The 144,179-nt window shown below is 46.3% G+C and overlaps 2 protein-coding genes across 5 annotated transcripts; both read right to left on the reverse strand.

Annotated features, from left to right (window-relative positions):
• Nucleotides 1-42,442: 42,442 nt before the first annotated feature.
• On the reverse strand, nucleotides 42,443-98,609 carry FAM71E1 (family with sequence similarity 71 member E1). Its single transcript, XM_030194973.1, has 8 exons — nucleotides 98,495-98,609; nucleotides 96,785-96,857; nucleotides 72,087-72,249; nucleotides 57,093-57,265; nucleotides 52,459-52,696; nucleotides 48,146-48,375; nucleotides 43,460-43,608; nucleotides 42,443-42,634 (listed from the first exon to the last, which is right to left on the reverse strand). Exons 1-8 carry the CDS (start codon nucleotides 98,607-98,609, stop codon nucleotides 42,498-42,500), a joined length of 1,278 nt encoding a protein of 425 aa, XP_030050833.1. The 3' UTR covers nucleotides 42,443-42,497.
• A 15,996-nt stretch (nucleotides 98,610-114,605) lies between these two features.
• Nucleotides 114,606-132,079, reverse strand: ASPDH (aspartate dehydrogenase domain containing). Of its 4 annotated transcripts, XM_030198019.1 has the most exons (9): nucleotides 131,983-132,079; nucleotides 131,283-131,459; nucleotides 129,461-129,577; nucleotides 119,327-119,471; nucleotides 117,961-118,045; nucleotides 117,299-117,448; nucleotides 116,829-117,055; nucleotides 115,820-115,977; nucleotides 114,606-115,220 (listed from the first exon to the last, which is right to left on the reverse strand). In XM_030198019.1, exons 3-9 carry the CDS (start codon nucleotides 129,513-129,515, stop codon nucleotides 115,183-115,185), a joined length of 858 nt encoding a protein of 285 aa, XP_030053879.1. In that variant the 5' UTR covers nucleotides 129,516-129,577; nucleotides 131,283-131,459; nucleotides 131,983-132,079; the 3' UTR covers nucleotides 114,606-115,182. The 4 variants fall into 4 exon arrangements, with proteins under 4 accessions (XP_030053879.1, XP_030053880.1, XP_030053882.1 ...); XM_030198020.1 differs by lacking the exon at nucleotides 131,283-131,459 and having other exon boundaries at nucleotides 131,983-132,070; XM_030198022.1 differs by lacking the exons at nucleotides 131,283-131,459; nucleotides 131,983-132,079 and adding an exon at nucleotides 131,568-131,589.
• Between the last annotated feature and the right edge of the window lie 12,100 nt (nucleotides 132,080-144,179).

Raw genomic sequence — 144,179 nt, forward strand, 5'->3', positions numbered from 1 at the left:
TGGGAGAATTGGAATATATTGCACTGAATGAAGAAATAGACATAATAGGCATCTCTGAGACCTGGTAGAAGGAGGATAACCAGTGGGACACTGTCATACCGGGGTACAAATTATATCGTAGTGATAGGGTGGACTGGATTGGGGGAGGAGTAGCATTGTATGTTAACGAGAGGCTTGAATCAAATAGATAGAAAATTCTGCAGGAAACAAAAGACCTCTTGGAATCATTGTGGATCGAAATTCCATGTGTAATTACAAAGAAAGAGAAGGAAAAGAAAGCAATTCGTGAAGTTTCACAGATGGAAATGGTCACCGTCCAAGATAAGTAGTACTTAATTTTTTGGCTTTTTGATATGAAGCATTGCGTGTCCGCCCTTATTGAGTGTTTACAGGGGTGAGATGGTATTATGAATATGAAAGTAAATGAAGTGGAGTTTTTTTTTAAAGACTAAGGATTAAGAGGTTCCCTCTCTATTTAAAAGGCGTGTCCTTTACAAAGAGGTGTATCCGGTTTTCACTGAGGTCTTTTTTTTCTCCACTATTTTTTCATTTGATTTCCATTTACTCTTGAACACTCAAAGTTGATTGTAGAATTGTTTTTGGACTATTGTGGATTTTGTATTCTACTTATTCCGATATTATACAGTGATTTTAATTACCCCATATAGACTGGGTTAATGTAACATCAGGGCACGCTAGGGAGGTAAACTTCCTCGATGAAATAAAGGACAACTTTATGGAGCAGCTGGTACAGGAGCCGACGAGAGAAGGAAAAATTCTAGACTTAGTCATTTGTGGAGCGCATGATCTGGTACGGGAGGTAGCGGTCCAGGGGCCACTTGACAACAGTGATCATAACATGATCGCCTTTGAAATTTGCTTTCAAAAAGGTAAGCATAGGAAGTCAAATGTGTTAGCGTTTAACTTTAAAAAAGGAAGCTATGACAAAATGAGAAGAACGGTAAAAAATAAACTTAGGAGCGACTGAGAGGGTAAGAAACCTACAACAGGCATGGATATTGTTCAAAATCACCATCCTGGAGGCCCAGGCCAAACATATTCCACATATCAGAAAAGGAGGACGGAAAACCAAACGAGCGACTGAGAGGGTAAGAAACCTACAACAGGCATGGATGTTGTTCAAAATCACCATCCTGAAGGCCCACGCTAAACATATTCCACGTATCAGAAAAGGAGGACGGAAAACCAAACGACAGCCGGCGTGGTTAAAAAGTGAGGTAAAGGAGGCTATTGGAGCTAAAAAGGAATCCTTCAGAAAATGGAAGAAGGAACCGAATGAGGAAAATAAGAAGCGGCATAAGGAACGTCAAGTCAGATGCAAAGCGCTGATAAGAAAGGCAAAGAGAGATTTTGAAAGAAAGATAGCGATAGAGGTGAAAACTGATAGCAAACATTTCTTTAGATACGTGTTACGATTCTGCCCATGTTTCAGGCTCTCAGTCATCTCGCCACCTGGTGGCTGCAATGGACTGTCTGGTTATTGTCACCTGTTCCAGATTTCAGTCCGGTCCAGATCTTCCGGGCTGCCAGACTTGCTTGCTTTGGTTGAACCTACACAGCACCCGTGGTTGCCTGGTGATTGCTGCAGCTTGAGCCTCAGCTGCTGCTGGGCTTATTAGCCAGTTGGGAATTCTCTGCTTTGCCTTTGCATCGCCTTAGGCCCTGGTTTGTTGGTGCTTGTTAAACTTCTGCTTTGTGTGGGTTCTTGCCTGAAATTCTTGTCTGTTTTCAGTTAGCCTGTGTGTAGTTAGAAATGTCAGGAAGTATTTTTTCACGGAGAGAGTAGTGGATGCTTGGAATGCCCTCCCGCGGGAGGTGGTGGAAATGAAAACGGTAACGGAATTCAAACATGCGTGGGATAAGCATAAAGGAATCCTGTGCCGAAGGAATGGATCCTCAGGAGCTTAGTCAGGATCGGGAGGTGGGGCTGGTGGTTGGGAGGCGGGGATAGTGCTGGACAGACTTGTACGGTCTGTGCCGGAGCCGGGGTTGGGAGGCGGGGCTGGTGGTTGGGAGGTGGGGATGGTGCTGGGCAGACTTGTGCGGTCTGTGCCGGAGCCGGTGGTTGGGAGGAGGGGCGGGTGGTTGGGAGGCGGGGATAGTGCTGGGCAGACTTATACGGTCTGTGCCCTGAAGAGCACAGGTACAAATCAAAGTAGGGTATACACAAAAAGCAGCAAATATGAGTTATCTTGTTGGGCAGACTGGATGGACCATGCAGGTCTTTTTCTGCCGTCATCTACTATGTTACTATGTTGTGGTTTGTTTTCTAGTCTTGTCTCTGGGTTATAGTTTTGTGTTTAGTCCTTGTCTGCTTGTGTCTTAGTGGCTGCTCTGCAGATTTCAGTTCTGTGTCTTGTTAATCAGTGTTTTGTTCCCTGTTTTAGTGGCTGCTTACAGCTTTCTGTCCTGTCCTTTAGCTTATCCTTTCCCTGCCTTGCTGCCCCTGTATATTCCTTTCCCCTCTGACCCTCAGTACCTGTTCAGCCTAGTTGGGATCCTGTTCCTGCCTTGTCCTATAAGTCCTGCAGCCAGGAGCTCAACTCCTGGTGAAAGGTGGCCATGTGCAGGTGAAGCCTAACTGTTTGTCAGAGTTCTGCCCTGTCTCTGGTGTAGGGTGGTTTTGCCTGCCGCTGCCGCTCCTCAGCAGTGGCCCAAGGGCTCACAAACCTGGTTCCTGCTTTGGAAGACCTAACAATACGTTAAAAGCAGGAAACCGACAAAAGAATCGGTTGGCCCGCTGGATGACCGGGGTGTAAAAGGGGCAATCAAGGAAGACAAAGAAATAGCAGAAAAAACTAAATGAGTTCTTTGCTTCGGTCTTCACCGAGGAAGATTTGGGTGGGATATCAGTGCCAGACAGGGTATTCAAAGCTGAAGAGTCGGAAAAATTGAAATATCTGTAAATCTGGAAGACGTAATGGAGCAGTTCTGCAAACTGAAGAGTAGCAAATCTCCTGGACCAGATGGTATTCACCCTAGAGTACTGAAGACAAACCTATTTAAAGAGACTTACAACAAGAATCCTTCATAAAAGACTTGACATAAAACATGCATCAGAACAAACCAACATTGATTCCTTCAACCTTGTTACTTTAATCCACATTAATATTATTGAATGTTTTACCTTGTCTTGTTCATATATACCTGTTATGAATTATTTATTTAGTTACTTCTAATCCACTTGATATTTTATTTCTGTCCAATTCACGTGATATTTTCATATACCTAATTGTAATACCTCTTTTGTACTTAACATTCCGTTAATGGTGATCACCACTGCGGCATAATGTAAGCCACATTGAGCCTGCAAATAGGTGGGAAAATGTGGGATACAAATGCAGCAAATAAATAAAAAATAAAAATAGAACTAAAAAATGAGCTGGCAGAGCTGCTGTTATTGATTTGTAATTTATCCTTAAAATCAAGCGTGGTACCGGAAGATTGGAGGGTGGCCAATGTAACGCCAATTTTTAAATAAGGTTCCAGAGGAGACCCGGGAAATTATAGACCGGTGAGTCTGACGTCGGTGCTGGGCAAAATGGTAGAGACTATAATCAAGAACAAAATTACAGAACACATTCAAAAGCATGGACTAATGGGATAAAGTCAACATGGATTTAGTGAAGGGAAGTCTTGCCTCACCGATCTGCTGCATTTCTTTGAAAGGGTAAACAAACATGTGGACAGAGGTGAGCCGGTTGATACTGTGTATCTAGATTTTCAGAAGGCGTTTGATAAGGTCCATCATGAAAGACTACAGAGGAAATTAGAGGGACATGGGATCAGAGGTAGTGTCTTACTGTGGATTAAAAACTGGTTGAAAGATAGGAAACAGAGAGTAGGATTAAAAGGTCAATATTCGCAATGGAGAAGGGTAGTTAGTGGGGTCCCTCAGGGATCGGTGCTGGGACCTCTGCTTTTTAACATATTCATAAATGACCTAGAAATGGGGGTAATTAGCAAGGTAATCAAATTTGTCGATGACACAAAGTTATTCAAAGTAGTCAAATCGCGGGAAGATTGTGAAAAAATACAAGAGGACCTTACGAGACTGTGCATCTAAATGGCAGATGACGTTTAATGTGAACAAGTGCAAAGTGATGCATGTGGGAAAGAGGAACCCAAACTATAAATACGTCATGCAAGGTTCAGCGTTGGGAGTCACGGACCGAAAAAGGGATCTAGGTGTCATCGCAGATGATACGTTGAAACCTTCTGCTCAATGTGCTGCTGCGGCTAGGAAAGCAAATAGAATGTTGGGTATCATTAGGAAAGGGATTGAAAACAAAAATAAGGATATTATTCTGCAGTTGTATCTTTCCATGGTGCGACCGCACCTCGAGTATTGTATTCAATTCTGGTCGCTGCACCTCAAAAAAGACTTAGTGGAATTGGAAAAGGTGCAGAGAAGGGCGACAAAGATGATACAGGGGATGGGACAACTTCCCTATCAGGACAGGCTGAAGAGGCTGGGGCTCTTGTTTGCAGAAAAGGCGGCTGAGGGGAGATATGATAGAGGTCTATAAGATAATGAGTGGAATGGAATGGGTCGATGTGGAGCGTCTGTTTATGCTTTCCAAAAATACCAAGACAAGGGGGCATGCGATGAAGCTGCAGTGTGGTAAATTTAAAACGAATCGGAGGAAATGTTTCTTCACTCAACGAGTAGTTAAACTCTGGAATTCGCTGCCGGAAAAGGTGGTTAAGGCAGTTAACTTAGCGGACTTCAAAAAAGGGTTGGATGGCTTCCTGGAGGAAAAAGCAGAATGTTATTGAATGGACGAGGGAATAATACAGTATTTCTAGGATGGGCGGGACAAATTGCTTGTTCTTTTGGCCGCTGTCGGTGACAGGGTGTTATGCTCGATTGACCCTTGGTCTGTCCCAGCATGGCAATGCTTATGTACTTATGTGAATTTTAATAAAATCCCAGACTTGGAGGCCATCACTGCAGAGGTAGATACAGATATAATACAATCACTGAGCTTTCGGTGGAACAGAACCCAGGAGTACGATATGACCGTTCTTGGCTAGAGTCTCTTCAAAAGAAACAAGAGTATTGAAGAAATAGAGGGCTCCATATCTGGAAAACATAACAGTCACCTCTCAAATACAGACAGAGCAGGAAGAAGCAGTATTACTGTTGCTTATCCCTGAAAAATCTCTGAGAAATTCAATATACGTTAGTGTATTTCCTAATAGTGAGCAGTCTTTGCTCGTAGTGAACGCTCTTTGCTAATAGTGAGCAGTCTTTGCTAATAATGCATTCTGTTTGCTAATAGTGAGCAGTTTTTACTAATAGTGCACGCTCTTTGCTAATAGTGAGCAGTCTTTACTAATAGTGCATTCACTTTGCTAATAGCAGTCTTTACTAATAGTGGACACTCTTTTCCAATAATGAACTATGTACTAATAGTGCATGCTCTTTCCTAACAGTGCCTACTCTTTGCTAATAGTGCCCACTCTGCTAATAGTAAGCAGTCTGTTAATAGAGCCCACTCTTTGCTAATAGTGAACAGTCTTTTCTAATAGTGCACGCTCTTTTCTAATAGTCAGCAGTCTTTACTAATAGTGCACGCTCTTAGCTAATAGTGAACATTCTTTACTAATACTGCATGCTGTTTTCTAATAGCAGTCTTTACTAATAGTGCACACTGTTTGCTAATAGCAGTCTTTGCTAATAGTGAGCAGTCTTTGCTAAGAGTGCTCGCTCTTGCTAATAGTGAGCAGTCTTTACTAATAATGCATGCTTTTTGCTAACAGTGAGCAGTCTTTGCTAATAATGCATGCTTTTTGCTAACAGTGAGCAGTCTTTACTAATACTGCATGCTCTTTTTTAATAGTCAGCAGTTTTTACTAATAGTGCACACTTTTGCTAATAGTGAGCAGTCTTTACTAATAGCGCACGCTTTTGCTAATAATGAGCAGTCTTTGCTAATAGTGAGCAGTCTTTACTAATAGCGCATGCTCTTTTTTAATACTGAGCAGTCTTTGCTAATAGTGCAAGCTCTATGCTAATAGTGAGCAGTCTTTGCTAATAGTGAGCAGTCTTTACTAATAGCGCATGCTCTTTTTTAATACTGAGCAGTCTTTGCTAATAGTGCAAGCTCTATGCTAATAGTGAGCAGTCTTTGCTAATAGAGCCCACTCTTTGCTGATAGTGAGCAGTCTTTGCTGATAGTGCACGCTCTTTGCTAATAGTGAGCGTCTTAACTAATAGCGCATGCTCTTTTCTTATTCTGAGCAGTCTTTGCTAATAGTGCACGCTCTTTGCTAATAGTGCATGCACTTTGCTAATAGTGAACAGTCTTTACTAATACTGCATGCTCTTTTCTTATATTAGTCTTTACTAATAGTGCACACTGTTTGCTAATAGCAGTCTTTGCTAATAGTGCTCGCTCTTTGCTAATAGTGAGCAGTCTTTGCTAATAGTGCTCGCTCTTTGCTAACAGAGAGCAGTCTTTGCTAATAGAGCACATTCTTTGCTAATAGAATGCAGTCTTTACTAATAATGCGTGCTTTTTGCTAATAGTGAGCAGTCTTACTAATACTTCATGCTCTTTCTTAATAGCAGTTTTTACTAATAGTGCACGCTTTTGTTAATAATGAGCAGTCTTTGCTTATAGTGCATGCTCTTTGCTAATAGCGAGCAGTCTACTAATAGCACATGTTCGTTTTTAATACTGAGCAGTCTTTGCTAATAGTGCACGCTCATTGCTAATAGTGAGCAGTCTTTGCTAATAGAGCACACTCTTTGCTAATAGTGCATGCTCTTTGCTAATAGTGAGCAGTCCCACTCTTTGCTGATAGTGGGCAGTCTTTGCTGGTAGTGCACGCTCTTTTCTAATAGTGAGCATCTTTACTAATAGTGAGCAGTCTTTGCTAATAGTGCATGCTCTTTGCTAATAGTGAGCAGTCTGCTAATAGAGCACACTCTTTGCTAATAGTGAGCAGTCTTTGCTAATAGTACCTACTCTGCTAATAGTGCATGCTCTTTGCTAATAGTGAGCAGTCCCACTCTTTGCTGATAGTGGGCAGTCTTTGCTGATACTGCATGCTCTTTGCTAATAGTGAGCATTTTTACTAATAGTGAGCAGTCTTTGCTAATAGTGCATGCTCTTTGCTAATAGTCAGCAGTCTTTGCCAATAGAGCACACTCTTTGCTAATAGTGAGCAGTCTTTACTAATACTGCATGCTCTTTTTTAATAGTCAGCAGTTTTTACTAATAGTACACACTTTTGCTAATAGTGAGCAGTTTTTACTAATAGTGCACACTTTTGCTAATAGTGTACGCGTTTCCTATTAATGAGCAGTCTTTGCTAATAGATCCCACTCTTTGCTGATAGTGAGTAGTCTTTGCTGGTAGTGCACGCTCTTTGCTAATAGTGAGAAGTCTTTGCTAATAGTGAGCAGTCTTTACTAATAGTGCATGTTCTTTTTTAATACTGAGCTGTCTTTGCTAATAGTGCAAGCTCTTTGCTAATAGTGAGCAGTCTTTGCTAATAGTACCCATTCTTTGCTAATAGTGAGCAATATTTGCTAACAGAGCCCACTCTTTGCTGATAATGAGCAGTCTTTGCTGGTAGTGCACGCTCTTTGCTAATAGTGAGCGTCTTTACTAATAGCGCATGCTCTTTTCTAATTCTGAGCAGTCTTTGCTAATAGTGCACACTCTTTGCTAATAGCAGTCTTTACTAATAGTGCATGCACTTTGCAAATAGTGAAGTCTTTACTAATACTGCATGCTCTTTGCTAATAGTGAACAGTCTTTACTAATACTGCATGCTCTTTGCTAATAGTGAACAGTCTTTACTAATACTGCATGCTCTTTTCTTATATCAGTCTTTACTAATAGTGCACACTGTTGCTAATAGCAGTCTTTGCTAATAGTGCTCACTCTTTGCTAATAGTGAGCAGTCTTTGCTAATAGTGCTCTCTCTTTGCTAACAGAGAGCAGTGTTTGCTAATAGAGCACACTCTTTGCTAATAGAATGCAGTCTTTACTAATAATGCGTGCTTTTTGCTAATAGTGAGCAGTCTTTACTAATACTGCATGCTCTTTTTTAATAGTCAGCAGTTTTTACTAATAGTGCACGCTTTTGTTAATAGTGAGCAGTCTTTGCTTATAGTGCATGCTCTTTGCTAATAGTGAGCAGTCTTTGCTAATAGTACCTACACTTTGCTAATAGTGCATGCTCTTTGCTAATAGTGAGCAGTCCCACTCTTTGCTGATAGTGGGCAGTCTTTGCTGGTAGTGCACGCTCTTTGCTAATAGTGAGCAGTCTTTGCTAATAGTGAGCAGTCTTTGCTAATAGTACCCACTCTTTGCTAATAGTGAGCAGTCTTTGCTAAAAGAGCCCACTCTTTGCTGATAGTGAGCAGTCTTTGCTGATAGTGCACGCTCTTTGATAATACTGTGCAGTCTTTGCTAATAGTGCACGCTCTTTGCTAATAGTGAGCAGTCTTTACTAGTAGCGTATGCTCTTTTCTAATACTGAGCAGTCTTTGCTAATAGCGAGTAGTCTTTGCTAATAGTGCACACTTGAAGGCATTCATGCCAGAATACAAAAAAAATCCAAACAAATATACATTCCTGTGAAGGAACCGGGAAATAACACAAAAATTCTCCCACTGTCCATCTGTAATGGAGACGGCATCATGGGCCTCATGGGTAGGGAGGATTTAAGATTTAGTGATCGCTGTGTATAAACTCTATCCTGACGTGAATGGTCCTGAGCTTAGGCTCTTAGGGCCCAATAATGAAAATTACTTTTGTGGGTGGATAACAGTAGCACCGACCTGAAAAGTGCTATTTTTTTTAGTAATATCTTTGATATTTAAATATACCTTTGGACTTAAACCGCAGGGACATCTAACTAGTAAAATGGACATCAGATCTGGGAATTTACAAAAGCCCTAGACACCCAGTAAGTGCAGGGCTTTTTGGCATCGTTAAAGAAGCAGGTGTATTCCGTGAGGGTCAGAGAAGGAGCAGCATCGCTTGGGTTTGCTCACCTTAACAGTGGTCCTGACACTTGTAACCTGTGAGTCAGCAGATTGTGCATCGCTGAATTTTGTAAAACTGCAGGTAGCTTTGATAGTTCTGCCTTATGTCTTGTTTTGTAGCTTTTACCATCCTCTGTCTCGTTCAAAGTCTATCTTCCTTTTCTATTTCATTTTCACATTTGTCTTTAGACATTGTTTGTACACTGCTTTGATTATAGATTGTGTTAAAAGCGGTCTATTAAGTGAGAAATACACGGGGAATTGATTGAGTGACCAAACTCCACAACTCAAACTTTCAGCATTATGAGGAGGTTTTGAACACCACAGAGGTACGAACATTTCATCCAAACCTGAGCTCTGGACAAAGGGCTAGGCAGGAGCTATATCCTGAGCCAGCCAGTAATGGGGAAATACCCAGTAGCTCACCTTGAGCCATAGGCGCCCCGTATAAGAGGCTGCCCAACCGTAACCTTTCCCCTGCTGCAACCCCCCCCCCCCTCCCCTCCCCTCCCAAACGCAGGGCTGCCTGGCACTGCAGCCAAGCAGCTGTCTGAAGTTTCCTACGATCCTTCCCGCCCTCCTCTCTCCGTTCCCCCCACTGCACCCAGACACTGCAATCAGCTGGCCGCAGCCCCTATTTGTCATGCACTCTCCACCAATATCGTCTGGTCATGTGCAGTGACGTTGAATTGGTTAACCAATCTGCGGCGCAAAGCGGGTTCCATCTGTCAGGGCGTTTAAAGGGACAAACAACGTGGAGAGGGTCCGGCGGCTCATGATGGAAGACGATCGCGCTGGCGCTAAAGCATTTAAAAGTGATAAAGAAGAAAGCACTACGGGATTCTCCAGGCAGCTTCTCCCTTCCCTTCCCTCACACATGTCCTGCCTTCTGCGATGACGTATTTCCTGTTTCCGCGAGGGCGGGATACGTGTGAGGGAAGGGAAGGGAGAAGCTAGAGGATCCCGTAGTGCTTTCTGCCGTCGCCACTCGCTGCCACTAAAAGTAAAACAGGTAAATGCGCAGGGGGGGGATGGAGAGAGGAGGGTGGGAAGGATAGTAGGAAACTTCTGAGAGCTGCTTGGCTGCAGTGCCAGGCAGCCCCGCGTTTGGGGGGTGGGCAGCAGCAAGGGGAAAGTTAAACACGCGGGGGGGGGGGGGGGTGAAGGAACAGAGAGCTGTCAGGGAGCTGAGTGAGGGCAGGGAAAATCGCTGGACATGGAGGGGAGGGCAGGGGGAGAGAAGAGATCGCTGGACAGGAGGAGAGAAGAGAAGAGATCGCTGGACATGGAGAGGAGAGGAGGGCAGGGGTGAGAAGAGATCGCTGGACATGGAGAGGAGGGCAGGAGGAGAGAAGAGATCGCTGGACATGGATGGGAGAGGAGGGCAGGGAGAGAGCAGAGATTGCTGGACAGGAGAGGAAGGAAGGGCAGGGGAGAGAGCAAATTTGCTGGATATGGATGGATGGAGGAGAGGGCAGGGGAGAATGGAGAGTTCCTGGACTTGGATTGAGGGGAGGGGAGGGCAGGGGAGAGAGGAGAATTGATGAACATGTATGGATGAATGGAAGGGGCAGGGGAGAGAGGACATTTGCTGGATATGGGTGGATGGAGGAGAGGGCAGGGGAGAATGGAGAGTTGCTGGATGGATGGATGGATGGATGGATGGAGGGGAGGGAAGTCAGGAAGGAGATGCACATGGATGGAGGGAAAACTGCTGAATTTAAGGGCTGGCTCGGAACACTTTGAGGGCAGATAGTAAAACTGGAGGAAGGATAGGGACGGGGCTACAGATGGTAGACAGGACGCATAAGGACACAGGAGGATGGTGGACATGGTAAGAGAAAAAATATCAAATGGAAAGAAGACACTGCATAAAACAGAAGACACTGGGACCAAAGCGAATAGAAAAACTAAATGATCAGACAACAATGGTAGAAAAAGGTATTTTATTCAGAATTTATTAATTGGAATATGTCAGCTTTTGGAAATGTGCATCTGTGATATTTTGCATGTAAGTTTCAATTTTTCTAGTATTGCTGTATGCTGAGTCTGACTTCTTGAGGTAACTTTCCAGTTCAGTATTTTGCCTTCATATCTGTGTGTTTTTCATGTGTGATCTAGCACGTAGTATTTGCAGCCCTTTTTTTTTTGTTTTGTTTTTTTACTAGGTAGTGTACTGGTGTTTTAGAGCCTGGTGTAATTAGAGTGCTGCCTTTCCACGCATAAAGTTGTAGCTCCTCATATTCTTGGAATTAGTGCTGTTATGGTTTGGTAAGGTTATGAGTGTGTTTTTGCACAAGTTTGTGTATAGTATTTTGCAGTGGAGAGATTGTGTGTTGGCCTTACTGAGGTGGCACCAAACATCAGAAAGGGTGTAGAGCCTAAATCATGACACGCTACCTCTTGAAGGATCTACATATGGTCACTAATAAAAGGAGCTCATTGTGAACACTATCCACCCTAAAAGGGTGTTTTGTGGCTCTACATAAGAATTGTGATATGATCCCTTGTTTCATATTGTTGACGGTCTGCATTTTCTGTATGGGTGGTATATTGGTGTATTAGGGTCTGCCCAGTGTAATATTTATGTTACAGTAAGGTTCTGAGTGTGTTTTTGCACACATTTTTGCATAGTAACATAACATACATAGTAGGTGACTGCAGAAAAAGACCTGTACGGTTCATCCAGTCTGCCCAACAAGATAAACTCATATGCGCTACTTTATATGTATACCTGACCTTGATGTTTTGCAGTTGACATATGATACATATCTAATGTCTACATTTAATAAAAGGTATTAATTGTGACTTTTATTTTTACTTATTTTTTTCTATGTGTCAGACAATTATGGATGTAAGCTCTGCCCCTGGCCCCCACCCCTAACCCCACCCCCTTTAGCCTCCCCAAACAGTTGGGCCACCGAACGTTCGGCATTATGAGGAGGTTTTGAACACCACAGAGGTACGAATAATTCATCCAAACCTGAGCTCTGGACAAAGGGCTAGGCAGGAGCTATATCCTGAGCCAGCCAGTAATGGGGAAATACCCAGTAGCTCACCTTGAGCTACTGCTGAAAAAGGTGTAAACAAAATTCAAATAAATAAAAATAATAAATACGACTATGGTTTAAATGTTGCCTGGGGACTTTTCTGGATAAACTTGTTTTGCTGTAGATAAATTTGGATTGTGAAGGATGACCCAGACATGCCCACAACAGGCTTCCTGGAAATCTGTGCATGCGGTGACATGTACGACTAAGAAGTGCCATCTCTAAAATTAATTCTTACGTGTGCATTCTCATTTACACCAGTAACTCCGGTATGCATGTTGCATCCTATACTCCTAGGAAGTTATACATAGCAGTGGCAGTGGTGGTGAATTCCCATGACAGGTAAGAGACTTTGTACAGTATATTAATAAAGTTAACCTGTAAACAGACTTAACATAATCCATAGCTGGAAATTGATGTGCTGCTGGACTTCCAGAGGATTAGCCATGGCGTTGAGGGGTGCAGAGGGAGGGGGAGCCCTGACACATCTCTCTGTGTAAGCTGTTAACAATAGAAATGATTCTTGAAGGAAGGCGCAAAATGGAGGATGAGGCAGAGAGAGAGAGGACAGAAGAGGAAGGCTCAGAGCAGACAAAATGTTCATTTCATGAGGCAAGAGGTGAAACCTCCAGTGTATTTATTTAGGGGGTAGGTTAATAAAAGTTTAGTGGGCTTATACCCACCATGTGTTGGATTAGACTCAGATCCAGCGAGTGCAAGCCAGTCTAAGTCACAAGCACCTAAGCAGATCCCAAAAGGGAGATCTTTCTCCTAGTTTTATTTCTGGGGATTTATTAACCACCTTTATGAAGAGATTCACCCAAGGCGGTGGACAGCAGGTACAGTTTAACATTTTGTTAACAGCATAACGAGTAAAATTCATTTCCAGAGAGAAGCAATGGCAGTCCCAAATCCACTTGGCTAATTACTTTTTACAGACTTTTTGTCCAAGGCTCTTTTGAATCCTGCGATGCTGCTTGACTTGACCACATCCTCTGGCAGTGGATTCCAATGCTCAGTTATGAGCTGGGTAAAAAAAAAAATTCTTTGCGTGACTTACTTTCTATCTGCTAATCCTTAGTTCCACTCGGAGTGTCCTCTGTTTTTTTTTGTGTTGTCTGAAAGTTTAAACAACTGTTCCCTGCAGACCCTCCTTGTGCTGCTGTGGCCTCTCCCCCCTCCCCCACTCTATTCCTCTACCCAGCTCCCATTCCCTCTCCTTAGCACTGGGACTGTAACAGAATTAGGACAACGTGACTTTGGATTCACCTTCACAGCCCAGCCTTGGGTAAGTAACATTCATCTCACGAATGTCTCAGCTGCATGATACATAGGAGAGCAGCCGATTCCTGCCACGGCAGGCCAAGTGGGTAATAGACCATTTTCTGCTAATAATATCTCCAGTAAATTGTATAAAAGAGGCAGACCAATTCATCGTATCCTGCAGCGGACGGCAGTGCGGGAGAGGAGGGTGCTATGAGATGTGTGTGTGTGTGCAGTTGAGACAGTAGCAGGGGTAAGCTAATTCCTCATAAGCTGTGGAGGACGACAGTGCCAGGAAGGAGGCTGGCATGAGGTTTGTGTATGTACAGTCACAGCAGCAGACTTTGAGCCTCTTTCCGTAGCCATCCTTAGTGTCTCTGATCAAGCTATGACACCAGAAGTGTTCACAAATTCACTCATTATTGATGCAGGACGATACACTAAGTGCTTTACCACTTTTACACCTGAAAAGGTCTTTTTTAAGACCAGTTTTATCAGGACTGTATACACCAAAAAAGAAACAACAAAGACTCCTGAGGCAGGCCTGTGGCCGAAATACAGTACTGTGTCGAGTCTACATTAAAGTTTATTCATCATACACCACAACTGTCATAGTCTCCTGGGGTCACTGGTTCACTTCCTATTTCTCTGTTTACACAAATTCCTGATCACAGAAGGTCCTTCTGAAAAGAGATATTGTGTATCTGGATTTTCAGAAGGCGTTTGACAAAGTACCTCATGAAAGACTCCAGAGGAAATTGGAGAGTCATGGGACAGGAGGTAGTGTCCGTGTATTAAAAACTGGTTAAAGGATGTTAAGATATAATACAGCCAGAGACCCCCACTGGAATGGTGGAGGGCTGAGCCTTAAAGCTCAGGCCATATAGAAACCCTGGTAATGTCAACAATGTAATGGCTAGTATGGCTAAGAGCTTGCTGGAAAAGCATGGCCTAGTTTTTAGCCCAGATTGAGGCCTGATGGAAAGGCCAAGTGCAGTTTTTAAGCCTAGACTAAGGCCTGAATGACCTGAATTGGAAAAGTTTGGTCAAGAGAGCTGAAATCAAAATGGAAACTGAGCTACAAAATGGATTCCCTGGTGTCTGTATCTGAGTTAGAAAGAATTGTTTTTCTAAAATATCTGCAGGTGCAAGGAAATAGTTGAGAAAGAAGGTAAAATTATGTATAATCATACCTGATAATTTTCTTTCCATTAATCATAGCTGATCAATCCATAGACTGGTGGGTTGTGTCCATCTACCAGCAGGTGGAGATAGAGAGCAAACTTTTGCCTCCCTATATGTGGTCATGTGCTGCCGGAAACTCCTCAGTATGTCGATATCAAAGCTCCATCCGCAGGACTCAGCACTTAGAGAATTACACCCACGAAGGGACACTCTGCCCAGCTCACCACCGCCGAAACGGGGGAGGGGAATTAACCCAGCTCATCCCCACACAAGTGGGGGAGGGGAATCCGTCCAGCTCATCCCCGCGGAGCGGGGGAGGGACACCACACCCGCCGATGCGGGGGGATCTGGCTTATCCTGCAACCGCAACCGCGGGAGGAGCTGACTGACCCTAACACCGCCGAAGCGGGAGGGGTACAAAACTGCCCTACAGCCGCACGAAGCGGGAGGGAGTGCCGGCAGAATTTTAAGTCTCAATCCAGCCCCGTAAAACGGAGGGGAGAGGAATGCAGCAGCTCACTGTAACACAAACTCGTCTTAACTCTTGAAGAATCCAAGTGAAAAAACTTGAACACGAAGTCTTTCTGAAGTAACTGAAGACTGAACTTGAACCTGAAATGCAACCAGAATAAAAACAGTACAGATATCTGGGAGGGGCTATGGATTGATCAGCTATGATTAATGGAAAGAAAATTATCAGGTATGATTATACATAATTTTACCTTCCATATCATCAAGCTGATCAATCCATAGACTGGTGGGATGTACCGAAGCAGTACTCACCCAGGGCGGGACATAGAAATCCCTGACCGCAACACTGAAGCTCCAAACCGGGCTCCGCCCGAGCAGCCACAGTCAAGCGGTAATGCTTGGAGAATGTATGGGCCGAAGCCCAAGTTGCCGCCTTGCATATCTCTTCCAAGGAGACGGAACCGGCCTCTGCCATCGAGGCCGCCTGAGCTCTTGTGGAGTGAGCCTTCAGCTGGATAGGCGGCACCTTCCCCGCGGCCACATAAGCCGCTGCAATGGCTTCCTTGACCCATCTTGCCACTGTAGGCTTAGCAGCCTGCAGACCCCTACGAGGACCTGCATACAGGACAAACAGATGATCCGATTTCCGGAAATCATTGGTCACTTCCAAGTATCTGATGATGACTCGTCTCACATCCAGATATTTAAGAGCAGAGTACTCCTCTGGGTAGTCCTCCCTACGAAAGGAAGGGAGACAGAGCTGCTGATTCACATGGAAGCGAGAAACAATCTTGGGCAGAAAGGAAGGCACTGTGCGAATAGTCACTCCTGCCTCAGTGAACTGTAGAAAAGGCTCTCGACATGAGAGCGCCTGGAGCTCGGAAACTCTTCTGGCTGAAGTGATAGCCACCAAAAAGACTGCTTTCAACGTCAGGTCTTTCAGAGATGCCCTTGACAAGGGTTCAAACGGCGGCTTCTGCAATGCTCTTAGCACCAGGTTGAGATTCCACGCAGGCACCACTGAGTGCAGAGGAGGGCGCAGGTGATTAACTCCCTTGAGAAAGCGCACCACATCTGGCTGCGAAGCCAGGGAAGCACCCTTCAGGCGGCCCCTGAAGCAAGCCAGAGCCGCTACCTGGACTTTAAGGGAACTGAGCGACAGGCCTTTCTCCAGACCTTCTTGCAGGAACGCCAACACTGAAGAAATTGGAGCAGTGAAGGGAGAAGTGAGCCTGCTTCACACCATGCTGCAAAGATACGCCAAACCCTGGCGTAAGCAGTAGAAGTAGAGCGTTTCCTCGCTCTCAGCATAGTGGCGATGACCTTGTCTGAGAAGCCCTTCTTCCTCAGACACTGCCGCTCAATAGCCAGGCCGTAAGACCAAAGGGAGAGGGATCCTCCATCACCACGGGACCCTGATGTAACCGGCCCTGCTCCACTGACAGCCGCAGAGGATCGTCGACTGAGAGCCTGATCAAGTCCGCATACCAGGGACGTCTGGGCCAATCCGGACCCACCAGGATTACCCTGCCGGGATGCTTTGCCACCCGGTCTAGCACCCTGCCCAACATGGGCCAGGGCGGGAACACATAGAGGAGCTCTTGTGTCGGCCACTGTTGGAGAAGAGCATCTACTCCCAGGGATCGAGGGTCCCGTCCTCTGCTGAAAAAGCGCGGCACTTGGCAATTGGCCGATGACGCCATCAGATCTAGGCTCGGCTGGCCCCAGCGCTTCGTGATGTCCAAGAACGCCTGAGCAGATAGTTGCCACTCTCCGGGCTCCAAGGTATGGCGACTGAGAAAGTCCGCCTTGACATTCATGACTCCGGCAATGTGGGCCGCTGAAAGCTGCTCCAGGTTCGCTTCCGCCCACTGGCAAAGACTCATAGCCTCCTTGGCTAGAGGGGCGCTCTTGGTACCTCCCTGGCGGTTGATATAGGCCACAGCCGTGGCATTGTCCGACAGGACCCGTACAGGCTACAACACCAGTACCGGGATGAACTCCAATAACACCAACCGAATGGCTCTGAGTTCCAGGAGGTTGATAGACCACTTGCCTCTGCAGGAGACTAGAGCCCCTGCGCTGTCCTTCCCAAGCAGTGGGCTCCCCAGCCCATCAAAGAGGCGTCTGTCGTGACGACAATCCACTCCGGGGTCACCAGAGGCAATCCTGCAGACAACTTGTCTGTCTGCGTCCACCAGCTCAGCGCCTTGCGCACTGCTGGGTCCACGGGAAGGCGCACAGCATAATCCTCCGACATCGGAGTCCAGCGCAGCAGCAGAGATAGCTGTAGTGGTCTCATATGAGCCCTGGCCCAGGGCACTACTTCCATCGTGGCCGTCATAGAGCCCAACAGCTGCACGTAGTCCCAAGCCCGAATAGGAGAGGCTACTAGGAACTAGTCCACCTGAGCCTGAAGCTTGACAATCCGATTGTCTGGCAGGAACACTCTGCCCACTTGGGTGTCGAATCGAACTCCCAGATACTCCAGGGACTGAGTCGGGCGCAGCTGGCTCTTCTTCCAGTTGATGATCCATCCCAGGGAGCTCACAAGAGCAACTACCCGGTCCATAGCTTTGCCGCACTCTGCATAAGAGGGGGCTCGGATCAACCAGTCGTCCAGATAAGGATGGACTTGTACTCCTTCCTTTAGCAGGAAGGCCGCTAAGACCCCCATTACTTTGGAAAAGGTCCGCGGAGCAGTAGCCAACCCGAAAGGGAGGGCTCTGAACTGGAAGTGTCGTCTCAGGACTGAAAAACGCAGAAAGCGTTGGAGAGGAGGCCAGATGGGAATATGCAGGTACGCTTCCTTGATGTCCAAGGAAGCCAAGAACTCTCCTGCCTTCACTGCCGCTATAACAGAGCGGAGAGTCTCCATGCGAAAGTGCCTCACTTTCCAGGCCCGATTGACCCCTTTGAGGTCGAGGATAGGCCGGACAGAACCTCCTTTCTTTGGAACCACAAAGTAAATGGAGTAACGTCCCTTGCCAATCTGATTTTTTGGCACCGGAACGACCGCACCCAGGCGGATCAGGTTGTCCAAGGTCTGCTGCACTGCCACAGCTTGACCGGAGACTTGCAGGGAGAGAGTACAAACCCGTCTCTTAAGGGTTGGCAGAACTCTAGCTTGTAGCCGTCTCTGATGACTTCCAGCACCCACGCGTCTGAAGTTATAGTGGTCCACTCGCCCAGAAACGAGGACAGCCGTCCTCCAATCTGCACTGGGGCGTGGACCAAGGCCCCGTCATTGGGTACGAGACCCTGGGGGAGGACCGGAGGGAGCACCTCCAGGACGGCGGTCTCTGCGAAAGGAATGTTGCTTGGGGGAGAAATTCCTCTTGAAGGAAGAGGGGGCAGAGGAACCCGACTTGCCCGGGCGGTACCGACGGGCTTCCAGCAACCGTCCTCTGGAGGTACTGGGACGAGTACTAGCCCGAGCCCTGACCTCTGGTAATTTCTTGCCCTTAGACGTGCCGAGATCGGACACGATTTTGTCCAGCTCGACCCCAAAGAGCAGCTTGCCTTTAAAAGGCAATCTAGCCAGGCGGGATTTAGAGGCGTGGTCAGCAGACCAATGTTTCAGCCAAAGCCACCGCCGCGCAGAGACTGTCTGAGCCATGCCTTTAGCTGAGGCTCTCAAGACATCATACAGCAAGTCTGCCAAATAGGCTAAGCCCGATTCCAGGGCCGGCCAATCAGCCCACAAGGAAAGATCCGAGGGGGAAGCCCGCTGCACCATAGTCAGGCACGCCCTGGCCACATAGGAGCCGCAAACTGAGGCCTGCAAACTTAAAGCAGCTGCCTCAAAGGACGACCTTAAGGCCGCCTCCAATCTTCTGTCTTGGGCGTCCTTTAGGGCCGTGCCACCTTCCACCGGCAACGCCGTTTTCTTAGTCACCGCAGTGATTAAAGAATCCACGGTAGGCCACAGATAGGCCTCACGTTCACTCACAGCCAAAGGATAGCGGCGGGACATAGCCCTAGCCACTTTAAGGCTCGTTTCCGGGACATCCCATTGAGCCGCAATTAAGGTGGAAGGATCTAGGCGGGCGCTTCGTCCCCAGCATAATGGCAGAGCCAACAGGGGCTGAGGGAGAGAAGTCCTCCGGAGAGGAAATCTTCAAAGTGTCCATGGCCTGTAAAAACAGGTTGGGCAAATCCTCTGGGCTAAAAAGCCGCGCTGCAGAGGGGTCATCCGCTCCATCCGAGCGGGGATCTATCTCCTCCAAGGAATCCGCAAAGGACCGTTGGGAGACCTCAGACACGCTGCCCTCATCTACATCGGAGGAGACAAAGTCCTCCAAGGCCTGGAAATCAACCCGAGGGCGTTTACCTCTGGGAACCTCAACCTCTTTATCAGAAGAGGGAGCAGGGGCAGCGTTTTGCATGAGGAAAGCCTGATGCAGCAGCAAAACAAACTCGGGGGAGAAACCCCCCAGACTGAGCACTTCCGCAGCCTGGGCAACAGCCCTAGACGCAATCTCAACCGGCGCTCGCAATAGCGGGGGAGAGACATGCTGCGCATCCAAAATGGCGTCCGGCGCGAAACTCCGCGAAGGAGCCGCGCGGGAAGAACGGCGCTTAACTTTAGCCGCTTGTGCCGTCGCCCAAATTAAGGGCGTTCATGGCATTAATGTCTCCAACCTCAAGGGCGGCCCACGAAGAAGCCGTCCGAGCCGCGTGGCCGGCCAAGATGGCGGAGGCGAGGAGTGGGGGATGGGCGTTTATGGCGGGAAAAAACCGCCACGCCGGAGGAACGACCGGGACATTCATCGGTCACTAAACTGTCACCCATCAAGGGCGAATCAGGTTGTAAAACCCCCGCATCCCCTCTAGAAGCGCTCCAGCGATCCGGGGAGCGACCCTTTGCGCCCTCGCCCTCCGACGCCATTGCCACGAGGAGAAGAATCGGGGAACCCCCTGCCCGCTATGAAAAGGTAAAATTACCTGCTTGCCGCTCCGAGCTGTAACGAACTGGTGTCCCAGTGAGTAGCTGCAATGAACGTTTAAAGAAACGTCGAATTAAACGCCTTTAAAGACGTTTAAAATTTTTTTTTTTTTTTTTTTTTTTAAACGGAGCCAGCGGGAGGGGGGAGAAAAGGAGGGACCTGGCACCACCAGGTTTGCACTTGCTCAAAAGAGCCCTCAACCCCAGGCCTCAACAAAACCTAAGGATTAGGCTTGGAGGCCTAGCCAGAGCTGCTGCTGTGTGTGACCACCACCTGCTGAGATAGAGAACATACTGGGGAGTTTCCGGCAGCACATGACCACATATAGGGAGGCAAAAGTTTGCTCTCTATCTCCACCTGCTGGTAGATGGACACAACCCACCAGTCTATGGATTGATCAGCTTGATGATATGGAAGGGGTGGCAACTTTCCAGTTAAGCAAGATTGTGGTCAGCTAGTTTGGGATAAACAACTTCTAACATAGAACCCAATGAAGAGCCATTGGTTTCAATGTAGTCAGGAGGGTATAAAAGTGCCTTCAAATCTGGGTGTGGCTGGAGCAGTTCCAGTTGTCATCCAGAGATGCTGCCGATCAGATCTGCAGTCTGATTGATGAACCTGATTGTCTTGTCTTGCATTGGTAAGAATAAAATCGTATATCTTTGAAACCTATCTTCTCTTCTTATCATTTAATAACTAGAGGTTGGGTGTACTTGTTAGGATGGAGTGGGGACTAGGGAGTAGTTATCCCTTCACACACACAAACATAAGTAATAGGTATTAACCCACCAGGACATGATGAAGGACAGCCTTCTGAGAGGAGTTTTCTCCGATATATGGGCATCCTTGAGGGGTCCCTCAGGGCCGATATATCGGTAGGAAATTCAAGTAGTTAGTGGGGTTCCCCAGGGGTCTGTGCTGTGACTGCTGCTTTTTAACATATTTATAAATGATCTAGAGATGGGAGTAACTAGTGAAGTAATTAAATTTGCTGATGACACAAAGTTATTCAAAGTTGTTAAATCGCAAGAGGATTGAGAAAAATTACAAGAGGATCTTATGAGATTGGGCATCTAAATGGCAGATGGCATTTAATGTGAGCAAATGCAAAGTGATGCATGTGGGAAAGAGGAACCCAAACTATAGCTACGTAATGCAAGGTTCCACATTAAGATTCACTGACCAGGCAAGGGATCTAGGCATAATTGTTGACGATGCATTGAAACCCTCTGCTCAGTGTTAGGTATTATTAGGAACGGAATGAAAAACAAAAGTGAGGACGTTACAATGCCTTTGTATTCCTCCATGGTGCGACCGCACCTCAAATATCATGTTCAATTCTGGTCACCGTATCTCAAAAAAGATATAGTGGAATTAAAAAAAGGTACAGAGAAGGCAGCGAAAATGATAAAGGGGATGGGACGACTTTCATATGAGGAAAGGCTAAAGCGGCTAGGGCTCTTCAGCTTGGAGAAAAAACACAGCTAAGGGGAGGTATTATAGAGGTCTATAAAATAATGAGTGGAATGGTAGACATGAATCGCTTGTTTACTCTTTCCAAAAATACTAGGACTAGGGGGCACGCAATGAAACTACAAATTAGTAAATTTAAAAAGAATCAGAGAAAATATTTCTTTACTCAGCGTGTAATTAAACGCTGTAATTTGTTGCCAGAGAATGTAATAAAAGCAGTTACCTTAGCGGAGTTTAAAAAAGGTTTGGCTAGCTTCCTAAAAGAAAAGTCCATAAGCCATTATTAAGATGAACTTAGGAAAATCCACAGCTTATTTCTAGGATAAGCAGCATAAAATGTATTGTACTGTTTTGGGATCTTGTCAGGTATTTGTAACCTGGATTGGCCACTGTTGGAAACAGGACGCTGGGCTTGATGGACCTTTGGTCTGTCCCAGTATGGCAATACTTATGTACATATTTTCTTATGCTATTAGGTAACAGCAGCATTTAATAGTGGCATTTCGCAGAGCTGTATAGTGAATTAGAGCAACTAAAAACCAGAAGGTCCAACCAGTGTGTCCAGAGTACATTTCTTTCTCTGTGGTTCTGTACCAGACTGAGTAAGCCAACACCAGCTTATTCATGCCCTGTGATATATGCCTGATACCCTGCAGTTATCACTTAGTGCATCTTTGCTTGGGAGGTGGTGATGGAGACTAATGAACAGATAAAAATCTGAATGATTTGGCCCTGGGGCTGCTGGAGGTGCCTGAGGAAGCGAGCTGTTCTTATCCTCCCCATAGCGGATTGCCGAAAGATCATACCTGCATTGGAGGATATTGGCATAGGCTACCATGGGAATGTTGAATCTCAATAAGACAATATCCATTGCTTGCAGTAACAGTAAGAAACTAGGAGGCAGAATTCCACTGAAGTTTGTCTCCATTGTTGATTGAGCTGTATTTGGTGAGGGTCTGTCTGTGCTCAGCAAGTGTGACCAAGGGGAGGGATGTGTGTAGCAGGGCAGCTTTTTACTTTTCCCACTAGCAGGTGTGTTAAGGCCAGTGTAATATTTGCAGTGCTGCCTTTTCCTAGGTAGGCACGTTGCTCTGTGACTGTTGGCAGTTAGCGGGTTGAGTGTTGCAAGTTTGCTACACAGGTGCTGAGCTCATTTTGCCAGGCTTTTGCCGATGCCTCTGGTTGAACAAGGAGCTCATCTGATCTGTTAAGATCCTGCCACGGTACAGCATAGCACTGGAAGCTGAGATGTAGGGTGAGAATCAACAGACAATTAAAACCCCACTTCTGTTTCCTGAAATAAGTTAGTTGTCTGGGAAATCTCAGCTATAGCATTAGGTCGAATGTTTCCTAGATCCACATCTTTCTCTGTCTCCCATGTTACCTCTTAATGGAACCTTAGGAAACAGCATGGGTGGAAGATAGGTTTAAGAAATCTCATTTTGAAGTGAAGGCAGAGAAAGAGCGTCTCTGCACCAAGCCCTGCAGGGGCCCAGGGCAGAATCAGAGGAGGGGGCTCCAAACCCATCTTCAGTCTATGCTTCCTGCAGTCTGAGTCAAGTTTTGGGCCCCCTGTGACACTTGTATTGGCTGCCACCCTCTAACATTGGCCCTGAAGCCCAAGAGCAGAGGGGATTGAGCCTTTTTCACGTTTCGCTTTCTCCATCTGAAATGGCTTTCTGGTCTTCTCCCTATTTTATTTGTTCTATGGAAGAAAACAATTTCTTCTGATTTATTCTAATGACTTTATAAGCTTTTAAAAACCTCTTGTGACATCTGGAAGGAGCTGGGCTCAGATCCAGAGGCTCCATCATTCTGACTGAAAGGATCAGGGGCTCTGCCAAACATGGTGATGGCAGCATGAGATGCCATGGTGAGGCATGCCAAATAGAATCTGATGCAACCCCCCCCCCCCCCCGCCCCCCGCACAGGGTTTTGAGATCTGCGTCCTCCATGCTGCAAGAAGAAACGCCCATCCAGCCCTTAGATCACAGCTCTCCACCCTTCTTTCCTGCCTGTCACATTGCCCTCATCAGCTCAGTGTTGAGTATAAATATTCCTACATTGACGTCATAATTGTGGTCTCCGGGCTCCAGAACAGCGAAGGGATCTGGGGTGCAATGATGAAGGCCTAGACCAAATGATCCAGTGCTGGTAATGTTTAATATAAAGAAAAACCATAATTTACAGATGGTGACATCTGGAGACATTTGTTCTTCTGTGGATTACAAAACAAACAAGCACCCCCCTTCCTCCCCTCTTCTGGCCAGGTAATTGAAAGACAGTGAGCCTTGCAATTCAATTTTTTTCAATAGGTGTGTTCAAAGAGGCCATTTGGAGACTATTTGGATGCAGCAAGGTTTCCATTTGTTGAGAACTATTTACCATTTGAAGGAAGCAAGGCGGGAAAGAGGCCCAGGATTCCTGTTTAGCCTTAAGTCAATTGTGAGGGTGGATACTCTGTGGGAACTGGATCCTGACCTTTTGAAGTGAGATAAGGGTTCTTTTACTGAGGATGTGTTTTACAAAAGGACTGAACTGTAATTTTTTTTATGTACCTTTTGGCAATTGTGCCAAACGAATGACATATCCTAGATGACGTATTTTTGAAAAAAACAGTTCTTTGGGCTGAGAAACTATACAAGTGCCTGGTCTGAAAGGCAAAGGGGGCACTGACAGTCCTGGGCCTCTGGGGAGCTGGAGGCTTAGTAGGTGCCTCACTTGCTGTTTTTCCCTTTTGCCTATGTCCAATGTCCCCCTGCTTATTCTTGCTAAGAAACTAGTTTCTGCTTTGCTGCTAATTTTGTGAGAATAAACAGTTGCTAACATGATAAGATTGTTTTGTTTGTAGTTATCTTTTTTGTGGTTGCCCAGGCTGGTCTCTAGCTGAGGGTATTTGGTTTGGGTAGGGGCTTGGGTTCTGGTTCTGTGAGCCAGCCAGCCCTGAAAAATACATATGGCTACGGGTAGAGAGGATGTCAAGAATAGTTGGGAAGACAGCGGGAATACAAGTTTGGTTGGATAGGCAGAGGGGCTGTCACTCTTTCCTATGGTTGGGCAGATAGAGGAGATACAAGTGTGGTTGTATAGGCAGAGGGGCTATAATTCCTCCCTAAGGTTGGGTAAGCAGAAGGGATACAAGTTTGGTTGGATAGTCAGAGGGTCTTTCACTAATCCCTTAGTATTGTTGGGTAGACAGAGGAGATACAAGTGTGGTGCTATCATTCCTCACTACGTGTGGTTGGGTAGACAGAGGGACCCTGCTGGGAAGTGTGCACACATTTTCGTTTCATTAGAGAAGTACTGATGGGGCACCGCTGGGAGGGACTTGATATCCCTGATGGTCCTCTCAGTGGAGCAGTCACAGGTAATGTTGGGAGGGAGTTGATACTGCTGTAGTCCAGGTAGAAAAGGGCTGTTGTGACTGCAACCCATGAGCATCATGGCAAGAGAGTGGAGTATTATATTAACAGACTGAGTTATACATGAGAATGTGAATCATTTGTGCTTGTGGTTTAGTTCTGAGAGTGTCTGTCCCCTTCTCATTTCAAGGCCCAGATTGAAGGCTTCTTATGAGGCGCAGGCCTCTCTTTTAAAAGCATCTCGTGTGTTAATAGTGGCCCTTTATGTGTGATGGAAACAGAAAAAAAGCAACACTGGGCTTCCAGGATTGGGATAATCAGTCCTCCTTTATTGAGTGATGACCCGACACGGGCCGTGTTTCAGCGCACAAGTGCCTGCCTCAGGAGTCAGAAAATCTTATTCGTCACTTTCTCAGAGATGTATGTATATGGCGGGCTTTTCTGCACCGACAGCGTTCTGTTACTGACAGCGTTTTTTGAGCCAGGAAATACTACCCATATCAGAGATATTGTATCCTGCTTATTTGGTTATATATACATCTCTGAGAAAGTCACGAACAGGATTTTCTGACCCCTGAGGCAGGCGCTTGTGCACCGAAACATGGCCCGTGTCGGGTCATCACTCAATAAAGGAGGACATTGATTATCCCAATCCTGGAAGCCCAGTGTTGCTTTTTTCTGTTTCTGTATTATTTTGTATGCTGTTTTACCCTCCTTTATGTGTGATGACATACAAGTGTAAATGTTGATTTCAGAAAGTGATTTTACACGTGGAGATCACAGGAATGCAGAAATTTCAACGGAGCATGGCGTAGACAGGTGAAAATCTACATGTGCATTTCCCTAACTTTGATGGGGAAATTCTTTAATGTAGACGTGTTTTCCCCATGTGATTTTACAGTGAGGAAGGTCAAAGGGAATGTGAACAATGTGAGTATCCTATGTCGTGACATGTCCTTACCAAATGAAAACGAGCATGCTTTCTCCTTTGCTGATAGCACAGCTCACCATTTGGAAATAGTGCAGTTTCAGGACTAGAGCACACTTTTTCCCGATGGTGGAGCCAAAAATGCACAAACTCTGGAAGTGCTCCGTCTCTGAAGACTGCTCACTTTTATCAGAAACTGAAAAGATGACAAAATGGCCAGAAACCCCCAAATAAAATGAAAAGTTCCATAAATGACATGGAAGCAACAGAAAACAACCATTTTATTGACTGCCACAGCCCTATTTTGCACAAGCTCAGAGACACAGATTTGTAAAGAGGGCTGATTTCACCCAGGGCTTTACAGCAGAGATTAAAGGAGTCGTCTTCTTAATTCTTCATTGTTTATGTAGCGAGGACATGCTAGGCAGCTGCCTGTCATATACCCAGAATCTGCAGAACCACCTTACAGTATTTATTTGGTTAGGATCAAGGCCAGGACTGAATTACTCCAGCTTCTCACACTCTCTTTTTCCTCCAGTCTCCCAATGGCTCTGGCATTACCACTGCTGTTCCGAATGAAGCATTTACCCTGCCAGATAAGTTAGTAGAATGAGTGTGGCAGAAGCAGGCACAAGGCAACAAGTAGCAAATGAATTATTTATAATGTCTCTCCGAATTCTAAATCCCCAGAGAAAGATGAACTCTCCTGTCTGCAGGTAGCAGATGATCAGGGCTTATTTGACAGCTCTTGTTAGGACTGTAAAGGGACTCAGGGATTTTGAGACTCTCCTGCTGGTCTTTGAAATCCGGATCAGTTGAGGTATTTTTGGATCTTAAGAAACCCTGTAGATGAGATGGGGAAACTTTCTTCAGCCAAGTAGCTGTTCTGGACCACCAGAAGATGGAAAAAGTCCAGGTCGCCTTGATGGAGAATACACATGTAGTCGGGGATCTCCTTTCTCCTCCCCTCCCCCTGTCGCCCCGCTTTCTCCGCTCCACTCCCCTATCCACCAGCATCTGCAGCCCCAGTTCACCCAGGGTGTGGATGACTCGAGATGTTTCTGGACCACCAGAGGATGGAAAAAGTCCAGGTTGCCTTGATGGAGAATGCACATGTAGTCGGGGATCTCCTTTCTCCTTCCCTCCCCCTGTCGCCCTGGTTTCTCCTCTCCCTTCCCCACCAGCATCTGCAGCCTCAGTTCACCCAGGGTGTGGATGACAAGCTGGGAACTGATCCAGAATACGGTCACTGGTTCTGCAGACCAGCTCCACTTTTCTTGACATTTGACTGGAGTCATCTGAGATGTCTGCAGAAGGATCAGATGTTTCAGTGGGTCTGAGTTCTCCAGTCGAGCCACACTGTGGCTCCTGTGGTGGCTGGAAGGCAGAGCTGACTCTGGCTGTGGACCTGTATGTGTTTGCTTCTGGCTCACTCGCTCGCTATCATTTTATCCTCAGAGAATTAATTTGCTTAGAAAGTGCAAAAGCCAAATTGCAATGAAAAATCTGTTTGAGTCTGGCTCTGGCTGCCCAGTACCTCATAAGTTATGACTTTTCCACTTGGCTTGGGTTAGGAATTCAGGCACTTAAACAAATTAATAAAAGACTGCAGTGTAGGGAGAGGAGGAGAGAGGGAATGGGCAAATTTTCATTGCAGGGGCTGAGCACTGTTAGTGTGGCTGCTGGCACTGCAGTGAGCAACACTCGCCCTGTCCGTCTGTCCTTCGGTTCTCCATCACATTCATGCATTTTCTTGACCAGGGGTCAGCAGGAGTTGCAAGGCTGAGGCGACACACAGCTCACAGCATCTGAAGTAAGGAAGAAGGGGGGGGGGGGCAGACCATAGAAAAAAACGCAGGTGTGGATGGTCAAGAAATAAGTTGCAGAACACCAAGAGAAGGGTAAAGAGTTATGGATTTGATATCCTACATTTCTGGGATACATTTATTTTATGCAGGTACTTTCTGTGGCCCTAGTGGGTTCATGAGCTAAGTTTTTTGTACCTGGGGCAATGGAGGAGTAGTGACGTGCTCAGGGTTACAAGGAGCTTCGATGGGAATCAAACCCACTTCCCCTAATTCCCAGCCACTGCACTGTTAGGCTGGTCCTCTGTCTCCTATAAAGACCCCCCAGGAACAAAGTCCAGAAGTCAATTCCATCCACAGCACTGGCCCAGTTTCTCTGTTAAGAATCAATCAGCACCATCACACAGTGAAGTACAGAAACCCAACCCTGCCTAACTGAAACAAAATGAAACCAATACTGATATTAACAAGACCTTACTCAGCAGCAACTCATAAGGGAAATGTACGAGTTGCAATCACGCCTCAGTCTCTGTGCCATCGACAGGGATAATGGTCTTGCGTTTGTGCCACTGGAATGTCTTACTTTGACCTTGGCTTCCCCTTCACACTGGCCTGGCCTTTGGATTAGACTCAGTTTAGTAGAGAAGAAACAGGCTTTTCTCACCGTAAAACAGGGTTGCAGAGTCCGTTTCCCTACCTTCCTGCTTATGGCTTTGGAACTACCCATCTATTGTGTTAAGTATGGACTAAGGGGACTTCAGACATTTTCACTGTTCAAAGCTGGTGAACGATTTGCAAGGGCCCAGACTTTACCCCTCAAGACTTTACCCCTCACACCTAAGGTTCCTTTGTGCTTATCCCAAGCTTTCTTGAATTGTTACCCTTTTGGTCTACCCTGGTGGATGTTGAGCACTGAGGTTACATGAAGTCTATGGTGGTGAACTTTCTAAATGAAACATAGGGAGTGCTAGGGAGGTACAATTCTTAGATTTAATAAATGACTGCTTCATGGAGCAACTGGTCCAAGAACCGACAAGAGGGGTTCTTAGTGGAATGCAGGGCATAGTACCAGAGGTAAAGGTGTTGGATCCACTTGGATGATAAAATGTGAGCTGATAACTGGAGTAAAGTCACTAAAGAAATCTACTGTAGCAGCATTCAATTTTTGGAAGGGTGACTAAGGCAAAATGAGGAAAGTGGTTAAAAAGAAGCTAAAAGGTTCTGTCACAAAGGTTAGGAGTTTAAATCAGGCATGGGTGTTGATTAAAAATACCATTGTGGAAGGCCAGAGCAGATGTATTCCTCGAATTAACAAAGGGCAGCCAGCATGGTTAAAAGGTGAAGTGAAAGAGGTTATTACAGCCAAAAGAGCATCCTTCAAAGAATGGAACAAGGATGCAAATGAAGAAAATAAGAAGCAACATACTGTAAGCAGTGGCAAGCTAGATTCAAAGCACTGTTAAAGAAGGCTAAAGAGAATATGAAGAAAAACTTGCCAGGAGGCAAAAACTCATAGTAACACCTTTTTCAGCTACATCAGAAGCAGAAAGCCTGTGAGGGAATCTGTGGGACCATTAAATCATAAAGAGGCAGTCACGGAGGACAAGGCCATAGTGGAGAGATGGAATGAATTCTTTTCTTCAGTTTTTACAGAAGATGTAAGAGATCTACCTGTACCGGAAATGGTTTTCAAGAGTGACAATGCAGGGGAACTGAAAGAAATCTCGGTGAATCTGGAAGATGTACTGAGCCAAACTGACAAGTCAGAGTGATAAATCACCTGGACCGGATGGTACACACCCCAGAGTACTGAAAGAACTTAAACATGAAATTGCTGATCTGCTGTTACTGATCTGTAACCTATCGTTAAAATCTTCCATAGTACCTGAAGACTGGAGGGTGGCCAATGTAATGCTGATTTTTAAAAAGGGTTCCAAGGGTGATCTGGAAAATTATTGGTAAGCATAACGTCAGTGCTGGGCAAAATAGTGGACATTATTATAAAGAATAAAATTACAGGACACAGACAAACGTGGTTTAATGGGACAGAGTAAGCATGGATTCAGCCATGGGAGGTGCTGCCTCACCAGTTTGCTTCATTTCTTTGAAGGCATGTGGATAAAGGTGAGCCAGTTGATGTAGTGTATCTAGATTTTTAGAAAGCTTTTGAAAAGTTCCTTCTCAGAAAATTAAAAATTAATGGGATAGGAGACAATGTCCTTCTGTGGATTAGAAAAGGTTCAAAGAAAAGCCACCCAAATGATAAAGGGGATGAAACCCCTCCCATAAGAGGAAATGCTAAAGAGGTAAGGGTCAGCTTGGAAAAGAGACGACTCAGGATTGAGAACAAGAGTTACTACGTTTAAAGTTATCAATTTAAAATGAGCTTGCTTTTTAATAGAGTCAGTGTGACAGCTTTAAAAGCAGAATGATTGGACTATACTTTCTTGCGGTATTCTGAAAAAGTTGCCGTCTAGACCGCAGTTTACTGCAATTCCACTTTAGAACGAGTTAGTCGTGCAACTGAGGCATGATAACAGCCTGAACCACCATCCTAACATTGTCCGTGGTTAAGTATGAACGTATTGCGTGGAGTTGATGTAAGCAAAAAAAAGTTTTCTTTACTAGCTGATGTATCTGTACCTCAAAAGAGAAGACGACCCAAAACCCAATGGAGAAGTAGATCCAAAACCTTGGATTTGCTTTCTATATCAGTAATAAATAGAAACAGAAAAGAAAATAAGGTGATACCTTTTTTTATTGGACTTATTTATTAAGAAAAGTATCATCTTATTTTATTTTCTCTGTTTTATTCCAATTTATTATCTTTGAAAGTGGACTAACACGGCTACAGTATCACTTTACCCTTCTCACCAGAGATCCCAAATGAAAACAACTTAAGTTTTCTGCTTAATTATCTTAAAATATTATTATATATCAATTGAATAGCGTTTTGTACGAATCTATTCATCTCTTCAAAATTCATCCTCGCAGGACTTAAAATAAAAAAATCGTCTATATAAGAGCATAACATACCCAAATTAGACAAAACCTCCCCCATGAACTCATATAAACAGTACACAATTCACGTGAAAGTATGAAGCCCTGTGACACATCGCAGTCAGCCTTCCATACTGATGAGATTGATCTTTTGTTCTGTTTTAAAAATATATATATTTTATTGTAATTTCAGATAATAAAAATATAAATTATATTCATGAAATATATAAATTACAAAAGTGTAACAGTTGCTAGAACAATACAATTAAATGCATTTATAAAAAGAAAGCATGAGGTTTAATATTTATAAGTAGGGATGGAAATACAGTGGACAAATGTTGCTGATCTTCACAAATTACAAATTAGATGGGTAGGAATCTAATGTTTTCCATTTTAACAATTTTCTAGAGTTTGGGAAAATATGACATCTTAGGGTGGATTTATAATTCTTATATAAAATAACCCAATTCCACCACATTTGATATGAGAGAGATGAGTTACCCCTTCCAGTGTTTAACGATAATTTTAATGGCAATAGAGATTAGAAAGTCAAACAAAAGTTTATCTGATTCATCAGATATTTCAGGGTAAGACAAAGGATTGCCATATGATGAATTTGAAGGAAATATTAGTAGATAGATGAAATATTTCTGAGACTTTAATCCATATGTCGGACAAGAAAATACAGAGATTATCACAGCCAAATAACATGATTCCAGTTGCTTTGGAGTAAAGACCAACATCGATCTGAAGATGATTGACCCACTTGCTTTAGTTTTTCTTGGAGTCCATAGTGAACGATGATAAACGAAATATAAGTCTTATACTGAAGGTTAGCTGCAGCAGGGCCCATAGGAATAAAACAGACCCTGCTGCAGATAACTCGAGTTATTCTTTAGTAAAAGACCCCCTGGGTGATTGAAAATCCAAAAAGATTGCCACATTTTTTCTGTACGATGTGTATTCAAGTCTTTTTCCCAATCTTGTTGAGTGAAGTTCTTTTATGTAGTTGAGAGGTCTTGTAAATGATGTGAGCAGTGGAGAATCTTTGTGATAACAGCAACTAGTGGACATTCATCATTGAAGGAAGTATGATTTTTGAGAAGTTGTCTCAAAGAATGTTCTTGTTGTAGAAAGTGGAGGAATTCGGAGTTCTGCCCTGCATCACCCTCTGCTATTCCATTACTGAGACCATTCCACACAGCTCTGCCATTGCACCTCATTCCTGCCCTGCATTACCCTCTGCTATTCCATTACTGAGATCCTCATATACACAGCTCTGCCATGCAGCATGCCTGCTATTACCACGTACCACCTGATTTCCTGACCAGTATATCTGATCTCAAGATATCCAGTTCTGTTATCTTTGTAAAAATGTATATTTCACACCAATTTCTAACAGAACTAGGATCTCCTCAGAAGTGTTCCTTGGTTGTGCAGTTTTCCTTTTTTCTTAACTAGAAGTGGGCAAGATCCAATCTCATTTCCTGCTTCCGGTGCCTTAGTAAACTGTTGCTCTGCATAAACTGTAATTAGCTGATTGTACCCTCTGCTGGTGAGAATGGGGAACGCAGCAGGCTAATAGGCTACTGATTGTGGGAGAGTGCTGATGGTAATTCTCTGAGACCCCTGTCTGTCTGTCTGTCCAGCAGTGAATCTGTCCGACTTATCCTAAATTTATCCTAAAGCCAGAGTTCAAATCCCACTGCCGTGTTCTTGGGCAGGTGCCTCGGGTACCCTACTTACATAGTAACAAAGTAAATGACAGCAGATAAAGACCTAACGGTCCATCCAGTCTGCCCAACAAGATAAACTCATTTTACATGGTATGTGATACTTTATATGTATACTCGAGCTTGATTTGCCCCTGCCTTTCTCAGGGCACAGACCGTAGAAGTCTGCCCAGCACTGTTCTTGTACTAAACGTTCTGAAGCTAACGTTGAAGCCCCTTAAAATTTACACTCCAGCCCATCCCTATCTATTCAATCACAATCAGGGCACAGACCGTAGAAGTTCGCCCTGCACCAGTTTTACTCTCCAAATACTGGCGTCACCACCCAATCTCTGCTAAGATTCTGTAGATCCATTTGAATTCCATTACCGTTTTCATTTCCACCACCTCCCCTGGGAAGGCATTCCACGTATCTACCACCCTTTCCGTGAAAAAATACTTCCTGACATTACTTCTGAGTCTGCCCCCCTTCAACCTCAATTCATGTCCCCTAGTTTCCCTATGCAAATAAACAATGTTGGCAAATAAAATAATTCATTGCAGCAGTGGTGTAGCCACAGGTGGGCCTGGGTGGGCCAGGGCCCACCCACTTAGGGCTCAGGCCCACCCAACAGTAGCACATTCTACTCTCCACAATACTGGCACCTGCGCATGCTCAGTTTTCAGTGCATGCCTGCTGCAGACTGCCAAGGGAGAAAGGGTATGATACATACCTGTAGCAGTTGTTCTCCGAGGACAGCAGGCTGATTGTTCTCACGACTGGGTTGACGTCCGCGGCAGCCCCCACCAACCGGAAGAAGCTTCGCGGGACGGTCGGCACGCAGGCCACGCCCACCGCGCATGCGCGGCCGCCTTCCCGCCCGTGCGCGACCGCTCCCGCCAGTTGAATGACAAGCAATAAAATATGAAACACACAACTCCAAAGGGGAGGAGGGAGGGTAGGTGAGAACAATCAGCCTGCTGTCCTCGGAGAACAACTGCTACAGGTATGTATCATACCCTTTCTCCGAGGACAAGCAGGCTGCTTGTTCTCACGACTGGGGTATCCCTAGCTCTCAGGCTCACTCAAAACAATAACCCAGGTCAATTGAACCTCGCAACGGCGAGGGTACAACAGAAATTGACCTACGAAGAACAACTAACTGAGAGTGCAGCCTGACCAGAATAAATTCGGGTCCTGGAGGGTGGAGTTGGATTTACACCCCAAACAGATTCTGCAACACCGACTGCCCGAACCGACTGTCGCGTCGGGTATCCTGCTGGAGGCAGTAATGAGATGTGAATGTGTGGACAGATGACCACGTCGCAGCCTTGCAGATCTCTTCAATAGTGGCTGACTTCAAGTGAGCCACCGACGCTGCCATGGCTCTGACACTATGAGCCGTGACATGACCCTCAAGAGTCAGCCCAGCCTGGGCGTAAGTGAAGGAAATGCAATCTGCTAGCCAATTGGAGATGGTGCGTTTCCCGACAGCGACCCCTAGCCTGTTAGGGTCGAAAGAAATAAACAATTGGGCGGACTGTCTGTTGGGCTGTGTCCGCTCCAAGTAGAAGGCCAATGCTCTCTTGCAGTCCAATGTGTGCAACTGACGTTCAGCAGGGCGGGTATGCGGCCTGGGGAAGAATGTTGGCAAGACAATTGACTGGTTAAGATGGAACTCCGACACCACCTTCGGCAGGAACTTTGGGTGAGTGCGGAGCACTACTCTGTTGTGATGAAATTTAGTATATGGAGCATGAGCTACTAGGGCTTGAAGCTCACTGACCCTACGAGCTGAAGTAACTGCCACCAAGAAAATGACCTTCCAGGTCAAGTACTTCAGATGGCAGGTATTCAGTGGCTCAAAAGGAGGTTTCATCAGCTGGGTGAGGACGACGTTGAGATCCCATGACACAGTAGGAGGCTTGATAGGGGGCTTTGACAAAAGCAAGCCTCTCATGAATCGAACGACTAAAGGCTCTCCAGAGATGGCTTTACCTTCCACACGATAATGGTAAGCACTAATCGCACTAAGGTGATTCCTTACTGAGTTGGTCTTGAGGCCAGACTCTGATAAGTGCAGAAGGTATTCAAGCAGGTTCTGTGCAGGGCAAGAACGAGGTTCTAGGGCCTTGCTCTCACACCAAACGACAAACCTCCTCCACTTGAAAAAGTAACTCTTTTTAGTGGAATCCTTCCTAGAGGCAAGCAAGACCCGGGAGACACCCTCAGACAGACCCAACGCAGCGAAGTCTACGCCCTCAACATCCAGGCCGTGAGAGCCAGGGATTGAAGGTTGGGGTGCAGCAATGCTCCGTCGTTCTGCGAAATGAGAGTCGGAAAACACTCCAATCTCCACGGTTCTTCGGAGGACAACTCCAGAAGAAGAGGGAACCAGATCTGACGGGGCCAAAAGGGCGCTATCAGAATCATGGTGCCGCGGTCTTGCTTGAGCTTCAGTAAGGTCTTCCCCACCAAAGGTATGGGAGGATAAGCATACAGGAGGCCGGTCCCCCAATGAAGGAGAAAGGCATCTGACGCTAGCCTGCCGTGTGTCTGAAGTCTGGAACAGAACAGAGGCAGCTTGTGGTTGGTCTGAGAGGCGAAAAGATCCACCGAGGGGGTGCCCCACTCTCGGAAGATCTTGCGTACCACTCTGGAATGGAGCGACCACTCGTGCGGTTGCATGACTCTGCTCAGTCTGTCGGCCAGACTGTTGTTTACGCCTGCCAGGTACGTGGCTTGGAGAAGCATGCCGAACCGACACGCCCAACGCCACATACCGACGGCTTCCTGACACAGGGGGCGAGATCCGGTGCCCCCCTGCTTGTTGACGTAATACATTGCAGCCTGATTGTCTGTCCGAATTTGGATAATTTGGCAGGACAGCCGATCTCTGAAAGCCTTCAGTGCGCTCCAGATCGCTCGGAGCTCCAGGAGGTTGATCTGCAGATCCTTTTCCTGGAGGGACCACAGACCCTGGGTGTGAAGCCCATCGACATGGGCTCCCCACCCCAGGCGAGATGCATCCGTCGTCAGCACTTTCGTGGGCTGCGGAATTTGGAATGGACGTCCCAGGGTCAAATTGGTCCGTATGGTCCACCAGAGCAGAGAAGTGCGGCAACTGGTGGAGAGGCGGATGACATCCTCTAGATTCCCGGTGGCTTGGAACCACTGGGAAGCTAGGGTCCATTGAGCAGATCTCATGTGAAGACGAGCCATGGGAGTCACATGAACTGTGGAGGCCATATGACCCAGAAGTCTCAACATCTGCCGAGCTGTGATCTGCTGAGACGCTCTGGTCTGCGAAGCCAGGGCCAAGAGATTGGTGGCCCTCGCTTCGGGAAGGTAGGCCTGAGCCGTCTGGGAATTCAGCAGCGCTCCTATGAATTCCAGAGACTGAGTTGGCTGGAGATGGGACTTTGGGTAATTTATCACAAACCCCAGCAGCTCCAGAAGTTGAATAGTGCACTGCATGGACCGGAGGGCTCCGGCCTCCGAGGTGTTCTTGACCAGCCAATCGTCGAGATATGGGAACACGTGCACTCCCAGCTTGCGTAGGTAGGCCGCTACCACCACGAGGCACTTTGTAAACACTCGTGGGGCAGAGGCGAGCCCAAAGGGCAGCACACAATACTGAAAGTGCCGTGCGCCCAGGCGGAATCTGAGATACTGTCTGTGAGCTGGCAGTATCGGGATGTGAGTGTATGCGTCCTTTAAATCCAGGGAACATAGCCAATCGTTTTTCTGAATCATTGGCAGAAGGGTGCCCAAGGAAAGCATCCTGAACTTTTCCTTGACCAGGAATTTGTTCAGGCCTCTCAGGTCTAGGATGGGACGCATCCCCCCTGTTTTCTTTTCCACAAGGAAGTACCTGGAATAGAATCCCTGCCCTTCCTGCCCGGGTGGTACGGGCTCGACCGCATTGGCGCTGAGAAGGGCGGAGAGTTCCTCTGCAAGTACCTGCTTGTGATGGGAGCTGAAAGACTGAGCTCCCGGGGGACAATTTGGAGGCAGGGAGGCCAAATTCAGGGCGTATCCGTACCGCACTATTTGGAGAACCCACTGGTCGGAGGTTATGAGAGGCCACCTTTGGTGAAAGAATTTTAACCTCCCTCCGACCGGCAGGTCGTCTGGTACGGACACTTGTAGGGCGGCTATGTTCCCATGGATCCAGTCAAAAGCCCGTCCCCGGCTTTTGCTGTGGAGGCGCAGGGGGCTGCTTAGGCGCACGCTGTTGACGGGAACGAGCGCGCTGGGGCTGTCCCTGTGCCTGACGAGGCCTTCGGGCCGGCTGGTTGTACCTACGCTTCGCAAAAGAATAGGGTGCAGCCTGCCGAGCCCGGGAAAAACGCCCGCCCGCGGGGGCGGGTGCTGAAGGCGCCCGGTGGGAGAGCTTGTCGAGAGCGGTTTCCCGCTGATGCAGTTGGTCAACCATCTGCTCGACCTTCTCGCCAAAAATATTATCCCCCCGGCAAGGGACGTCAGCCAGTCTCTGCTGGGTGCGGTTGTCCAGGTCAGAGGCATGCAGCCATGAGAGCCTGCGCATCACTATACCTTGGGCCGCAGCACGAGATGCCACGTCACAGGTGTCAAAAATCCCCCTGGACAGGAACTTTCTGCACGCCTTCAGCTGCCTGACCACCTCCTGATAAGGCCTGGACTGCTCCGGCGGGAGCTTATCGACCAGGTCCGCCAGCTGTTGCACATTGGTCCGCATGTGGATGCTCATATAGAGCAGGTAAGATTGGATGCGGGTCACGAGCATGGAGGATTGGTAGGCCTTCCTCCCAAATGAGTCCAGAGTGCGAGACTCCCGCCCCGGGGGCGCCGAGGCGGTATCCCTCGAACTCCGTGCCCTCTTGAGAGCAGAATCCACGACCGCTGAGTCATGGGGCAACTGGGGCCGCATGAGCTCTGGGTCAGAGTGGATCCTGTACTGGGACTCTGCTTTCTTGGGAATGGTGGGGTTAGTTAGTGGTCGCACCCAGTTCCGAAGCAGCGTCTCCTTCAGGACATTGTGCAGCGGTACCGTGGAGGACTCTCTAGGTGGTGATGGATAGTCGAGGACCTCGAGCATCTCGGCCCTCGGCTCTTCCACAGAGACCACGGGAAAGGGAATGCTTATAGACATATCCCGCACAAAGGAGGCAAAGGAGAGACTCTCAGGAGGTGAGAGCTTCCTCTCCGGTGACGGCGTGGGGTCCGAGGGAAGGCCCGTAGACTCCTCTGAGGAGAAATATCTCGGGTCCTCCTCTTCCCCCCACGAGTCCTCATCCTCGGTATCGGACATTAGCTCATGTAGCTGAGTCCGGTACCGGGCCCGGCTCGACGTCGAGGCACCAAGGTCTCGGTGTCGTCGAGCGGTGGACTCCCGCGCCGGCGGGGACGGAGCTCCCTCCATCGACGTCGACGGGGACTCCACCTGCGTGGCGGTCGAGACCGGCACCGCAAGCGGCGGCGGTGTCGACAGCCCCGGCGCCGGGCTAGAGCTCGCCGGCGCCACAGTCATCGGCGCCGGGGGCGCAAGCACCCCCGACGCCGGCACAGCCTGGCGCATCAGCCCTTCCAGGATCCCCGGAAGGATGGCTCTGAGGCACTCGTCCAGGCCCGCTGCCGGGAAAGGCGGTGGGGCCGGTAAGGGTGTCGGTGCCAGAAGCTGCTGGGGGCCAGGAGACGGCACCGAGGTGCCGGAACCCCGACGCGTCGGTACCTCCACCACCGACGGAGATCTCTCCTCTCTGCGATGACGCTTCGGCGTCGACTCCTCTTCAGGGTGCACCGAGGGCTCCCGGTGACGGCGCTTCTTATCTTTTTTCCGGTGCACGTCACCGGTGCCGGAGGGCATGGAGGAGGAGGAGGTCGATCCCCCTCGGTCTCGAGGTACCGGGTCCGACAGGGTTCGGTCCCGTGGCTCACGAGTTGAGGGAGTGACCGGGGCCGACTGCCCACGTGGCCTCTCAACCCCACTCTCACCGGCGGACCGGCGGACCGGCGGGCCAACGGGACCTGTTCTCCTGGGGTCGCTGCCATCGGTGCCGATGTCTCGGGCATCGATACCGGTACCGAAGAACCGGCCTTCGATACCGATGCCGTCGAGGTCGACGTCGAGGGGCCGGCGCAAGTTCCAAAAAGACGGTCCCGCAGAACTTGCCTCGCAACCTGAGTCCGTTTCCGGAGACCGAGACACAAAGCGCACGACTTGAGATTGTGCTCCGGCCCGAGGCACTGGAGGCACCAAGCGTGGGTGTCGGTCTGCGAGATCGGCCGGCCGCAGCGACCACACTTTTTAAATCCACTCGGGACCTTCGAGGACATCGACGGAAAAATCGCGTCGGCGAAGTCAAAGTCGGCAATGGTGGCTAAAATCACACCACGAAAAAATCAACCGACCGAGCGGCCACTAGGCCGCAACGTGGCGTCCCCGCTAGAAAGCGAGGGAAAAGGGGGAGCGCGTGCTCCACACGCGCAAAAAGAAATTTCTTTTTTTTTTTTAAAACAATACAAACAAAAAACAGAGGGAACCGAACGGTCCAAGCGACGATCCGCGTAAACGCGGTCGAAAATCCGGCGGCTGAACAGAGAGAGAGGCAAACGCACCACTCTCTCAGTCGCGGGAAAAAAGTAACTGGCGGGAGCGGTCGCGCACGGGTGGGAAGGCGGCCGCGCATGCGCGGTGGGCGTGGCCTGCGTGCCGACCGTCCCGAGAACAAGCAGCCTGCTTGTCCTCGGAGAAAGAAGCATTTTCCTGCCAGCTGAGATATTTTATTGGTGGTAGTGGTGGTGATGGGGTGGGGGGAGAACATTTGGTGCCCACCCACTTCTTACCTAGGCCCACCCAAAAATCTGTTGTCTGGCTACGCCCCTGCATTGCAGTAATTCAACCAATCTTATTAAAGTTCTATTTGATGGATTTAAGAGCAGGTAAGAATTGAGCCCACTGAAGAAATTGAGATTTGGGAAGATGAAAATCTTCCTGCAGTTGAGTAAAAGTTTTAAGGGCACCATTATGAATGAGCTGACTTAGTTACTAAGTTTATTGGTTTCTTATCTATTTGAAGATCAACATTATTCCAAAGAATCACATCAAACGACGAAGTTTGTTAAAGAAGGAAATCATGGCTGAAATAACCGGGGATAAATGATCTCAATACTTGGCTGTACTATTGGTATTTGATAGAACAGAGAGAGCTAAAGGTGTACAAAGTTCCTTCTCGGTCAGAAATCTTGTAGACCTGTGAGTGGAAAAAATTGAAGTAAATCAATGATAACCTTTGTTTAAGATAAAGGCGGAGCGATAGTGTATGAAATCCGGGAAATTAACACCTCCAGAGGTTTTAGGTAGTATGAGAATTCGTAAAGCAGTATGAGGTTGTTTAGATTTCCATAAAAATTGTGATAAATTTCTATCAGTGTGTTTGAAAAAAGACTGAGGTAAGGCCATAGGAAGCATTTTTGAAAGAGAAAAACGTCCAAAAAGTGTCATAAAGCAGCATTTGGACAGATGTCCACATCGGTATTTTCAAAACCTATTTTGCACACATTTATCTATGCAATTCATATGCAATGCATCCAATCACAAGGGGGCATTTTGGGGGTGATATTGGAGGTTTTACAGCCGTAATGGAACAAAACGAAAACATATAGGGCTGAAACGTCAACGTTTTCATCTAGACCTGTTTTTAGAACGAATAAGGCAAAAAAAGTGCCCTAAATGGCCAATGGAATCAAGGATGACCCTCCTCTCACTCCCCCAGTGGTCACTGACTCCCCTCTCAACCCCCAAAGATGTGATTAAAAAATATTACATATCAACCTCTATGACACCTTCAGATCTTATAGCCAGGCCTATCAGAGCAGGTCCCTGGACTAGTCTACTGGTCAGTGAAATGCACTGTAGTGAGGATGACTCATGCCCATATCCAGTGGTGTGCTGGTAAATGTTTAACAACAGGCTCTCTCCCCGGTCCACCTCTGCACCCCCCCCCCAAATTGCAGAGCTGACTATTACCGAGGAGAGAGCCTGGGGGGGGGGGGGGGGGGGGGGGCAATGCATTACTCCAGGAAAAAAAATGTAAATGATCCCAGGTTCCAATCTAATTCATGTTTAATGTGGGATAAAATGCCATAAATAAGTAAATAAATATAAACTTTTAATGTTGAGCATCTGATTCTCAAAGTGGACATATTCCAAACACTATAATGAAAATAAAATGATTTTTTTTCTACCTTTGTTGTCTGGTGACTTTGTTTTTCTGATCATGCTGGCCCAGTATCCGATTCTGCTGCTACCTGTCCTCTTAACTCCATTTCCAGGGCTTCCTTTCCATTTATTTCTTTTATTTTCCACCTTTCTTCTTCATTTCTTGCCCTACATCCGTAAGTAAAGGCTGGGTCCTCCCCAGACTTGACTGTCCAGTGGATCCAGCTTCTGCCTATTTTCTTCATCCATGTGCAGTTTTTCTCCTCTCTTCCTTTTCCCTCATCTCATCTCCTTCCTCACTCTTCCCTCCCCTCCATGTCCAGCATCTCTCTCCTTTTCATCTCCTCCATCCATGTCCAGCAACCCTCCTCTTTCCTGCCCTCCCCTCCATCCACCCATGTCCAGCAACCCTCCTCTCCCCCTGCCCTCCCCTCCATCCACCCATGTCTAGCAACCCTCCTCTCCCCTGCCCTCCCCTCCATCCACCCATGTCCAGCAACTCTCCTCTCCTCTCCCCTGCCCTCCCCTCCATCCATACCCAGCGATCCTCTTCTCTCCCCTGCCCCCCCTCCAGCCACCCATACCCAGCGATTCTCTTCTCTCCCCGGCCCCCCCTCCAGCCACCCATACCCAACGATTCTTTTCTCTCCCCTGCCTCCCCTCCAGCTACCCAGGTTGTCCAGTGGATTCTTCGGGGCAGGCAGGAAAGATCCCCAGTCTTTCCTGCCCGCTGCTGGAGCTGACTCTACCGCAGCGCTACTGCATCGCTCTTCAAAATGGCCGCAGAGACTTACAAGGGCAGCCTCCAAGACTTCATCAGAAGTCTTGTGAGGCCTCTGCAGGAAGTCTCGGCAGCCATTTTTAAAGAGCGATCCGGCAGCTGGGGAGGGTCAGCGCCAGCAGCGGGCAGGTAAGACTGGGGATCTTTCCTGCCTGCCTCGAAGACTCCACTGGACAACCAGGGTAGTTGCCTTCTTCAGGTATGTACACTGGGACCCTGTGGATGGGGGAAGGGAGGAGAGCCGGCTTGCCCTGAAGGACAACCGGCTCGCAAGATGGTAAAAATTTTAACAACTGTCTCTTGCGAGCTGGCGCCAGCACACCACTGCCCATATCCCACTCTACCTGTTACACTTGTGGTGGAAAGCGTGAGCCCTCTACACTTCCCCAAAACCTACTGTACCCACCTATAGTTGAGCCCTTCACCCATAAGGGGTATTGTAGTGGTGTACAGTTTTGGAGGCATAAGGGGGTAACGGTGAAATGTGTACCTGGGAGCTTCAATGTCCCCTAGGGTGTCCCACTGTCTGCTGGGACATCTGTGTGGCCAGTATACTAGGAATGCTGGCTCCTCCTACATCCCAATGGCTCGATTTTCTACATTTTTCACTTGGAAAATGGCCCAAAAAGATAAATGCACAGAGTACAAAAACATCTTGCATGTATCCATTTAAAAAAAAAAAAAAAATAGGCATTTTGCTGTTTCTGAAAATGCCATATTTCCTATTCGAATTAGAGACCTTTAGCGCAAAACGTCCAAAGTCAGATGTCATAGCATAAATGCCCCTCCAGTTAGTGGTCAGAATACCGCCGCTGGCTCAGCCCTCACACCACTCCCAGACCACCGTGACCTTTGGCGGTCATAGGGACATGAAGTGATATCGTGGCCCGATAACCAGGCAGGAGGACCTCTCCTGCCCCCTTAAACCCTTTTGAACCTTAAACCCTTTTGAATATCAGCCCCTAAATAACTAATTATCCAGTTAGTACTTCCACCTGTGCCCTGGCACTAACCGGATCATACTGCTAGAATTGCCATAGACTACAGATGCTCTTATGCGGGTAATACTTCTCAATATTGACCCCAGTGTGGTTTCTTGGTAACTTTATTTCTTGTAATCTGTGCAGAATCTTAAGTAAACTTTGGAATGTATTAATTTATTCAAATATTTTGGGGATATATGGTTCTGACTAGATTTCTAAGCTCTCCCCACCTCTGCCTCCTTTACTATCTGCATCACGGTTCCTTCAATGGCCCTCTCACCCTGCTCTTTCCTGGGGACTTTACTTCTTTTTCTTGCGTGGTTTCTCCTTCTCTTTCTCTTTCTCCTTCTTCTTGTTTGCGGATTTGGTCAGCTCTGTGTTGCTGTGTTTGGAAAGAGTCTTGAGGAGGTTGGTGAGTTTGCTTTCTTTCGGTAATACTAGAAAGAAAAAGATGAGGAAATGTTTTATATAAGGAGGAAAACGCAACAGCAGAGACTGCTGAGATAAAAGACTGACAAAGAGAAGCAGAAATGTGCGAGACCCTGTAGAGAACACAGGAGAGCTGGGTGTAGGGGGGAGCTCAGGGCTGTTGCAGCCCCAGCTTCTCCTAGCAGGAGGTCCTGTAGAGAATGAAGCTGATGGGCTGGCTGAGAGGCTGGCCCTGGTGGTGGTGGTGAGGGGGTGGGGCATAGCCTATGAAACAGTCTCTGCTTTCCCCTTTGTGACTTTTGGTTTTTCTCTGCACTCTTACAGCAGCCGAGGCCACTGAGACTAATGATTGACAAAGAGCAGCAGAAATGCATGGAAGGCACTGCAGGGAATGAAGCAGGAGTGATGGGTCTAGGTGGGAGCTCACGGTTTCTATGTTCCTTTCCTTTCTCAGCAGAGCGGCCGCTACAGGGAAGTGCAAGAGCACTGGATGTATGGGGAGCTCATGGCTCTTCCACTCTCTCCCTTTTCCAGCAGGAGGTGCTGGTGTCTTAGATATACGAGGAGCTTGTGATCCCTACACTACTCCCCTTTCCCAGCAGCAGGTGCTACGTAGAAGTGCTGAGTGTAGGGGGGAGCTCACGGTTCCTGCATTCCTTCCCTTTCCCAGCAGAAGGCACTGCAGGGAATGCTGTGAGTACTCGGTATTGGGGATGTCGCTGCTCCTGCAATCCCAGACTCTCCCAGCAAGAGGTGCTGTAGAAAATGAAGCAGATGTGCTGGCTGGGAGGCAGGGAGGGAGCATGGTACAGTAACAGATCTGGGGAACTTACCTTCTGTGTCTGTTCTTGATTTCCGTCTGCTTTCATTCTTGACATTCTTCTTGGTTTTCTTTTTTGCATCTCCATTCGTTTTAGTTTTAGTTTTTTTTTCAGTCTCCGGTAACCCATTTTCTGTTGGACTCTCTGTTGGCTCATCCCTGCTGAAAATCAGAAGAGTGGAAAGGTAGTTTTCCACATAGGAGCGGATTCAATTTCTGACAACAAACACTAATCTCAAGAATTGAACAGGTCTAAATGATCCAGTCAAGGGAACATAATACGCCCAGGGCAGCGGGATCAGTCTCATTGTTGTAAAACTTTATGGGAATAACATAATCATGCTCCAGTCTGTTTTATTTACTCACACACCCCTAGTGCAAACTGCTGGAGTTAACATAAGTAGTTCAGTTTCACCATACCAGGACAGGCCAAAGATCCATCAGATCCAGTATCCTGTTTCCAGCAGTGGCCAGTCCAGGTCAGAAGTACCTGGCAGGATCCCAAAAGAGTAAAACAGATTTTGTGTTGTTCATCTCAGGAATAAAAAGTGGACTTTCCCAAGTCCACCTTAATAATGGCTTACAGACTTTTCTTTTATGAACTTGTCCAAACCTTTTTAAAACTCTGCTACTCTAACCACTTTTACCACACTTTCTGGCAACAAATTCCAGAGTTTAATTACACATTGAGTGAAGAAATATTTATTGTGATTTGTTTTAAATTTACTACTTTGTACTTTCATTGCATGCCCCCTAGTCCTAGTATTTTTGGAAAGAGTATACAAGCGATTCAACTCCACTCATTATTTTCTAGACCTCATCATATCTCCCCTCAGCCGTCTTTTCTCCAAGCTGAAGAGCCCTAGCCGCTTCAGCCTTTCCTCTTAGGGAAGTTGTCCCATCCTCTTTATCATTTTCATCGCCCTTCTCTGTACCATTTCTAATTCCACTATATCTTTTTTGAGATGCGGTGACCAGAATTGCACACAGTATTCGAGGTCTGGTTGCACCATGGAGCGATACAAAGGCATTATAACATCCTCATTTTTGTTTTCCATTCCTTTCCTAATAATGCCTAACATTCTACTTGCTTTCTTAGCTGCCGCCACACACTGAACAGAAGGTTTCAATGTATCATCTACAATGACACCTAGATCCCTTTCTTGGTCTGTGACTCCTAACGTAGAACCTTGCATAGCTATAATTCGGGTTCCTCTTTCCCACATGCATCACTTTGCACTTGCTCACATTAAACGTCATCTGCCGTTTAGACGCCCAGTTTCCCAGTCTCGTAAGGTCCTCTTGTAATTTTTCACAATCCTCCCGCGATTTAATGACTTTGAATAACTTTGTGTCATCAGCAAATTTAATTACCTCACTAGTTACTCCCATCTCTAGGTCATTTATAAATATGTTAAAAAGCAATGGTCCCAGCACAGACCCCTGGGGAACCCTACTAACTACCCTTCTCCATTCAGAATATTGTTTTTTTAACCCTATGTTTTAACCAGTTTTTATCCACAATAGGACACTACCTTCTATCCCATGACTCTCCAATTTCCTCTGGGGGTTTTCATGAAGCACTTTGTCAAATGCCTTTTGAAAATCCAGATACCCGAAATCGACCGGCACACCTTTATCCACATGTGGGATAAAAGCGTGGGATAAACATAAAGGAATCCTGTTCAGAAGAAATGGATCCTCAGAAGCTTAGCGGAGATTGGGTGGCAGTTGGGAGGTGGGGCTAGTGCTGGGCAGACTTCTATGGTCTGTGCCCTGAAAATGGCACATACAAATCAAGGTCAGGTATACACATAAAGTAGAACATATGAGTTTATCTTGTTGGACAGACTGGATGAACCATACAGGTCTTTTTCTGCCGTCACTTACTATGTTACTATGTTCACCCCTTCAAAGAAATGTAATAGATTGTTGAGGCAAGATTTCCCTTCACTAAATCCATGTTGGCTTTGTCTCATTAATCCATGCTTTTGAATATGCTCTGTAATTTTGTTCTTAATAATAGTCTCTACCATTTTGCCCAGCACTGACGTCTGGCTCACTGGTCTATAATTTCCGTATCACCTCTGGAACATTTTTTTAAAAATTGGCATTACATTGGCCACCTTCCAATGTTCTGGTATTATCCTCCTGTGATTTAACAACTTTGAATAACTTTTGAGTTGTCAGCAAATTTAATCAACTCATTATAAATGATCGGGAAACTGGAATAAATATGTTAAAAAGCAGCTGTCCCAGCAGAGACCCATGAAGAATCCAGAGCAGCAGGGGGGGAGGGGTTGGGGGAAAAATTCCATGGGCCTGGTGCCAGCAAACTTTTTCCTGCCTGCTTCTGGGGTTTGTCCCCTCTTGCATGCTGCCCAGGACCCGGATGATTACATTAATTTGATATTGCGTTAATGCAATCGTCCAACTCTCGACTCCCAGCACACGGGCAATGGAGCAGGAGAGGACAGAGCGAGGGAGCAGCGCAGCAGTGACTCAGCAACAGAAAGATGGGGGGGGGGGGGGGGGGGGCACGTGCGTGATAAGGTCTAGTTTGCCCCGAGCCCGGCTGTGTCTCTCAGTGGCCTTGAAGGAACCTCAACTACCCTTCTCCATTGAGAATACTGACCATTTAACCCTGTCCTGTTTTCTATCTTTTAAGCAGTTGTTAATCCACAAATGGACACTGCCTCCCTATCCCATGCCTTTCTAATTTTCTCAAGATTCGTTCTTGAGGTACTTTGTCAAATGTCTTCTGAAAACCAGGTACACAACCTCAGCCGACTCACTTTTATCCATGTCTATTTACCCCTTCAAAAAAAATGTAGCAGATTGGTGAGGCAAAACTTTCCTTGGCTAAATCCATGTTGGTTGTCCCATTAATCCATGCCTATGTATATATTTAAATATATGTTTTAAATTACTAATAATAGATCTGCAATTGTATTTTATAGTTCTCTCAATACTCTGGGGTGCATACCATCTGGTCCGGGGGATTTGCTACTCTTTAGTTTGTCAATTTACCCTATTACATGTTCTAGGTTTACAAAGATTTGTTTCAGTTCCTCTGACTCATTACTATTATGTACTATTCCTGGTATGAGTATCTCCTCCACATCTTCCTCAGGAAAGACCAAAGCAAAGAATTAATTTAGTCTCTCCATTGTGGCCTTGTCCTTGTTATGGGTGCGTTAGAAGTAAAAAAAACAAGGAAGAAAGAAAGGAATCTTTATTACTTACTACAACAGGAGCTTGTATAACTGGCGGGCACTAGGAATCATACAAAACTGAACAATGATAACTTAGGCAATTGCAAAAGAAATAGTAATTATATCTTATGTTGCAGAAAGAGGAAGAAGAATAAGAGCTTTTAGAGGATACCAATAACAGGAAATATCATTAGCTGTAAGTTTGCAGAAAAGTTATAAAGGTGAATGAAAGAAAAGAAAAAGAGAGAAAAATAAGAAAGAATACAAAGTTCTCAGCTGCAAAAATATAATTCTCACCAATTCAATAATAGAAAGAGAAAAAGGTGTATTTCCTGGGAAATATTCCTGCTGAGCAAGGACATGAATCTTCTCTTGTCAGCCAGTCTATTTCAGAATCTCTTTGTCTGCTTAGTACCTTTTTAGGACTGTAGTTCCCAACCACCTCTCTCTTGTCCTGCATGTTCACCTAAGGATTGTGATAGGTGTATTGGGGTCCTTGCCACACCTCTGCTCAGTAAATTATATTGTAACAAGACAGAGTGGGATGTCATGGCCATGGGGGTCTTGTCAGTTTGTGGTCAGCCAGAAATTCCTGTCTTGCAACTGTCAGTGGAAACTCACAGAAACACACAGACCCAAAAGAAAAGGCCAGAAAACTCCAGAACATCCTCCCTTACTGCCTCTTAAAGATTATTGAGCAAATGCAACTACTACTCCTAGTAGTGAACAATCCCTGCTACCCTTCTTAATAAGTATGCATTCTCTGCACCCAGTATAAACTCTCTGCTACCACCTGTAGTACGTACAGCCAATCTGCTTCTGTTTCTTATGCTCCTGCCAGAGGCGTAGCCAGACTCAGTATTTTGGGTGGGCCCAGAGGTAAATTGGATGGGTCCTTCCATGCGCATGTGCCCCCTCCTCTCCCCCAACCACACACCACAAATATCTTCCCGAAGATATTTTTTAAGAACATAAGGGTTTTTTTTCACCTACCCCACAACTTCTCCCTCTCCTCTGCTGCGTCCTGGCATCTGAGCTCCTGTCTCTGAACTCTGTCCCTCCCCGATGTTGCTATAGGCGTCCTCTGCGCGTGCGATTCATTCTCGCTGCTTGCGCCGGCCCCACAGGCTTCCATCTGCCGTGTCCTGCCCTCGCTAATGTCCTTGCTTGTTTGCTGTCTCGTGGAACGTGGCAGATGGAAGCCTGCGGGGCCGGCGCAAGCTGCAAGAACGAATCTTTGCATGCGTAGAGGACACCTGTACCTACACCGGGGAGGGAAGGGGTTCAGAGATCAGAGTGCAGATGCTGGGATGACGCAGAGGAGAAGGGGGGAGACCAGTGTGGTGCTGCAGCTGGGTGGGCCTGAGTCAAGACTGGGTGGGCCTGTGCCCACCCAGGCCCACCCGTAGCTACGCCACTGGCTCCTGCTATAAATTTGTAATTTCTTTCTGATCATCAGGTACTCACAACTATTTCAGACATACTTGGCTTGCTCCTCCTCTACGGCTGGTTCCTCCTCTACGGCTGGTTCCTCCTCTACGGTTGGTTCCTCCTCTACGGTTGGTTCCTCCTCTATGGTTGGTTCCTCCTCTATGGCTGGTTCCTCCTCTATGGCTTGTTCGCTTTTGTATGGCGAATCTTCCTCTTCCTTTAATATAATTGGTTCTTCTGGTTCCTCCTCCTCCTCCTTTTCTGTGCTTTGTCCCATTTTGCTCTGTAAAGGGAGAGAGATGAAATTCCTTTCAGCTCTTCTGGCCCAGTTCCTTCTCAGGGTCATAGGTTTCTCCCTTCCTAGTGTGGTCAGAAATCCTCAGTTTCTACCTCACTCTGCCAGGTGAGATATTCTGTTCCTGTTAATAAAGACTGACCTTCTAAACAGAAACCCTCATCCTCTCCTTCATTCTTATGCATTAGTAGCTAAGAAAGAAGAGTTCGAAACATATAGGTATTGTCGGACAGAATACCACAGCGCAGGATGTAAAATCAGGCTGAAAAAGGTGAGGATTTTCAGGAAGGCCTGAGTGGAAGAAAATCCATCTGAAGAGGTAAAGTGAGATGACAGGAACTGTAAGATATATCAGTGAAAGGAGGAAGAGAAAAAGTGGGATTGTGAGATTAAGGAAGACAAGGAGACCTGTTTGGAGAAGGACCACTCATTGGTGGAAAGGATGTGTTGATTAGTGGGCTAGAGGACAGGCCAGTGTGAATCTAGGAAGATGGAACATGGACAAAGCCCCAGGGCCAGACGGTCTATTCTTAGAATATCAAGGTGTATATAAGAGTTGTAATGCCCACTTTTGGGACTTGAGGGGGGCAGAAAGTAAACTGTAGATTTTACCTCAGGTGTGTAGCAAACAGAAGGTCACTGTTAGCAGACTCCATTTTGATCCCGAAGAATGCATTTTAGTCATGAAGAAAATTAAAGAGGCTGTTTGCTTGTTTTCTTTCAGGAACACTTAGCTCAAAGGGGGGAGTAAACATACTAGAGACGGACATTGGTTGTGCCAGCACAGGGATTTTTTCTGCCAACTAAGGGGGGGAGAAATGTAGGACTGAGTCCAGACAAATCCCAGCAACAATGATGTGATTGGTAGTTATGACCCCTCTCTCCCCACCACCCCCCAGGTTTGGTGCTGATGCTACACAATAATTGTCTGAAAATGGATTCAGTTATATAAAATGTTTAGCTTTTGGTCTGATCCTCTCTATGATCTGGGGTAGAGAGACAGGAAGACTAACAGTCATATTCATCTGCATAGAAGCCCCCTCTACCCTTACATATGAGAACCCCCTCCCAAGGCTACATCATTCAGGACAGGGTCTGAGATCTGATAAGGCCAGTACCTTCAGCAAATGTAGAGGTATGCCATGGATGACAGTGGCAGAAAGAACAGAAGATATAAAACCAGAAAAAGAAGCAACAGGACAATGCCAAAAAAGAGAGAAGCTCCAGTGAAGAAAGAACAGAAGAAAAACCACCTACATAAGGAAGAAGGTGGCAAGGAGTCTCAGAAAAGACTGGAAGGAAAATGCCAACCAGGAGACAGAAGGCGAGGAGACCCAGAAAAAAAACAGAAGGAAGATGTTAACCAAGAGGAGGAAGGAGGAGAGGAGTAACAGACAAGATCCGAAGGAAAATGCCAACTACGAGGAAGATGACGGCAGGAAGTCTCAAGTAAAAACAGGAGGAGGATATCAACCTTGAGGACAAAGGAGGCAGGAGTCCCTGGAAAGAACAGAAGGAAAATGCCAACCAGGCGGAGACAGAAGGCGAGGAGTCCCAGGAAAAAAACAGAAGGAAGATGTCAACCAAGAGGAGGAAGAAGGAGAGGAGTATCAGACAAGAGGAAGAAGTAGAGGAGTATCAGACAAGATCCGAAGGAAAATACCAACTACGGGGAAGAATACGGCAAGAAGTCTCAGTTAAAAACAGGAGGAGGATATCAACCTTGAGGACGAAGGAGGCAGGAGTCCCAGGAAAGAACAGAAGGAAAATGCCAACCATGAGGAGACAGAAGGTGAGGAGTCCCAGGAAAAAAACAGAAGGAAGATGTCAACCAAGAGGAGTAAGAAGAGGAGTACCAGACAAGAGCCGAAGGAAAATGCCAACTACGGGGAAGATGACGGCAAGAAGTCTCAGGTAAAAACAGAAGGAGGATATCAACCTTGAGAACAAAGGAGGCAGGAGACCCAGGAAAGAACAGAAGAAAAATGTCAACCAGGAGGAGACAGAAAGCAAGGCGTCCCAGGAAAAAAACAGAAGGAAGATATCAACCAAGAGGCGGAAGAAGGAGAGGAGTGCCAAACAAGATCTGAAGGAAAATGCCAACTACGGGGAAAATGACAGCAAGAAGTCTCAGGAGGATATCAACCTTGAAGACAAAGGAGGCAGGAGTCTCAGGAAAGAACAGAAGAAAAATGCCAACCAGGAGACAGAAGACAAGGAGTCCCAGGAAAAAAACAGAAGGAAGATATCAACCAAGAGGCGGAAGAAGGAGAGGAGTGCCAAACAAGATCTGAAGGAAAATGCCAACTACGGGGAAAATGACAGCAAGAAGTCTCAGGAGGATATCAACCTTGAAGACAAAGGAGGCAGGAGTCTCAGGAAAGAACAGAAGGAAAATGCCAACCAGGAGACAGAAGACAAGGAGTCCCAGGAAAAAACAGAAGGAAGATGTCAACCAAGAGGAGGAAGAAGGAGAGGAGTACCAGACAAGTTCTGAAGGAAGATGCCAACTACGGGGAAAATGACAGCAAAAAGTCTCAGGAGGATATCAACCTTGAAGACAAAGGAGGCAGGAGTCTCAGGAAAGAACAGAAGAAAAATGCCAACCAGGAGACAGAAGACAAGGAGTCCCAGGAAAAAAACAGAAGGAAGATGTCAACCAAGAGGAGGAAGAAGGAGAGGAGTACCAGACAAGTTCTGAAGGAAGATGCCAACTACGGGGAAGATGACAGCAAAAAGTCTCAGGAGGATATCAACCTTGAGGACAAAGGAGGCAGGAGTCCCAGGAAAGAACAGAAGGAAATGCCAACCATGAGGAGACAGAAGGTGAGGAGTCCCAGGAAAAAAACAGAAGGAAGATGTCAACCAAGAGGAGGAAGAAGGAGAGGAGTACCAGACAAGATCCGAAGAAAAATGCCAACTATGGGGAAGATGACGGCAAGAAGTCTCAGGTAAAAACAGAAGGAGGATATCAACCATGAGGATGAAGGAGGCAGGAGTCCCAGGAAAGAACAGAAGGAAAATGCCAACCATGAGGAGACAGAAGGTGAGGAGTCCCAGGAAAAAAACAGAAGGAAGATGTCAACCAAGAGGAGGAAGAAGGAGAGGAGTACCAGACAAGATCTGAAGGAAAATGCCAACTACGGGGAGGATGACGGCAAGAAGTCTCAGGAGGATATGAACCATGAGGAGGAAGGAGACAGGAGTCCCAGGAAAGAATAGAAGGAAAATGCCAACCATGAGGATGGAGGCAGGAGTCCCTGGAAAGGGGGGGAGGAGACACGGACAGGGTAATTATTTTTGTTTTTCATGATGATTCTTACTTGTAAATTGCTCTGGACCCTTCTAAGGGGAGAAAGTGATCTATAAATATTGGATTACTTTACATTTACACGGCCCGCATGATGGTTCTTCAATTTCAGGCCAGTCCAGGAGGAGGGAAGGGGGTGGGGGTGGCAGCGGCAGGTTCAGCAGTGAGAAGGGAAGAAGAGGAAGACTCTTCCACCTGTGGCAGAGCTGCACTGCCTCCCCCCCCCCTCCAATTCTCACATCTGCCTAGTGTATGTAGTGGTTGGGGCCGGCCCTGCTTCCAGTGACGGGTTGGACTCAAGATGTAATGAAACAACCAAATGTAACAATTGAAAGGTGTTGCACAAAAACCTAATAAGTACACTTAAGGATCAGATATTGCAAAATTATACTGCATCATTGGCTTTGTGCAAAGTCCTATGAAGTCTGCAAGAAATCGTCCCGCAGGAAAAGAACTAAAGGGTTGCTGGGCGATGATTACCGCCACCCCGATGGGTAAAAAGAGGGCCCTGGTACACAGCAAAAATGGCCACCGCTGCTAGTGCAAGACTCTTCTACCATAAAAGGACCCCCTAAAAAGGCTAATATATGAATCAGTTTTTGTATCTGCTAACTGCTGCTCTAATTAATGTTAATTCATTTGTAGTGATAGTTTTGTGTAGTGATCCAAGTCTGAGCTCATGCTTCTATCCTACTCCTTGCCTTTGGTCACTTTGTTTAATCTCTTTTTCTAGAATCCCTGAATGTGCTGGCGTTACTCACAGGATCCATGGTGCTGGCTGACGTGGGTCTCGATTCGTGGCTGTACTCCGCTCCGCTCTCTAGGGGCTGTGGCCGCAGGAGATAAATGAGCTTCACCCATCTCTCAAAGAGTTCGTCCACTTTTTCAGGCGGGGCGTAGAGCTGCAGGTAGAAAGTGCGGCCGTTGGCCAGTTTGAGTTTCAGCTGCCGCTGCCCCATGTTGTTGATGGTAATCTTCACAAACTTCAGGGGGAAGAGCCTGAAGGAGAAATGGATTGTGAACTGTACACAGAAAACATTTCCGTGCCGGGTTTTAAGAGCAGGCAAATGCACTGTAGAACCACAGCAACCCAGTTAATTTTCAAGCATGGACGTTGCGAGAGGTCGATTTCGGCCAGAAAAGACTAAAGACAGTGAAATCCATCTGCAATTCCGGCTGGTTAAATTTCTGCGCTGATGCATAAATTATCAGCCCAATAGGAAAAAGATCTGAACACCTAAATTTAGGATGCAGCTGTCTAGATCTTCTTAATAAAAATTCTGCTCACCGAGCACGTACTAAAAGGTGGGTGGGTGGGACAAAGGGACAGCCAAGTCAGGGAATTAAGTTACCTGATCGGTGGCAATTTTCAGCGCCGGGCGCTGTAACTCAGGTGAGGCTGTAGAGGCAGCCTGTCTTCAGACACTCGCAGGGCGATTGTATAAGACTGCATCTGCTTCAAGAGCCGATAGCGGCTGACCTCAAAGGGTGTAAACACACTTAAATGTCAGATGTGAGCACATACGCCAGCCCCTGCTCACGACTACCTGCATTGGCCCCTCTTGCAAATGACACTATGAAAGTTACGTGGATATTTTCAGAATACCCTTAAGTGAAATTTTGGCAGAGATGTATCTATATATCTGCTTGAATGTGCCCACATCAGCGTGTGAACGCTGTTATTCTACACATTCACAGAATTACCTGCAAAACTCCAGGCATGAAACAAAGTCTTTAGACACTTTTCATCATGGAAGGAAAAAGCCTTAGCCCCTCTCCCCCCCCAAACTGATGATGATTAAACATATGGAAAATATTCAGGTCACAGCCTCAAAAAAAACCTTCCACATACCAAATTCAGTTTTCATAAATATAAAAAAAAACATCATTTATTAATTTATAATAAATTGATATAGTGCCTGAACTAACAGGTAGACCTAGGTGGTTTACAATTCTAAAAATTAGTTACAAATATGATAGATAGGAGAAAGGAACTACAATGTTCAGATGGTAAACAACACTCACACAAGCGAGGCCAATACATATCCATACAGGGATGGTGGGAACAAAAGGAGGGAGAGAGCTAAGGGTTGAGTTCGAAACCGACAGCTGTAATCATAATCACATAATTTGGAAGGTCGAAAGCCTGGTGGAACAGCCCAACCTTTGAGGCATTTAAACTTTTTAAAGGATAATTCAATACGGAGTGGAGGAGTGGCCTAGTGGTTAGAGTGGTGGACTTTGGTCCTGGGGAAATGGGTTCAATTCCCACTGCAGGCACAGGCAGCTCCTTGTGACTCTGGGCAAGTCACTTAACCCTCCATTGTCCCAGGTACAAGTACGTACCTGTACATAATATGTAAGCTGCATTGAGCCTGCCATGAGTGGGAAAGCGCGGGGTACAAATGTAATTAAAAAAAAATTCCTGAGGAAGGGGATTCCAGTAAGCTGGGGCTGCGAAATAGAAGGCACAGTGTCTGATTGATTCTAAGCTAGTTTGTTTGGGATTTGGTAGAACTAAACAGTAATCGTTGAGGGGGGCGAACTGGTGAATAAGGAATAGATAATCTGGGGCAGGGGCGTATCTGGTATGGGGCCACAGGGGCCTGGCCCCCCCCGTAGATTTGCCCCTGGACCCCCCTACCGACAACCAACCTCCCCCTCCTCCCGCCGTCATGCCTCACCTCCTTTTGTTGGTGGGGGACCCCAACCCCCGCCAGCCTAAGTCGCCTTCCTTCCTTCCTTCGTTTGGGTTTGGTTTCTGACGCCCTGCACGTTGTACGTGCGTGCAGGATGTCAGAAACCAAACCCAAATGAAGGAAGAAAGGAAGGAGACCGGCTGGCGGGGGTTGGGGCCCCCCGCCAGCAAAGGGAGGTGAGGCGCGACGGCAGAGTGATGGCGGGGGGGGGGGGGGGGGGGTCAAAGTAGTTGGAGACAGGTGGTGGTGTCGTGGGCGGGCGGGTGGTGATGTCGTCGTCGTCTTTGGCGAGAGGGGGGGGGGTTAAAGTAGTTGGAGGTGTTGGCGGGGGTGGTGGTGTCATCGTCGTCTTCAGGGGGGGGTCAGCGGCACCGGGGGGGGGGGGGGGGGAGTCTAAAATGCGCCCCCTCACCTCGGCTCTAGCCCCCCCCCTACCGTTGAAGTTCAGATACGCTCCTGATCTGGGGATCCCTGTTGAAAACCTTTAAAGGTAAATGTGAGTTTATGGATAATTCGTTGCTCTATACGGAGCCAGTGGTATTTTTGAAGTAGGAATGAAACATGACCTGCTCTTTTAGCATGGCACAGAAGTTTAACTCTGGTATTTTGTAGTGTTTGATTATAGCAGATCAGTGTTTTAAACCTGTAAAGTTGCCTTTCTCTAGTTTGGCCAGCAGGTGGTGCATGTTTTATGTTAAAGCTGTTATAGAAAAGTTCATGCCCTCTTTTAGTTTCTCTTATGCCCAGATGCACAAAGGTCCCTGTTAAGAATCCCTCTGTATTTCCAAATCGGTAAATATTTTGTGCAATACAGAGGGATTCACAAAGAGAATCGCATGCAAATGATCTGCCCGTTGCTTTTGCAACCCAGCTCATTTGCATCTGATATGGAGGAAGCCAGTTAGCCAGCTGAGAATGCGCAGAGCAGCCCATCGCTAAATGTGTTTGGGATAATGTGGGATGTAAAGGTCATAAATAAATAAATGGGTTTCTGACAGGTACTTGTGACCTGGATTGGCTACAGGTTGGAAGCAGGATACTGGGCTAGATGGACTAATGGTCTGACCCAGTATACCACGTTTTTATAGTTTCCCGGGGGGGGGGGGGGGGGGGGGGTCTGTGCTGGGATCGCTGCTTTTTAACAAATCTATAAATAAATATAGAGATGGGAATAACTAGTGAGTTAATTAAATTTGCTGATGAGACAAAGTTACTCAAAGTTGTTAAATCATAAGAGGAAAAATTACAAGAGGACCTTAAGAGACTGTGAGACTGGGCGTCTAAATTCCAGATGACATTTAATGTGATCAAGTGCAAAGTGATGCATGTGGGAAAGAGGAACTCAAACTATAGCTATCTGATTCAGGATTCCACATTAGGAGTCACTGCCCAGGAAAAGGATCTAGGTGTTATCGTTGATGATACACTGAAACCCTCTGCAGCAGCTAAGAAAGCAAATAGAATATTAGGAATTATTAGGAAAGGAATGGAAAATGTAAAGGAGAATATTATAATGTCTTTATATCGCTCCATGGTGCAACCGCACCTCAAATATTGTGGGCAAATTTGGTCACTGCATCTCAAAAAAACATATAGTGGGATTAGAAAAGGTACAGAGAAGGGTGACGAAAATGATAAAGGGGTTGGGGCGACTTCCCTGTGAGGAAAGGCTAAAGCAGCTAGGGTTCTAAAGCTTAGAGAAAAGACGGCTGAGGGGAGATATAATAGAGGTCTATATGAGTGGAGTAGAATGCTTGTTTACTCTTTCCAAAATACTAGGCCTAGGAGGTACACAATGAAGCTACTAAATTTAAAACAAATCGGAGAAAACATTTCTTCACTCAGCGAGTAATTAAACTCTGGAATTTATTGCCAGAGAGAGTGGTAAAAGCAGTTAGCTTAGGGTTTAAAAAAAGGTTTGGATACTTTCCTAAGTCCATAAGCCAATACAAAAAAAATACAAATTATTTATTACATTTGTACCCCGCGCTTTCCCACACAATGCAGGCTCAATGCGGCTTACATAGTAATTTGAAATACAAAGTTAAGAATAGAATTTTCAATAAAACAAAAAAAAAATTATTAAGATGGACTTGGGAAAATCCACTGCTTATATCTGTGAAAAGCAGCATAAAGTCTATTTTATTCTTTTGGGATCTTGCCAGGTACTTCTGACCTGGATTGGTCACTGTTGGAAACAGGATACCGGGCTTGATGGGCCTTCGGTCTGGCCCAGTATGGCAATACTTATGTTCTTTTGTTCTAATCCTTTTTGAGGAGTCCGAGGCTTTTTCTTTCCTTGATGACTAGCGTTTTGAGACCTTGTTGTTGCTGGAGTTTTGCAGGTAATTCTGTGTTTGATTTAAAATTCTAGTTCTGCTTTTCTGTGGATATTATTGGTATAAAGGGGATCCCACCTAGCAGGGCGAACAGGCTCATGCGTTTATGGCCTGATCGCTTACAGCAACCCTGGTGTAAATGCTTGCAGCTTGATTGCTAAAAAACACAGAGGTCATTTTAGAGGACTCTATCATTTAAACATGTAACTGTGCGCTCTGCCCATCTACTCCCACCTTCAATCTATGCTACTTTCATTTCAGTGCCACTTTGCAGCTGCAGAGGAATGACTGCGCCCTGGGACTGGCAGGAGGCAGGGCAGACGTGCCTGGAGAGAGTGAATTGTGAGAAGAACCTACCTACTGAGCTGTAACGTGTCTGGATGCGACGTGTCGTAGTTGCAGGGGTCACAGAGAGGTCGTGCCAGCAGCATAATATTAGGGAGAGGCAGGACGGGGCTGGTGGCTGCGATTCCCAGTGTGACTAGCGTTACCTGGTTATGGATGTCCACCACTTCTCCCCTTTTCGTTACCTAGAATTGAAAGACACCGACAGTCATTGCTTTCTGCTCGTTGCTCTTTCGCTTATTGTAGAGCAGAGTTTTCCGCTAAGAAACGTAAGTCAAATATACAGGGCCTAATATTTAAAATTGCTGAGCTGCTAAATTTATGCCCCTAAATTAGCCTCTTAAATTTTTGCCCTGTTTTCAGCCAAACTTAGGAGCATAACTTGCCAGATGAAAATTTGGCCTAATTTAGCAACTTAAAAGTTATGGGGTCGATATTTAAAGGCACACATTGAGCCTACAAATAGGTGGGAAATTGTGGGATACAAATGTAACAAATAAATAAATAAAACTATTTGACCAGCCAGAAACGGCCACCGACTGGTTCAGGGATATCCACTAATTTTCAGCGGCACTTAACCAATTATTGACACTGAAAATTAGTGGTTAGTGACTAAGGGGTCCTTTTACTAAGCCAAGGCGATAAGTGGCCTGTGGTAGCGTGGGCGCGTGTTTTTGGCATATATCAGGCCACTTTTTACCACATCTGGGGAGGGGGGGGGGGGGAGTGCTTTTTTGCATCTATTTAAAGCCTGAGCCCTTAACGCTACCCATTGATCTAGTGGTAAGGGCTTACGTGCTACACACACGGTGACTGGTCGGCGCACGCCAACTGTTGATTAACAGCGGAAATACCACACACGGTAGGAAATAAAAAGTACTTTGTCCCAGCAGTATGGGTGTGTGCCAATTCCAAAATTACCACCAGGGGGCGTACTAGCCTTACAGTAGTCTAATTTAGAAGAAATTCCTGCCTTCTCTAAGATTGAAGAGAGAATGAATTCTTCTGAAACAATGTAATTTATAGAAAGTAACTTTAATAACTGTATCAATAGGGAGCTTCGGGGACAAAGATATATCCAGATAAATGCCAAGTATGTTAGAAATATTGTCAGCTTTTAATGTAAACCCATCAGGAAGAAATAATTGAATATCCGGGAATATCACTGAATATTGACACCTATGCTTATAAATTTACCTACCATTGATTTGTCTAGCTTGATGAGCTCCTTGCCCTAAATCTGCCTCTCTTACCACCCACGTCTTATATTGCGAAACTGAAGAGTTTAGTGACATTTTGAGTAAAATGTTTCTCAGCTCTAGTAAATATTTCAAGAGGCTGATTTATGCGCATAACTCCTTTGAATACTGGACCCTGTCTGGCTGATATTAAAAACCATTTCACCGGCCAGGAACGGCACCTGGCTACTTAATTTGACCGCCCCTATCGGACTGACCGTTCACTTGTCTCTTAGATTGTAAGCTCTTTGAGCAGGGACCTTCCCTCTATGTTAAATTGTACAGTACTGCATAACCCTAGTAGCGCTTTAGAAATGTTAAGTAGTAGTACTTAAATGGTACTTAGCCAGCTCTCCAATGATATTCAGCGGGAGATAGCCAGCTGTTTCCCGTTGAATATCGTTGGTTAGTGCCTACCAGATAGCCAGTTATATCGCACAATATAATCGACTATCTGCCGATTCTCAGCTCATCACCGGCTAAGTTTGGCAGTCACATATGTCCATGTCAATACCTGGAATATCTTTGGCTGGTTCAAACTACTACTACTTAAAATAGCAGATGATGGCAGATTCAGATCTGTACAGTCCATCCAATCTGCCTGAAGAGAGAAACTCATTATATAAGGTATGACGTGATACAACATATGTGTCATGATACGCCTAGCCAATAGGGAGGGGAGGGGCGTGGAAAACGGAAGAGGACGTAATGCAGCCAATAGGGAGGGAAGGAGGGGGCGTGGAAATCGGAGGAGGACATAATGCAGCCAATAGGGAGGGGAGGGGGCGTGGAAAATGAAGGAGGATGTAATGCAGCCAATAGGGAGGGAAGGAGGGGGCGTGGACATCAATGGGGGAGGGAGGGAGGGAGGGAGGATGGAGAAGAGAACCACCATGTACAAGGGCAACTAAAAAAACCCACAGCAGAAACCAAGCAGGGATCAAAAAACGTTCTGGGGCCAACAGAAAAAGGTAAACAGGTGTATTCACTCACAGCACACACACACACAAGTCCTGCTTTGCAGCATGAAGCAAAGACATAGCTGTCCCGCCCCTTTGGCTCACTGAACAGCAGGAGTCAGCAGAAGGGGCGGAACAACAACATGTATGCGGGGAGGGGGGAAGGGGGGAGGGAGACCGGCACACGACTGAAAAATGAGCCTGCGTTTCAAACTGCTCTAACAACTGCCTAAAAGGAGACACTGAACTTCCACTGCCACACAGCTCCAACAACTGACTACAAGGAGACACTGAACCTCCACTGCCACACAGCTCCAACAACTGACTACAAGGAGACACTGAACCTCCACTGCCACACAGCTCTAACAACTGACTACAAGGAGACACTGAAACTCCACTGACACACAGCTCCAACAACTGCCTAAAAGGAGACACTGAACCTCCACTGCCACACAGCTCTAACAACTGACTACAAGGAGACACTGAACCTCCACTGCCACACAGCTCCAACAACTGACTACAAGGAGACACTGAACCTCCACTGCCACACAGCTCCAACAACTGACTACAAGGAGACACTGAACCTCCACTGCCACACAGCTCTAACAACTGACTACAAGGAGACACTGAAACTCCACTGACACACAGCTCCAACAACTGCCTAAAAGGAGACACTGAACCTCCACTGCCACACAGCTCTAACAACTGACTACAAGGAGACACTGAACCTCCACTGCCACACAGCTCTAACAACTGACTACAAGGAGACACTGAACCTCCACTGACACACAGCTCCAACAACTAACTACAAGGAGACACTGAACCTCCACTGACACACAGCTCCAACAATCAAACATATAAATTGCGAGTGACCGTACTCACCCGCAAATGTGCAGTAGAGACCGAACATTCAAGGCGCAACACTTCAAACCCCGCCTCCACCAGCAGCTCCTGTACCGAACGTAATGCAGCCAATAGGGAGGGAAGGAGGGGGCGTGGAAATTGGAGGAGGACGTAATGCAGCCAATAGGGAGGGGAGGGGCGTGGAAAACGGAAGAGGACGTAATGCAGCCAATAGGGAGGGAAGGAGGGGGCGTGGAAATCGGAGGAGGACATAATGCAGCCAATAGGGAGGGGAGGGGGCGTGGAAAATGAAGGAGGATATAATGCAGCCAATAGGGAGGGAAGGAGGGGGCGTGGACATCAATGGGGGAGGGAGGGAGGATGGAGAAGAGAACCACCATGTACAAGGGCAACTAAAAAAACCCACAGCAGAAACCAAGCAGGGATCAAAAACGTTCTGGGGCCAACAGAAAAAGGTAAACAGGTGTATTCACTCACAGCACACACACACACAAGTCCTGCTTTGCAGCATGAAGCAAAGACATAGCTGTCCCGCCCCTTTGGCTCACTGAACAGCAGGAGTCAGCAGAAGGGGCGGAACAACAACATGTATGCGGGGAGGGGGGAAGGGGGGAGGGAGACCGGCACACGACTGAAAAATGAGCCTGCGTTTCAAACTGCTCTAACAACTGCCTAAAAGGAGACACTGAACCTCCACTGCCACACAGCTCCAACAACTGACTACAAGGAGACACTGAACCTCCACTGCCACACAGCTCCAACAACTGACTACAAGGAGACACTGAACCTCCACTGACACACAGCTCCAACAACTGACTACGAGGAGACACTGAACCTCCACTGCCACACAGCTCCAACAACTGACTACAAGGAGACACTGAACCTCCACTGCCACAAAGCTCCAACAACTGACTACGAGGAGACACTGAACCTCCACTGCCACACAGCTCTAACAACTGACTACGAGGAGACACTGAACCTCCACTGCCACACAGCTCCAACAACTGACTACAAGGAGACACTGAACCTCCACTGCCACAAAGCTCCAACAACTGACTACAAGGAGACACTGAACCTCCACTGCCACAAAGCTCCAACAACTGACTACAAGGAGACACTGAACCTCCACTGCCACACAGCTCCAACAACTGAGTACAAGGAGACACTGAACCTCCACTGCCACACAGCTCCAACAACTGACTACAAGGAGACACTGAACCTCCACTTCCACACAGCTCCAACAACTGAGTACAAGGAGACACTGAACCTCCACTGCCACACAGGAGACACTGAACCTCCACTGCCACACAGCTCCAACAACTGCCTACAAGGAGACACTGAACCTCCACTTCCACACAGCTCCAACAACTGACTACAAGGAGACACTGAACCTCCACTGCCACACAGCTCTAACAACTGACTACAAGGAGACACTGAATCTCCATTGACACACAGCTCCAACAACTGCCTAAAAGGAGACACTGAACCTCCACTGCCACACAGCTCTAACAACAAGGAGACACTGAACCTCCACTGCCACACAGCTCCAACAACTGACTACAAGGAGACACTGAACCTCCACTGACACACAGCTCCAACAACTAACTACAAGGAGACACTGAACCTCCACTGACACACAGCTCCAACAATCAAACATATAAATTGCGAGTGACCGTACTCACCCGCAAATGTGCAGTAGAGACCGAACATTCAAGGCGCAACACTTCAAACCCCGCCTCCACCAGCAGCTCCTGTACCGAACGTAATGCAGCCAATAGGGAGGGAAGGAGGGGGCGTGGAAATTGGAGGAGGACGTAATGCAGCCAATAGGGAGGGGAGGGGCGTGGAAAACGGAAGAGGACGTAATGCAGCCAATAGGGAGGGAAGGAGGGGGCGTGGAAATCGGAGGAGGACATAATGCAGCCAATAGGGAGGGGAGGGGGCGTGGAAAATGAAGGAGGATATAATGCAGCCAATAGGGAGGGAAGGAGGGGGCGTGGACATCAATGGGGGAGGGAGGGAGGATGGAGAAGAGAACCACCATGTACAAGGGCAACTAAAAAAACCCACAGCAGAAACCAAGCAGGGATCAAAAAACGTTCTGGGGCCAACAGAAAAAGGTAAACAGGTGTATTCACTCACAGCACACACACACACAAGTCCTGCTTTGCAGCATGAAGCAAAGACATAGCTGTCCCGCCCCTTTGGCTCACTGAACAGCAGGAGTCAGCAGAAGGGGCGGAACAACAACATGTATGCGGGGAGGGGGGAAGGGGGGAGGGAGACCGGCACACGACTGAAAAATGAGCCTGCGTTTCAAACTGCTCTAACAACTGCCTAAAAGGAGACACTGAACCTCCACTGCCACACAGCTCCAACAACTGACTACAAGGAGACACTGAACCTCCACTGCCACACAGCTCCAACAACTGACTACAAGGAGACACTGAACCTCCACTGACACACAGCTCCAACAACTGACTACGAGGAGACACTGAACCTCCACTGCCACACAGCTCCAACAACTGACTACAAGGAGACACTGAACCTCCACTGCCACAAAGCTCCAACAACTGACTACGAGGAGACACTGAACCTCCACTGCCACACAGCTCTAACAACTGACTACGAGGAGACACTGAACCTCCACTGCCACACAGCTCCAACAACTGACTACAAGGAGACACTGAACCTCCACTGCCACAAAGCTCCAACAACTGACTACAAGGAGACACTGAACCTCCACTGCCACAAAGCTCCAACAACTGACTACAAGGAGACACTGAACCTCCACTGCCACACAGCTCCAACAACTGAGTACAAGGAGACACTGAACCTCCACTGCCACACAGCTCCAACAACTGACTACAAGGAGACACTGAACCTCCACTTCCACACAGCTCCAACAACTGAGTACAAGGAGACACTGAACCTCCACTGCCACACAGGAGACACTGAACCTCCACTGCCACACAGCTCCAACAACTGCCTACAAGGAGACACTGAACCTCCACTTCCACACAGCTCCAACAACTGACTACAAGGAGACACTGAACCTCCACTGCCACACAGCTCTAACAACTGACTACAAGGAGACACTGAATCTCCATTGACACACAGCTCCAACAACTGCCTAAAAGGAGACACTGAACCTCCACTGCCACACAGCTCTAACAACTGACTACAAGGAGACACTGAACCTCCACTGCCACACAGCTCCAACAACTGACTACAAGGAGACACTGAACCTCCACTGACACACAGCTCCAACAATCAAACATATAAATTGCGAGTGACCGTACTCACCCGCAAATGCGCAGTAGAGACCGAACATTCAAGGAGCAACACTTCAAACCCCGCCTCCACCAGCAGCTCCTGTACCGAACGTAATGCAGCCAATAGGGAGGGAAGGAGGGGGCGTGGAAATTGGAGGAGGACGTAATGCAGCCAATAGGGAGGGGAGGGGCGTGGAAAACGGAAGAGGACGTAATGCAGCCAATAGGGAGGGAAGGAGGGGGCGTGGAAATCGGAGGACATAATGCAGCCAATAGGGAGGGGAGGGGGCGTGGAAAATGAAGGAGGATGTAATGCAGCCAATAGGGAGGGAAGGAGGGGGCGTGGACATCAATGGGGGAGGGAGGGAGGATGGAGAAGAGAACCACCATGTACAAGGGCACAGCAGGAACGACGAAGTGGCCGAGGCAACTAAAAAAACCCACAGCAGAAACCAAGCGGGTATCAAAAAACGTTCTGGGGCCAACAGAAAAAGGTAAACAGGTGTATTCACTCACAGCACACACACACACAAGTCCTGCTTTGCAGCATGAAGCAAAGACATAGCTGTCCCGCCCCTTTGGCTCACTGAACAGCAGGAGTCAGCAGAAGGGGCGGAACAACAACATGTATGCGGGGAGGGGGGAAGGGGGGAGGGAGACCGGCACACGACTGAAAAATGAGCCTGCGTTTCAAACTTCTCTAACAACTGCCTAAAAGGAGACACTGAACCTCCACTGCCACACAGCTCTAACAACTGACTACAAGGAGACACTGAACCTCCACTGCCACACAGCTCCAACAACTGACTACAAGGAGACACTGAACCTCCACTGCCACACAGCTCCAACAACTGACTACAAGGAGACACTGAACCTCCACTGCCACACAGCTCTAACAACTGACTACAAGGAGACACTGAAACTCCACTGACACACAGCTCCAACAACTGCCTAAAAGGAGACACTGAACCTCCACTGCCACACAGCTCCAACAACTGACTACAAGGAGACACTGAACCTCCACTGCCACACAGCTCCAACAACTGACTACAAGGAGACACAACCTCCACTGCCACACAGCTCCAACAACTGACTACAAGGAGACACTGAACCTCCACTGACACACAGCTCCAACAACTGACTACGAGGAGACACTGAACCTCCACTGCCACAAAGCTCTAACAACTGACTACAAGGAGACACTGAACCTCCACTGCCACACAGCTCCAACAACTGACTACAAGGAGACACTGAACCTCCACTGCCACAAAGCTCCAACAACTGACTACGAGGAGACACTGAACCTCCACTGCCACACAGCTCTAACAACTGACTACGAGGAGACACTGAACCTCCACTGCCACACAGCTCTAACAACTGACTACCAGGAGACACTGAACCTCCACTGCCACACAGCTCCAACAACTGACTACAAGGAGACACTGAACCTCCACTGCCACACAGCTCCAACAACTGACTACAAGGAGACACTGAACCTCCACTGCCACAAAGCTCCAACAACTGACTACAAGGAGACACTGAACCTCCACTGCCACAAAGCTCCAACAACTGACTACAAGGAGACACTGAACCTCCACTGCCACACAGCTCCAACAACTGAGTACAAGGAGACACTGAACCTCCACTGCCACACAGCTCCAACAACTGACTACAAGGAGACACTGAACCTCCACTTCCACACAGCTCCAACAACTGAGTACAAGAAGACACTGAACCTCCACTGCCACACAGCTCTAACAACTGACTACAAGGAGACACTGAACCTCCACTGCCACACAGCTCCAACAACTGACTACAAGGAGACACTGAACCTCCACTGACACACAGCTCCAACAACTGAGTACAAGGAGACACTGAACCTCCACTGCCACACAGCTCCAACAACTGACTACAAGGAGACACTGAACCTCCACTGCCACACAGGAGACACTGAACCTCCACTGCCACACAGCTCCAACAACTGCCTACAAGGAGACACTGAACCTCCACTGCCACACAGCTCCAACAACTGACTACAAGGAGACACTGAACCTCCACTGCCACACAGCTCTAACAACTGACTACAAGGAGACACTGAAACTCCACTGACACACAGCTCCAACAACTGCCTAAAAGGAGACACTGAACCTCCACTGCCACACAGCTCCAACAACTGACTACAAGGAGACACTGAACCTCCACTGCCACACAGCTCCAACAACTGACTACAAGGAGACACAACCTCCACTGCCACACAGCTCCAACAACTGACTACAAGGAGACACTGAACCTCCACTGACACACAGCTCCAACAACTGACTACGAGGAGACACTGAACCTCCACTGCCACAAAGCTCTAACAACTGACTACAAGGAGACACTGAACCTCCACTGCCACACAGCTCCAACAACTGACTACAAGGAGACACTGAACCTCCACTGCCACAAAGCTCCAACAACTGACTACGAGGAGACACTGAACCTCCACTGCCACACAGCTCTAACAACTGACTACGAGGAGACACTGAACCTCCACTGCCACACAGCTCTAACAACTGACTACCAGGAGACACTGAACCTCCACTGCCACACAGCTCCAACAACTGACTACAAGGAGACACTGAACCTCCACTGCCACACAGCTCCAACAACTGACTACAAGGAGACACTGAACCTCCACTGCCACAAAGCTCCAACAACTGACTACAAGGAGACACTGAACCTCCACTGCCACAAAGCTCCAACAACTGACTACAAGGAGACACTGAACCTCCACTGCCACACAGCTCCAACAACTGAGTACAAGGAGACACTGAACCTCCACTGCCACACAGCTCCAACAACTGACTACAAGGAGACACTGAACCTCCACTTCCACACAGCTCCAACAACTGAGTACAAGAAGACACTGAACCTCCACTGCCACACAGCTCTAACAACTGACTACAAGGAGACACTGAACCTCCACTGCCACACAGCTCCAACAACTGACTACAAGGAGACACTGAACCTCCACTGACACACAGCTCCAACAACTGAGTACAAGGAGACACTGAACCTCCACTGCCACACAGCTCCAACAACTGACTACAAGGAGACACTGAACCTCCACTGCCACACAGGAGACACTGAACCTCCACTGCCACACAGCTCCAACAACTGCCTACAAGGAGACACTGAACCTCCACTTTCACACAGCTGCAACAACTGACTACAAGGAGACACTGAACCTCCACTGCCACACAGCTCTAACAACTGACTACAGGGAGACACTGAACCTCCACTGACACACAGCTCCAACAACTGACTACAAGGAGACACTGAACCTCCACTGCCACACAGCTCCAACAACTGACTACAAGGAGACACTGAACCTCCACTGCCAAACAGCTCCAACAACTGACTACAAGGAGACACTGAACCTCCACTGCCACACAGCTCCAACAACTGACTACAAGGAGACACTGAACCTCCACTGACACACAGCTCCAACAGCTGACTACAAGGAGACACTGAACCTCCACTGAGACAGGGAGTACTAACAGCTCACAAGCACTCTCTCTCACTCACTCACACACTCTCTCTCATTCACTCACTCACACACACACACAGAGACACCCAAGCACACACACACTAGCTGCTCACTCTCACACTCACTGTCTCTTTGGGAGGGCAGGGAACAGAGGACTGTGGCTTGACATGGGGTGAGGGAAGAGGACAGAGGAGGGTTGCTGGACATGGGGGGAGGACAGGGGACAGAGCAGACTTGCTACACATGGAGGTGAAATTAAAAAAACTCGCCCGTTTTAACGGGCTTAACGGCTAGTAACCGCAGAAAAAGCAGCAGTCTTAACCAAAGGTTTGAGTCCCTCCCCTAGCTTCCTGAATGCTCCCTGTGCTCCAAGCTTGCTATTGTTGGCCAGGTCATTTGTCCCTAGGTGGATTACGATATCATTATTAGAATCCTTACTTTCTTCTCAGAATCACGTTCAGTATTTGGTTGGTATTTCTGAGGATCCTGGAAGGTATTTCACTAGATTGGGTCCCTTGAACTGTGCTCCTAAATGAATGCCTCTTATAATGGAGTCTTCTAGCATTAAGAGTTTTTTGCTTTGACCCAATCCATCATTGTTTTGGGGGTGTCTTTTGGATTGAGCTACATTGCCTCTGGCTCCTCCTTTTCTAAGCCTCTTAATGTTCCAATGCAGCAAAGGAATTATAGTGGGGTAGAGGTTGGGAGGGTGAATGTCTCTGTGTCATAGGTCATAGTCCACCAGAGCATACCGTGACCCATCTATTCCTTTTTCGCTTTGCTGGTACTAAATTGACTGGGAATTGGGGAGTCCTGGAAGCTTCCTTGATTGCAGACAATTCCTTTTTGAGTTTGTTGATTTCATCTTCATAGCTGATATTTGGAGACAGATGGTGCAAGCTGTAAGGTACCAGATGGTTTGGGCACCACATATATTGCACTGAATAAAAGACATGTTGATATGCTTCACCGTGTGACTCGTATTATTTTAAGATATTCAGTGAAGATAATTAACTGGTCAGTGCTGAACACTGGCTTGGCCAGTTAGGTTGGAACCAGCCAAAAATAAACCAATATTAAATTCCTGTCACCGGAAACGGCCTGGCATTGAATATCTGGGCTAGGTGCCAACCGCGATCTGTTAGCCCAAAGTGTTTAATAACAGTTGTAACTCCTCCCACAGGCAGGATATTCTGGCGCAGTCCGGAAGTGTCATCTGGAAATCCAACGGTCGTGAGCAGAGCTCCGGGTCGGGTCTCAGGATGGTTCTGGGGCATTGGCAGAGAAGCTCTGCTGACATCATTAATCTGGAACCTTATTGGCTAGTTGGAAGAGGCTCATCTGTGATGTCATATTGGGGGCTTTATGATGTCATTTTACAAGAACCCCTGCAGCCTGGGGATTCCACAAGGCAGTGTGGCCCGGACATGCCTGCCAGAAGTGAAGATGGTGATATTTTTCCCTAATTGGATACACGTTGCAAGCAATACAATCAAAAATCAGATGACTTCTGAGCTCATTCTATGCTGCTGTTCCACTGGATCAACCTTCAACAGGCCGAAAAATATGGTACAGCTGGAAGTGGAAGTGTAAATGTGTAATTACACTTACCCCAAAATACCAAGGTTATGGGAGTGTAAGCAGAGTGAGAGCACTTGTAGAATGTCTGGTAATGCAGCGGAACAGCTGTACAGTGCACTAGAGTGATCTTGTGGGCTTCACCTGCAGTAAATTCATCATAACATTGAGAAGTAGGAGGAAGTTCAAATGAGAATCAACAAGGTGGTGTGTGGACGGCACTTTGAAGAGATGGAAAGCACTAATAGAGATGCTGCCCAGAGGAGGGAAGGGACAGGGAGACAGGAAAACTCTTTAGGAGGCTTTAAGAAAGGAGAAGACAGCAGTGCAAGGTCTCGAGCAGAGAATTACCGCCATGTAACCCACCTGGAGCTCAGATTTAGAGAGGTGAGTAATTAGTGTAAAATCCAAATCCATTTCCACAGAACGAAAACCTGGGGACAAGCGCCGGGTTGTCCTATGAAGAGGAAGGAAGGGAAGGAGGGAGAGACAGAGATAGTGTAAGGAAATACTTCCTCAAGGAAGAAGTTTTGGATTCCCCAGTTAGAGACCAGTGGAAGCTCTGGAATTTAAACCAGTGCAGAACTGAGGCAAAGGGACCTGTTGGGTGGAAGGAGGGAAAAGCACAGAGACACATTGCCCCAGCTTCCCCTCATCACCAACATCTCTGAGTCCCCACATATGTGGAAAGGGAGAAGCCATTTGGTGACATGGGGAGAGAATTCGGAAATATGTGTCCTATCTGTCTGTCCTACCCTTTTCCCTTATTTGTCCTGTCTGTCTGTCCTGATTTAGATTGTAAGCTCTTTTGAGCAGGGACTGTCTTTTCTTCATGTTCAATTGTAAAGCGCTGCGTACGTCTGGTAGCGCTGTAGAAATGATTTGTAGTAGTAGTAGAATTCTTTAGGTAAGTCAGCAGTGAACAGTAGAAATGTCCCTGGACTGAAAATAGTTCCTCCACGCTCCTCCACCCTGGGCCCCTAGTGTTACGTGGGAAGGAGGGGGAGGGAAAGGTTGTGTGAAGGCAGGGTCTCACTCAGAAAGACCTGTTCCCAAGGTCTGCCGTACCTTTGTACCCCACAGCTCCCCGCCAGACCCAACTTTACAAAGAGGAACTCTGGGAGAGGTTTTCTTTTGAAAATGAGTTTGCCGGTTCCTGGGTGCAAATTATGCAGACCTACAAGATCACTGTGGGCTTTGAAAATTGATCCCATGAAAAATAAAAGCTCGCTCTGAGAATTACCCGCCTCCTCATGGTTAACAGCTTCCACAGGGTGAAGACTTGTACGGATTATAAAGATGCACGTATGGTGGGAGGGAACTGGTGATGTTTAGCTCCAGGGAGCAATACAGTGGGTGTTGCTGTTTAGAAGTAGATGTGGTATCAGGGGCGTAGCCACGGGTGGGCCTGGGCCCACCCACTTTGGGCTCAGGCTCACCCAGCAACGGTGCAGAGAGAGACGCCGCGGCCAAAATAATTGATCTGCTGCCGGCACCCTGCAGGCCTTCTTTCCTCCCAGCGTATACAAGTTGAGGTTCATAAGCCTAATATGTTTTTATGTCCGCTTATCAATTTTGTAGCCGCCCACTGGACTGACTCCATCCTATTTATATCTTTCTGTAGGTGCGGTCTCCAGAATTGCAGGCAGTACTCTAGTGGCGTTCCTAGGGGGGCTGACACCCGGGGCGGATTGCCAAGCGCCCCGCCCCGCCCCCCCCCCCCCCCCGGGGAAAGGACACCTCCCCCGGCGAAAGAACCCCCCCCCCCCGGGTGCACTTCCTGTTCCGGGGCAGAGGGAGCATGAAAATGAAGGAAGCTGACCGGCGCGCAGCACCCCCCCAGCGGCGTGCACCCGGGGCGGACTGCCCCCCATCGCCCCCCCCCCCCCTTGGTACGCCACTGCAGTACTCTAAATGGGGCCTCACCAGAGACTTATACAGGAGCACTGTCACCTCTTTTTTCCTACTGGTCATCCCTCTCCTTATGCACCCGAGCATCCTTCTGGCTTTGACCGTCGACCTGTCTACCTGCCACCTTAAGGTCATCAGACACAATCACCCCCAAGTCCCACACTTCTTTCTTACACTGAAGCACTTCACCCCCTATATTGTACCGTTCCCTTGGATTCTTGTAACCCAAGTGCATGACCCTACATTTCTTAGCATTAAATCTTAGTTGCCAATTTTTGAGAACCAGATTGGCCTCCTTTTCCTCTTACTTTTGTGTGATTTTCCAACATAAAGGTTTGTCGCCTTTCAAATAGCACCTTTCAGTCTCACCCACTGCTGATCTACTTCCTTCAGCTGTTTCCATCCAACTAACTCTTCCTTGAGAATTCCCCCATCTCCGCAAAGTTAGTTCTTTTGAAATCTAGGACCTTCAATCTCGAATAAGCCCTCCTCCTTTGCCTTAATATTAAACCACAGTATTCAGTGATCACTAGACGCCAAATGATCTCCCACCGTAACTTCAGAAACATTGTCCCCAGTTGTAAGCCCCAGGTCAAGAATAGCTCCATCCCTCATCGGTTCTGTTACCCACTGCTGAAACAATTCTTCCTGTAGAGAATCCAAGATCCCTTTGGTTCTAGATGACCCTGTAGCTGGGATGCCCCAATCGACATCCAGCATATTAAAATCACCTAATGTAGTACTCTTCCCCATTCCTAGCTATCTTGTGGATGTCTTCAATTAGGTTTCTGTGCATTCTTCAGACTGAGAAGGTGACCTGTATATTACACCAATGTAAATACACTTTCCTTTCCTTCTTACCAAGCTTGACCTACAGTGCTTTCTTCCTTACCCCATATGTCCTGCAGTTCTGTCACCTGAATATTATTCTTAACATATAATGCCACTCCTCCACCCTTTTCTCCTACCCTGTCCTTCCTGAGTAGATTATAGCCGGGTATAACCATATCCCAGTCATGGTTATTCATGAACCACATCTCCGTGACCACCACTAAATCCAAGTCGGCTTCTATCATTGCAGCTTCTAGATCTAGAAATTTGTTTCCCATACTACGGGCATTGGTATACAAGGCTCTCCAGATGTTACTCTTTTTACCCTTTACTACAAGGGTATTTGGTGTCTTACCTTATTGAGGCTTATTAATGACTTTGGGCCTTTTCTCACCCTTCCCCAGGGAATCTAGTTTAAAGTCCTCTTTAATAGTTTAGGTAGTCTGTTGCTGAAGACACGTCACCCCTTCCTTGTAAGATGGACACTACCACTGGTCAGTTGCTCTTGGTCAAGGAAAGTGAAGAGTCAAGTGTGAATCTGACAGACACTCACGTGTCGGGGTGGGGGGGGGGGGGGGCAGAGAACATGTGAATCCATGAGAGGAATTGATTACATCTAGCGCCATGTTTTCAGATGTCTTACTTCACCTAAAACATGTAAATATGTCTTGGTCTGTCATCTTATCTGTCCTCTCTGCTCTTTCTAGTCACTCCTCTATCATCTCTGTTCTCTTCCTCTCCAGGTGTCTTTTCTTTCCACCCTACTGTGGAAATCTTCTCCCTTACTTTACCAGTTTGGCAGACATGAGTTTATTTACCTGCACAAAGTTGCTCTCGAAGAGAGGTATATACTTGAAGGGGTCATACTCTCCTCGGTACAGTTGTTTCTGCAGGTCGCCCATTTCGGGGAGAAAGAGCTTTAACTCGGTACCGTATGCCTGCCTTTCTTCCAGGTTCATGAAATGGATGTTCATATTAATCCTGAAAATAACAAGGCAAAACAAGCAGATCAGTGCACAATTTACGTAACTGGGGGTGGAGAGAAGGGGGTGGCACTTCCTGTGAAGGTGCGAAGCAGAGTTCAAACCAATGGACAAGCAAGGAGATATCTTGTGTACTCTTATCAAGTCTAAAGTTACACATAAACTTAATCTTAACCTAGAGAGGGAATCCCAAACTGAACCCTAACTCTGAAAGTCACCCCTAAACTTAATCTTAATTGTAACGGTGAGAGGTAGCCCAAGCCTTAGTCCTTAATCCTGAGAGATGTTCCAACCAGAATCTTAATCCTAATTCTGAGAGCCTTAACCTGGAGAGATCGGCCCAGCCCCAACCTAACCCCAACTCAGCAAAGTAGCGTCAACTCTAACCCCAATCCCTAGTGATAATCAGGGGCGTAGCCAGACACCCAATTTTGGGTGGGCCTGGGCCCGAGATGGGTGGGCAGAAGAACCTCGCCCTGTCCCACAGGTGATTTGGTCGCCTGCATGCCATATGGTCTCTCAAACATCCTCCCTCTCCCGTATACCTTTTAAATAGCAGATTTTCATCAGCAGCGAGCAGCAACTAATACACACTGCTCATGTTGGCCCCACACCCTTCCCTCTGATGCAGCTTCCTGTTTCCGCCTAGGCAGAAATACATCAGAGGGAAGGCTGTGGGGCCGATGTGAGCAGTATGTATGTCACTGCTCACTGCAGGCGAAGATCTGCTACTTACAAGGTATGCAGGAGGGACACTTGTTGGGAGTTTTCAGCTGGTGGGGCTTGGGGATCCCTGCCAGCCACATCATAGGTATGCTGCTACTGGGTGGGCCTGAACCCAAAGTGGGTGGGCCTGGGCCCACCCAAGCCCACACCACTGATGCTAATCTTAAAGGACATTTTTTTTAACTTCATCTCTACTCACTGTTCAAGGAGGGAGTGAGTGAATGTTTAGACTGAAGCTAAAATGTAGTAGAGCCCCTGGTCTTAAATGTATTCATGCCTGCCGCATAGGGAGGAAGGACATATGAGTTGGCCTTCATGCGTCAGGCAGACTTAGGGAAAAAATGAAAACTTGTTCCTGAGGTCAGGACGTGCCTGGAAACTTATCATGACACATGAAGTCTGTATCTTCACAGAAGGACATTGAAACGGGGTTATCTATGAAGACAAAGTTAGCTTCATTAGAAGAACAGTTTACAACGATGGATATATAGACTTGGGTGGGTGAGTTTCTTCAAAAAGGCCTAGATGGAATTTCCTACGGGTGGGATAGAAAAGTTTCATGAACAAATTGTAATAAACAATTTCAGAGGAGAGCTATCTGGCACTAGAAGAGGGTGTTTGGTGGAAGTTATTTTTAATCACTTGGGTCATACACCTTATTTATTTATAACATTTGTACCCTGCACTTTCCCACTCAATAGCAGGCTCAATGCGGCTTACATAGTAAAACAGGTTAACAAAGTGATATAGAATGGATGCAACTGTGAATTATAAGTAACCTAGTAAAAAAGGCCCATTTCTTAACGCAATGAAACGGGCGCTAGCAATGTAATGAGTTCCTGCCATTAATGTTTCCACGGTTGTTTACATGTGTAAGATTTCTTTATATACAATATTTTTTGTGTAACCTGTGTTACAATGTGGTAAAAGTTTTCCTTGTTCAGGCCCTTCAATCAGTTTAACAATCACATCAGAAGAGCTCCTTACTCGTGAGAATGCAACATACAGTTGTGCATGTGAAAGACTGAGAATGACAGTGTGTTTTGCAGACAGTGTAAGAGAGAGATACACAGAGTGTGTGTGTGTGTGACAAAGTGATTAAATGTTTTTCTTCCCTTCTGTTCTGTGCACTTGCCTCCACTGATGTTCGTACCTCCCTGTATATGATTGTTTGTTAGAGATTCAATCCACTCCACTTCCCTCCTCCAAGTTCCGTTTTGTCTGATTGGTTCTTCGTTCCTGTGACGTCACATTTGTTTGCTTGGCAACTATGCAGCATTCCGTTTCCTCGACGTAAGGGCGGGGACAGTGAGAGCCAATGAAACGCTGAACTACAGACTTATGAACCCTACAGTGCCACAGAGTCAGCTTCAGAATGTTGGAGGTGCTTTTTATTATAAAGGATAAGGTGGTCATTTATGTGGGGTAATATTATAAGTAGAGAGGTTGTCGTTTATTTGTGGATATGTAAGATAGGTAAGGAAAGGAGGATGAAAGTGGTATGGGAATGGGAGGCGGGTGCGTAATGAGAGTTAACATGTAGTTATTATGGGAAAAATTGTTGGGGAGGGGTAGGAAGAAGGATATAATAGATCGTGTGGCGATGGGTAAAAAGAGGGATATGTTAAAGGAAAAATAGGGGAGTACATTCCGGTTCTGAATTCTTGGATTGGTCTTATGGTACCTTATCTCTTCTATCCTATAGGATATACACGGCTCAATGGACAGGGCTGTCTGTGGATTGCCCTCAGCCTGTGTGTCCTTCCAGCAGTGGTGTAGCCAAGGGTGGGCTTGGGTGGGCCCAGGCCCACCCAGTAGCAGCATACCTATGATGTGGCTGGCAGGGATCCCCAAGCCCCACCAGCTGAAAACTCCCAACAAGTGTTCCTCCTGCATACCTTGTAAGTAGCAGATCTTCGCCTGCAGTGAGCAGTGACATACATACTGCTCGCACCGGCCCCACAGCCTTCCCTCCGATGTATTTCTGCCTAGGCGGAAACAGGAAGTTGCATCAAAGGGAAGGGTGTGGGGCCAACATGCGCAGTGTGTATTAGCTGCTTCTCGCTGCTGGTGAAAATCTGCTATTTAAAAGGTATACGGGAGAGGGGGGATGTTTGAGAGACCATATGGCATGCAGGCGAGAGAAGGAGAGACCAAATCACCTGTGGGACGGGGTGAGGTTCTTCTGCCCACCCAAAATTGGGTGTCTGGCTACGCCCCTGCCTTCCAGAAATAAAGAATGTGACCTGTGACTAATGGTGGGATTTAGATCTGAATTTCACTCCTCACCCTCCCTTCTGCACATCTAGGAGGCAAAAGTACTGCGGATGAGGCAGGAGCTGCTGTGAATCCGATGCCTGAGAGGAACAGGGGACGTGACCTCTCTCCCTTTTTCCTGTCTACATTTTCTTCCCAGCTTTTCAAGGACTTGTCCCCATGTTCTTGGCAGGTTTGGTGCATCCAAGAGGGTTGCAGAGTGATTTGGTCCCTTTTCAAACTCTTGTAATATTTGACCTTGAAAGATCCAGCTGCCTTATGTGTCTCTCTGCCTGTTGTGCTCGACCTAGAAAACGAGGTATAAACTGATCAAATAAAGGGACGTTTCTTTCAATTCCTGTGTCTGTGGCATGGCTCCTGAAACAAAGAGGCACAGGCAGGAAACAGACCCTTGAAACCTGATGCAGAACAATCGTCAAAACTGGAGAGTCGTTTTTTTCTTCTGCTCATCGGGTAATGAGAGGTGTTAAACCCTCAAACCTGACTTTTGGCAGACTGGAAGATACTGTGATGAGTTTGGGAGAAGTGGGAGGGTGGTATAGAGGGGATGCAGTGATGGGGTGGGAAGAAGCAGGAAAGGCTTCGGGAGATGGTATCTGGATGGGTTACAACAACCAACAAATTTCAAAACAATACCACAGATCGGTAAAAATGCACAACCCAGAAACTTCATGTGAAACCTACACCGTCCCCCAAACCGAACAGGAACTCCATGGGAAATCTCCTCCCCCTTACGATGTACAAAAATACCTTTTTCAACGAGAACAGCAAGATGCAGTGATTTTTTTTTTTTTGGGGTGGGGAGGGGATCGGGGAATCAGTACTAGGGCCAGGGGTAGGTGCGGTGTCAGAGTCTGGGAGTCAGGGTGGGGGGGAGAGAGAGATACAGTGATGTAGGTGCCGGAGGCAGGAGATAAAGTCGCACCCTCTCTCCTCCTTTTTGGATGCAGCTGTTACTTACCTGTTTGGTCAAAGCCCAGGGGAGCGGCCGGTAGACCCGTCTGTCGCCTCTTCCGATTTACAGTCTCCGCCTGTCTCTGCCGTCACCCTCCCCCTCTGTGACAGCAGAGATACCGCGTTTAGCCGGGAGGAGGCAGGAGGGCTGCCTGGGGTATTGCTGGGGATGGGTAAAAGTACTGGAGTAATACTGGAATCAAATCGGGATACGGTGGGGGTGGGGGTGGGGGTGGGGGTGGGGGGGGGGGGGGGATAAGAGCACCGGGTATCGTTGGGTTAAGGTAGGAGTGCTGGGATATAGCCTGACGGGAAAGAGTACTGCAGGCAGGGGGTAAGGTAGTAGTACCTGAGTATTGTCCGGGTAAGCTTTGTTCTCTACACGGGTCAGGCCGTACACAGCGCTGTACTGAACATAGGATTTAGGGCTGAAAGTCACGTGGGAAGATGCCAGATTGCTGCCAGGCCACCCACCCCAGAGGAGAATGCACGTCTGCCTGTGAAAAACAGGCCGAGTGCCCCTCCCTGCCCCTAATCCTTTTCCGAACTGGTTTATCAGTTTGGGAGGCATCTGGCTCTGCTGTGAAACCAAGATTCCCCCCAGCCTCGATCTTTCCATTGATATATTAAGACAAGCGTGTAACAGGCCGACATGGACCAGGGCAGCTCTGTTTAGAGGCTGCCATTCCGCGTTGTGGACAGCAGAGGGCAGACGCCGCCTTTTCAACGTGGCTCTGGTTATGAAAATAGGAGACGGGGGTGTTGCCACCTGGTCCCATTATAAGAGCTGAAGCCAGTAGGCGGAGCTTTAGTTCACCCAAACAATAGCAAAAGATGATTAGAAATAAGGGACTTCCTACGCTGGTCCATCTGCTCCAGTTGGATAGGCAGTGCATTGAAACGTTTATAAACTCTGCATTTTGTGCTCATTTTTCTACACAATACAGAATAGATATCCTGTTTACCTCAAATGTTGTTGTAATGTGTATAAAAATTGGAAGTAAAATTAAACTATGAAATTTATATAAAAGTTTACATTTTTAAATACATAAATGGATTATTCAATTTTTTAGGCATTCAAGGTCCAGTGGTTTTATAAGTCACAATAAAAATATTTTGTTTCATGCAGTTCTCTTTTGTTTAAACATAAACTAAATGGGCTACAAGCCCTAATGCATTCCATTGGTTTTCTTATATTTTGTTCTTGTGATGACTTGTACTGTGCCAAAACTCTTATCTCTACTATCTGGTCAATAATAAAAGGAGCTCATTGTGAACACTATCCACCCTAAAAGGATGTTTTCTGGCTGTACATGAGGAATTGTGATATTGAATAAATAAGTGTATGTTGTGTCCCCTAGGCATGCATCCCAAAGGTTATAGAATCCTTTCAAGAAAATCAGTTAATCGTTTAACTTATTAGTGAAACATAACCACAGAGGTATGGTACGGTCACATTTTCAATATGGTAATACTAGGGCCCAGCTGAGCAACAGGTTATTTTGAGTTAGTCTTCACTGGACCAAACTTGCTTTCATTGTGCCATCACCATCCAGCTGCATAGGCAGTCTCTCTTAAAAAAAAATCTTCCACCTTTAACATTTTGTCTCATATTATCCCAAGCAAATGTGGCTTACATTTGAAAATACAGTGAGACAGAATAATAGTGGAATTGGAAAAGGTGCAGCGAAGGGCGACCTAAAATGATAGAGGGATGGGACTACTTCCCTATGAAGAAAGACTAAGGAGGCTAAGGCTTTTCAGCTTGGAGAAGAGACGGCTGAGGGGAGACATGATAGAGGTATACAAATAATGAGTGGAGTGGAACAGGTGGATGTGAAGCATCTGTTCACGCTTTCCAAAATACTAGGACTAGGGGGCATGCGATGAAACTACAGTGTAGTAAATTTAAAACAAATCGGGAGAAAAGTTTTCTTCACCAACACTGAATTAAACTCTGGAATTCGTTGCCGGAGAAAGTGGTGGAGGCGGTTAGCTTGGCAGAGTTTAAAAAGGGGTTAGACGGTTTCCTAAAGGACAAGTCCATAAACCGCTACTAAATGGACTTGGGAAAAATCCATAATTCTAGGAATAACATGTATAGAATGTTTGTACGGTTTGGGAAGCTTTGCAGGTGCCCTTGGCCTGGATTGGCCGCTGTCCGTGGACAGGATGCTGGGCTCGATGGACCCTTGGTCTTTTCCCAGTGTGGCATTACTTATGTACTTATATCATGGGAGCAAGTACATGGTATGTCTAAAACATTTAACAAAGATGAGATTACCATATATATCCAGCTGGGCATTTAAAAGTCTGGCCTTTAATGATGTCACATGTTCAGAAATCATAGCCATAAGTATTCAAATATTATCACATGCATACACCAGAACAGGCATCTGCAAAAGTAAACAACAACTTCTATAGAGTACATCCAGACTTTAATTTTCATTTTATCATTTCTATCTTCCAAAATTCCAGACAGCAGATGTAAAGATCAGCAGGACCCAAAGCAGTCCAAAACATGTAAAATAAAAAAAATAATTAAAAAAAACACCACAGTTTATACCTAATTGTTCAACCACCCTTAGGATTCACCTTTGGATTTAAAAAGCACAACTATGTGCATGTAAGAACTGGATAAACAAAACAAAGTTTATAGCAAATGCCCTTAATATGAAATACTTGGTATCAATAATGAAACAGAGATGGAATATTCACATAGCAAACTGCCTGAGCCAACATTTTTTTCCATTGAACATGATTAACTTTGTATGAACTTGGCAGCTAATAGTGTGCTGAAATGGACAATGTTGGCACATTTAGACTGACTCTAGACAGAACTTCTGCATGAAGGAAGCCCTACATCATTATTCAATACACTAGTAAAACAGGCCCGTTTCTGACACAAATGAAATAGGCGCTAGCAAGGTTTTCCTTGGAATGTGTATGTTTGAGAGAGAGAGCGTGTGTGAGAGAGAAAGTGTGTGTGAGAGATGGAGTGTGTGTGTGAGTGAGAGAGAGAGTGAGTGAGAGACAGTGTGTGTGTGTGTGTGTGTCAGAGAGAGAGAGAGAGAGTGGTGTGAGAGACAGAGTGTATGTGTGTGAGAGTGAGTGGGTGTGAGAGAGAGAGTGTATGTGAGAGACAGAGAGTGAGTGTGTGTGTGTGGGACTCCAAGTTCCATGACCCCCTCCTTCCCTTCCTCCCTCCCCTCCGAGTTCCAAGCCCCCCCTTCCGTCTGAGGTGCAGGCCCCCCCCTCCCTCTCTCTCTCTCTTCCCCTCCGAGTTCTTGGCCCCCCTCCCCTCCGAGTTCCATGCCCCCTTCCCTCTCCTCCCCAGCCTGTTCTATGCCCCCCTTTCCTCGGAGTGTGTATGTTTGACAGTGTGTAGGTGTGTGTGTGTGTGTGTTTTTGAGAGAGAGAGAGAAAGTGAAGCCTTCAAGCCTTGAAGCATTCATGTGTTCTGTAAGGCTCCATCTCCTCAATTGATGACACGTAGTTCCGGAACGTTGCAGGAACGCTTCAAGGCTTGAAGGCTTCACTTTCTTGGCTTCAGAATGTTGGAGGTGCGTTTATTATATAGGATATCTGTGAATAGTAGTAGTAGTAGTAGTAGTAATAATAAAAAAGCAAGTGCGTTTTTATAATATACCACTGCATTGCACAAAACAAAAGGAGCAAGTTCCCACTGCCATCATTTTCTTTTGATGTAGGCACAGGAAAAAAAAGATGTTAAATGCTCCTGGTTTCAACCTAAGTAATGTTCTTTAAAAATTGTTCTTATAAATAGTAAGTCTGATTGTTATTCTCATAAAATGATGTCTGTTTTTGGTGGCCCTTTACTAGGTGAAAACATCTCTGTAGGAATACAGGGAGTCCCTATAACCAGCCCCTCCAAATGACACAATGATTTAAAATACAGAACAAATTCGTACTCTAACCGCTAAAACGCAATACTTCTCTGTGGTCATTCTGTATGCTGCATAAGGCAGCTTGTTTGGTAATATAAGTGAGATTAAATCAAATTGCTACCGACAATCAAGAAGGGACAACGAGGATGCAGCAGCTCATAGGTTGGTTTGCATTGTTTTGTGTGTACTAGATGACGCTGCGCGCGGGGAAGTGAAACAGCGATCAACCAAACTGGCTTCAACTGTTTGACGTATCCTGACTCCTGTTTTCTTCACTCTCTTTGTGCAGGACAGAAGAATCTAGATAATGCATTTGGGACTAAATCAATGTCTTGTAACCCTCTCTCAATGCCACTTCTGAGCAGATGAGAAATGAGTAGCCAGGAAGGAACCTCCTCTCCATCAGGGACTGTAAAAAGCATGGAAACCCCTTCATTAGGACCTAGAGAGGGAAATGTACCAGTGGCTGTAGCCCAAGGCTTTGATTGTCAGACTGAGGTTGCTGGTGACTCATGGTGTGCTTGGAGCAGTGGTCTCTCTCCCACTCCCAATCCTTCCCATCATTCTCCAGTGACTCAACCGAGCCGGCTTCCCCTCGTTTTCCGCCCACAGGTCTATTCTTAGGCTAGGGATGTCCCCTCTTTGGGCAGCAGAAACACCACGAGAGCGGGGGGGGGGGGGGGGGGGGGGGGGGGGGGGGATTTTCCTGACTGAGCAGCAGCGGCTGCAGCATACGTTTTGCAAATACAAGTCCCAGCCTTTCTTGTTCCACACACTTACTTGGATTTGGGGTGGGGGTCCTGGGTTTGGGGAATCACCTACGGCGCCGTTTCCTGTCTGAAATTAGAAGAGATCCTACAAAGTGCCATTCCCTCCTCCGCTTCTGGGGTCTTCCCCCCACCCCCCCCCCCACCTCTGTCCCTTGGGTGCATTCCTTCGGTCCTTGTCTCTCACTGTTTCTTGCTTTGCCGGACCTACCAGCCCCTACCCCCTTCCTTCTATCTAGGGGGAGGGGGGTGGGAGAAGATCAAGATATCTTGGGCGTTTCCTGATCTCTCTGCTATCGAGGGGGGAGGGGAGGTAATCTGGTCACTTCCTGTCTCTGCGGGGTCTGTCTTTCCTGTATCTCAGCTTTCGTTGTCCTTTTGCCTTGTGTCGGGGGGGGGGGGTCTCTGTTTTTCCTATATCTGGGGAAGGGGGTGTCTCCTGGAACATTTCAGAGATTTTTCTGTTATCTTGGGGGTGGGGGGGGGGGGGAGGTTCTTGGTCCATTCCTGTATCTAGGGAATCTATAGTTCTTCCTCTTTTCTGGGGGGTCTCCTGTCATTCCTGCTGTGTGGGGGGGTGCATCCAGTCTATCCTCCTCTCTGGGTCTGCTCTTTAGTGGAGGGTCCTTCTGCCTTTCCTGTACCTAGGGATTCTCCAGTCTTTTCCACTCGTTTTGTGTTGTGTCCCCCAGAGAGCAGGAAGAATCCCCAGAAAGAGGATAGAGAGAAGGAAGGAGAGGAGCCCCCCCCCCCCCCCACACCATAAAGTGCTCTTGCGCAGATGCCCCCCAGCTCTCTCCTGCTTCTAGGTTAGCCAGGCCTGTTCTCTTCTCTGCAGTGCTGAACTGGGTGGCTATTTTTATCTTGCAACAGCTGCCACACTTTCCTGCTCCTGTAATAACTGTGCACCTGAAGGCAAATTTTTGCCACAATCTGACCAGACACAGAATCAGCCACATAGTCACAACAGTTCATGCTTTTGTTTCACATATACAGCACACTGCACACCTCTCCCCTTCACACCTCACAAACACAGTAATACACTCTGTGCGTCTCCCAGACTTTACCCTTCACACCTTTGCTTACCCGAGGATACTGGCCTAGATGGACCATTGGTCTAATCCAATATTGCTACTTGTATGTTCTTATCTAAGACTCCTCTGTGCTAATCTCAGATTTTGCCCTTCACACTTAAAACTCCTCTGTGCTAATCCCAGACTTTCCCCCTTCACACCTAAGACTCCTCTGTGCTTATCCCAGACTTTGCCCCTCACACCTAAGACTCCTCTGTGATAATCTCAGATTTTGCCCCTCACACCTAAAACTCCTCTATGATAATCCCAGACTTTAACCCCTCACACCTAAAACTCCTCTGTGATAATCCCAGACTTTACCCCTCGCACCTAAGACTCCTCTATGCTTATCCCAGACTTTGCCCCTCACACCTAAGGCTCCTCTGTTCTTATCCCAGACTTTGCCCCCTCACACCTAAGACTCCTCTGTGCTTATCCCAGACTTTACCCCTCTCCTTGTACACCAGCAGGAAAGTCTTTCAGAGCTGGAAAAGAGGTGTTTTGGCTGGACTGAGGAAAATTCAGAACAACTGTAAATGCAAAGAGCCTGAAGGAAGGTGGAAGCCCAAGACCCCAAAGCCTTGGAAACTGAAGGTGGTTCTTGGGGGCAGCAGCCCAAGCTGAAAGCTGAGCTCTAACCTGCTCAGTGGTTGCACCTTGGGCATTGAGCAAACCTGCCCCAGCAGGGGACCGACTCCTCAGTTGGAACATGGATGCCTTTCCATGGTCTTCCGCCTTCAGTGTATCCTGGAAGAGCTCAGGTGCAGCTTTCATTTCTAGTTTTGTGGGTGAAATAAGTAACCCAGCAGCCTTGTGGCTTGCCAGGCAGACTTCTCCTAGGTTTTAAAACCGCACATGTCTTCAGGTAGTGATATAGGAGATTGTAAATTCTGACAGAAACCCTTGTGACTGGGATCTGCGAGTGCTGCCCAGTTCCTGCTTCCAGACCCGCTCTCAGGGTGTTCTGGCCTGTATTTATTAGAAGTGATTTTATTAGCTGTTCTATTACTCTGATATTTAATTGCATGTGTTCAAAATTGACCTGTGAGAGACACTACCACCCATCTTTTTCATAGTCTCAAATTTTATCTTATTGCAAATTATTCTATTTGCATCTTAAGGCCACAGTTGTGCTTTGACTTTATAGAAAGGCAGTTGCATTGTAGAACATGAACACCAGTCTTGTCATATCTGTAGATAAAGGGAATTGGATGTAAGCGCCACTCACGTGGATCAAATTACAGCACTTTTTCGGGTAAGTGTTAGCTGAGGTCTAAGTGCTACTCAGTACTGAAGCTCAGAAATGCAATAGGGTGTAAAACAAGGGGAGTGCTCACATGGGTGTAGCATGGCCAGAAATAGGCTGTTGTCTACTTACAGAAAGGCCCCATGCTGCTACAGCATAGCACTATCATATGCACACCCTCTGTACTGTCAGTATCCACCCTGCTCTGTCTGCACATAGTGCTACAGTTTACTGCTATAATACATAACGCAGCCTGTACTGACTCTCTGTACTGTTTGTATCATACCCTGCTGTGCCTGTACGTAGTGCTACAGTGTACTGCTATAATGCAGCTATGTACTGTTTGTATCATATCCTGCTCTGCCTACATGTAGTGCTACAGTGTACTGCTACAATTCATAAAACAGACTGTACTGACTCTCTGTACTGTTTCATACCCTGCTCTGCCTACATGTAGTGCTACAGTGTACTGCTACAATTCATAAAACAGATTGTACTGACTGTACTGTCTGTATCATACCCTGCTCTGCCTACACGTAGTGCTACAGTGTACCACTATAATGCATATTGCAGCCTGTACTGTCTGTATCATACCCTGCTCGGTCTGTACATAATGCTACAGTGTACCTTACAATGCATCTCTGTACTGTCTGTATCATAATCATTCCCTGCTCTAATCTGCACGTAGTGCTACAGTGTACCGCTACAATGCATAGCGCAGCCTGTAGTGTCTGTATCATACCCTGCTCTGCCTACACGTAGTACTACAGTGTACCCGCTACAATTCATAAAACAGACTGTACTGACTCTCTGTACTGTCTGTATCATACCCTGCTCAGTCTGTACATAGTGCTACAGTGTACTCTTACAATGCATCTCTGTACTGTCTGTATCATACCTGCTCTGTCTGCACGTAGTGCTACAGTGTACCACTACAATGCATATCGCAGCCTTACTGTCTGTATCATACCCTGCTCTGCCTGTATATAGTGCTACAGTGTACAGCTACAATGCATCTCTGTACTGTCTGTATCATACCCTGCTCTGTCTGCACGTAGTGGTACAGTGTACTGCTACAATGCATCGCGCAGCCTGTACTGTCTGTATCATACCCTGCTTTGCCTGTATATAGTGCTACAGTGTACAGCTACAATGCTCTCTGTATTGCCTGTATCATACCCTGCTCTGTCTGCACGTAGTGCTACAGTGTACCGCTACAATGCATAGCGCAGCCTGTACTGTCTGTATCATACCCTGCTCGGCCTGCATGTAATGCTACAATGTACTGCTACAATACATCTCTGTAGTGTCTGTATCATACCCTGCTCTGTCTGCACGTAGTGCTACAGTGTATTGTTACAATGCAGCTGTGTACTGTTTGTATCATAACTTGCTCTGCCTGTATGTAGTGCTACAGAGTACCGCTACAATTCATAAAACAGACTGTACTGACTCTCTGTACTGTCTGTATCATAACCTGCTCTGCCTGTATATAGTGCTACAGTGGTACGCTACATGCTTAGCTCAACCTGTAGTGTCTGTATCATACCCTGGTCTGCCTGTATGTAGTGCTACAGTGTACGCTAAAAATGCAGCTCTGTACTGTCTGTATCATACCCTGCTCTGCCTACACGTAGTGCTGCAATGTACCGCTACAATGCAGCTCTGTACTGTCTGTATCATACCCTGCTCTGTCTGCACGTAGTGCTACAGTGATCCTCCAGACCTCCGTACTCCACCGCACCCTCTACTACAAAAAGAATACTTGGAGTTGTAGCAGGATCCTACCTGTAGCCCCCTAACCAACCCAGGCCACCACACCCCTCCCCAGACACCGTCACAGTGGACTGGAGGTCCAGTGGACCTACAAACCCCTCTACCTTCCTCAACACGGTGGCTGGAGGTCCAGTGGACCTCCAGTCCCTTGTGTCAGTTACGAGGGGGGTGGGGGGGGGGCTGGGGTTAGTTGGAGCATAGCTCTGCCCCTGTGTGAATGTTGATATTGCTAATATCATGTGAATCTGTGTGGCTGATGTAGCTCCTGGGCTGAGTCTAGCACACCTTCTGAGGTACAGTCACTATCCAAGGCTGAAATGAGTTCCATACCCAAGCAAATTGTGGCAAAGGATGTGCAGACCTCAGAGCACAGCTCACTAAAATCACCTGGTAATGAAAGTTTTTGCTATAAAATCCACATACAAAGAAGTGCCCTGAAGGCTGAGCACTGGGGTTTTAACCCCAAGACTCTGGAGGAGTGAAAGATTAGCGTTTTTCTCCTGTTGCTGGCATTAACCTGGATTTCATGCTCATTTCTTCTTCCTGCTACAATTTGCTGCTTGATTTGTTGAAGTGGTTGGGGATGGGGAGAAGGAGGAAGATGCAGATTTTCTACCCATTACTGGGCTAAGGGTAACTCAGAATCCCTCATTGGAGCTGGAACTGCCTCACTTGGGACTCCCCTTCACACCCCCCCCCCCCCCTTGCTCTCCAACCATCACCCTTTCAAACATTCCTAATTCAACCTGCCTCTTGTAATACCTTAATACTCACATCTCTACCTGCAATAAGTTTTAACAACGACGCCGGTTGGAAGTAGACAGTAAGCCACAGCTTTGTGTATTAATAATACTTTCAGAATTTCTTGTTAGAATTTTATAGAAACCTCACTCTTTCCAGAATCTTCTCCACCTACCCGCACCCCAGTGTCTCTGGTAAGTAGCTCAGCCCACGGTTAACTGGATCCTTCCAGACAGGCTTCGGGGCTCGTCTCTTCAGGGGGTCAGGGACTTCCTAAATGATATGAAGATTAAGTCAGGGAGGGGATTAGGACTCAAGATTCTTTCCCAGTGTCATGTGAAGGGCATCAAGGCAGGGAGGGAACAGGGGCTCAGGATTCCTCCCCACTGAGATGTGAAGGAGATCAGGGCAGAGAGGGGATTAGGACTCGGATTCCCTACCAGTGACATGTGAGGGCACCAGGCAATGAAGGATTAGGACTCGGGATTCCCTCTAAAAGAATGTGAAAGGCACCACGGCAGGGAGCGGATGGGGACTCGGGATTCCCTCCCAGTGACATGTGAAGAGTACCAGGGTAGGGGGGATTAGGGCTCAGGGTTCCCTCTCAGTGCCACATCAAAGGCACCAGACCAGGGACAGCAATGATCTTGCCCTCCTGCCTTCTCACCCCTCCTTTCCATTTTAGTGGAACTGGTGCCCTGGACCTCTGTGTGCCACCTTTGTGGACTCAGGGGCGGTGCTTCAAATATTAATTAAATCTCCATTTGTGGTAATTCCAGACCACATCCTTGGAAAGTTTGTGTGGTGACATTTTACAGAGGACCCTTTTAAAATCAAAAACCTTTCCCCCCCTCTCCATTATATGCTAATTCTCAGGGTCTTTTGTTGAGAGAGAGAGAAAATGTTAAATTTAGTAATTTCTCTTCATCAGAAAGTGAAATATAAGAGGCATAATTAAAAAAAAAAAATAGACTGATGAAAATAAAACAGAAATTGACTGACAATGAATGTAATATTCAGAATTCCCTCTTATTCAGAGCTCTGATACCATTGTTCCAGGTTGTTTTGAGATGGGCTGCATCAGTGAAGTGTCTCGGGACTGAGGTAGCATAAAAAGTAGCACCAGGCAGGAATGAGGTAATTTGCATCCTGGTAATAGAGATCCAGATGGATTTGCTCAGGGCAGGAGTGAAGTGCATTGCACAAGCTGTGTTTTCAGTGCTTGTAATGGAGATATAGGTGGGGGATTTTGTATTTAAATCTTAGATTTATATTGCTGCACCTCCTATTCAGCTTTGGATTGTGAACAATATAATTAAGTCATAATAAACATAACATAAGTGTGCCAGACTGGGACAGACTGAAGGTCCATCAAGCCCAGTAGCCCTGTTTCCAACAGTGGCCAATCCAGGTTACAAGTACCTGGCAAGATCCCAAAACAGTAATATAGAGTTTATCCATCTTAATAATGGCTTATGGACTTTTCTTTTAGGACGCAAACTTTTAAAACTCTACTAAGCTAACTCCTTTTTACCATATTCTCTGGCAAGGAATTCCAGAGTTTAATTACACATTGAGTGAAGAAATATTTCTCTGATTTGTTTTAAATTTACTACTTTGTATCTTCATTGTGTGCCCCCTAGTTCTATCATATCTCCCTCAGCTGTCTCATCTCCAAATCATCTAATGTTTAATCACTATCTATAGAAACAGTGATTCCATTAAAAAGCTTTCAAGTTTTGGCCTGGTTGTGGCTCTGTGCATGGGTGCTGTGGGGCAGGAGTGTGGTGCTTGTAATGAAAAGGTGGGGAGGGGTGCTGGAGTGTGCTGCGGGACAGGAATGAGGTGCTTCTAGTAAATAGGTGGAGGGGGTACTGCTGTGTGGGGAGAATGAGGTGCTTCTTGGAATCCAAAGGTGCTTTAGGGCACAAATGAGGTGCTTCTAATAGATGGGGAGGACAGGAATGAGGTGTTTCTTGGAATGAATAGGTGGGTGGGGTTAATGTACAGTTTCTTCTCTGTGTTACCCCATCCTATGACCTCATTCACTGTGTGTAAAAGAAGAAAACCGGAATAGATCACTGCTCCGACCTGTCCCTTAATGCAGAGTAACAAAGGAACCAAGGTCTGCCAGAACATTGCGCCTCAGGACGCAAGACAATTGCTCATAATTTCTCAATTTGGAGCTCTGACCCCCTTGACCATCCCTAACATATAAATGTAGAAATAAGGGAGTCAGGAGGCTTCAGCACTGTGCTTCCCGCTGGCCTTACAGCGATGAAATGAGGCTCGCTTCCCTTTTTCTGGGTTTTATTAAAGAATTTGCGAACCTTTCAGAAATTCTTCCTGACATCTGCCGTCTTGTTTCTCCCATTCTTTGTTATCCTCAGTTCCCAAGAAGACAATCTATCGAGATGCACTGGTTATTGCTATTTTAAAGAAAATGAAAGTTACTTTTGTATTTCTGAAAATGAGGGATGACCTAGTGTTTGAAAATAATATACAGGGTCTCCAGGAACTAAGGGTTTATTATGCAGCAAATCCTGAACAGGGTCATCACCCAGCCTCGGGGAGGGGATGGGATCGGTACCCGGCCAGTGCCTCGGAGGCCCCGGGCATATTGGAAAGACAGCTCTGGGCATACTGGAGAGATGGTGCCTCGGAGGTCCTGGGCATCTTGGAGAGACAACTTTGGGCATACTGGAGAGATGGTGCCTCGGAGGCCCCGGGCATACTGGAGAGAGGGCACCTCAGAGACCCAGGGCAATCTGGAGAGAGAAGAGAGCTCCTCAGAGACCCAGGGCATACTGGAGAGAGAGCTCTGGGCATACTGGAGAGACGGTGGCTGCCTCGGAGGTACTGGGCATACTGGAGAGACGGGTCCTCGGAGGTCCTGGGCATATTGGAGAGACAACTTTGGGCATACTGGAGAGATGGTGCCTCGGAGACCCCGGGCATATTGGAGAGACTGCTCTGGGCATACCGGAGAGACGGTGCCTCGGAGGTCCTGGGCATATTGGAGAGACAACTTTGGGCATACTGGAGAGATGGTGCCTCAGAGGCCCCGGGCATATTGGAGAGACTGCTCTGGGCATACCGGAGAGATGGTGCCTCGGAGACCCCGGGCATACTGGAGAGAGGGCACCTCAGAGACCCAGGCATACTGGAGAGAGAGAGAGCTCTGGGGATACTGGAGAGACGGCACCTCGGAGGCCCCGGGTATATTGGAGAGATGCACAGTGACTCTTATGGATCTTTGAGCCCGACTGAGGAGGTGCTTGGGTTTGTTCTGGACAGTGACCCAGTGGAGTCTGCTGTGGACTTATGAATGCTAGACAGGAGTTTCGACTGCTGAAGCCCAGATGACACTGGATTGGACAGGTCCTGGAGATCTTCAGTTGTATGAAAATGCTACTTCTTGGTGGAAAGGTTGGGAATATGGAAAAGCAGCCACAGTCTGTCTGGACTTCCTTGGACCCGTTTCACAGCTTTGGAACTGTTTCCTAACAGAAAGGATCCTGCTGCAACTTATATATTTTGTTTCTTAAAGAGGCTAAAATTCAATTCAGAATTCAAATCCTAACTTCTCAAACTTCTTTCCAATGCTGGAGGTGATGGGTTTTTGCTTTGCTTTAAAAATGACCAAATGGGTTGAAGAAATTCGAATTTAGTCATTTTCTTCAGCTAATTCTGCTGCTCATTTTCAAAGCATTATAGTCTTACAAAGTTGCACATCTATGTGCTTTGAAAATGAGCCTCATTTTAAGCGTGGGCTTCTTGGTGGGTTGGGGCAGGGGAAGAAAGGGAAGTCTATACATTGTTTGCTGTCTAAAGGTAGCAATGTTTGGGCACCTAAATGCCAGAGAAGTACCAGAGACAGGCAGAGTTGTCCTGTGGCATGTGTGTGTGTCTGTGTTTTCTGGGTCAGACCCCACCCCCTTCTTTCAGGTGCTTTTCTTGAGGTGTGGGGCTGGAGGGAGGACAGGATAGTGTTGGACCTGCAAACATAACTCTTCAGATGGTGCCAGTCTTGCTCCTGTGCTGCAATTGTCCCTCTTCAGATGCTTTTTGGGGTAAGGGCTTTCTGATACGGATTTTATAGACCCAGAAAGCCCAGACCGCAAAAAGATCTGTGGAGGACCATCAGTGTTCATTGCTTTCCTCTCTTCAGCCTAGGCAGGTCTTGTACCATTTTGGGTTTTCCTAATCTTCACCGAGAGATCCGCTGCCTGCAGCCCCCTGTTCAGTGTGCAAGCATTCGGTTTAGGGAAACTGCTGTTTAGACTCATCAGTATGTTTCTCCTCAGCCTCTTCTCCGGCAGACGTAACCTCCACCCTGAAGCAAGCAATAAATATAAGCCAACGCTTGCACATTGCTCCAGCCACACAGACAGGCATCAACCCTCAGCCCGTTACTGCAACATTGCCACAGTCACCCTTCCCATCCCTGGACCCTTTACTGCAACACTGCCACAGTCACCCATTACTGCAAGACTTGCAGGTTTCCCTCTTCTCTCCTGTTAGTCATCTGCTCTGGTGTCCGGTCTCCCTTAGAGGTCAGAATTATGAGATAAGCCACAGGTCCTATTGCAAAGGGGGAAGGTAGCAGTGCCCCTTACTCATATTATGAGAGCTTCTTGGACACAGCCGAGGCTGGCTGTACAGTTAAGAAGAGCAAGTTGACATTGAAAGACCTGGCAAAAAAAAAAAGTCTCGAGAGAAGCCTCTCCTTCCCAGCCTTCCTGTAGGAATCCCTTCTCGCCTCCTGCACACACGGGTGGGCTTCATGTGCACTGGGTCTGCTTTCAGTCGGTATTCCTTCAGCCACCAAACACATTGTCCAGCAGATGAGATGTGACAGGAAGCGACTGTGATTGAAATGCACTGCATGTGCGTTTAGTTTGTGGTGTATTGTGGTGCGTGACTGGCGTTTTATCGTGATACCATTATGCTAACTTTCTAGGCTTCTCTTTCTATCGGAATCGAGGAATACTTTTTTTTTATGAACAGAAACTATGATTTTCTTAGCGTTACGTTACAGAGGAGAGTTAAATATACACAGTGTAAAGATGCCGGGTTTTTTTTCCCTGGTGTTTGTAAATGTGTCTAAGATAAAGTTTCCGAAACTCTACTATCCTCTGATAATTCGTGCAAGGAGGGTTTCACTCTGTGTTAATATCCCCTCTGTTCGGTGAGAATTTACTTGATAAAAACCCTGCAAATGTTGTTGTTGTTATTATTATTATTAAAGAAACCTTCTTGTCACTTACCCGGAGCTGAGACCGGTGATCTTGTCAATTCTTTTCGTTTAACACTCACTGGATTCCGAAACGCCAAAACGACTCAACTCAGAAGTGCAACAGCTCCTTAGCCACAGAAAAGGAGCAGCCGAGCTCTGTGAAAGTCACGAAGTGGGAGGGAAACTCCAGCCCAGCCCAGTCACGACTCTCATTTCAGCACTCAGCCCATGGACAGCTCCCCCTCCCCTCCCCTCCCCTCCTCTCCTCTCCTCTCCTCTCCTCTGCCTGGGCTGCTGCTACCCAGGTCTCAGGGGTGAGACTGAAGCACTGCCAGGGATCCAAGCTGTCTCTTTCGACTGCTACTTTTATTCTGCAACTACCTAAAGCCATTTCCAAGGCTCCCGAATTTTCCGGAGACAGTCGCAATGCAGGATCTCGCCTTTCCCATTCACGTCAACTCCATATTGTTTCTGCTGTCAATGCCCCCCCCCCCTCACCTACGGAAATATTACGAGGGAAAAGCAATGATCAGTTTATTTAGAGGGATTTTCTCTCTAAATAAAAGCTTAACCTGGCTTCTCAGAATACTTTTGCCGGGGGGAAATAGGCTCCAGGTTCTTTTAATCAAGGGAAGGGCATCTCGCCTCTGAACTTTCTTACCAAAACCGGGCCAGCCGAAGATCTGAGCCGCTAGCCTGGTCCTTTGCAGGTCTATTTTTAGATCTGAGAGGCGAATTAGAAGGAGGAGCCCTCGACGAGGTTTCTTACCTCAAGCCTTAATGCCATTTGCAGGACGGGTCAGTTCTTCTCTGCCTTCATTTGCCACGGTTTCCACCCTCTTCTGACTTGGCAATGGGTCAGATCTGTACTGTGGTTCTATACAGTCCGTACTAGATAAACGGCTCCGAAATGTCTGTTTCTGACACTCAGGCAGGGCGGAATTCACTTCTTCCCCTTCTCTTTCACATGGATTCCTTCCTCCATTCATACTAATGCCATGCTTCATTCATTCAATACCTGAATTCCTGAATCTCTGTTTTCCTTCATTCGTTCGTCTAATCTACGGTTTCCCTCTTTTTCACAGGGAAATAGTTGGTTCCTAGCTCTAACGAATGATCTCTGTACACGGATGCGGGTCCTCTAATAATTATTTATCCTGCACAGAAAGAACTGGCTTTCATGGGTCCGGGAGCAGCAGCCTGCCCAGACCTAGGCTTTAATTCACTTTCTCGCTCCTTGGACCGAGATGAATTGGGGAAATCTTGCTGGCCGGCCGACTCTCGGGGTGTCCGATCTAGGGCTCTGGGAGACAGGTGTTGGGGTCTCAGCTCGGGGTGGGGGGGTACATTGGCCCTTCATACACCTAAACTTATTTGATGGAGATCTGAGACGAGAACGGGCTGAAAAGTGCTGAATCTGGTCGGGTTGAAGTTCAGCACCAGGGACAGCGTTGCTCAGGGCTCAACCCAAAGCAATAATCATAGTCAAGACCACTCTTCGATGGTTGGGGAAAAGGTCTGCGATTGTATATATGTGTGAATGTGTATCCAGATCCCTATATCTCTGCATTTGTGAATGCCTGCGGGTCTGTCTGTGCGTATAAATGTGTGGGCGGGTATTTACATCCTGCCCGTTTAATTTACAACTCTTGTTTGAAATGGTCTAGAAGGTAATCTGTATAAAATCGAGACAAAGCGATAGATGATTTATTACACACCGGACGAAAAAAAGTGAGGCAATCAAATCGCACACAGCGTGTACGAGAGCGAGAGGAAAAGTTAAGATAAACGAATAAAATAATCACTTCAAGCATAAAGTTTAGTATAAAATACATCAGATGAAATGTTAAAACGCGTCAGCTGCTTCCGCCTGAATCGGGGTAAAACACTGAGAAAGTGACAAGGATAAGGCTATTCAGTACATCAGACCTTACACAAGTTTCCTCACCGCTGAGGAATCCACAAAGTTTTGTCCGTATGTATCAATTATTGAGTTGATATTCCGTCAGATTGTGAGTGTTTCTCGTTACATCTGTATGTTTCTAATCTCTTTTATCTGTATTTTACCCCGAGGCAGGCAGAAGCCGAAACGTGGCCATGTTTGATTTTAGCTGATGCGTTTTAACATTTCATTGGATGTCTGTTGTAAGAAATTATTAATTCATTATTTGTCATGGGTTCTCCTCTTGCGGTGCAGTGTTCTGTAAGAAAATATAGCGAAACATATACAGTCTAGCAGATTGTAGGATCCCAGATAGATCATGTGAAATGAATAAGGTTGACTTTTTAAATTTTGATTGGGAAATCAAAGGGTAAGATCAGAGGCAGACCGTTTGCATGCGGTGTTCTGGGATTTCAGCACAACTTTTGATACTGTCCTGCCTAGGAGGCTCCTGAGTTGTGTGTGTGTGTGTGGGGGGGGGGGGGGGGGGCTGGACTAGAAACCTGGTGGAATCCATTCTGGGGCCATGTCTCAAAATGGGTTAGTTTTGCTTATACCATGATAGTAATGAACCTTACTCCTAAGCCAGGGTATGTGGAAAATGATCTCAGCCTTTCAAATTTACTGCTAAGTTTTGCAGTAGTTGCTAAGAGATCTAACGTGTATAGGCAATTTCTCAAGATACCATGAAAATAGCTTTTACATAAGTCTGGTTCTGTATTTTTCTGCCACATTATTTTGGTCTCCGACTGCATTTCTCTTTCTCCTGCTGGATGCACAGAACAATCAGTAGGACCTGACACCTCTGAAATCAGTGCTGTTCTGTGTTTCCTCCTTTAGCTCAATGTCTTGTTTTCTTGCATCAAACTTTATAACTGTTGGAGTTGTAATGTCGCAGGTGATCACAACCTTTTCATTTTCCTTAATTCTCTTATGACCATGACTCCAATGCTTTTCCAGTAAGCAACGCTTGCAAAGTTTCTAGTGGATAAGATGTGGCATCTGATTGTGCCTTTAGGAATATAATCCTCCCATCATAGTTTTGCAGCCAGTTACAAAATGTTTCCAGCTCTTCTGTACAAAATCTACACGTTAGTTTTCGGAGTATTTCCTATGTTTCGTAGAGTATCCAGTCTCTCCCTTGCTACCTCCTACCCTCTCACGAAGTTCCACTCTTGTTTCCTGCCAGGTAGATGATGGGATGAAATTCAAATTGAGGAAGGAAAAAATTCACATAGCTGAAAGGAGGAAAAACATCTGCTCCAGGGTCACAGGCAGAGAGATGATGCAACTTGCCCCCGAGGATGCCATTTTTCAGGTTGTCACTTTACAAAAATAATGTTGCAGAACATGAAAAAAAATGCAGTTACAGGTTTGGAGCACAGAAATTCAAGAGGGGAATGCGAAACAGAAGGACAAATTGCTAAAGCTACAAAGTGGGAGAGAGGCCTTGGGCTGGAAATAATTTTGATTATTTTAAGGTAGTGTAATGGTGGTACTGGGGTGTCACTAGTAGAAACAGAGGTTACCATGCCAGCTTGCTGGTTACTGGTGAAATCTTATCTGGAGTACTGCATTCAGTTCTAGAGGCTGTGTATTCAGGACATATAGAGGCCAGAGAGGGGCGACCAAAATGATGACAGGTCTGCACTGGAAACCTTTTCAGAGGAGACAAGGGTAGCAGTGGATTTATACCACTGACTGCTCTTAGGCATGTGGACAGCTGGCTGCCCCCCCCCCCCAACCTTCATATGTGACATGACATGCTACAGGGAAGATGAGAGAGCTACAGCAATCAGCCAGACACTCACTAAGATAAGATGGTACCACAGCTAACCCTAAACCAAATGCCTTGTGAAACAAGGGGACAGCCTGTACACCCTAGAGGAGAGACATGACAGACGTGTCTGAAATAGGAGAGAAAATGATTTTCAATGTAAAGGATATCAATAGAAATCAAACAAAATAAACATGGAAAAGAAAATAAGATGATACCTTTTTTATTGGACATAACTTAATACATTTCTTGATTAGCTTTCGAAGGTTGCCCTTCTTCGTCAGATCGGAAATAAGCAAATGTGCTAGCTAGCTACCACACTCCTCTACTTACAATGTAAGGAAAGTCTAGATCAAAGGATCATGATCTGAGGCTCTGGAGAGTAGACTGAACAACATGAAAAGAAGCTTTTATGGAAAGGATAATGAATGTCTACACTGTCTCCCCCCCCCCCCCCCCCCCCCCCCCCCCAGCAGCAGATGACAATACGAAAACAGCAACAGACTTTATGGAAGTCTGGGATAAGCACAGGGGAGTCTTAGGTGTGAGGAGTAAAGTCTGGGATAAGAACAGAGGAATTTAGGTGCAAACATGTGAGAAGTTAGCAGAAACATGACCTAGTGGCAGATTTTTAAAGTGAATGAATTGCCCCATTCAGATGAGTGAACAAGGATCAATGAAGCTGCAGAATGAATGGTTAAGAATGAACTGAGAAATAAGTGTAATTCTCTGGAAGAGCGGATTGCAGACTCCCTGGATGGGTGCAGCAGGCTAGTGGTGGTCGGGTAGCAGCCAGAAGGCCAGATGTGTGGGCAGTAGCCTTGCTGGTGTTAGTGGTTATAGAGGTGCTTGAGACATTTGGATGTAGAGTTGGTGTCTATAAATAGGAATTAGGTGATCTTGTGTGTGCCTTTATTCACAAGTAAGACACCCAATTTGAGATATACTCGTACCCCCACGCTTGCCTTTCCCTTCCGCACATGCATGCATCTCGCAATCGCACATGTGAACGTGTCTCACAATCACACACGCACGCACACACCTCAGTGCCTCTGCTCCTGCCCTTCCCTTCCACGCATACACACATGCACACACCTCACAATTACACACTTGCTCACCCAGTGCCACTGCTCCTATCCTTCCCTTCCACACACACACATCTCACAATCACACACATGCACATATCTTACATTTGCACACACTTCAGAATCGTGCACACATACACACATCAGTACCCCACTCCTGCCATTCCCTTCCTCACACACACATGTGCACACATCTCACAATTACAGACATGCGCATGCCTCACATTTAACACATGTAAATGTATTTGAGACAGACAGTAGAAAGAAGCCAGACTTCTGGTTTGCCTGTGTTTTCCTCTGTTGTGTCTGCCATTCTGGTGGAAGGTGCTTGAGGTGGTCTGGAAAGTGTTTATTTCACGTGCAATATTGTTTCTTCCGGCTTTTGTTTTCCTTGTATTTATTGCATTGTTGTACATGTTCCAGAAATAGCCTATCAGAGAGCTGTGTCTTTCTTACTAAACATGAATTTCGGAGCCTTGGCTTAAGCACATCTCTTTGGTTTAATTTCTGGCCATTGTAATTCTAATTTGGATGTTGTTTTGTGTGATATGTATGTTTTGGTTGTAAACTGCATAGAATTTCAGATAGCGTGGGCTATAGAATGTTAAATAACATGTGGCCCCATCAGCCCCCTTTACACACATTTCCAAGATTATGTAATGCACAGTGTTTCTATCTGACATGGATACAGAGTCAGGAAGTGCAATGCTGGGAGAAGCTGCCTTTTGAAGGATGGATTCATTGGTTTACAAGTCAGCAGACTCTTCCAGGTACCTGTTAATGGTTAACCTGGTAGAAGGGGGGGGGGGGGTTGAGGGTTTGAAGCCCCAGGGTGAGGGAATGAGGAGGGGAGGGTTGGATTGTCAGGGGTGACTCTTGCTGTCTGTGTGTAGGAAAAGGATTTTCACCGAGAGCAGACTCAGGAGGAGACTGGAGATGAGAGGTGGGGGTTGGGGGAGAATGATGCTCTGTTCTCTGCCATTTTACTTTTAAGTACAGCCCCCCCCCCCACCCCATCTCACCCTATCGCCCGGCTCTGTAGCTCCGCCAGTGCCTCAGTGACCTCCATTGACGTCAGAAGATCATTAGTTTCCCCTGGAAACAGGGAGTGAAATATAAATAGAAACAAATTAATGTCAGATACTGAAGCTGGGGACAGAGGAGAGACTGAGGAGAGAGAGAATATACACATATATGTGTACGTGCACACACACACACCATTATATTCACACAGTAAAAAATTACACATAAACACATCAATATATACACCCACCCACCAATATACATACACACACAAAATATATACCCACAGTAAAAAAAAATTAGACACACCCCCCTATATACACACAGTAAACATTTGCATGTATACACACACACACAAATATATATCTATATACACACAGTGAAAATTTGCACACTCACACAGTGAGCTGTGAGCTTCTACACTGTGTGTGTCTATATTTTGTGTGTGTGTGTGTGTGTGTATATATATATATATATATATATATATATTGTGAGCACTCTGGAGGGCTGGTGCGAGGGAAAGGGGATAGTGGGTCTTTCAGCCGGCATCATCCCCGTTCATTCAGCCCAGCTAGGAGAACAGGGCGCCCTCTAGGGATCAAACGGCCAGGGAAAGCGGTAATACAGGAGAAAAACTACACTTCCCAGAAGCCAGTGCAGGGTCAGCTGAACTCCCAGGAGGGGGAGGGTGGAGTGACTGATTGGGAGATGAGGTCTGATCCTGGAGATGGGGAACAGCTGGGGGAGCTTGGGGAGGAGGAGATGGAGTGGAATAAAGAGGAGGTAGAAGGAGAAGGTAAGGAGGAGTGCATGGAGGTTGGAGGGTTTGCTCAAACTTCCTCAAGAAAGGTAAAGGCTTTGGTGGCGGGAGTGTGGCCCAAGCTGTGCATACTTGGAGAGGATAAGATAATCCAGTGGGGAAGCCACTGGTGGAAGAAGCTAACCCATAAACTATCTAAGGGTAGAAGATAGTGCTGATGAGGGGAGGCTACAATGGGGAGCAAGACAAAGGTTTGCTGGGTGTGATATTCTGAGTTAAGATTGGACTGTGTTAATAAGCTGAATGTGAAAAAAACTGAACTGACTCTTGCATTCTTGATGAAGAAACTGCTTGAAGATTAAAGCTGTATTAAAAGATGCTGAGAGAATAAAGACCTGTGGTTTTCAAGAACTATAAGACTGCTGGAGTTTTGTGTGTCCCAGTCGTGAGCTGATCCTGGTTGCAGGTCAGCTGGGCAGCAGTTAACTAGGACAAGCAGTGCAGCAAGGCCGTGGTTGCAGCTCATACCGGGGAAAAGCTAGCCAAGCTAAGCAGGGTCGACCCCGGCTCTCACCTGGAAGGGTGACCTGGTTACAGAATGGTGGCAGTGGTGGGATGGTCTGAACAACCCGCCGGCAAAAGAAGCGTGCATTGCTCCGAGTTCCGGTAAGCATATACGGGACTCGGGTAACCAGGAGGAGGGGGGATATAGAGGGCCAGAGCTGTGTAATACCGCACTTGGAGAGTGTTCTTTGTTGTTCCCTTTCTCTCAGGTACCGGTGGCTAAGGCGACATGGAGTCGAAGGAGCTGCTGTCTTTTATGGCCCACCAGTTCCAAAGCAGCAGGAAATGGCTCAGAGACTTCTAGAGGATTCCTTGGCTGCTTCTCGAGCACAGATACAACCGGTGCTGGAGGTGGTGCAGGAATTGTTACGGGCAGTACCCCTACCGAGGAAAGAGAGCACCTCATTGGAGGCTACAGTCACTGGAGCTGTGCCTGGAAGCCTGGAGCCTGGACGGGTTAATTGGCTGCCTTGGGGCAAATTAACAGAGCAGGACGACATTGAGGATTATCTGGGGACTTTTGAGCGGGTAGCATTGGCGGCTGCCTGGCCTCAAGAACAATGGACCATCAGACTGGCTCCCGCCCTGTCCGGGGAAGCCCTGGCAGCTTTTCGGAGCCTGTTGCCAGGGGACGTGGTGGATTACCAAAGCTGAAAACGGCTATTTTGGACCGGTATGGGGTAAGCAGACAAACTTATCGCAGGCGCTTCCGGAGTTGGAGGTGGAGGGAGGGGGAGACTCCGAAGGCCTTGGCCCAGAAGCTGATGGACTTGGCTATCAAATGGTTAGAGCCTGATAAGAGGGCAGTGACCCAGTTATTGCAGGATCTGGTGCTGGAGCAGTTTTTAGAGGCTCTACCGGAGAGTATCCGGGTTAATTTGATCAGGAAGGGATGTGAGACTCTGGAAGAAGCTATCAAAGGCTTTGAATACTTCCTGGAGTCACAATACTCCAAGGGGGGAGAGGATGTCTGGCGGGGTGGTCGGGGTAAAATGTTCAAAGGATCTGGGTGGAGGGAGGAAGGGCCTAAGGAGGATGATAGAGTGTGCTACCGATGTGGGAAGTCGGGACATCTGAGGAGGGACTGTAGGGCCAAGTTGGGGCTCATATCTCAGGTAACCCCCTCTAAGGAACCCCAGTTTACGCATTGGGTTAAGATAGGAGGGGTCCCGGTGGAAGGACTTTTGGACTCAGGAGCGGACCAGACAATGTGCTCCCAGAAGTTGTGGGGGCAGATTGCCCGGAAAGGGGGTCAGCAGGGTAGGAAGAGAGACCGGTCTGTGGCTATTCAGTGCATACACGGGGCCTCCTCAAGGTATCCAGTCCGGCTAGTAGACATACAGGACCAGGAGGGCCTTCAGTGGGTGTGGGTGGCTGTACTTCCTAGGCTTCCTCAGGATCTCATTTTAGGAAGGGATTGGGCTCCATTCACATACTGCCTTGGGGGTAAGCAAGCCTTGGTATCTACCCGGGCCCAGGAGAGGCAGGGAAAGGAGCAGGAACTGTCCCTGGCACAAGTATTTCCATTCCAGGGAGAGGTTATGGGAAGGCCGGGGAAGACAAGGAAAGGCTCTCAGCAAAAGAAACGAGGTCAGGAGCAAAGGCGGCAGCATTGTCAAGAGCTCCTTCATCAGGGGAGGTTCCCAGGGGATACGGCACAGGTGTTAGAGAGATTCCCTGATTTTCCCAAAGAGCAAAAAGATGACCAGACATTGCAATATGCGTGGGAGCGGGTAGATCAAGAGGGAGAAACCAGCTTCCCTCGGTTTGTTAGTGACAAGGGGTTGCTATATCGGCTGTCCTGTTTAGAAGGGGGGAAGGAACCTCAGAAGCAGTTAGTAGTACCGAGGGGGTTTAGGGACCTGGTGTTACGGGTATCTCATGATCATATCTTAGGGGGTCACAAGGGGGCTCAGAATACTCTCCGGCAGGTATTAAACAGATTTACTGGCCCGGGGTGTATAAAGAGGTGGAACAATTTTGCAGCTCCTGTAGTCAGTGTCAGAGGGTATCAGAGCAAATACCGAACAGAGTGCCCCTACAACCCCTTCCCCGTATAGGGACTCCTATTACCCGTATGGCAATGGATATGATCGGGCCCATTGATAAGTCCCGAAGGGGGTATTCCTATATTCTAGTGATCATGGATATGGCCACAAGGTATCCCTGGGCCGTGCCGCTTCGTACCACCTCAGCGAAAGTTATTGCGGCCCAGCTAATTCGGATCTTTTGTGAGGTGGGGTTTCCTAGGGAAATGATTACCGATCGGGGGACCAATTTCATGTCACGAACCCTGGCCCAGGTGTGGGAGGCTTTCGGGATACAGCATATTCGGACCGCAGCTTACCATCCTCAGACTAATGGCCTGGTGGAGAGATTCAATAAAACCTTGAAAATGTTGTTGAGGAAAGGGTTAGGTTCCTCCCATGAGGAATGGGATCTATTGTTACCATTTGTTTTGTATGTGTGTAGGGAGAATGTTCAGGCCTCTCTGGGCGTATCACCATTTGAATTGATGTATGGGAGATCACCCCGGGGAGTGTTGGATGTGTTAAGGGAGCAGTGGGTTCCTCCGGAAGAGGAGGATCGGGATGTAGTGAACTATCTAGTGAAGCTGAAGGAACGGTTGCATAAATTGAGCCGCGGGGCTCAGCAACACTGGGAGAGGAGTCAGGATTACCAGAAAGCCTATTATGACCGGAAAGGGGTGGAGAGGGCATTGGAGGTGGGGGACAAAGTCTTGATCATGGTTTCAGACTCACCTCATAAGTTCACAGGACGCTGGAGGGGTCCTGCTGTCATAGAAAAGAAGTTAGGTCCAGTCACCTACTTAGTAAGGAATGAGCAAGGCCGGGAGCAGACCTATCATATTAATGTGCTTAAACCTTGGCAGGAGAGAAGGGGACTATTTGGTCAGTCTAAGATAGAAGCTGAGGAAGAATTAGGACCACAGATCACGGAGATATTTAAGGCAGGAGAACCGCAGATTGCTACTACATTGCCAGGGAGTCAGCAGAAAGAGGTTCAGGCACTGGTGGAGGAGTTTCGGGATGTCCTGACTCCTTGCCCAGGGGAAACTCACCTTATCATGCATGATATCATCTCGGAGCCGGGCCGGGTGGTCAGACAGAGACCTTACCGTCTCTCACCCCCAAAGAAACAAGAGGTGGTCCGACAGGTACAGGAGATGCTGGATTTTGGGGTCATTGAGGAATCTGTCAGTCCCTGGTCGAGTCCTGTGGTGTTAGTGCCCAAGTCCGATGGTACGTGGCGGTTTTGCATCGACTTTAGGCAAGTTAATGCGCTCTCTGATGCCGACGCCTATCCGATGCCACGTATTGATGAGCTTTTGGATCGCTTGGGTACTGCACGATATCTGTCCACCCTGGACTTGACAAAAGGGTATTGGCAGATCCCTCTGACTCAGGAGGCCAAGCCTAAGACAGCTTTCTCTACACCCATGGGGCTCTATCAATTTAAACGCATGCCGTTTGGTCTTAATTCAGCGGCAGCTTCCTGCCAGCGGTTGTTAGATCAGGTGTTAAGACCGCATCAGCAATATGCGGCGGCTTACCTGGACGATGTTATCATTCAGAGTGAGGATTGGCCCTCGCATATTATAAGGGTGAGGGCAGTATTAGAGGCTTTCCGTCAAGCAGGTTTGACTTTGAACCCGCAAAAGTGTTGTTTTGGGCAGGAGAAGGTTAAATATTTGGGATACTGGGTGGGGAATGGTCAAATAACTCCGCTCTGGGATAAGGTAGCGAGTATCCAGGACTTTCCATACCCCAAAAATAAGAAGCAGTTAAGGAGCTTTTTGGGCCTAGTGGGGTATTATAGGAGGTTCATACCCCACTTTGCCTCCATTGCTACACCCCTCACTAATAAACTTCAGAAGGGGTCCCCCAACAGTCTACGATGGGAGGAGGAAGGGCTGCGGGTGTTCAATGAGTTGAGAGTGGCCCTGTGTCAGGAACCCCTGCTGCGAGCCGTGGATTTTGATAAGCCCTTTGTACTGCAAGCTGATGCCTCGGGGGTAGGTTTGGGGGCCGTGTTGTCTCAGGTACACGAGGGGCAGGAACATCCCCTGATGTACCTGAGCCGGAAACTGCTCCCCCATGAGGTCAGGTACTCAACCATAGAGAGAGAATGTTTAGCGATAAAATGGGCCGTGCAGATGTGCCATTACTATTTAGATGGTCGGAAATTTACTCTGGTTACGGATCATGCGCCTTTGAGGTGGTTGGGCCAGATGAAAAATAGTAATGGTCGTCTCACAAGGTGGTATCTGGCTTTACAGCCCTATCAATTCAAGGTGGAGCATAGATCAGGCAAATTTCTGACAAACGCAGATGTTCTTTCGCGAATTGCCAGTACAGGCCAGGAGAAGACTGGCAATCGTTTGAGCAGGGGGGTGTGTGAGCACTCTGGAGGGCTGGTGCGAGGGAAAGGGGATAGTGGGTCTTTCAGCCGGCATCATCCCCGTTCATTCAGCCCAGCTAGGAGAACAGGGCGCCCTCTAGGGATCAAACGGCCAGGGAAAGCGGTAATACAGGAGAAAAACTACACTTCCCAGAAGCCAGTGCAGGGTCAGCTGAACTCCCAGGAGGGGGAGGGTGGAGTGACTGATTGGGAGATGAGGTCTGATCCTGGAGATGGGGAACAGCTGGGGGAGCTTGGGGAGGAGGAGATGGAGTGGAATAAAGAGGAGGTAGAAGGAGAAGGTAAGGAGGAGTGCATGGAGGTTGGAGGGTTTGCTCAAACTTCCTCAAGAAAGGTAAAGGCTTTGGTGGCGGGAGTGTGGCCCAAGCTGTGCATACTTGGAGAGGATAAGATAATCCAGTGGGGAAGCCACTGGTGGAAGAAGCTAACCCATAAACTATCTAAGGGTAGAAGATAGTGCTGATGAGGGGAGGCTACAATGGGGAGCAAGACAAAGGTTTGCTGGGTGTGATATTCTGAGTTAAGATTGGACTGTGTTAATAAGCTGAATGTGAAAAAAACTGAACTGACTCTTGCATTCTTGATGAAGAAACTGCTTGAAGATTAAAGCTGTATTAAAAGATGCTGAGAGAATAAAGACCTGTGGTTTTCAAGAACTATAAGACTGCTGGAGTTTTGTGTGTCCCAGTCGTGAGCTGATCCTGGTTGCAGGTCAGCTGGGCAGCAGTTAACTAGGACAAGCAGTGCAGCAAGGCCGTGGTTGCAGCTCATACCGGGGAAAAGCTAGCCAAGCTAAGCAGGGTCGACCCCGGCTCTCACCTGGAAGGGTGACCTGGTTACAATATATATATATATATATATATAATATATATATATATGAGAGAGAAAGAGAGATTACTATTAGCTGCATTGTATATACATTGTGTGTGTGTCTGTAGATATTGTGTAGAGAGAACTGTGAGATGATTGTTAGCTGCACGTAGTGTGTGTCTGTAGATTGTGTGTGGGTACATAAGTATTACCATACTGGGAAAGACCAAAGGTCCATCAATCCAGCATCCTGTTTCCAACAGTGGCCAATCCAGGTCACAAATACCTGGCAAGATCCCCAAAAAGTTCAATACATTTTGTGCTGCTTATCCCAGAAATAAGCAGTGGATTTTCCCCAAGTCCATTTTAATAATGGTCTGTGGACTTTTTTTTTTTGGAAGCCATCTAAACCTTTTTAAAACCCTGCTAAGCTAACTGCTTTTACTACATTCTCTGGCAAAGAATTCCAGAGTGTAATTACACGTTGAGTGAATTTTCTCTGATTTGTTTTAAATTTTCTACTTTGTAGCTTCATCACATGCCCCCTAGTCCTAGTATTTTTGGAAAGAGTGAACAAGTGATTCATGTCTACCTGTTCCGCTCCACTCATTATTTTATAGACCTCTATCATATCTCCAATCAGCCATCTCTTCTCCAAGCTGAAGAGCCCCAGCCACTTTACCTTTTCCTCATAGGGAAATCATCTCATCCCTTTTATAATTTTCGTCGCCCTTCTCTGTACCTTTTTTAATTCCACTATATCTTTTTTGAGATGCGGTGACCAGAATAGCACACAGCATTCGAGGTGCAGTTGCACCATGGAGCAATACAAAGGCATTATAATGTCCTCATTTTTGTTTTCCATTCCTTTCCTAATAGTATCTAGCATTCTATTTGCTTTCTTAGCCGCCACCACACACTGAGCAGAGGGTTTCAACTCATCGTCAATGATGACGCCTAGATCCCTTTCCTGGTCAGTGAACCTTAATGTGGAACCTTTGCATTACGTAGCTATAGCGGGTTCCTGTTTCCCACATACATCACTTTGCACTTGCTCACATTAAACATCATCTGCGCCATTTGGCTGCCCAGTGTCCCAGTCTCTTAAGGTCCTCTTGTAATTTTTCACAATCCTCTTGTGATTTAACAACTTTGAATAACTTTGTGTTGTCAGCAAATTTAATTACCTCACTAGTTACTCCCATCTCTAGATCATTTATAAATATGTTAAAAAGCAGTGGTCCCAGCACATACCCCTGGGGAACCCCGCTATCTACCCTTCTCCATTGAGAATACTGACTATTTAACCATACTCTCTGTTTTTAATCCACAATAATATACCACCTCCTATCCCATGACTCTCCAATTTCCTCTGGAGTCTTTCATGAGTTCTTTGTCAATGCCTTTTGAAAAATCCAGATACACAATATTGACTGGCTCACCTTTATCCACATGTTTGTTCACCTCTTCAAAGCAATGTAATAGATTGGTGAGGCAAGATTTCTCTTCACTAAATCCACGATGGCTTTGTCTCATTAATCCGTGCTTTTGAATATACTCTGTAATTTTGTTCTTTATAATAGTCTCTACCATTTTGTCTGGCATCAACATCAGGCTCACCGATCTATAATTTCCCGGATCACCTCTGGAACCTTTTTTTTTTTTTTTTAAATCTCATGTTTATTGAATATAATGCACCAACCAGGATATTGTTCTTATCCATTATACAATGTTAACAGTGCCACACATATCCTTATTCAGTTCAAACCGCCAATTTAAACATTTTATAACATTTTCCTCCCTCTCTTTCCGCCCCTCCCCAACGCCTACCCCCTCCCCCCCCCCCCTCAACCTCAGGAATTCAACACTCTACTACGAGCCACTGGAGTTAAAGTGTCCCAGAACGGTGCCCAGACAGAACAGAATTTGTCCCCCCTGGTCCCTGCCAGATCCGTAATTCCACTACGTTCAAATGAGCACATGTAAATCATCGCTGATCGCCAATGCGATACTGTTGGAATGTCTGGGGTCAACCACAGTTGTAAAATTAGTTTTTTTGCCATCAACACAGCTCTGTGCAAAAAACCTCGAGAGCCTGTCCTGGCCGCTCCCCGCATATTGTAGATACCGAACAGTTGGCCTGGAGAAATGCGCCACTTTGTGCCCCACATCGAGGAGGTTTGCAGCGCCAGTGACTTCCAAAACTTCTGAATACATATACAGTTCCAAAACATGTGGCCCAAATTTGCATTGTCTTTCCCACATTTAGGGCATACATCTGAGTCTCGCAAGGTAGCTCGGAACGCTCTTCTTGGCGACACATGAAGACGGAACAGAAACTTATACTGTAATTCCCACCAGCAGGCATTTTCTGTCAGTTTGTATGTGCCCTTCAATACATTTTTGATACTCTCCGGGTTCACCGAAAAGGCCAGTTCCTTCGTCCACTGTTGTGCCATCCGGGTAAAATCTGTGGACTGTAGGTGCTCTCGTAGGAGTGAGTGAAAGTACTTCAGTGGAATCTTTCCCTGTGCCTCAAGCGCCAACATTGCATTTAAACACTCCCAAACTTTTACAGACAAATCATTCTTAGGTAATGAGTTAACATAATGGCTTAACTGCATAAATGCAAAGGGATCCCTCTTTCCCAGGTGGAATTCTCCACTGATATCAGACATAGTTTTCATCCCTCCCTGCTCCGACACCACATGTCTCAAATAAGTGACACCCTTGGCCCTCCAGTCTCTAAAAGTCCCCGAGGAGTCTCCCACTGGGAATTCCGGGTTGCCTCTTATGGGCAGCAATGGGGACACCGATTTATTTAGTGTGAAAAACCCACAGAGCCACCTCCACGTCTGCCTTAAGGGACCGAGTATGGCCGACGCCACACCCAAATTTGGGTTCTGCCCCCTCACCTGATGCAGCCAGCTGGAGAAATGCAACGGTTCAACCCAGCTCGTCTCAGCAGCCGTGAGGGAAAAATATTCAGTGGCCCGAAACCAATCTGAGATGTGGCGCATACCACTAGCCACCGAAAACATACGTAGATCCATCAATCCCAACCCGCCCTGTGCTCTTGGGAGAATTGCCCTGTTGATTGTCATGCGTGCCCTTTTTCCCTGCCACAAAAACACATTTAATTTTGACCTCAGCCATTTATCATCTTTGGAGGTCAGGAACATGGGCAGAGTTTGGTAAGCATAAATCCAGACAGGAAACAATACCATATTGTAGAGTGCTACCCTGCCCATCAGAGAAATGGGCAAATCCTGCCAATTCACCAGCGATTGTGTCACCCTCTTTTTTAAGTGAACCATGTTTCTCTCGTATAATGAGCCCAGGTCAATTGGAATCCGCACACCCAGATACATCACCTCCTCCTGCACCCACTGAAGCGGAAAAGAGTCCCCCCAGGTCCCTCGTATCCTCTCCGCTGAGGGCAAGGCAAAAGATTTCTTTAGATTCAGCGAGAGTCCCGAGTATAGCCCAAACTCGTCAATAGCTGCCAAGACTCTATTTAAGGAATTATGGGGGTCAGTTAGGGTCAAAAATATGTCGTCCGCAAAGGACAAAGTTTTTACCAACTGGTTTGGCAATTGGACTCCCTCAATATCCGGGTCGACCTCGATGGTCCTCAACAAAGGCTCCAAATACAGCAGAAATAAAAAGGGGGAAAGGGGACACCCCTGTCTCGTGCCCGCTTTTATCTGAATCGGGGGGGATTTCGAGTCATTGACTAAAATTCTGGCTACTGGGTCCTTGTAGAGTATTTTTACCGCATCTAGAAACCATCCTCCCACGCCTATGTAATCCAATACTTTGAATAGGTACCTCCACTGTACTTTATCAAACGCCTTTTCGGCATCTAAACTAACCAGTAGGAGGTCCCGATCCCTTCCTCTGGAACCTTTTTAAAAAATCGGTGTTAGGTTGGCCACCCTCCAATCTTCCTCTACCATGCTTGATTTTAAAGACAAATTACTAACAATAGTTCTGCAAGTTCATTTTTCAGTTCTATCTGGGATGAATACCACCTGGTCCAGGCAATTTGCTGCTCTTTAATTTGTGCCATTACATCTTCCAGGTTTATAGAGAATTCATTCAGTTTCTCTGACTTAGCTTTGAATACCATTTCTGGCACCGGTGTTTCTCCCAAATCTTTCTCCACTATGGCCTTGTCTTCCCTGAGTGCCCCTTTTACCCTTGATCATCTAGTGGTCCAATTGATTCTTTTGCAAGCTTCTTGCTTTTAATATACCTAAAAAAAAACATTTTACTGTGTTTTTGTCTCCAACGCAATTTTTTTTCAAAGTCCCTCTTTGCTTTCCTTATCAGCGCTGTGCATTTGACTTGCTATTCCCTATGCTGTTTCTTCTTATTTACAGTTGGATCCTTCTTCCATTTTTTAACCATGCTGGCTGTCGTTTGATCTTCCTCCCTCCTTTTATGATACATGGAAAATATTTGGCCTGGGCTTCCAGGATGGTATTTTTGAACAGCATCCATGCCTAATGTAAATTTTTGACTTTCACAACTGCTCCTCTAAGTTTTTTTTCATAGTTCTTCTCATTTTATCATTGTCTCCTTTTTGAAAGTTAAACACCAATGTATTGGATTTCCTGTGTATACTTACTTCAAAGCTAATATCAAATCTGATCATATGATCACTGTTATCAAGCGGCACCAGATTTATTTTTATGTATTTATTTGGTACATTTGTATCCCACATTTTCCCACCTCATGCGCTGTACTAAGGACTAGGTCTAGAATTTTTCCTTCTCTTCTTGGCTCCTGTGCCAGCTGCTTCATAAAGCTGTCCTCAATTTTGTCAAGAAATTTTAGCTCCCTAGCATGCCCTGATATTACATTCACCCAGTCAATATCAGGGTAATTGAAATCACCCATTATTATAGTGTTGCCCAGTTTGTTAGCCTCCCTAATTTCTGATAACATTTCTACATCTGTCTGTTCATCCTGGGTAGGCGGACGGTAGTACACTCCTATCACTATCCTTTTCCCCTTTACACATGGAATTGCAATCCATAGGGATTCCAAGATGTGTTTTGTTTCCTGCAAAATTTTCAATCTATTTGATTCAAGGCCCTCCTTAACATACAATGCTACCCCTCCACCAATTTGATCCACCCTATCACTACAATATAATTTCTACCCCGGTATGACATTGTCCCACTGGTTATCCTCCTCCCACCAGGTCTCAGAGATGCCTATTACATCTAATTTTTCATTTGGTGCAATATATTCTAACTCTCTCATCTTATTTCTTAGGCTTCTGGCATTTGCATATAGACATTTCAAACTATGTTTATTGTTCCTATTTACATCTTGCTCAGCAGTTGACAGTGATATTTTGCAATCTTTTGTCTGCTTTTTATTTAAAGACACCTGCTGGTCTACTATGGTCTCTATTGCAACCTCTCTGTAAGGATACCCTATCTTCCTTGTTTTGGTGATATCAATGAAAGATACCTTATTCCGAACCATGCCGGCCTTCCCCCAGGTTCTAGTTCAGAAGCTGCTCTATCTCCTTTTTAAATGCCAATACCATCCTGGTTAAGGTGTCTATAGATTATTGTGTAGAGAAAACTGTGAGGTGATTATTAGTTGCATGTAGTATGTGTGTTGTCTATAGATATTGTGTAGAGAGAGCTGTGAAGTGACTTAGCTGCATTGGAAGAGGTGAGGACGTGTGTATATCAAGTGTGTGTGTTTGTGTGTAGTGCGAGTGTGTAGAGAGCTGTGAGGTGAATATTAGCTGCATTGGAAGAGGTGAGGACGTGCTGATCTGATGCTATTTTTAGCTCTCCGCCTACCCTGCAGGAGTGACTCTATTTATAGAAATTTTGCTCTCAGCAGCTGCGTCGCATTCAAGTCTTCAGCACTTCATTATGTCCAGGTCTGGGGCTGCAGGATTTTTATATCCATCAGAAAAGGAGATGAAAAACGGGGGCAGCAATTATAAATATTTAAAATATATATTACTGAATTTTGGAAAATGAATGGACTACTCACTGGTATAATGAATATTCGATTTTTAAATAGCAGATAACATTTTGAAAATCGTGTAGCAACTTGTCCTAGGAATGTAAACTCCCAACGTTGGTCATACTCAACTGCCCCCCTCCCAGTTTCCATATAACACCTGCAGCAGGGTGGAATAAACCCCACTTAAAGTGATACTATCATCCCTTTACCTTTGTTCTACTCTTTCACCTAATAAGGACTGTAGTTTAGTCATTGAAATTCTACTATTTTCAGCCGGTTTTCTGTGTAACATTTGCACAAGGCCATGGAAACCACGATCCGGCTCTTAGTGCTCCGAAAATCTCATTTTCTTCACGCTTCTTCCTTCACCGTTGGCCATGCCATGTTGTCATTCCATGGATTTGACTCTTCCATCACCTAAGGTCTAGGAGGTGAAGGTCTGAAGGCTGCAGCGTTTTATTGTGGTCCTTCAGCATTTGAAGAGTTTGTCAGGATGGTGGCATTCATGCACCTCTGATCATTTGATCCTATGAGGAGGCCTGTTTGACTGACATAGAACATGGAAATCGCAATGGACACATCCAGGTCAGGATATGCTCATTTACTGTGATGTTTGGAAAAGGATCAGCAGATGGTGGGTATTTTCAAAAATACCCGCAGGAGTATGTGTGGCTATTCCGCAGGAGTAACGAGAGTGGCCATTTTACAAAGATACACGTTGAAAAACTGAACAGCATGAACCCCGCACATTCCACGGGAGGTGTCGGGACTTAAACATGGAAGTGGTGATTTTCGCAGCTTCTTTGTTTAACTGACCCATTTTACAAACCTGACATGTAAACACTGCCAATTAAATAGTGAGGCTGCAGTTTTAACTTGGTTTCATTTTGGAGGTGGAAGTAATGGAGAATGACCTTCTTACATAAGTAGACCAACGGTCCATCAAGCCCAGCATCCTGTTTCCAATAGTGGCCAATCCAGGTCACAAATACCTGGCAAGATCCCCAAAAAAGAACAAAACATTCTATACTGGTTATCCCAGAAATAGTGGATTTTTCCCAAGTCCATTTAATAACGGTCTATGGACTTTTCCTTTAGGAAGCCGTCCAAACCTTTTTAAAACTCCGCTAAGCTAACCGCCTTTACCACATTCTCTGGCAACGAATTCCAGAGTTTAATTACACGTTGAGTGAAGAAAAACTTTCTCCAATTCGTTTTAAATTTACTACATTGTAGCTTCATCACATGCCCCCTAGTCCTAGTATTTTTGAAAGCGTGAACAGACACTTCACATCTACCCGTTCAACTCCACTCATTATTTTATAGACCTCTATCATATCTCCCCTCAGCCGCCTTTTCTCCAAGCTGAAGAGCCCTAGCCGCTTTAGCGTTTCCTCATAGGGAAGTCGTCCCATCGCCTTTATCATTTTTTATCCCTTTTGCGAAGCCCTAGTCAAAACGATCACTTTTTAAAACCTCTGCCTGCCTTTCAGTTGCTGTAAAACCCAGTGTGAACATTTTCCTCCACACATGGGTGCCCCTTGTACAATGGAGAGCTTGTGCGTGGATCTGAGTCCACCCAAGTTCCGCTCTCTTGAAATTCCTGCATGAGATAGTGTAAATCACAGCTTTCTGAAATTGGTATTTGTGTACATTAAATTAACACACGTAACATATTAACACAATAACATGTATAGAATGTTTGTACGTTTGGGAAGCTTGCCAGGTGCCCTTGGCCTGGATTGGCCGCTGTCGTGGACAAGATGCTGGGCTCGATGGACCCTTGGTCTTTTCCCAGTACGGCATTACTTATGTACTTATGTTGCAGATAACATGTGAATAGATTTCTAAACTAATTGTCATAGTCTTCTAAAAAGTGGAGATTTCAGGAACAGACCCAATGATCTTCATGTTCGTTATCTGCCCAAGCCTGAGTTTTTTTGATATGGAGTAATATTTGGCACCATTGGTGGAGGTCGTTACTAGTACAGAGACCTTTATAGGAAACAGTTATTAATTACTTCGCTATATGGAGGAGGATCAGGGGAGGGGCCATGGGGCAACTGAATAAATGTCTATGTGACATCTTATTGTGTCTCATTCTAACACACTCAGAAATACAAAGACAGAGGTGGTTTGGTTCAGTGGTAAGGGAAACCTGCTAGAGCAGTCGGTCACTCCACATAGTGATGGACAACTTTATGATATCGTTTCATAGTTTGGGAGTTTTAAAGGGCTTGAGGAGAACGTTTACAACACAGGTATCTGCAGTGCCAAGTGGTGGGTTTTTTTTTTAGCTTGTGATGTAATTATCAACACAGAAAGACCCCAGCCACACTTCTGCCTTTACTACTGATATTTTATATCATGAGGTTGAAATGGCTTCAGTTGTTACTGCAGCAGGAATGATATGTGTAAATAATGCTAGAAATTTTATATATTTATTTGTTACATTTGTATCCCACATTTTCCCACCTATTTGTAGACTCAATGTGGCTTACATAGTACCGGAGAGGCGTTTGCAGGTTCTGGTGTGGACAAATACAATGTGATGTTGTGGTAAGATAAAGTTCATGTGGCACAGCCACATTAGGGAATCGTACAACGGAAGAGTTGTGTTATGTCCATTACGTTCTTTAGTTTTGTTGTGTTGCAGAGATCAGGCATTTATGTTGGATCAGTAGGGTATGCCTTTTTAACAGGTTAGTTTTTAGTGTTTTCCGGAAGTTTAGGTGGCCATATGTAGATTTCAAGGTTTTTGGTAATGCGTTCCACAGTTGTGTGCTTATGTAGGAAAAACTGGATGCATAGGTTGATTTGTATTTGGTTCCTTTGCAGCTTGGGTAGTACAAATTTAGGTGCCAAATGTTTAATTCCACCCAGAAATGCATTCTAATGGCTACAAAGTGGCGAAATGGGGCAGAAACAGCAGATCCATGTGAAAACACATCCTCATTTATAGACTAGCACCTACGTGTTTCCACGTGGATCTGAAAAGGGATGTGACCATGGGAACGGCATGGGCAGGCCAGGGGTGTTATAGAATTTGAGGGATCTGCACCCAACTCACATGCTGGGATTTACACCTGGATTCAGTTGGTGTAACTTCTCACACTCAAAGTTGAATATGAATCCCGGAGCTTTTCAGTAAAGGATACTAATCCCAGAATACCCCTTACGGATACCATTCAGTGCCATTTTTAGAATGTTCCCCAATGTGACCACTTGAGTCTGCCTCTGATTGCATTGCGGTGGCCACTCACTGTGGCTGCAATCGGTTTTCAGCTGCTAGTACGGACCTTGTGTAGATCATGTACATTGTATTTGGCAGCACTGTTCAGTACCATATGAGCCAGCAACAGCTTTGTGCTCATTGAGGACATCACCCTCCTCCGTCACAAAAAAAGAAAACCCTTACTATTATGGACCAGATTTATGGAAAACCTTAGGGTTCCTTAGTGTGCACTGAATGCAAAGAAGCCCATGGCAATTGAATGGGCTTTTTTGCATTCGGCACCTCGCAAATCGGTAGCACCACTTGTAAAAGGAGCCCTAAGAGAGAAAACAAACGCTGTGCAATGTCACAAGTTGGTGAAATCATTCATTTGTTTTAATGTGTAATAATACTGTGATGATGTAAATGCTTAAAGTCATTAAGATATAGGTTATGAATGTCTTTGCTTGTTCTGTGTGAATTTATTAATGCATGCTATAGCAAATCTGAGTAAGTGGATGGATGGATGACACATGAAAGAGGCTTCCAAAGCCCTTCTAACCATTTCCATAAATTGGGAGCTTTAGTCTCAGGAAATATGGAACGGTTACAGTTCTATCCACCAACTGAAAGCTAAAATACCACAGCTTTCACGCATTTTTCCCAGGAAATGAGCTGCAGAAAACATTGCTGTAGCATCTCTATTAACATCTGTCCTTTTGGTCCTCTCTCCAAGGTGCTGATTAACTCCAGCCTGCCAAAAGAAAAAGCAGTGCCAAGACCCCTGTCCCTTCTGCTCTCCATGGACTCCATAATCAGCCAGCTCTCCCTTGCACCCCTGGGCCTCTGACTGACAGAATTCAACCTAACCCACAATTTCACCAGGGTGGAAAGTACCACCAGGCTGCTTTGGTAGCCCAGCAGTACTTCCAATTTAGCAAGCAGCAAGCCCGCGTTGGGCTTACTGACACTTTGTCAAAGGGGCCCTAAGTTCGGAGTCACCAGCCAAGAAAAAGACCTTGGAGAACCTGTGGATAATATATTGAATTTCTGATCCCAATGTGTTGCCGTTGCCAAAAAGAAAATCCAACAGAATATTTACAGTTGCACTAGGGACTCGCCCCCTTTTGTTTTAGGGTTGTAACTGCTATTCTATGCAGGTGGACAAAAATGTCAGAATTCAAAAAGGAGGAGGATGTACACAGAGGATCGTTGGCGGAAAGATGATGTTCTCCGTGGACAAGGTTTATCCTGTTGTCTACAGAGAACCTTCACTACAGGTAAGTAACCCCACTTTATCTTTATGAAGTTCTGGGATTACTTGCACAGAGTGACTGGTAATGACCTTGCAATGATCAGATGTACAAGAAAATGCAGGGTATCTTGCAGACAGCAGCAGTTAGAACCTTAAACATGGACCTGAGTGTAACTCGCCTTGAGCTACCCTGAATAAAGACATCGGCTAAAGCTAAAATCCCTTCCCCCTTACCTTCCCTCACTAGATGAACTAGTCGGCTTCTTTTGGACTTGATCTGCCTTCCTTACTATTTTAATATTGGAGCTCCTCCGGACTAGAGTGACAGTGTGGGCAGACAGGTAGGCGCTGGTGATGTTGATGTGTCGGATTTGTCTTGGATAAATTTCTAGAAACTCATATATCAGTGCTGTTCAGGGACACCTTTGCAATTATAGGAACTGTGGATTGTCTTATTCTGAGGGATCCTCTGCGGCTATGCTCACTCTTGTCTGTTAAGCCACATTCTTATGTGTTGCTGTGAGTTCCCCAGCCCTGCAGTGGCTGAGCTCTGGCACAAACAGACAATGAGAAGTATAATTATCCCGGGATTTTCCCATCACTTCAGCACTGGAATCTGTCTAATTCCAGCTTGAGAATCAAGTTTTTGTAGCTCTGTTTCCCTCTGGTGTCTACTGTGTGTAACTGCAGGTACCTAACTCCATGTGAAGTCAAGAACCTGTTTCAGAAGTTAATGAGAAGGTTGTTGGCATGTTACTGGACACTGAAATGTATAATGTATTATAATTTAATTTCTCTGACTCTTCCATCTTATACCATCATCTGCTTATTCTGTCACTCATGCTTTCACTGCCCTAACACAAGATATATTAATTTTATTTTCCTTCTGTGAACATCTGTCTGTCTTAAAGAGTCAGTAACCTCCAACAAGCAGAAACTCTCCACTGTGTGTCTCTGTACAGTGCTCTCTGTGTTTGGTATGTGATGATAATAGTAAAGAGTAACAGGAACATGCTTGCACATGCTCATAAGAACATAGGAACATAAGAGTTGCCCTACTGGTTTGGAGTAAAGGTAAATTGAGCCCAGTATCCTGTTTCCAACAGTGGCCAGGCTTAATTTGGCTTTGTGAATAAGTTTGTTTTTTTGTATTATAACCAAAGCATATGTGGAAATCCAGCAAAAGCCATGTTAATCTCCAGAAGATTTAATATAACTTCATAGCACCCAGTCTTCTGACTTAAGATGTTCTGCAATTTGAAGAAAATATTTACAAGACATGAAGAAGGCAAGTTTCACTGTGAACCCATGGCATCAGCTGTCCTCTGCTCCAGGACACAGGGACATGCTAACACAGGTACACACAACCTCCATGACCAGAGCACGCTGTGAAGAGAAACATGGAGAAAAGAGAGTTATGTCTGGAAGACTGAAGAAAGGTATGACCCCACCAAGATGCTTAGGGGTTAACATTAGCCTTTTCCCTGATCTGGGCTTGGACATCACTTGACCATACCAGACCATACCTGCCCGTAACCTCCGCTCACATGACAAATCCCTCCTCTCAGTACCCTTCTCCACCATTGCCAACTCCAGGCTCCGCTCATTTTCCCTTGCCTCACCCTATGCCTGGAACAGTCTTCCTGAATCCCTACGCCAAGCCCCCTCCCTAACCATCTTCAAATCCTTACTTAAAGCTCACCTCTTCAATGCTGCATTCGGAACCTAACCTTTCGAACATATAGGTTGCCCCAATCTGTCTGACCTATATGATTAACTGTACATTTGTCTTTTTAGATTGTAAGCTCTTCGAGCAGGGACCGTCCTTCCATGTTAAACTGTACAGCGCTGCGTAACCCTAGTAGCGCTTTAGAAATGTTAAGTAGTAGTAGTAGTAGTATGACCCCACCAAGATGCTTAGGGGTTAACATTAGCCTTTTCCCTGATCTGGGCTTGGACATCACTTGACCATACCAGACACTTACTGAGAAGACTGCTCCAGAAGGAATCGAATGTTGCTATGCCAGTGACAGAACTGGGTCTGGCAGGATTTCGCCGGCTAGTTTTCACGTTAAATGTGTTTCCGCTCTGCTCATCGGTTGGTCCTGTTACCTCAATATCTACAAGATGCCAGCCAGAGAGGCTGAAAGAAAGATGAAACTGATTTGAGCTTCAGAAAACAGCCCAATGCAACATGTTATGATGTAAGTCATGCAGTTCTGGAGCCCACAACATGAAAAATGTATAAGCAAGATGGAGCTGGTTCAAAAAGTGGCTATTAAAATGGTCAGTGGTCTTCCTCATGAAACATATGGGGACAGACTTAAAGATCTCAGTATATATACTTTACAAGAAAAGTGGGAGAGGGGGAGATAGGCAGAGGTGTTTAAATACCTCCGTAGTATGAATGCACAGGAGATCTGACTCTTTCAATGAAAGGAAGCTCTTGAAGGAGGAGGCATAGAATGAAGGTGAAAACAGACTAAAGTAAACCTATGAAGATATGTCTTTACAGAAAGGGTAGTAGTTAGATGAAATAGCCTCCTAGTAGAGGTGGTGGAGACAAGGAATGTATCTGAATTAAAGCATGGGAGAAGCACCGAAGGTCTCTGAGGAAGGGATTGTAGAGAGTAGTAGATGGTTTGGAGTGGACAGACTGGATAGGTTTTATGGTCTTTGTGTCATTTTCTCTGTTTCTATGTATAGGGGATCTCTGAGGGAGAGGAAGGGATTGTAGAGATTAGTAGTTGGTGTTGATGGACAGACTGGATAGGTCTTATGGTCTTTATATGTGTCATTTTCTCTGTTTCTATGTATAGGGGATCTCTGAGGGAGAGGAAGGGATTGTAGAGATTAGTAGTTGGGTGGCTGGACAGACTGGATAGGTCGTATGGTCTTTGTCATTTTCTATGTTTCTATGTACAGAGGATCTCTGAGGGAGAGGAAGGAATTTTTGGTCCTCTATAAATGCTGAGGGCTGATAGTGAGCCTCACCTGGGATCAGCTATGAGGACTCCCACCACACCATCAAATCCTAGCGTGTGAGCTGCCATGCTCGCTGCCGCCATTGTGTTCACATTGTTGGGGGCCAGAGGACAGAGCCCGCGTACCGCCCCCTCATAGAGAACCAAGCGCTTAGTTCTGGCTGCATCATTCCGCTCCACCAAGGGATCCTCTAGTTTAAAGCTATCAGGATGTTTTGTCATGGTGATCTTCAATGCCTGGAAAAGAGACATCTCAGAGTTTCATAACATAGTGTGTTGTACCTATCAGAAACCCTCAGTACATCATGCACAGAACTTTATTAATTAATTCTCTCTCATGATCCATGTTGTTATCTCTTTATTCCTCATGAATTCCCTTCTCTGCCTCCAGTGACCAAACTAGTTGCTGCTGAACACCTCAGAGCTCCCCCTTCATGTGGTCTCCCTCACTTCCTCTCTCCTGTTCTGCACTGGTCTCACTTTTAAAGTTCCCCTGTCAGCCATCTTCTGGATATCTTCAACTCCCCACAGAGCCCCTCTCGGGATGTAGAGTGTCTTCCCAGACTGTCTTGAGGCTTCTCGAAGCTTCTTCTCTGTAGGGTGGTCAGCTAAGGTTGTGGGAGATCCCACCTGAGGGAAGTAAAAAAAAAAAAGTCTGGAGCTGTATGATGTGTGTGGATAATATCTCCTGCCCCTCTCCACTTGAAGCCCAACAAGATATTTTCATAGCATCTGATATGATGTGATATAACATATGTGTGTCCTTAATACCAATCTCTCTAGAAGAGATTGCGTTCAAAGAGAATACTGTAGCATTGATAGAGAATCTCTAACTCTCACAATACAAGGCATAAATAAATGAATTCCTTTGTTACCTAACAGGAACCCCATGAGATATTGATGTTTTAGCTTTTAGACCCAGGGTAGTCAATCAGGCCAGTCAAATAAATAAATACATTCATAAATAAATGAAATAAATAATTAAGTGCATGGGTAATCTAGTCCTCAAAGACCACCTGATGGCTGGTGTAGCCTTTCCTTTGTAATTCCCTAGATGTGAGCATGCAATTACAGATTAGGCAGATGGGTACACAAGCCTCACACACTGCCCTAGACAGAAGGTGAGAAAGACAAGGCCTTACCATAAAGTTGGCAGAGGACAGGAAGTCTGTACCGTGGTCCCTTGTGATGGATGAATGGGCCACCTCTACTATGAGGTCAGCCTGTCTGCAGACACAGAGAGCGAACATGAGAAGGAAATAAATAGAAAAATAGATGATGTGACAGTGGAGAAATGGGACAGAAGGGAATTGCTGAGAAGGAGGCAAATTGAAGAGGATACAGAGAAAGGGACAAATAAGAGATTTCAAGGAGATCCGCCGTGGAGACGTGAAGTCGCATTCAGTCCATCTTTTCTCATGCTTACAAAACTTGTTTGCTTGGTTTTTCTAACCTCATGCGTAGTAAAAAAAATGTAATTGTTGGTTTGGGATATTTGGTGACTCAATTCATATAGAGATTATTTCTTGGACATTACCGTTTTGAATCCATAACATTCAGGAAAGCGAATGTTGTCTGTAGGACGATTAACACTCATAAATTGAATGTATTTGGGTATCGTTCAGAAAACACCGCTAACACAATAACACCCACTGGGACACATAGGGCCCGATATTCAGAGCCGGGCCTGCCTCCCGTGGTTGGCGCTCAGCCTTGGATATTCAATGCCGGGCTGTTTCCCGTGACCAGCATTGAATATCTGGGTGTATTTTGGCCAGTTTAAATTTTACTGGCCAAGCCAATATTCAGCACTGACCAATGATATATCTGCTATTTGGCCCCTAATTTGAACACCAAACTTAGCCGGCAATGTGCTGAATATCGGTGGATAGCCAGTTATTTCATGTGATTTAATTTGCTTTTCACTAGGCTCTAACCAGCCAGCTTTGTCCCTCTGAATATCACCAGATAGATGATTGTGCTGTTTAACCGGCCATGAGCTGTTCCAGTTAAATAGCTTTAAATATCGGGCAGATAAGGTCGTGGGCTCTCATCAATGGTATTATGGAAAGGTGCCATCATTCAGGGATACGCTACTAGAACTGAGATAGAGAAACTCAACTCTTTGGACTCACCAAGGAATCCGGGGAATGTCATGTCTTGGGATCTCATTGATGGTATTGTGGAAAGTGCCATCACTCAGGGATACCCTACCAGAACTGGGATGTATATGGAGAAATTCAAATCTTTGGACTCCCCAAGGAATCCTGGGAACATATCAGAACCCGAATACCCTCTACTGGAATAAGGATGTTCATTAAAACCCATAAATCCTTGGACTCTGACTAAAGGATTATGGAAATGTGTTGGCATTTTGTGAATGTGTAGCTAGATGCAGCATATTCCTGTAGAAATATGGGTACCTAGGACTTGAGCAGCTCTTGGTTGTAACTAACTCTGCCGGTTATGAGATTGTAAACTTAAGAGGAACAGTTGAAATATATTTACCTCTTGTCAAACTCAGAAAGATCTCGCAGCTGCAAATGCTCTGGTACTGTCCCTTCCATCTTCTCCAGATGTCGATTCCAAACAAATGCTAATTCCAAGTGATGCAAGGACCCTTCTTTGAGAATCTTCTGGACGAGATATTGCCCTGGAGTAGAGACATAATCCCCAGTGTTAGAACGAGTCAATCCAGAGAGGGCAGCAGAGCAAGAGGACCAGACAGGGCTCAACCACAGTCTCCTATAGTTGCTTGTCTGCTGGAGGTGACTGTCTAGAAGGTTTGTAGGGTGTTCCTTCAGGCCCGCAGTGGATTTGCAATGGCACTTGGAGTAGGAAAGGACAGCAAATGACTGATCTTATGGGGTGAAGATTTTCATCCTGCAACTAAAGAATCTCATAGTAACATAGTAACATAGTAGATGACGGCAGAAAAAGACCTGCACGGTCCATCTAGTCTGCCCACGATAAACTCATGTGTATACCTTACCTTGATTTGTACCTGTCTTTTTCAGGGCACAGACCATATAAGTCTGTGCAGCAGTATTTCCCGCCTCCCAACCACCAGTCCCGCCTCCCATCACCGGCTCCGGCACAGACCCCGTATAAGTCTGCCCTCCCCCATCCTAGCCTCTCAACCACCAACCCCTCTTCCCCCCGCCACCCAATTTCAGCTAAGCTTCTGTGGATCCATTCCTTCTGCACAGGATTCCTTTATGCCTGTCCCACGCATGCTTGAATTCCGTTACCGTTTTCATCTCCACCACCTCCCGTGGGAGGGCATTCCAAGCGTTCACCACCCTCTCCGTGAAGAAATACTTCCTGACATCTTTCCTGAGTCTGCCCCCCTTCAATCTCATTTCATGTCCTCTCGTTCTACCGCCTTCCCCTCTCCGGAAAAGCTTCGTTTGCGGATTAATACCTTTCAAATATTTGAATGTCTGTATCATATCACCCCTATTCCTCCTTTCCTCCAGAGTATACATGTTCAGGTCAGCAAGTCTCTCTTCATACGTCTTGGAACGCAACTCCCATACCATCCTCGTAGCTTTTCTTTGTACCGCTTCCATTTTTTTAACATCCTTCGCAAGGTATGGCCTCCAAAACTGAACACAATACTCCAGGTGGGGCCTCACCAACGTCTTATACAGGGGCATTAAAACCTCCTTTTTTCTGCTGGTCACACCTCTCTCTATACAGCCTAGCAACCTTCTCGCTACGGCCACCGCCTTGTCGCACTGTTTCATAGCCTTTAGGTCCTCAGATACTATCACCCCAAGATCCCTCTCCCCGTCCGTGACTATCAGGCTCTCCCCACCTAACACATACACCTCCCTTGGATTTCTACTCCCTAAGTGCATCACTTTGCATTTCTTCGCATTGAATTTTAATTGCCAAACGTTAGACCATTTTTCCAGCTTCTTCAGATCTTTTTTCATGTTTTCCACTCCCTCCGGGGTGTCCACTCTGTTGGAAATCTTGGTGTCATCCGCAAAAAGGCAAACTTTACCTTGTAACCCTTCGGCAATGTCACTCACAAATATATTGAACAGAATGGGCCCCAGCACCGATCCCTGAGGCACTCCACTACTCACCTTTCCCTCCTCCGAGCGAACTCCATTCACTACCACCCTCTGGCGTCTGCCCGTCAACCAGTTCCTAATCCAGTTCACCACTTCGGGTCCTATCTTCAGCCCTTCTAGTTTATTCAAGAGCCTCCTGTGGGGAACCGTGTCAAAAGCCTTGCTGAAATCTAAGTAGATGACGTCCATAGCACGTCCTTGATTTAATTCTCCCGTCACCCAGTCAAAGAATTCAATGAGATTCGTTTGGCACGACTTCCCTTTGGTGAAACCATGTTGTCTCGGATCTTGCAACTTATTGGCTTCCAGGAAATTCACTATCCTTTCCTTCAGCATGGCTTCCATTACTTTTCCAATAACCGAAGTGAGGCTTACCGGCCTGTAGTTTCCAGCTTCTTCCCTATCCCCACTTTTGTGAAGAGGGACCACCTCCGCCATTCTCCAATCCCTCGGAACCTCTCCTGTCTCCAAGGATTTATTAAACAAATCTTTAAGAGGACCCGCCAGAACCTCTCTGAGCTCCCTCAGTATTCTGGGGTGGATCCGGTCCGGCCCCATGGCTTTGTCCACCTTTAGCTTTCCAAGTTGTTCATATACACTCTCTTCCGTGAACGGTGCTCTATCCACTTCGTTTTCAGGTGTACTTTTGCCAGTCCCTCTCGGTCCTTCCCCAGGATTTTCTTCAGTAAAAACAGAACAAAAGTATCTATTTAGCAAATTGGCTTTTTCTTCATCATTTTCTACATAGCGTTTTGCTGTATCTTTTAGTCTCACAATCCCCTTTTTAGTCTTTCTCCTTTCACTAATATACCTGAAGAAGTTTTTGTCTCCCCTCCGTACATTTCTAGCCATTTGTTCTTCCGCTTGCGCCTTCGCCAGACGTACCTCTCTCTTGGCTTCTTTCAGTTTCATCCGGTATTCCTCCCCGTGTTCCTCTACTTTAGATTTTTTGTATTTCTGGAACGCTAACTCTTTAGCCTTTATTTTCTCAGCCACTTGCTTTGAAAACCATATCGGTTTCCTTTTTCTCTTGCTTTTATTTACTCTCCTTACATAAAGGTCTGTGGCCCTGTTTATTACTTCTTTTAGCCTGGACCACTGTCCTTCCACTTCTCGTATGTCCTCCCAGCCCATCAGCTCCTTCCTCAGGTATTCTTCCATTTTGTTAAAGTCAGCTCGCTTGAAATCCAGGACTTTGAGTTTGGAGTGGCTGCCATCCACATGAGCTGTTACATCAAAACAAACCGTTTGATGGTCACTGTTTCCCAGGTGTGCAGCCACTCGGACATTTGACACACTATCCCCATTCGTGAGCACCAGATCCAACGTGGCTCCCTCCCTCGTGGGTTCGTTCACCATTTGTCTGAGCAGAGCACTTTGGAAAGCATCCACAATCTCTCTACTTCTTTCCGATTTTGCAGACGGAACCTTCCAATCTACATCCGGCAGATTAAAATCTCCCAACAGCAGCACCTCTCTTTTCTTCCCCAACTTTTGAATATCAGTGATCAGATCTTTATCTAGTTCTTCCAATTGTGTCGGGGGTCTATAGACAACACCCACGTGGACCAAGGTTCTATCCTTTCTTTTTAAGGTGATCCATATTGCTTCTTCCTTTCCCCACTTCCCTGTCATTTCAGTTGCTGCGATATCATCTCTCACATACAGAGCTACTCCTCCACCTTTACGTCCCTCTCTATCCTTCCTAAAAAGATTATAGCCTGGTATGTTTACATCCCATTCATGGGAACCATGGAGCCATGTCTCTGTGACTGCAACTATGTCCAAGTCAGTCTCCAACATCAGGGCTTGAAGGTCATGAATTTTATTGCTTAGACTGTGAGCATTTGTGGTCATTGATTTCCAACTACATTTCCTAGTATGTGTTTTGGGTTTAGTGATTTGTGAGTGTCTTTTGTCTTTGGGTACCTTCTCCTCTTTTTGTTCCCTCTTCTTTGTTCCCTCTTCTCCAGGGCCAAAGCAGAGTATCTGGATGATTTTGTGAGTGAAAGGAAGTAAGAGTGATAAACATTTTAATTGGACTAGTGTAATATATTTAAGACTAACTTTGGCTGAATTCTAGCAAATAGATTGGCCAGGGACAGACAGAAGCCTTTGTAGGTCAGGCTACCTTTTAAAGTGCTACAGAAACTGACCAAACTTTGGCTTAATTGTCTCCGACTTGTTCTAATACAGTTTCCTCTGGATACCTTTTGATTAATTGTTGTGGGAATCACAAACTCATAGCATTCCCTAAACAGAAAATCTTCCCGCTCCAGGCCAGCCATACACCACATTTGAAGAAAATGCCCAGGAGAGCCTCTGGAATGAACTATTTCTATAGCTTTTGATATCTTTTTAAAGAACTACAAAAAAGACTAGGCCAACTTGTTGTTGCGAATGATATTAACATAACTATGATGGCTTATCATTTCTATAGTGTTACACAGCACTGTACATAAAACACGAAAGCAATGGTCCCTGCTTGACAGAGCTTACAGCCTATTCAAGACAAACAGGACAAATAAGAGATTAAGGAGGTTTTTTTTTATTGTGTTAATGAATAAGGGGTTAAAAGCAGCCTTAGGAAGGTGGGCTTTAGCCTGGATTTGAATAAGGCCAGATAAAGAACTTGATCTGCAAACTCAGGAAGTCTGTTCCAGGCATGTGATGTAGCAAGATGGAAGGGTCTGCAGTTTGCAGTGGAGGAGAAGGGTAAAGATAAGAGAGACTTACCTGATGAATGGAGTTCCCAAGGAGGAGTTCTTTTGTTAAGTGTAGGGAGACATACTGAGGAGCTGCAGAGTGAATGCTCTTATAAGTCAATAAGAGGAGTTTCAACAGTGTGTGGAAATGGATAGGGAGCCAATGAAGCGACTTGAGGAGAGGGGTTATGAGTGTGCAGTGACACTGACAGAAGATAAGTTCTGTGACAGAACCTTGACCAGATTGAAGGGGAGGGAGATGGCTTAGTGGGAGACCTGTGAGAAGCAAGTTGCAGTAGTCTACGTGGAAGGTAATGAGAGTGTGGATGAGGGTTTTGGTAGTGTGTTCAGAAAGGAAGAGACAAATTTTGGTGGTGATATAGAGAAAGAAACAGTTTTTAACAATATGTTGAATGTGAGCAGAGTGAGAAAGAGAGCAGTCAAAGGTGACCCCAAGGTTATGAGCTGAGGAGACAGGTAGGATGAGTGTGTTATCCATAGAAAAAGAGAATGAAAGAAGAAGAAAGATGGGTTTGGGGAGAAATTTCTAGGTGTGAGAGAGATCTGGGGGTCATCGGCAGAAGATAGTACTGCATACCATGGGAGGAGAAAACAAGCTCAGAGAGAGAAGTCCCAAGACAGAGCCCTGAACTCACATATATTTATCCTTATTCTTCTTGACCTATCTGCTGCTTTCAGCACTGTTGACCACACTATACTTCTGGATACGCTGTCCTCGCTTGGATTCCAGGGCCTTGTTCTTTCCTGGTTCTCCTCTTACCTCTCACTTCATTCTTTCAGTGTTCACTCTAGTAGATCCTCTTCAACTTCCATCCCGCTTTCTGTTGGTGTGCCTCAGGGTTCTGTCCTTGGACCCCTCCTTTTCTCCATCTATACCTCTTCCCTTGGTACCCTGATTTCATCCCATGGCTTTCAATACCATCTTTACGCTGATGACTCTCAGATCTACACCTCCACCCCTGAAATCTCAACCTCGATCCAGGACAAAATCTCAGCCTGCTTGTCCGACATTGCTGCTTGGATGTCTCAACGCCATCTAAAGCTCAACATGTCCAAAACTGAACTTCTCGTTTTTCCCCCTAAACCCACCTCCCCTCTTCCCTGTTTCTCTATCTCTGTTAATGGCTCTCACATCCTCCCTGTCTCCTCGGCTCGTAACCTTGGGAGTCATCTTTGATTCCTCTCTCTCCTTCTCTGTGCATATTCAACAGATCGCCAAATCCTGTCGTTTCTTTATCTACAATATTAGCAAAATTCGCCCCTTCCTTTCTGAATACACTGCCAGAACCTTATCTATACCCTTGTCACCTCTCGCTTGGACTATTGCAATTTACTTCTCACTGGTCTTCTGCTCAGCCATCTCTCTCCTCTCTAATCTGTCCAAAATTCTGCAGCACGACTTATTTTCCGCCAGAATCGTTATACCCACACTAGCCCACTCCTCAAGTCACTTCACTGGCTCACTGTCCGCTTCCGCATTCAGTTTAAACTTCTCGTACTGACCGTTAAATGCATCCCCTCTGCAGCCCCCCATAACCTCTTCACTCTCATCTCTCCCTACATTCTTCCCCGTGAACTCCGCTCACTGGACAAATCTCTCTTGTCGTCCCCCTTCTCCTCCACTGCTAACTCCAGGCTTCGCTCCTTTTCTCTCGTGGCACCTTATGCCTGGAATAGACTTCCTGGATCTATACGTCTAGCTCCATCTCTACCTGTTTTCAAATTTATGCTGAAAACCCACCTTTTCACTGCTGCTTTTTAGCTCCCATTACTTCCCTCACCCATAACTGTCTTGTCTGTATTATTTAGATTGTAAGCTCTTTTGAGCAGGGACTGTCTCTTTGTATCAGGTGTTCAGCGCTGCGTGCGTCTGGTAGCGCTATACAAATGCTAATAATAATAATAATAATAATAATGAGCAGAGGGGCAGATTCAGGAACATTCAAGAAGAGTCACTGACCGGGGCAGAGGGAGCATGGAACGAGCGAAGCCGAAGGCACGTGGAACCCCCCCAGCAGGTACACATGCGCCGGGGGGGGGTGTCATTTTGCCAGGGAGGTGGGGGTGTCCTTTCACCGGGGGTGGGGGGGTCGTGCTGCACCCCGGGGGGGGGGGGGGGCGCATCGGCGATCCGCCCCGGGTGTCAGCCATCCTAGGAACGTCACTGACAGGAAGCATTTTTTCACAGAGAGGGTGGTGGATACCTGGAATGCTCTTCCAGAGGAGGAATGGAGACCAACATGGTAATGGAATTTATGAATAGAGAGGTCCCCCAGACACGAAAAGATGGTAATGAAGCACAACTGCCTGAAACAGCAGCAGTGGATGAATTCTTTGTTCTTCTGAAAATACTCGGGGGTAAATGTTATGTTGTCTGAATCTTAGCTTGAAAATAAATGGCCAAATTAGAGGCAGATGGAGAGAGAGAATCTGAGGTGTTTACTAACTGATCACGTAAAGAGAATAATTTTCTAATATCTGGTTTATCATTCCCAACTATCTCAGAATAATAGTGTCTCCTCTTCTTGGTCAATAGAGACTTATATTCATGAATCTTTACCAAGTATACTTATTTTCTAGAGTAAGGAAGCATCTCCACAGTCACTGTAGTCTTCTACAAGAACCCCTTAAGTTTCATGTTCTCAATAGGACAGTTCCCGATGGAAAAGAGTAGCATACATCCGACATCAATTCCAAAGGATGACAAAAAGAGCTGAAAAGAAGTCACAGACTGGTGGCTTCCACCCCTCTCACAATCAAGATGATGGAGGGAATAGTAGCCACTGAGCTGGAAAATTACCTAACCCAATTTGACATTTTACATGAGTCCCAGACGGGTTTCAGACCCCACTTCAGCACAGAAACAGTATTGACCGCACTAATGGCCAATTTCAAAACAGTAATCAGCAAAGGCCATAATATTCTGCTTCTACAATTCGACATGTCAAGCCTTTGACATGGTTGACCATCCTATCCTGCTAAGACTGCGCGATCACATTGGCATTGGGGGGAAGGTGCTTAACCGGTTCACCGGCTTTCTCACATCCTGATCTTACCAAGTGAAGATGGGATCATCGACATCCCAGCCATGGAAAGCAGAATGCGGAGTACCACAAAGTTCTCCCATCTTGGTCATTTTGTTCAACATCTTGATGACACCCCTAGCTAGATTCTTGGACAAGTAGGGAATCAATCCCTTCATATATGCAGATGACATCTCCATCTTTGTCCCCTTCAACAAAACTATATCGGAAATCATGACCAAAATCACAGATGGAATGAACACCCTGGAATCCTGAGCATCAGCATTCAAATTAAAACTGAACAGGGAGAAAACGCACTGCATGGTAATCTCCTCCCCATAATGCAACACAATCTTCCCCAGCATCAAAGTAAAAGGAATCCCACTCCCAATAATGGAAAACATAAAGATTCTAGGTGTCACTGTGGACCGCCACTTAACCTTCAATAACCAAGTTATAGATGTCACCAAGAAAATGTTCCACACTATGTGGAAATTGAAGCCTATCAGGAGATACTTTCCCAGATAGATATTCCGTAGGCTGGTCCAAACTATGGTTCTAGCTCACGCTGACTACTGTAATGGAATCTACACGGGGTGCAAAGAATGAACTCTGAGGCAATTGCAAACGGCAGAAAACTCCTCTACCAGACTTACGTACGGGAAGTCAAGGTTTGAAAGTGCCAAACCATTACTACACAGCCTACAATGGCTCCCCATCAAGTCACAGATGGCCTTCAAACTATGCACCTGGGCTTACAGAATTATCTTTGGTCTAGCCCCAGAATATACTACCAGCTCAAAATGTTATCATAAGCACAAGAAACTATATAAACCTTCACTTTCCCAACCCCTAAGGTATAAAGTACCATACAACACATGCGACAAGTTTCACCTATTTATGCACTAAGCCATGGAACATGATTTCAAAATGCCTAACTACATAAACTTTCGAAAACACCTTAAAGCTTTTCTTCTTCTTCAGAAAATCCTTCTTCAAAGCAGCAGGGTAGCTCCAGCCATGTCCATCCCATACACTCAATAAGAATGATGTGAACCTAAATACTTTTTGATAGATTATTCTATGTAGGCCACTTTGAATCAAGTTATTATTGGAAAAATGTGGGGTACAAATGTAGTAATAAATACAAATAAAAAAGCACAGGTTCTTGATTGAACCATTTATCTGAATTTCTACAAACTTTTAATCTGTTTCAGGGCCACTAAGAGGGGGGCAGGGGGGCAAAATTCCCTGGGCCCGGCCTCCAAGGGAGGACCAGTGCCAGGGTCTCTTTCTCTCTCTCTCTCTCCTGCTCTTGACGGGCCCCAAGCAATCACGTCTCGATAGGAGCAGGAGAGAAAACTCTGGCGCCGGGCCCTCCTCCAGCGCTGCTCTTCACTCGCCTCTACCGCTGTACCAAGTGGCTACTTTTCCCGTCAGTCACATGCTCAGTTTTGAAACCAAGCATGCACGACAAGAGAAAAAAGCAGGGACAGGGCAGAAATGGAGTGAAGAGCAGTGCTGGATTCTTCCGCTGGCAGGGCCTCGGGATCCCCACCTGCCCCAAGGTATCTTAGTTGCAGCAGTGGAGATCCTGGCGGGGGGCAGCAGCCCTGCCCCGGGCCTGGCTACATCTCTCGGTGGCCCTGATCTGTTTAACTGGAGCTAAAGTATCAAGAGTCTCTCTGCATATAGAGTTCCGATGTTCAAGGAAATTATCGTCAGTAAAAGAAGTAGAAAGGAGCTGGCAATCAGCTTCTTTCCAAAATTCAGCTGGAATAACCTTATCCCTATAAGAAGAAAGATGCTGAAAGAAGATTTCTTCTTAGGTACTTTTCTCCAAGATAAGGTGAAATCTAATAGAAAGTGGTCAGACTATGGAACCGTTGTAATTGCGTTAAGACAGAGAGTTGTAATGGATGCCAACAAATCCAACTGATGGCCTTTATCATGTGTAGAAGCATTAAACGATCGCTAAAGAATCAAAAAAATGTCAAACTCTGAGGGTCAGAGACTATTTCTAAATGTGTATAAACCTCTGTGATGCAACAGATTCAGACTTTCAGGAAGATTGGGGTGCCCTGCAAGGGTGGACCATGGTTAACACCCAAACTTCAGTGATCAAAGGCAGGCTAGATTTATTTTGTTTGTTGAAACATCGCTAACCTTGGTGATGGTGGGAAGGGAACTATTGAAAGCTTTAGTACTGGGAAGGGAACATTGAGGTTGGCTTGGGTATTGGCTTTGTAGGAACCAGAGGTGAAGAAAGATACAAAAGCCTCCAATGGTTGACTAGTGGATGAGGTGGGAGATGTCATTTTGACTGATGTTGGACATACTCAGGGTAGAAGTAGAGGGCAGTGGTGGGGAAAGGGTCGGGAGAGGATGGGTCAAAGACTTGAGAGGAGGGGAAGTTGATGTTTGGTTGTATCACTGTGGATGCCTGGAAGACCCTGCCAGAGGGTGAAGAAAAATATGGTAATGGAACTATAAAAAAAAAAGAGGGTTGGGTAAACATAGAGAATCCCTAGAGACAAGAGGATGGTAATGAAGCACTGGGTAACTTGTTTGGAGGGGCAGTTACAGTCCTAAAAGCCTCAGAGCTATGGGAATCTATAGAAATTTTAAATACACGAGTACAAGGACTCAAAGTGCATTGTTGCTGCCTCTGGTGATGGAAAACGTGGGCAGAGACTGAGGCCTGACAATATTCAGAGTGAGTGAGACAGAGGTTAAAAAAACTTGTTTACCATCTTCCTTTGTCAGAAGTGGGATTCATTACCTGCTCTCAGGGATTAGCGATCTTACCTAAATAACCGTATCCCACAATCCCAACTCTCCGCACTCCACTTTCTTTGGACATTTGCAACCCTGTAGAGGATACGAATTCTGGAGAGAGACTGAAGCAGAGCAGTTAGGAGGGACCTGTAGGGGGAGACAAATAGATGCAGACAGTGTGAAAGTTTCATTCTCAGCTCTCTTGGAGCAGTTAGGTAAAACTCTGCCTCCTGTACGTTACCATTTTCATATATTCACAGAACATTTTTTGAAGCTATTTACATGGGTAGATGACAATTTCCAAAAGTAATAATGAACTGATAAGTGCACGTAAGGATTCTGTTAATCTTTGGAGCTAACTAAATCAAGTCAGGCTTTGGCTTTTTCTAACTGTCCATCAAATCGTTTCACAACATCTAGTATTAAGCTAATGTGTGAGCATCACAGAGCTGTTGAGTAAGATAGTGAATTCTTCGTTATGAGGTAGCAAAATGCCTGAAAGTTTTAAACGTGCATTGGTTTCTCCTCTTAAGAAGATGCAAAGTGGCCCTGCCTCAGATTATTCAAATTATCGCCCACTCTCAAAGTTGCCCCTTCTGGCTAAGTTAATTGAACTGCAAGTGTTTTGGAAAAACTGTAGCTCAGAAATATCGCTAGCATCTTTGACACACTTTTAAACAGTATGGATATTTCTAATCTTTTTATCTACGTATTTTTACTGAGTGTACAACAGCAAAGGTCTGCCCTGTCTTCTACACTGCCTAATGTCTATATGGCACCTCTTTGTATCTATTAAAATCTTTAAACATTGAATTTCATTTTTAGCCTGATGTTACTTTATTGGTCATTCCATTTTCTATCATTCCTGGTGTTGGTTCTTCAACTCTTGTTAATAAATTTTCTTGACTGGAAGAGTCTTACTGAGGAATTATGGTAAAACTGAGGTCATGATGGCAGCATCTGGAGAAGATCGGGAAATTCCAAATGAAGTACTGTTAGCATCAAACAAAATTCCGCTATATAAAGAAATTAGATACTTAGTCATCATTGCTGGTTTGCGTTTACCGATAAAATCCAAAGCACCTCATTCATGGAGCATTTTAAAATTATGACTAGACAAATATGGCATTGTTGGGTCAGCATGTTTTTCAGGTACTAGTCCAGTTTTAAATTATAGCTCATTTGGAGTACGGGATTAGGATTTATTTGGCTTTACCTGAAAACCTACTCAAGCACTGTAACTAGTTCAAAATGCTGTAGCAGGTGTTACTTCTAGTAAGATTTTCAGTGTCAAATTCAGTGCTTATGAATAATTTTTAATGCTTGTCAATTATCACTAGCTAAGAATTGTTTACGCTCCGGTCAGCGAGGGGAGCCGTACAGCTACAAATGCAGAGTGAGGGGAATTGGGTCTCTAAACGTGCAGGGTGAGGGGATCCAGGCCTGTAAATGTCCAGAGTGAGGGGGAATCGGGCCTGTAACTGTGCAGAGTGAGGGGATCCGGGCCTGTAACGTTGCAGAGTGTGGGGAGTGAGGCCTGTAACGGTGCAGAGTGAGGGGTAATCAAGCCTGTAATGGTGCAGAGTGAGGGGGAATCAGGCCTGTAGAGGTGAGGATTTATTTTGCCACTTACAACAGAAAGTACATTTTAATGAAAAAGCTCTTAAATAATCTGCCCACATGTGGTGTGAGAGAGTCAGCATAGCAAGAGTGTAATCCATCAGACAGTCAATGTGTTAGTTACACACAAAGAGAAAGTTTCGGTAACATCCACCCTGGCAGTTAAACTTCAACCAAATCTGGTGTTAGAGAACAGCAAAGTTGCTGTAACCCACAGGGCTGGAAATAATACCTGGCACAGTTTGTCTCCTGTGTCTTGGTGCCAGGGAGTTGGCAGCAGTTGCTTCGAGTCTTCTGGTCCTTGGGGAAAAGCTACCAGATTACAGTGCAGAAACTGGGGCGGGGGGGGGGGGGGGGGGTGGAAACAACCCCCAAGACGTTGCTACAGGCTCTGTACTATGGTCTTCCCCTACAGGAGCAGGAAGAAAAACAAAGTTTCACATTTAACAAAGCCTGCTCAAACCAGTAGCATGTTAAAATATACCTGTCACAGAAATGCAGTTGTGTTAGCGTGTATCTGTGGTAGAAATGCAGTCGTGCTAGCGTGTACTGGTGATAGAAATGCAGTCGTGTTAGCTTGTATTTGCTGTGGAAATACAGGCAAGATAGCATTTTTCTGTGGTAGAAATGCAGTCGTGTCAGCGTGTATTTGCTGTGGAAATACTACTACTACTACTTATCATTTCTAAAGCGCTACTAGACGTACGCAGCGCTGTACACTTGACCATGAAGAGACAGTCCTTGCTCAACAGAGCTTACAATCTAATTAGGACAGACAAACCGGACAAACAAGAGATAAGGGAATATTAAAGTGAGGATGATAAAATAAGTGTTCTGAACAAGTGAATAAGGGTTAGGAGTTAAAAGCAGCATCAAAATACAGGCATGCTAGCATTTTTCTGTGGTAGAAATGCAGTCGTGTCAGCGTGTACCTGTGGTAGAAATGCAGTTGTGTCAGCACGTATCTGCTCTGGAGCTGCCGTCTATGGGATACAGCTAGAGTTGTGTCTGTAGAGCAGAGGGGCTCAGTTCAGACCTTTGGCATCCTGGAGTTGATCATTAATGAAAAGTGAGTCAGGCTTGTGCATTAAAAGTTAAAAACATTCTTCTGCTCCTCCAATTTGATAGATGCGGAACTTCTTTGGTGTTGCTGCTGAGTCCTAATCGAAGATGTGTATTACGGCAATTTCTGGAACTCCAGGAAAAGTGAATTCCCTCTGTTCCCCTCTTCCCACCCCCACTTTATTTTGTATTACGTTTTGTGATTCCTGTATTTGGGATTTGTCTATTTGGCAATGTCGACTCAGAAATATAACAGCAGGTAGTAAACCCTGATAAAACCAATCAAAAAATATGTAATGCTCACTGAAAGCTGACTGTTAGTGACCCCTGCACTACTATATATAACATTAAAAAAAAACCTCCAGCATGTGAGTATAATCATACTTACTATCCTTAATAGAGTCCCAGTATTTTGACAGGTTTATCCTGAAAAAAAGGAACATTGGAAAAACTCCCTGACTGTAACATTGCACTAAGGGAGACCCAGAAGGATAGTAAGTGTGATGTATTCTCACTTTGAGGTTTGTTTTTTAAAATGTTGCTATATAGAGTGGAGCAGGGGTCACTAACAGTCAGCTTTCAGTAAACATTATATATTTTGAGTTATTTGGGAGTTGACACACACAGAGATGCTGTGTTTGGTTGTCCACCTTGTTTAGTATGGGGGGGGGGGGGGGGACTAGGTTCTGGCACCTTGTGCAGCAGACCTTACAGTGGGAAGTGTATGTTATGTACCACTAACAAGCTTATCACAGCTGAGAAGTTAAACACTCAACTCTAAATTCAGGAGGATTTGCCTTTCCACCTGCAGTAGTCTTTTTTTCTATCTCTTAGCCTCAGGGTGAAATTCATATCCACAAAATAAATTTGTTCTTTTAACTGCCCAAAATAGCTTCAGTGGTATTCTTAGTCCTTAAGAAGTTCCAGTGTCTCTCTTCTCTCAGAAACAGGAACAAAGGCAGGTTCCTATGATGAATGGATATGTAAATTAGCTTCACCAGCCTCCTCAGGATGTGGTAATTAAGGTTCCAACAGTCCCAATGAAATTCCTCCCAAGCCATAGAGGATTCTAATCTCTCAGCTTCTCGGTCATTTTCCTTTCACAGTTTTCCTATTGCAACAAGACTGACTCCCTCTCTTCAACATCTTGGAACAGTTCAGCCTATCAGCTCCCCCCCCCCCCCCCCCGGATAAACAGTCACTTTACTTATATGCTATCCATAGGGAGTAGCCTAATGGTTAGAGCACCGATCTTGCAATCCAGAGGTGGCCGGTTCAAATCCCACTGCTGCTCCTTGTGATCTTGGGCAAGTCACTTAACCCTCCATTGCCTCAGGTACAAAATTAGATTGTGAGCCCTCCAGGGATGGGGAAATAGCCAGTGTGCTTGAATGTAACTCACCTTGAGCTACCACTGAAAAAGGTGTGAGCAAAATCTAAATAAATAAAATACTATCCTACACCCCCAACTGTCATGAAAACAAGCAGCAGAACAGTTCACTTGCTTGGAAACACTCTCGTTCAGGAAGGAGGTTGTCACTTCTCAACAGTTAGTAGTGCACAGGGAGGTTTGGGTTTTGTTTGCATTTCCTTCTGTTTTCTGTCTAATTTTCTTTTTGTTTTGACATTTTAATGTGTGTAAAAATGACAAAAACAATGTTGTTTGTCTTCATGTGGGAATTCACCTTTCATCTACTCTGTTCACACAATTCTCATGTTTACTCTGCTGCCAACAGGTGTCTTTCCTTTGTTGCTCCCTCCTCCCCCCCCCCCCCCCCCCCCATCCCATGTCTCTGGGATACATGCTGGAGAGGACAGGGCATAGCCATGATTCCTGGGCTCCAGGGTGGAAGGAAGGTTTCCTCCTCCATAGCAGACTTTGTTCACCACATCTCCCTCAGCATTTTCCTCGACCATCTTCTCACCCAGATTAAAACTTTTGCACCAGACCCGAGTGTGACTAGCTGCTCACCAGTCACCTGTATGGAGCAGTATCCACAGCTTTACAGAAATCCAGACAGGCCACATCTTCTGCATCCCCTCCTCAATGCACTGTCCTGGTCACTTCATTGAAAAATTCAGTTAGTGGGGATTGTCGAGCACTTCCCCTGGTGAAATTAATGCTCCTCTGATCCTCTTAAGTTCTACAGATGTGTCGGGGGCATTTGACTCTCTTTTACTTTTTTCAGTATTCGAGGATACCCTTCTGGTCTCATCACCATCTTTCCTTTCTGTGGTGTCTGTACAGGAGGCAGTCTGTGCTGCATCCTCAGGAAATAGTAATGTGTTCATGCACTGCTCTTCAGACATGACTGCATCACAGTCTTCTGTAAGTGCAGGAAATGTGTGGAATGAAACATTTCACTGTACTTTGTGGGCGGCATGCAGGAAGGCGAGGGGCAGGTGAAGGACTGTTGTGGGAGTGGGAGGGAGGGGCTGGAACTCGGAGGAAGGAGGGATTGGGGTCTGGAACTCTGAGGAGAGGGGGGGGGCTGGAACTCTGAGGAGAGGGGGGGGGGGGGACAAATGCACCACCTGTAAAAAAATATTTTAAAAAATTAAGCACCTCCAATCATTTTGAAAAGTTGGCTCCTATGCTCTCCCTTAGCTGTTTTTTCCTCAGTTTGGTGTTAGTGGCCGGCTTCCTCATTGTTCCTGGCCTGGCAAGAGTTGTTTCTTCCTCACTGCCTTACGGCTGCATTTTGCTCCCTATGGTCTGAGGATTATACGGTCTGTGCCAGAGCCAGTGATGGGAGGCGGGACTGGTGGTTGGGAGGCGGGAAATACTGCTGGGCAGACTTGTACGGTCTGTGCCCTGAAAAAGGCAGGTACAAATCAAGGTAAGGTATACACATACGAGTTTATCTTGTTGGGCAGACTGGATGGACCATGCAGGTCTTTTTCTGTCGTCATCTACTATGTTACTATGTAATAACTTCAGCACAAAGGAAACTGCTTTTTAGCATCTCTGCACCATTTTGCACTGTTTAGAGTCTCTGCACAATTTCTCCAGCAGAGGGCAGCATTGTACCACAGATCTGCAGCCCATGAGCTGCTTAAAGGGTACAGTTGCCTTTCAGGTGATCCTGCATTAAGGCTCAGCTCTTCCCATCCTGTAATTTCTTGGCCCTGAGCTTACCTGCTCTGCCCCTGGCCTGATTCACTCTGGCAGAAGCAGTGCCCACATGAAGCTAGAGATAGAAGATTGACCTAGGGTCAGATGCTGTTTTTACATGTAAGCACAGGACCCAGAAGACTAGATCTGTTGTTTATATCTGTGATTTAGGTCCTCAATGATTGTCCTTCAGGTGACCTCTGATGCCCATCCTATCCCTCTAGGGATATATGGAGTCCATCTGAAAGCCTGCCTTATTTCAGTGTTCCCTTGCTGTCCCTCCTCACAGCACACCAGGACATCAAATAAAAGTGAACTTGAACTTTGAACTTCAGAAGCAGCTGAGGAAGAAGAGCATTTTCATTCTAAAATGTTATTAAACTGCAGGTTACGTCAGGGTGATATTCCCCTGCCTTACTGGAGAGCCCGAGAGGTCCACAACCCTGTCTATAGGTCATGAAACTCAACCTTTGGATTCAAATAGTAAAAAGTGGAGTTAGTTATATGATCCTTTACCAGGAAGTGGGGCTCCATCTACTGCACAATTTAACTGGCCCAGTGGATTCGGTACCCTGGGCACAGAGAGCTCATTCGGCTTCCCAATTCATGTCTTTGTCAGCCGGATAAAATACGGTCGCAGACCATGGCTAATGAAATGTCTTGCAATAAATGAGGATCTGGCATTATAGCAGAAAGAGAGCAACCCTTCCAGACTTACTGGGCAGACAGGATGGGTCAGTTGGGTCTTTATCTGATGTCATTTACTGTGCTACATTGAGAGAGCATCCTGGGTCTGGGGAGTGGGGCATTTCTTAGGTCTTTCCTGGCCCACCTGCATCAATCTGTCTGCTATAATGATGAGAAATGCTCCACGTTGCGCCCTGAGAAGCTGGTTTCCAGATGGAGTTTCTGCTCTTTGTAACGTGAAGTCTGCGTAGGTCATGGCGGCCATTTGATGCCATCCAGAGCCACAGGGTCTCACGTTTCAGTGCACATTTCAGTTCCTACTGACTTATGTAGCATGAGGCCCCACATCCCTTTGCACCCTATGAACTGCCCCCCCCCCCCATGCCACCAGCCCCTCTGACAGCAAGTTGGCTTTACCAGGCAGGAGGTGTCTTCTGAATCTTTCTTTCTGATCATTGAAGCATGAAGTGCATTCGGACTTCTTTCTATGCCGCTGCAGTGAGAGCAGGCGGGCATTGGATAGAATTAATTTGAGGCCCTTTGCAGGACAAGCAAAGAATTTAGGTGACCTGAGTATAGAGGCCACAGTATTTTTTTATGGCCGATGTTTTTATGAATTTTTGGCTGATGCTATTTTGTTTGTTATTGGACTTGTTTGGATAACAAATATGTATGTTTTATTGTAAATCGCCAAGAATTTAAAGATTGTGCAAGTTAGAAAATGTAAATAAATAATCTTGGAAAAAGAAAATACTATGCCACTGAAAAGCGAAAGTTATAAGAGGAAGGAGATGGGAGAAGTGAGAGAAGGAGAAGAGAAACATTTGTTCTACTGTCCTCAGTCTGATCTCAGCTAGAGGTCACAGGATTGCATGTAAGTTAACATAAGAGCATAAGCATTGCCATACTGGGACAGACAAAAGGTCCATCGAGCCCAGCATCCTGTTTCCAGCAGTGGCCAATCCAGGTCACAAATATCTGGCAAGATCCCAAAACAGTACAATACATTTTATACTGCTTAACCCAGAAATAGTGGATTTCCCCCAAGTCCATCTTAATAATGGCTTATGGATTTTTCTTTTAGGAAGCGATCCAAATCTTTTTAAAACCCTGCTAAGCTAACTGTTTTTACCACATTCTCTGGCAAAGAATTATCATAGAAAGCTTAAGACTTGCCAAATACAAGTGAAAAAATATGGGTTGTAAACTGAGAGTGACCTTAGTTTAGAGAGAAGGGAGTCCTAGTAACAGAGCCAAAATAATTCTGATCCATTCCAAACAATAAGCAGAAACTGGAAAGAGGGCAGCTGGTTATCCCACTGAGAAGACATCAGTTTATAGTTTATTTCTTGATAAACTGCAAATCTTAAACATCTAGGCAGTTTACAATTGCTGATAAAGTAGACTGAATTTAGAAATAGATTAAATAAGATTACACTATAATCAGGATGGCAGGGCTGCACACGTTAAAACCCAAATTTACAATCCTCTTACCCTAATAAAGTAATGGAAGGAAAAAAGGGGAAGGGTAGGTCATGAAAAGGGATATGATTATGAATATGCTTAGTTGAAGAGAAAAGTTTTAAAATGAGGGACCCCAGTAAGTAGAACCTTATGAATGAGGGGGAGAGTCTTGTGGAGAATCCGGGAGGATTTGGGAGGCAGCACCTCACATCCCCACACCAGGATTTCACCTTAGTTTCGCTCACAGAAATTGCTGTCCTGGCTTTTGCTGCTGAGAATCCTGTTTCCCCAGGCCCTGCTCACATAATAAAGTGATTAAAGTTAGTTTATTATGCAGGATTCCTCTTTCATTAATCAGAATAAGCCCTGATTTGTTCTGCTGCTTATTTCTTCTAACCCGAGACTGTGCTTCCTCTTTATCCCAAATGCCAGGAGGCACTTGTCTCTTCTGAAGTGTGGAGCAGAGCTGTTGAGGTCCCCTAATGAAGCCACGTCTGTTTGAGCTCTGGATTTCACTAAAGTGGAAGGTGTGACACACTCAGAGGGAGCGAGCGGTGATGCTGAAATATCAGCTTAAGGACCACAAAACTTATTTGCAAGTATTTTGGTAGGGCTCAACAATCTTGGACTCTACCGACTCTTAATATAGGCAGGGCTACCTCGGTGGCTAATGTTTCTATTAAAGTACTGGTCTCTCCTTTAAACTGTTCGTGTCATCTACAGTTAAGACTTGCTTCTTTCATTTAAGAAGACTTAGGTCAGGCCAACCTCTCTTTGATCAAGATGCTTTACATACCCTTATCCAAGTGTTTATCGTGCTTATAGATTACTGTAATGCGTTTTTGAAAGAGGTCAGTCCAAGAGCGATCAAGTGGTTGCAATTAATACAGAATGTCTTGAGCAAAAAGATTTGACCCTGCCGCAACTTGAGCGCTGGCTTCCAGTGGAACAACGGATTAAATATAAGATCTTGTTATTGGTCTATAAAATTTTCATTTCCATCCTCGCACTTGCTACTCTGTTCCTAGCAGGACGCTGAGCTCCAGGCAGCAACATTTACTGGTTATACCCACAATTCAAGATATGCCTCTGAGCACATATCGAGATTCAATGTTTAACGTAGTAGGTCCCACCATGTAGAATGTCTTAACCGCTATCATTATGTACAGAGAGCACTCTCCCAAAGTTTAAAACCCTGCTAAACGCACATAAGAACTTAAGCATTGCCATACTGGGACAGACCGAAGGTCCATCAAGCCCAGCATCCTGTTTCCAACAGTGGCCAATCCAGGTCATAAGTACCTGGCAAGATCCCAAAACAGTACAATACATTTTATGCTGCTTATCCCAGAAATAAGCAGTGGATTTTCCCAAGTCCATTTTAATAATGGCTTATGGACTTTTCTTTTAGGAAGCCGTCCAAACCTTTTTTTAAACCCTGCTAACTGCTTTTACCACATTCTGTGGCAACGAATTTCTGAGTTTAATTACACATCCCATCCCCTTTTTCATTTTCATTGCCTTTCTCTGTACCTTCTCTAATTCCACTATATTTTTTTTAGAGATGCCGTGACCAGAATTGCATCCGGGCTGATGCATAGTAGATATGAACAGCTCTCTAGTCGGGACCTGTTAGACCACAGCAGAATTATTTTTATTTTTGTTTATATCTTTGTTTCTGATGTTGTTTGTCTAGTGTGGCTTGTAACATTATATTTGATGGTCTGACCCTAAGTGCATAATCAAATAAACACAACCTTTGAACCTTTGCACTTACTGGTTTAGAGACTGGGAGACTGCAGCAGCTGAACTGGTCCCAGTCAGGTGTGATGAGAGATGTATTAATGTGGCATGGAAAGGGTTACATTTGTGGTCCTCTCTAATACTCCAGCAGGAATGGTATTTGGAGGGAATGCTTGGGTGGGAGGTTAAAATGTCAGTCTTTGTCCCTGCAGTTCCCTGTAACTGAGTCTTCATCAGATGCAATCGGAGAAATTTCCTGGAAAATATGCACAAAGGAGCCCCTCACCATGCTTGAGTGTGCACAGATCTTTTAAGAACCAGCTTCACTCCACCCTTCATTTCTGTAATAGCATTGCTCATCTGCTGAGGTACAGCACAGCCTCCACCCTCCAGCTCCTTTACCCAGAGAGGAGTCTCACAGCTGCCTCCTCATCACTTCCACATAGATATTCTGGGTCTGAATTTTCCTTTTGAAGAACAAGAGAGGCGGAGGTCTCCACACCACACTATTGGGTCATTTAGACAGATGCAGGAAAGGAGATACAGCCAGAGAAGCCTTCATGGGGGGAGGGGAAGGGGTTGTCTCTAAATCTGTCTGGGTTTGTCTGCATATCTGTGTTTGTCTAGAACTGGCAGTGCTTTCTAACCCACTGACCTTTAGCAAATGTTCTCTGTTCAGTGTCTGTTTGTTGAACTTCTATGAGTCTCTGAAATAGATGATTTATCAGCATTAGAAATCGTCCCGTTGTTCCTGGGTAAGCGTGGTCTACTTCCCACTATCCTTGTTTGTTTGTGGAACTTCTATCCCACAAAGAGGAGGTGGTGTTGTCTAAGTCCAGCAGCTCTTACTTCAGCAGGTAGAGCTATTAGAGAGCATTTCCGTCCAATGGGAGCCATCGGATGACATCACCTATATGTGGCTGACTTATCCTGCGGCTCCCATTGGACGGAAATGCTCTCTAATAGCTCAGAGATATATATTTTTTAAATCTCTCTGAGCATGTGTAGTAGCGTTCCCTCTGCCCCAGCAGCTAGGTAATCCGAGGTACTTCCCCTTCCTTCCCCAGTGTGTCTGTAGCTAAGGCTGGATCGGCCTTGAGAGGAGGAGGGCAGGTTGTGTGGCTGACTTATCCTGCTGTCCATGGAGAACCTATGTTACAGGTAAGTAACTACACTTTCTCCTAGGACAAGCAGGATGTGTCAGCCACATATAGGTGACTTCCTTGCCGAGGGCTGCACCCCAACCCTATTCTTGTGACCCTGGTGTTGCACAACCCTCGAGTGGCCGTGGTTGGCCAAGGCGGCCGGTGTTAGGACAAAGGAAGGAGTAAGGGGTCGTCCTAGTGTGAGTGTCAAATGAACCGGTTTATTACAGTATAACAACGAGGAACAGCTAATATTACTATATTATAACAAGCAGGAGTAACGGGTAACAGAAACTTCTAACAGATTAGGGGCCATGAGGCTGGACAGTAGTAACTAGAATGGTTCAGGGAGAAGTCACTTGGGAGTGAAACAACTAAAAGCATCGCTAAGACCCAGACAGGTCAGTATGGGTCCAAGAATAGTTTTGGGCTGTGTCATCCCAGCCCTGAAACATTGTCCGGTCCGTGTTGGTGTTCACTGTCGCCTGTGGTGGCTGCTGATCCGATTTTAAGGTGGCTTGCAGTACTGTGCATTCGAAGGACTTCGGTGTGAGGAAGACTCTATTGAGGCAACAGTGTCTTGCAAGGGTGTGGATGGAGGACCAGGTGGCAGCATTGCAGATATTCCACAGTGGTGTTGAGTGGAGGTGCGCCAGACAGTGGCCAATCCAGGTCACAAATACCTTGCAAGACCCCAAAAAAGCTCAAAACATTTTATGCTGCTTATCCTAGAAATAAGCAGTGGATTTTCCCCAAGTCCATTTTAATAATGGCTTATGGACTTTTCTTTTAGGAAGCCGTCCAAACCTCTTTTAAACCCCACTAAGCTAACTGCTTTTACCATATTCTCTGGCAACAAATTCCAGAACTGGTGGGCGGTGATGTGGGAGTGGAGCATGGCGCTCTGGATCTTCCCGACCGAATCCAGGGTCTTGGGATCCTTCCTCTGGAGGTGCAGAAGAGGTAGTACATGAATTCCTGTGTCTCCTGAGGGTTGAGGTGGTGATGATGGACATATGGGGTAACTGGTTCTTGTAGAATCCAGGAATGGGGTTCATCTGATATTTGAGCTCCAGTCTTTTGGACATTGGTGGCCCGAGAATGGAGTGTACTATATTGTGTCCTTGCAGTCTAGGAGCGTCTTGTGTACTGGGACCGCAATCGAGTGTTTGGGCGTGTCAAGTCATTGAAGGAGTCCTTGCTGCCCTTTGGATTGATCCATTGTCCTGTCAGTGGGGAGGTTGAAGTGGAATTTGAGCTTCTGGAGGAATTTAGGGTAGACAAAGTCCTCTGCGCATGGCCTGAGGGGATGTTCGTTGTTGCCTGCTGAGGATGTGCAGGGCCATGACCTTGTTGAGGTGGGGGTGAGTAGTCTGAGTTGTAGCCCCCAAAGAAGCTGGTCTTGGAGTTGCTGTGGACTTTCTCTAGACATTTTGTTGGCTGTACACACTTGTCCGTGTTCTGCTTGTTCTGTCCCAGGTGGATAGATAGAGGCAGGACTTGTTCCTGGGTGAGGAATTGTGTGAGCAGCTGGAACAGTTGCTTTTGCTGTTCTGCATTGGTGTGGGTGGTTGTAGCTTATTTTAGCAGTCCATGTTGGTGGGACTGAGAGGTGGATGAGGAGCTGTGGATGTGGGAGGAGTGGCTTGGTTAGGGTCTCATTGGCATCTAGTTTTCTGCACTGTTCTGGTGGTATGGGTTCTGCACTGTTGGCTTTACCATGGGAGCTCTGAGTATCAGCCCAAGAATGTCTCAGGTAGATTCACAGCACAGATAGCAGCAGAAGCCCTCACTGGTGCAGTGCTTATAGTGGGAATTACACATTCAGCATGGGTGTGAAGGTCACTGCAAAGGGTAATTTCAACTTTAATAAGAGAGATGGAAGCCAGTTAGAAAACAATTATTCAGTGCTTCTTTGCTTTGTGCCGTGACCACTGTAATTACACATGTATTTTTAAATTACTTGAAGGAGTAGAATGAAGGGCTGCCTCACTGAAACATTTTAGATAAGGGAAAATAATATATACCTTAGCCACCCCTCCATATAACCATGTGAGGAAGCAAAACCCAGGTCAACCTCTGCCTCCCAGTAACCCATGGAGAAGTAGAACACACACTGCACCTCCTTGTACACCATGGAGAGATGGGGCACACCCTGTACCTCCCTGTACCCTACAGAGAGGTGAAGTACACCCTGTGCCTTCCTGTACCCCACAAAGAGATGGGGCACACCATGCACATCGCTGTACCTCACAGAGAGATGGAACACATTCTGCACCACCCTTGTACCCCATGGAGAGATGAAGCACACCCTGTACCTCCCTGTACCTCAGGGAGACGTGGAGCAGCCCCTGCACATCCCTGTACTCCATGGAGAAGTGGGGCACACCCTGTACCTCCCTGTACCCCACAGATGGGTGAAGCACACCCTGTACCCCATGGAGAAGTGGGGCATGCCCTGTACCTCCCTGTACCCCACAGACAGGTAAAGCACACCCTGCACATCCCTGTACCCCATGGAGAAGTAGGGCACACCCTGTACCTCCCTGCACCCCACAGAAGGGTGAAGCACACACTGCACCTCCCTGTACCCCACAGAGAAGTGAGGCATACCCTGTACCTCCCTGTACCCCACAGAGAAGTGAGGCACACCCTGTACCCCACAGATGGGTGAAGCACACCCTGTACCCCATGGAGAAGTGGGACATGCCCTGTACCTCCCTGTACCCCACAGAGAAGTGAGACACACCCTGCACCTCCCTGTACCCCAGGGAGACGTGGAGCACCCCCTGCACATCCCTGCACCCCATGGAGAAGCGAGGTACACCCTGTACCTCCCTGTACCCCAGGGAGATGTGGAGCACCCCCTGCACATCACTGTACCCCATGGAGAAGTGAGGCACACCCTGTATCTCCCTGTACCCCAGGGAGACGTGGAGCACCCCCTGCACATCCCTGTACCCCATGGAGAAGTGGGGCACACCCTGTACCTCCCTGTACCCCACAGAGAAGTGAGGCACACCCTGTACCCCACAGATGGGTGAAGCACACCCTGTACCCCATGGAGAAGTGGGACATGCCCTGTACCTCCCTGTACCCCACAGAGAAGTGAGACACACCCTGCACCTCCCTGTACCCCAGGGAGACGTGGAGCACCCCCTGCACATCCCTGCACCCCATGGAGAAGCGAGGTACACCCTGTACCTCCCTGTACCCCAGGGAGATGTGGAGCACCCCCTGCACATCACTGTACCCCATGGAGAAGTGAGGCACACCCTGTATCTCCCTGTACCCCAGGGAGACGTGGAGCACCCCCTGCACATCCCTGTACCCCATGGAGAAGTGAGGCACACCCTGCACCTTCCTGTACCCCACAGAGAGATGGAATACACCCTGCACCTCATGGAGAGGTGGCATACACCCTTTGCCCTCTCTGTGACCCATGTAGAGAAGGAGCACCCCATCAATAGGTGGAGCACACCCTCCATCTTCCTTTGACCCACCATGGAGCACACCCTGACACCTAGGATGGCAAGTAGAATATTGTCAGCTTTTTTTGTATAGCTGACATTTTTTTGAAATTAATGCTTACTTGTTGACTGTAGAATTCTATAGGAGGGTTCCAATATTTTCATTCTTATCTGTGTTAATCTGTGCCCAGTAGCAATGTTATCTCTGGCTTTCTCTTCATGTTATCATCCTGAAGCTATGCTTGGAAGAGAGGCCAGATGGCTTCTGTCACAGTACCACACCTGTGGAAAGACTGGTACCACACCTCAGCATCCTGCCCCAATTAACTCATCCATTGCCTCCTGACTGCTGCCACAATGCTTCATGGACCTTCCCTACAGATACCCGACTTTCTCCAGCTTGTAAACCAAATCCAACCAAATCAAAGTGTTTCATTTAATAA

The sequence above is a fragment of the Microcaecilia unicolor genome, chromosome 3 (genome assembly GCF_901765095.1).
Source record: "Microcaecilia unicolor chromosome 3, aMicUni1.1, whole genome shotgun sequence".
NCBI classification, from domain to species: domain Eukaryota; kingdom Metazoa; phylum Chordata; class Amphibia; order Gymnophiona; family Siphonopidae; genus Microcaecilia; species Microcaecilia unicolor.

Coding starts and splice junctions, on each gene's coding strand:
- ASPDH (XM_030198019.1), bottom strand. CDS start 129,515: ATGTCCAAAGAAAGTGGAGTGCGGAGAGTTGGGATTGTGGGATACGGT. Junction 118,046..119,326: donor CTTTCTGAGTTTGACAAGAG/GTAAATATATTT, acceptor CTGTGTCTGCAG/ACAGGCTGACCTCATAGTAG. Junction 115,221..115,819: donor CTTCTGGAGCAGTCTTCTCA/GTAAGTGTCTGG, acceptor TTCTCTTCACAG/CGTGCTCTGGTCATGGAGGT.
- FAM71E1 (XM_030194973.1), bottom strand. CDS start 98,609: ATGTCGTCCTGCTCTGTTAATTTGCCCCAAGGCAGCCAATTAACCCGT. Junction 96,858..98,494: donor TGAGGTGCTCTCTTTCCTCG/GTAGGGGTACTG, acceptor CCCTGTTTCCAG/GGGAAACTAATGATCTTCTG. Junction 43,609..48,145: donor GTAGAGGAGGAGCAAGCCAA/GTATGTCTGAAA, acceptor TCTGATTTTCAG/CAGGGATGAGCCAACAGAGA.